The sequence below is a fragment of the Anomaloglossus baeobatrachus genome, chromosome 5 (assembly GCF_048569485.1).
Source record: "Anomaloglossus baeobatrachus isolate aAnoBae1 chromosome 5, aAnoBae1.hap1, whole genome shotgun sequence".
In the NCBI taxonomy this organism is placed as follows: domain Eukaryota; kingdom Metazoa; phylum Chordata; class Amphibia; order Anura; family Aromobatidae; genus Anomaloglossus; species Anomaloglossus baeobatrachus.
The window spans coordinates 581239840-581361735 of NC_134357.1; the positions used below are offsets into that span (position 1 = coordinate 581239840).

A 121896-nucleotide genomic window follows, 5' to 3' on the forward strand; every position below is an offset into this window, starting at 1 on the left:
AGCTTCCAAAAGAAAAAAAAAAAAGGGAATTTTTGTTTTAACTTCGAGGTTATAATATGTATGTATATTATTAGAATAAATAAGTGATAGTACATAAGTATAAATAATGAAGGAATTTATACCGAATATATTTTATTCATAGACATATTTCTTTAGTATAGAGATGTTAGGATCTTTATTAAGGGTTTATTCTGAAGAGTTACATTCTAGAATAAGGTTTTAACGTTTTGATTTTTATACAGGTTTGTGTTAGTTACTTCTTTTTCTGATACACAGATTGGTAATAATTTTTCTTTTCAAATATGAAAGTAATATTTATAATATGGTCTTGAAGATATACAACATAAATTTTAATTTAATTTAATCTTGACATATTAATTTTTATAACATCATATTTGATGACATTAAAAGGAAAAGATTTGGTCTCAATCACACATTTATATTTGATAAATATATGTGTTTACAGGATACTTTAATAATTAATATTTCAAGTACAAAGGAAAAATTGGGAATAAAAAAAAATATATTTGAAGTATATCATAATGCATTTATATACTAAGAGAAGAGTATTATTTGCAAAGTTACATGACTTAATTATTTTTATAGGTTACTGATATGATAGGTATGGAAATCCTATAAGATACTGGTAATATTGAGGTTATGTATTATTAAAGACATAGGTGTTATATACATAAAAGGCCTTATTTTTATTTTAATTTTTATTTTTTATTCCGATTTTCATTTTTCCTTTTATTCCTATTTTTTTTATATTAATTAATATTATTTAATATTCAAATTTTTAATCAAAATTTTAATTCTACAATTTTTATTTTTCCTTCAAATTTTAAATATCTCAATTGAGAAAACACTTCAATATTTAGTTAAGTAATATCCAATATAAGAATATTACTTTATTAAATATGAATCATATTAAAAGGGAAAAGTTCCACTTTTTGGAAGAAAAGAATACTTCCTTCATCAATATATACAATTGTTTACTTCCTAGTAATACATTATTTTTATATTAGTATGTTAACACAATAAGGATTAAATATTACTTATAGTTACACATTTCCTTATATAGTAGGTTATTTAATAAATAATAGACAAATCAAATAAATTAAATTAGAGTAATAAAGATGGAAGATCGAGGTACATCTAGGTTTACCTTCCTATATTTACAAATAATATTTATATTATATTTTTAATCAATAATAATTTATAAAGGGTATTATTGTGTTTTGATGGAATCATCCAGTCTTTCCTAAAAGGTTATTTGCTTTGCTTTATAGTTTTACAAATGATCTAACTAAATAAGCTACATTGTTGCCTTTCATATTTATAATATGGTACATGTTATAGGTACACATTATATTATTTCATATTTTATATTACATTTTGGTTACATTCAACACATTGCCACCTATGGGTTTGGAAGGGTAATACACCAATGACAAAAAAGGTTATTACATGAGAATACTGTTGTCTATACCATTATGCAGTATTATTTTATCATTCTAAGTATCAATTATATTAATACTTCTACGATGATAATAATGACATGGTATTATAGTATTAGAGTTATGATACGCTGTGACATTTATTAGTGATAGTTTGTAATACTATTGTATGTACTGAGGATTTCGATTGCGTTAGGGCAATGACAACCAGAGACGAGTTCTTGGTGCAAAGATGTTTATATGATGTAACCAACAATATGTACATAAACGGAACAAAAACACAGTAGAACATAAAACACAGGAAATACCTTCCAGGACCGGAGCGAAGGGGAATTCCCGGGGCCACGCACCGGACTCCCCCAGGGAGACCACCAAGAGCGAACCCCTATACAGGGACTGTCTGGCAATCACCCCAGAAGGCCTAAATGCGCAGCAGCCGGGACACAAAGGGCAATAGGTATAGTCCAAAAATGTCCGTACAAGATGAGAGTCCAGAGTGGTTACGAACCGGAAGGAAACGGGCAGAAGTGCTGACCAAAGGCGGCAGACGGAGTCCGGGCACAGCTTGAGGAGACCAGGTGAAGTCCAGAGTCGGTGTCGGTTGTTTTTCAAGAGGATCCAAATATCAATCAGGAACCAAGAGCAGCAAAGCAGGAGTACACAGCAAGCAGTATACTCAGGCACTGGACTAAGCTTAGGGGCGGCCTTTTAAACAGATGGACAGGAAGTAGGGCAACAGAACAGCAAACTCCATGTTAACAAAGGGCAAGCTCTGTCAAAAGAGAACTGGAAATCCCGGAACTCTGACAGTACTCCCCCCCCCAGAAACGGCCTCAGGACGGATCAGGGCCTGGCTTGTCCGGGTACCGTCGATGAAACTGAGCAACCTTCCGGGGCGCTCTAATGTTACCCACAGGTTCCCAGGAATCGTCCTCGGGGGAGTACCCCTGCCAACGTACCAGATACTGAAGCCGATGCCGATGGAGCCGGGAGTCAATAATGTCCTCAACCACGAACTGCTCCTGGCCGTCAACCATCACAGGCGGAGGAGGAGGCACGATACGACCATGAAACGTGTTAGGGGAGACAGGTTTAAGTAGAGAAACATGAAAGACCGGGTGTACCTTCAAATGGTGCGGCAACCTCAGCCGACAGGCCACAGGACTCACGATCCCGGTGATCTTAAATGGACCGATGAATTTCTGCCCCAGCTTCTGCGAAGGAACACCCAATTTCAGGTTTTTGGTGGATAACCACACCGAGTCCCCTACCTTATACATGGGTGCCTGTTTCCGGTGAGTGTCTGCCGACTTCTTGTAACGCTCCTGAGCCGAAGCCAAAGAGTCCTTTAAAACCTCCAGATTCTGTCGTAGCTCCGTCACTCTGTCCTCCACCGCTGGCACCGAAACCGCCACCGGTGACCTAGGCAAAACATTCGGATGGTAACCCAAGTTAGCGAAAAAGGGCGTTACCTTAGTGGAGCTGCTCTGAGTGTTGTTATACGAGAACTCCGCCAAAGGAAGCAGCTTCAACCAATCATCCTGCAGATGGCTGACATAACATCGTAGGTACTGTTCCAGGGTTTGATTAGTCCGTTCGGTTTGCCCATTTGTCTGAGGATGGTATGCAGAGGACAAACAGACATCAATACGGAGTGCCGAACAAAACCCCTTCCAGAATTTAGACGTGAACTGCACGCCCCGGTCAGAGATGATCTCATCTGGTACCCCATGCAATCGAAATACATTCTGGATAACCAAATCCACTGTCTCTGCGGCTGAGGGAAGACCAGTACATGGAATAAAGTGAGCTGCTTTGGTCAACCGATCTACCACCACTAAAATGGTATTGTTACCGCCTGAGACTGGCAACTCCACAATAAAGTCCATTGAGATGGATCCCCAAGGGCGAGATGGAACGGGTAACGGTTGAAGGAGTCCCGTAGGAGCTACACGAGGGACCTTGCACCGGGCACAAACCACACATGATTGGACATAGTCTTTCACATCCTTTAAACAGGTTGGCCACCAGAAAAAACGACTCAGAAATTCCTGCGTCTTCCGTACCCCCCTATGACCTGCCAACACGGAGTCATGGACCAATTTGAGAACCCGAAGTCTTACAGCCTCCGGGACATAAATACGTCGCTCTCTCAACCACACACCATTCCGAAGGACAAGAGTCACATCATTCGGGGGGGCAGCAAGAAATACGTCACCATCATAGGCCTGCTTGATGTCCTTCCACAAGTCCTGGTCCTGGATTACTCCAACGAAATTGGCATCAGATAACACGGTCTGAGACGGGGTTCCAGGCACGGAGTCCATGGCGTGGATTCGGGACAAGGCATCGGCTTTCCCATTACGTGAACCTGGACGGTATGTAACGATAAAATTGAACTGGTTAAGGAACAGGCTCCAACGGGCTTGCCGTGGAGACAGGCACCTGGCAGATTTAAGGAATTCCAGGTTACGATGGTCTGTGAGAACTATCACTTGCTGCGCTGCTCCCTGTAAGTGGTGTCTCCATTCCTTAAAAGCTGCAATAATCGCCAACAATTCCTTGTCCGCAATGTCATAGTTCCTTTCTGCAGGGGACAACCGGCGAGAAAAGAAAGCACACGGATGCAAGAGACTCTTGTCCCCAGTTCTTTGGGAAAGGATAGCCCCTAAGGCATAATCGGAAGCGTCGACTTCCACAATAAAGGGGAGTGCGGGATTCGGGTGTATTAGGATTGGCGCTGAGGTAAAACAAACCTTGAGACGATTGAAAGCTTCCTGGGCCTGGGCGGACCACACAAACTTCTGTCCTCTCTTGGTTAACAGAGTAATAGGACGGACGATCTCTGAAAAGTTACGGATAAAGCGTCTGTAAAAGTTGGCAAAACCGACAAAGCGTTGTACCTCCTTGATGTTTCCCGGTTCCGGCCAGTCTAGAATCGCTTGTATCTTGCCAGACTCCATGTTCAGTCCCTGAGGAGAGATGACATATCCTAAAAATTGTATTTTTGAGCAATGGAATTCGCACTTCTCCAGTTTAATATACAGGTGGTTATCCCTCAGTCGGGCAAGTACTGTCTTGACGTGCTCCTGGTGTTCCTGTAGGGAATCAGAAAAGATCAAGATATCATCCAGGTAAATCACCATGAATTGGTCCATTATATCCCTAAAAATATCGTTGACTAGGTGTTGGAAAGCCGCAGGAGCGTTACAAAGTCCAAAAGGCATCACTAGATACTCATAATGTCCATACCGACATCGGAACGCTGTCTTCCACTCGTCTCCGGGACGTATGCGGAGTAGATTATATGCCCCACGGAGATCCAATTTAGTGAATATCTTTGCCTGTTGAACTCTCTCCAATAGCTCAGGAATCAACGGTAACGGATACCGGTTACGGATGGTTATCTTATTTAGTTCCCGGTAGTCGATACAAGGTCTCAGAGTCCCCTCTTTCTTTTTCACAAAAAAGATGGGTGCCCCTGCTGGTGAGGTAGAAGGTCGAATAAATCCCTTGGCTAGACTTTCATCAATGTAATCTTTTAGTGCTTCTAAGTCAGGTGCCGCCAACGGGTAGACATGACCAAACGGGATCTCTGCCCCTGGGAGTAAGTCTATGGGACAATCATACGGTCTATGCGGGGGAAGCCGATCTGCTTTTCTTTTGTCGCATATATCAGCGAAGTCATGATATACCGGGGGTAGAACAGGTACCTGTACAGTGCCCTCCGCATTCGGTGTTACTGGAACCGGTACAGTTGGACTAATGGTCGGACCTCTCTGCGGTGGGAAGGATATTTCTTTAGTCTCCCAATCGATGACTGGATTTGTAGACCGCAGCCACGGAATTCCTAAAATTATCGGAAAATGGGGAGAAGAAATTATCATGAAAACAAGGGTCTCCTGCTGACCTGGCTTCATCACACATTCTAGGGGTACTGTTTCCCGATCAACTGGTCCAGAAACTAATGGAGATCCGTCTACCGTCTCCATGGTAACCGGTGAGGATCTTTGTTGAGTCTGGATACCGTGTTTCCTGGCAAAAGAAGAGTCCATGAAATTTCCCCCTGCCCCAGAGTCTATCATAGCAGATGTAGGAATTAACTGTCCCTCCCACCGTATCTGAATGGGAAGCGAGCAATGGGTGTATTTCCCTTCTGAGTCCTTAGGTGAAGTTGACATTACAGTCAAGGGAAATACCGCATCCAGGTGTCCACTTGCCTCAGAGATATCGGACTCTGCATCCGTGTTGTCACACTCTGCCATGGCTGCCAATACCTTATTTGGGCGATTTGGACGTTTTGGGCAGTCAATCAGAAAATGGTCTGATTGACCGCAATAGAAACACAAACGCTCACGGAGCCGGTGTTCACGACGTTCGTTGGTCTCTCGCTTTTGTAGAGAGTCCACTTGCATAGGAACATCTTCGGCCTCCCGTGGCGTCCTGAGAGCGGGTTCTCTGGAAGGAAACGCAAAGTTGGTTACCCGGTTTACAGCTGCCCATTTTTCCTGTCTACGTTCCGTCAAGCGGGTATCGATACGCACACAGTGTTGGAGAAACAGTTCAAAATCCCCTGGAGATTCGGAACGAGCTAACTCGTCCTTGATGGTACCGGACAAACCTTTTCTGAAAACTGACAATAACGCATTGTTTCCCCAGTCGGTGTCTACCACTAACCTCTTGAACTCAGTGGCGTATTCAACGACAGACCGCTTTCCCTGACGTAAGGAAAGGAGAGCCGATTCAGCGGTAGCACGGCGATTCGGATCATCAAACATTTGCGCCATTGCTGTTAGAAAGTCATCCAGATGATTTAAACGGATATCACGATTCTCTATCATAGGATTAGCCCAAGCCAGTGCTCGGGATGTTAACAACATAATTATACATAACACTTTTGACCGGTCAGAACGGTAATAATCAGCATGTACATCAAAAAACAGTATACACTGGTTAACAAATCCACGAAACTGACTACGATCAGCACTGAAACGAAATGGGGGTAACCTAGGCATACCGGCAGCTGATACGGACGTAGTGGGGGCGGCTTCCTGAGCCTCCACTCGGGTTTGCAAATCCTGAATAGCCGGACCCAGTACCTGGTGATCATGGCCCAGCTGCACCTCCACATCTCTAAGCTTAGTTTGCACCGCCTCCATCTCCTGCTGCAAGGAGTTAATCATGGAAAACAGCTGATCTACTCGTGTCTCAGTCATTGCCCCAGCGAAATCCTTTTATGGCCTGAGTATAACGTAATACTATTGTATGTACTGAGGATTTCGATTGCGTTAGGGCAATGACAACCAGAGACGAGTTCTTGGTGCAAAGATGTTTATATGATGTAACCAACAATATGTACATAAACGGAACAAAAACACAGTAGAACATAAAACACAGGAAATACCTTCCAGGACCGGAGCGAAGGGGAATTCCCGGGGCCACGCACCGGACTCCCCCAGGGAGACCACCAAGAGCGAACCCCTATACAGGGACTGTCTGGCAATCACCCCAGAAGGCCTAAATGCGCAGCAGCCGGGACACAAAGGGCAATAGGTATAGTCCAAAAATGTTCGTACAAGATGAGAGTCCAGAGTGGTTACGAACCGGAAGGAAACGGGCAGAAGTGCTGACCAAAGGCGGCAGACGGAGTCCGGGCACAGCTTGAGGAGACCAGGTGAAGTCCAGAGTCGGTGTCGGTTGTTTTTCAAGAGGATCCAAATATCAATCAGGAACCAAGAACAGCAAAGCAGGAGTACACAGCAAGCAGTATACTCAGGCACTGGACTAAGCTTAGGGGCGGCCTTTTAAACAGATGGACAGGAAGTAGGGCAACAGAACAGCAAACTCCATGTTAACAAAGGGCAAGCTCTGTCAAAAGAGAACTGGAAATCCCGGAACTCTGACATAGTTATTGCCATATTTGGTATTTAGATTAGGGAATGAATCAGTCTTCAATCAAGATTACAGAAGATAAAAAGACTTTATAATTTTTCTAAAGTTAAAAGGGATTCTGCAAAAAGGTCCAAAAGGTAACGTCACAAATAAGACTGTGTTACATACAAAATACTTACCGCGTTTGAACCTCAGAAAGACAGTGATCTTATGGTTCCAGGATGGACAACCCTGACACATGGTCTGTGCCTCAAGACCTCACTACAGTTACTAAGGAGAGCAATAACATGTTAAAGTTAACCCCTGTCGTGCTGACCAAGAACGTCTTAACATCTGTTCCAGGATTTGACAACAGGCAGCGCGGAGGATAAAGGTGACTAATGTAAATTACACTGCACAGACAACAAAGACTTATGCTATTCTTCTACACTCATGAACTGTGGTTTATCAACATTGGCTATGGACTTTGTAATAAAGAATAAAGTTTATGGACTTGATCTAACGATGATAAACGCAATACGGGACTGTATTAAATTGGTAACCATTCATCTTTTATCAAAGGATTTATTTCTAAGAGACTGTGTTTATGCCAGATTACATCGGAGATAAGAAGACATCAACCCAGAGGACATCATATGGTGACCGGATATGTTTTGCATCTTTTTAGGTTTAGCGAAGTATAATTATATATTTTTATATGATTAATCAGTCACGGCCTACCATAACATGAATCCACATTATTATATTATTGAACTTACAACATGAATAATGCAAATTGATTATTATTCATCATTATTATTGATATTAATCCATTATCGCCAAATAAGGAAAGAAGGTTTGTTATTTTAATGATGTATTAATTAATTTTCGGGGTTTCATTAATAATAATTAATAATTCATCTGCTTCAAGGGGGAATTGTAAAAACATTAAAATTAATACATCTAGTTATCAAACATTTTATAGTAGGACATATATGTTCACAGTTCTGTTTATGTTGGAGGGCATAGTTTATTGATAAAGTTCTTATAAGGAATAAATATTAAAATATCCATATTGAATATACATAAGTGCTGACATGGAAGGATATATATATCATTTGGAAGCTTCTAGAGATTACACCATGTGACATGCATCCAGCAGTAATTTCCCTATATGGTTTGAACAGTTGTCATATAACACACGATGGAGGGGGCTATTGCTGCTCCTGCACGTCGTCAGCTGTCCCAGAATGCTTCCAGGCTGCAAGATGAACACATGCTGAGAAGCTACGGTATATCACCCCTGCCTTGCCATTCAGAATCCAAGGAGAGATGGATGAAGATTTTCTATTGATCAGTATGGACTAATTGAACTCTTTTCCGTAAGCTAATGAAGTATATTATTTTTCCTTTCTGTAACTGAACCCTGGCAACCATTTTAAATAGATAAAATACATTTATTTTTTACATTTTTGAAGTTCTTTCTTTCATGCGCTTTTACGTATTTGAAGAAAAATATATTTAAGAGTATATTTTTAACAGCAGCTAGGATGCAGCAGAGCTGAACTGATTAGGCAGCGAGGATACAGCAGAGCTGAACTGGTTGGGCAGCCAGTCCAACAGAGATTAAAGGGAACCTGTCAGGTGCAATATGCACCCAGGACTATGTGCAGTTCTGTGTGCATATTTCTAATCCCTGTGTAACTGTCCCTGTATACACTAGCATAGATAAAGAGATCTTTAGAAAAAGTATTTCTAAATATCCTTTATTATATGCTAATGAGGAAAGCGACTAGTCACAAGGGTGTTACTTTGCTTGGCTAGTCAGCTCACATAGCATGTTAGCATGTCAGTGTCGCGGCCGGAGGGGGTTTTGGGAACGCCGCTCGCCTGGGGAATCTCTGGCGCTCGGGTCCGGTGCTTCTGCTCCACGGTGGCTCGAGCACGGGGCCGGACCTGGGGGCTCGAGCAGTGCCTCCTCGCCCACGAGTGAAAGGGGGGAGGGAAGGTTGGTTGGTGACGGGATGTCGGTTATGACGCCACCCACGGGTTGTGGTGATGGTGGGCACCACCGCTGCTGGTAACGGGGGATCCCGGGTGCGATGGCGGAGAGCAGCTGAGGTGTTGGCCCCTCCGTTGGGTAGGGGCGGTTGGTCCCGGGGCCCCTGTTCGGGGAGTAGTGAGGAGGGGATAGGTGCAGGTGCCGATGCGGGGAGGCAGCGTGGATGCGGGGCAGCGTTACGGTGCAGCGCTGTGCCAGATGGCACTTGTGTACTCACTCAGGTATTCAAGAACAGAGTCTCTGGTAAACCAAACGGCTGGATGGACGGGGCCCGCAGTCGGCTGCAGTGTCTTCACTCTCCCCGGACGGGTTGATGGTGGCTGTCATTCCTTGCACCTATGTGTAAGTGATTGACCCCTATGGATTCCCACGGGTGGTCCGCTCCCCGGCTTGTACGTGTCGGGAGAGCCCGTTTTACCCGCAGGTGCTGGCCCTTGGATCTCTGGCCGTTGGCGGTGGCTCTTATCCGGACGGGTTGGGCTGTTACCTTCTGACGGGACTTGGTTGGGAATAAATCCCTGAGGTCCAGACCGCAATCAGAGAATTTGACCGTTACGGCGGCTTCCGAGCCTAGTCGGGGTCTAAGTACCCTGCCTTGGTGCTTGGCTTTAATCCGCTCACTGGTTCGGTACCGGCGGGCCACCGCCCGACCCCGGTCCTACGGTTCCGCAGACCTCCACCAACTCCTGCAGACGGCCACCACGTCTCCCGACCTTGCTGACGGTGCCTGGGCTCTGACCCAGACACACACAGTCTCTCCACTTCAACTCCTCCACTCCAACTCCTGAACTTCACTCAACTGAACTGACTACTTTTCCCGCCTCCAGGCCTGTGAACTCCTCGGTGGGTGGGGCCAACCGCCTAGCTGTGCCCCACCTGGTGTGGACATCAGACCCTGGAGGAGGCAACAAGGGTTTTTGTTTGATGGGTGTTCCTGACCAGGGGAGGGTGTGTGTGTGTATGTTATGTTATTCTGTGACCCCTGGGGTCCAGGGCGTCACATCAGCACACCCACAGGGGCGTACTAACATGCTATGTGAGCCAACTAGCCAAGTGAAGTAATGCCCTTGCGACTAGTCCCCTCGCTCATTAGTATATGATATAAGATCTTTAAAAATAATTTTTCTAAAGATCTCTTTATCTATGCGAGTGTATACAGGGACAGTTATACAGGAATTAGCAATATGCACCCAGGACTGCTCGTAGTCCTGGGTGCATATTCATACCTCCCAACCGTCCCGGATACAGCTGGACTATCACGCTTTGCAGAGTTTGTCCCGTTGCCACGGGCGGGAGGTCCGTATCCCGTGGCTCCACCCACCCACTCTCTTCGCGCCTCGCTGCTTTTCCCTCCTACCATCCTAACACGTGTCTTGAGCATTACAGAGCAGAGCGCGCTGGTCTCTGTGCTGCTGCTGCTGCTGCTAAGGTAATGAATGTCCCCAGAGCTGATTCCCTCCCCCCTCCACCCCCCCTCCTCCGGCCCGGAGCCTGTGCTCCTCTAGCTGTTTCTCTGACTCCCGTGTGTTTGTGTCCTGATCTATCGTGTGTGGAGTGTTTGCTTCTCAATGCTGCAGGCACACGGTAGATCAGGACATTGGGGAGAGGACAGTGTACTTACCACTTGTTTAACTCTCCTGCAAGTGCACAGCACTGGCCGCCGGTAATATGCAAAGATAGAAGCATTGCCAATGCTTCTATCGGCTACCGTCCACATGATCTCCTGCCTGGGAGAGCTGCTGCATCATAGGCTGCTTTCACACCTCCAGTTTTGCAGAGTCGGCCAATTCGGCTCTAAAACCTATGCAACGGATGTGGCGACAAAACCGCATCCTTTGCATAAGTTTTTTACATGCGGCCCGTCCGGTTTTTGCCGCTTGCAGCAGGCTACTGAGCATGCGCAGTGGAAAAAAACGCATGCGGCAACCATAGGCATGCATTGCAAATCGCGCCGCATCAGCTGGCATGCCAGGCACCGTTCCATCCGGCCACCGCATCGGCTAAATCTGCCGCATGCGGCAAAAACCGGACCGAACGCAAGCCCATGCGGCACAATACGGCCCTAATGTAAGTCTATGCAGGAAAAACCGCAACCGGCGGCAAAAAAAAAACGGTTGCGTTTTCCCTGCAGAGCGCCGTATTGTGCCGCATGGCAAAAACTGGATGTGTGAAAGCAGCCTTAGGCGAAGTTCACACATCAGTTTTTTCCAATCAGGCACAATCCGGTTTGTGCCTGATGCAACGGATCCGTCTCAGATTGTGAAAAAACTGATGCGACGGATCCGTTTTTTTTGTTATGCTGAGAGAGAGACAGAGACCCCACCATCACTGCACAAATACCGGCACTACCTCACACGCATCATCACCGCACACGCCAGCACTACCCAGAACGCATCATCACCGCACAGGCAGGCACTACCTCACACGCATCATCACCGCACACGCCAGCACTACCCAGCATGCATCCTCACCGCAAAGGCAGGCACTACCTCACATGCATCATCACTGCACACGCCAGCACTACCCAGCACGCATCCTCACCGCAAAGGCAGGCACTACCTCACATGCATCATCACCGCACACGCCGGCACTACCCAGCACGCATTATCACCGCACAGGCAGGCACTACCTCACACGCATCATCACTGCACAAGCCAGCACGCATCATCACCGCACAGACAGGCACTACCTCACATGCATCATCACCGCACATACCAGCACTACCCACACACATCATCACCGCACAGGCAGCCACTACCTCACACGCATCATCACCGCACACGCCAGCACTACCCAGCACGCATCCTCACCGCAAAGGCAGGCACTACCTCACACGCATCATCACCGCACACGCCGGCACTACCCAGCACGCATCATCACCGCACAGGCAGGCACTACCTCACACGCATCATCACAGCACACGCCGGCACTACCCAGCACGCATCATCACCGCACAGGCAGGCACTACCTCACACGCATCATCACAGCACACGCCAGCACTACCCAGCATGCATCATCACCGCACAGGCAGGCACTACCTCACACACATCATCACCGCACGCCCCTGCACTACCGCACGCATTATCACCGCACACGCCGGAACTACCCTGCACGCATATTCACCGCACACAACCCGGCATTACCTCAGTGACGTCACCGCTGACAGCGCGACTCCCTTCAGTTGCTGCGTAGAGCTGATAGAGAGAGGCGGTGTTCTACTGCCGTTCCTGTCAGCTTCATGTAGTAGAGCTGAGAGCGTCGCGGGACCTCTGTGGATTACGTCGGACCTGGAGGGGTATTTGCTGATTTTAATAAAATGGTGAAAGAGGGTGTTTTTTTGTCTTTTATTCCAAATAAAGGATTTTTTGGGTGTATGTGTTTATTTACTTTCACTTACAGGTTAATCATTGGGGGTGTCTCATAGACGCCTGCCATGATTAACCCCTTATTACCCCGATTGCCACCGCACCAGGGCAATTCGGGAAGAGCCGGGTAGAGTCTCGGGACTGTCGCATCTAATGGATGCGGCAATTCCGGGCGGCTGCTGGCTGATATTTTTAGGCTAGGGGCTCCCCATAACGTAGAGCTCCCCATCCTAAGAATACCAGCCTTCAGCCGTGTGGCTTTATCTTGGCTGGTATCAATATTGGGGGGGAACCGCACGCCATTTTTCTTGTAATTATTTATTTATTTTACTGCACAATATAGACCCGCCCACCGGCGGCTGTGATTGGTTGCAGTGAGACAGCTGTCACTCAGCGTGGGGGCGTGTCTGCCTGCAACTAATCATAGGCGCCGGTGTGCGGGGAAAGCAGTGAATACGAGATTGAATAATGGGCGGCCGGCATTTTCAAATCAGGAGAAGCCGCTGGAGCAGTGTGACAGCCGTGCAGCCCTGCGCCGGTGATCGGTGAGTGCGTGAGAGTGAGTGAATGAGTCAGTGAGTCAGTCAGTGAGTGAGAGAGTTTGAGAGCGAGTGAGTGATTGATTGATTTTCTGACAAGCAATGAATTTATATCACTTCTGGGCATGCTCAGAAGTAAAAACCGGATACGGTACATGCTTCCGGCGTTTGAAGCATGACACCGTATCCGGCTCGCATAGACTTTCATTATGCACCATGCCGCACCCGGCACTAGGCATTTTTTTGCCGCTGGCAAAAAACGTTCCTCTCTGCGTCCTGTGCAGCCGCCGGAGTGATGATTTTTGCCGCATCAGGCAAAAACCGGATCAAACGCAAGTACATGCGGCACAATCCGGCGCTAATAAAAGTCTATGAGGAAAAACCACACCCGGCGGCAAAAAAAACCCAGAAGCGTTTTTCCCGCAAGGCGCCGGATTGTGCAAAAACCTGATGTGTGAACATACCCTTAGCTGCACACCCTGTTCAGCTCTCCTCCTAGGTCCTAGCTGCCTGCAAACCCTGTTCAGCCCTCCTCCTGGGTCCTAGCTGCCTGCACACCCTGTTCAGCTCTCCTCCTAGGTCCTAGCTGCCTGCAAACCCTGTTCAGCCCTCCTCCTGGGTCCTAGCTGCCTGCACACCCTGTGCAGCTCTCCTCCTAGGTCCTAGCTGCCTGCACACCCTATGCAGCTCTCCTCCTGGGTCCTAGCTGCCTGCACATCCTGTTCAGCTCTCCTCCTGGGTCCTAGCTGCCTGCACATCCTGTTCAGCTCTCCTCCTGGGTCCTAGCTGCCTGCACACCCTTTTCAGCTCTCCTCCTGGGTCCTAGCTGCCTGCACACCCTGTTCAGCTCTCCTCCTGGGTCCTAGATGCCTGCACACCCTGTTCAGCTCTCCTCCTGGGTCCTAGCTGCCTGCACACCCTGTTCAGCCCTCCTCCTGGGCCTAGCTGCCTGCACACCCTGTGCAGCTCTCCTCCTGGGTCCTAGCTGCCTGCACACCCTGTGCAGCTCTCCTCCTGGGTCCTAGCTGCCTGCACACCCTGTTCAGCTCTCCTTCTGGGTCCTAGCTGCCTGCACACCCTGTGCAGCTCTTCTCCTAGGTCCTAGCTGCCTGCACACCCTGTGCAACTCTCCTCCTGGGTCCTAGCTGCCTGCACACCCTGTGCAGCTGTCCTCCTGGGTCCTAGCTGCCTGCACACCCTGTTCAGCTCTCCTCTGGGTCCTAGCTGCCTGCACACCCTGTTCAGCTCTCCTCCTGGGTCCTAGCTGCCTGCACACCCTGTTCAGCTCTCCTCCTGGGTCCTAGCTGCCTGCACACCCTGTGCAGCTCTCCTCCTGGGTCCTAGCTGCCTGCACACCCTGTTCAGCTCTCCTCCTGGGTCCTAGCCGCCTGCACACCCTGTAGTTAACTCCCTGCCTGTTCTGCACATTGCTGATCTGTGGTGGCTCAGAGCGATCACGGACAGCTTCTGCAGTTTCAGTTTGCTGGATGGGTGTATATGGGGAGTGGATATGGGTGTGGCCATTTGTAAAATGGGTGTGGTTAGGGGCGTGGCCTAAAAATTGCACGCCGCAAACTTTGTCCCTCTTTCCCTTCTTTAAAAGTTGGGAGGTATGCATATTGCACCTGACAGGTTCCCTTTAAGTAGGCAGCCAGGATAAAGCACAGCTGAACCTGTTGGGCAGCTAGGACCCAGCAGCTCTGCAGGCAGGAGACCATGTGATCGGTAAGCTAATAGAAGCCTCAGCAGATGCTAACTCTGCATATTACTGGCCAGTGCTGACTGCAGGAGAGGAAACAAGTCTTGGTTGCACTGTCTTCTCCTCAGCTTCCTGATTTCCCGTGTGTCTGCAGCAGTGAGAAGCAAACACTCGGGGAGTCAGAGAAAACAGCTGGAGAGAAGCGCACAGGCTCCGGGGCTGGGGGTGTAGCTCTGGGGCTGGGGGTGCAGCTCCGGGGCTAAAGATGCAGTTCCGGGGCTGGGGGTGCAGCTCCGGGGCTGGGGGTGCAGCTCCGGGGCTGGGGGTGAATCTCTGGAGCTGTGGGGTGCAGCTCTGGGGTTGGGGGTGCAGCTCTGAGGCTGGGGTGCAGCTCTGGGGCTGGGGGTTCAGCTCTGGGGCTGTGGGGTGCAGCTCCGGGGCTGGGGGTGCAGCTCTGGGGCTGGGGGGTGCAGCTCTGGGGCTGGGGGGTGCAGCTCTGGGGCTAGGGGTGCAGCTCTGGGGCTGTGGGGTGCAGCTCCGGGGCTGGGGGTGCAGCTCCGGGGCTGGGGGTGCAGCTCTGGGGCTGGGAGGTGCAGCTCTGGGGCTGGGGGGTGCAGCTCTGGGGCTAGGGGTGCAGCTCTGGGGCTGTGGGGTGCAGCTCCAGGGCTGGGGGTGCAGCTCTGGGGCTGGGGGGTGCAGCTCTGGGGCTGGGGGGTGCAGCTCTGGGGCAGCAGCCCAGTCACAGGAGTTTCATGTAGTGCGCTCGGCCCTGTAATGGTCATGTGGATAGAAGGGAGCAACAGAGAGGCGGGGCTACAGTGGGTGGGCGGAGCCACGGGATACATAGTTCACGCTCGGGACTTGGGACCAGACATACAAAACCGTGAAAGTCCCGCTGTATCTGGGACGGTTGGCAGCTATGCTTCCAGTGCTATGCCTCCAGTGCTATGCTTCCAGTGCTATGCCTCCAGTGCTATGCTTCCAGTGCTATGCCTCCAGTGCTATGCCTCCAGTGCTATGCTTCCAGTGCTATGCTTCCAGTGTTATGCCTCCAGTGCTATGCTTCCAGTGCTATGCTTCCAGTGCTATGCCTCCAGTGCTATGCTTCCAGTGCTATGCCTCCAGTGCTATGCCTCCAGTGCTATGCCTCCAGTGCTATGCTTCCAGTGCTATGCCTCCAGTGCTATGCTTCCAGTATGTCTGCCCCTGTCTGAGGTCTCCAGAACATCTCCAGACTATCTGTGGCCTCCAGCACCTCAGCTACCAATCTGCCTGTGGCTTCCAGTATGTCTGCACCTGTCTGAGGTCTCCAGGATGTCTGCGGCTTCCAATACCTCAGTTACCTGCTCCATACACACATGGAGCTGATCATGTGACCCCTGACTCCTCCCCTCCATGTGACATCATCACGGGTCCTGTAAGCACAGAGCAGCCATATATCTAGTGTGCGGCTCTGCAGGTGGAGGTAGGTGCAGGGTCTCCATTATTTTGGGGTCACCATTATCATTAACCCCTTCATATCTCGGCTATTTTTAGCTTTAACCAGTTCAGGACCAGTTTCCCGCTATATATCACCGGCTCATTTCCATATTGTTTTGGTACAGGTCAAATATATCTTTGTACGTGTTAGCCAGTAGAGATAAGGGAGATGCTAGAATGTACGGGCTCCTGACAGGTATGACGTAACTTGGCATATGATGTTCAAAATGCAGCCTGATGTCCATGTGGTCATAGAGGTGATTATAATAGAAGTGGGGGTGTGGGGGTAAGAGCTCCAGATGGGGGGTGCAAGGGTGCAAAGCCACAGCAGGGGGGGGAAGCCACAGGAGGGGGGGAGAAGCCACAGGAGGGGGGGAGAAGCCACAGGAGGAGGGGAGAAGCCACAGGAGGAGGGGAGAAGCCACAGGAGGGGGAGAGAAGCCACAGGAGGGGGAGAGAAGCCACAGGAGGGGGGGAGAAGCCACAGGAGGAGGGGAGAAGCCACAGGAGGGGGAGAAGCCACAGGAGGGGGGGAGAAACCACAGGAGGGGGGGAGAAGCCACAGGAGGGTGGGAGAAGCCACAGGAGGGTGGGAGAAGCCACAGGAGGGGGGGAGAAGCCACAGGAGGGGGAGAAGCTACAGGAGAGGGGGAGAAGCCACAGGAGAGGGGGAGAAGCCACAGGAGGGGGAGAGAAGCCACAGGAGAGAGGGAGAAGCTACAGGAGGGGGAGAAGCTACAGGAGGGGGAGAGAAGCCCCTCTTGCATGATTATAATGGACAAGTAGACACATTGTCACGCCCCTAACAAAGCTGGTCACGCCCCCAACCAAGCTGGTCACGCCCACTAACCTGGCAGGAGCCCATACATTCTAGACTCAACCGTACAGATAAAAAAATTGTTTAAAAGAACTGAAGTACTTAGTGGTTGAAGCCTTGTAATGGCTAACTGAATAGATCGTAATAATAGCAGCTTTCCAGACTACTCAGGCCTCTTCATCAGGCTCAGTATAACACAAAATCTGAAGAGTCACATATTTATACACAACAGTACATAGAATGGAGCAGTAAATAAGACACGTTATGTGAAGCAAAACGATCAGTATGGCAAGAGGACAATCAGTTGTGGCAGTAAATATTGCAGCAGTTCATAGATAAGGAGTGTGAAAGTTTTATTGTCCTCTGATTGGGATCTGGTCCAGAGTTGTGATGCCCCCAGATGCTCTGAGGAGCACATCTCTTAATTGATGTAAAAAGACATAAATCCATGTGACACCTTCATTCCTGCTCTGAATGTGTCACCAGTCATCATACGTTTGGATTCCCAGACTCTTCTGTCTCTTGGATTTGAAGTTTCCTTTCAATACCAGCAATTTCATGTCCATGATGCTGTGGTCTGGGTTACAGAAATGTTTGGCCACAGGTAGATCTATCCTTTTTTCTCTAATTGTGTGGCGATGAAAATTCATCCTTGTTCTGAGCTGTTGTCCTGTCTCCCCTACATACAGACCCCAGTTGGACATTTGGTACATATAATTAAGTACACCCCATTAGTTGTGGTGCAGCTGAAGGTACCTGGGATCTTGTAGTCCTGATGTGATCTGGGAATCTTTATCTTGTCCGTTGTCAGTATAAATGGACAGGTCTTATATTATTTCTCGTTGCAGGGAAATGTTCCTGTTGTTGGAGAGGACAAGGAGCTTCTGACAATGATGTTCCTTTGATTCGGGGGCTGCCTAAAACACAGAAGTGAAAGGTCTGGAAAAATAGATTTTAATTGAGCACCTTTTTGCAGTAATGGTTGTAGTTTCCGTGCAGCTCCTCTTAACACCTCCAGATGTGGATTGTAGGTGATTACAAGAGGGACCCGGTTGTTTTCTTCTTTAGTTTTATAATGTAGGAGATGGTTTCTTGATATTCTGGTGGCTCTTATAATCTGGTTTTCAATTGTTCTTGGGGGTAGCCTTGATTCAAAAAGGTTTTTCTGAGGCCCTCAAGATGATTGTCTCTATCTGTAGTGTTGGAACATATCCGATTGTACCTGATGGCCTGACTACACTATAGAGTTTATGTGTTTTGGATGGAAACTGTCCTATTTCAGGCATGTTGGATGATCAATTGGCTTCTGGTACAGGGATGTCTCTATTTCATTGTTTTTTTTTCTTGTTCAGACATTCCAGTAAATTTTGTGTCTTTTTCCGGTATTTTCTCGGCTTAATTTCCCTGTTCCTGTTGTCATCTTTATTATTTGTTTGCTTTTATAATGATGCTGAAGTTGGTTTCTTATTCGGCAGGAGTTTGTTTTGTGTTTTTTTTTTAAAAAAGGAAAATTCTGGCACCAGGCGTCTCTTCATTAAAATCTTCAATATTTTATTTGCATGTCAAGATTAAAAAAATTCATGTGGGGACACAGACCCTAAACACCTGAAGCGTTTCGAACAAAGTTCTTAATCATAGGCATGTGAACAATACATAAAACATCCTTATATACCTATTCCATTAGATGAAACCATATACACCTGTTACTTGACAAAGTTAATTGTGAACATTGTAATTTAAATTAAGTCATGACACCAACATAGACTGTCGACCCTCCCTCTACATAAGCGGGCTTTACACGCTGCGATATCGCTAGCCGATGCTAGCAATGTCGAACGTGATAGCACCCGCCCCCATTGTACGGCCGATATGTGGTGATCGCTGCCGTAGCGAACATTATCGCTACAGCAGCGTCACACGCACATACCTGCCTAGCTACGTCGCTATGACCGGCGAACAGCCTCCTTTTTAAGGGGGCGGTTCGTGCAGCGTCACAGCGACGTCACTAAGCGGCCGCCCAATCAAAGCGGAGGGGCGGAGATGAGCAAACATCCCGCCCACCTCCTTCCTTCTTCATTGCTGGCGAGATGCAGGTAAGGAGAGGTTCCTTGTTCCTGCGGTGTCACACGTAGCGATGTGTGCTGCCGCAGGAACGAGGAACAACATCGTTACTGCAGCAGCAACGATATTTGGGAAGAGGGGGCATGTCACCGATGAGCGATTTTGAACGTTTTTGCAACGATTCAAAATCTCTAATAGGTGTCACACGCAACGACATAGCTAAAGCGGCTGGATGTGCGTCACAAATTCCGTGACCCCAACGAGATCGCTTTAGCGATGTCGTAGCGTGTAAAGCCACCCTTAGACTAGCAAAAAGCATTCCTATATACCAATTTATTGAATGGAGGAACGAGAAAAAAACAAAACACACCCAAATACATTTAATAAAAATGGCTGATGTCACTGCATATATTAATCCCAAGTGGAATATAGCCTCCAACTCAATTATCCAAGACATTCCCATATACCAATCTATTCAATACAAGGTTTAACAACAAAAATAAAAATTACAACAATATAATCCACTGCAGTGCAGAGCCCGGATGTGAATACACTGAAGAGCAGCAACAAAAGTGATAAAACTGGCACAAAAATGTCCATCTAACCTGCACCGAAGGGCTTTATGGAAAGGGTTAAATGGATTTGGGCCACTGATCTATATAGGTAAAACCATAATAATTTGTGAATAGACTGAAATCAGAGAACAATGGCGGCTTTCCCTTTATGATTACTAATTAGTGACACAAACCCATTTACATTAGCCGGAAGGGAACTTTACAGAACACCAGTTACTTATGTAAATCTGTGAAAATTGGCTATTTGCTCACTTTGCTGCCAGTTCTGATCCCAAGAACCCATTTGGGCCGGGCTGGAGAGACCTGAATTTGATGCGAGACATCACTATATAATGATGGTGTGAGATCAGTAACCCAAAGTCATTTAACCCTTTCAAAAACGCTCTTCGGTGCCCACTTTGATGCCCATTTTTGTGCCAGTTTTATCATTTTTGTAGCTGCTTTTAAGTGTATTCACATCCGGGCTCCTCGCTGTATTGTACTTTATTATTGGGATTTTTTTACGTTTGTTGTTAAACCTGTAAAGAGAAAAAACAGAAAAAAATGCAAATAAGAAACCGACCTCAGCCCCGATTAAGAAACTGACCAATCAGAAACCAACTTCAGCCCCGAATAAGAAACTGGATGAATAAGAAACCAACTTCAGCCCCGATTAAGAAACTGGATGAATAAGAAACCAACTTCAGCCCCGAATAAGAAACTGGACCAATCAGAAACCAACTTCAGCATTGAGTTTTTATTGCTGATGTCGAGCGATACTGGTGGGAAAAGTCTGTTATTACCACATATATACCCTCCCCCCCCCCCCCCTGCAGTGACTGACAGCCGCTCAGCATTTGAACCTGCTGTCAGTCAGTACCGAGAGCGCAGTATACTGAGCGGTGATTAAAACCTCATCGGTGCCACCCCTTTGACTGAAAGCTGGATGCTGTCATAATATATGTTGTTAGAGTTAAAATAATTTTTGGATCTAAGTAACTTTAAGGTCAATTATGGAAAATCAGAAGCCTTGAATGTTACTTTGAGCCCCTCGGAGGTATCTATGGCCAAAACTAACTTCCCTTTTAAGTGGCAGTCCAGGGCAATCAAATTTGTTAGGTATCTCCATCCTTGCTAATCTAGACTCCCTCTACTCCATGAACTATCAGGTGCTTTTCTCATATACTGTAAGGGATCTTCTAGCATATCATAAAAAAATCATCTCTTGGTTCGGGTGTATTAACACATTCAAAATGGATATACTCCCTCGGTTCTTATATGTCTTCCAAGCAGTCCCAATACTCCCTCTCACCAGTTTTTTTCCCACTTTGAAGTCATAAATTATGTGGGGACACTCTAGAGCCAGGATTAAGTATCAGATATTCACACGCCCTACCTCTACAGGTGGCATCGGTCTCCCAGACTTCCGTAGATATCATTAGGCTGCATTACTACCATGTTTTTCCAAAAATAAGACACGGTCTTATTTTTTTTGCCCCCCAAAAAAGCACTGGGGCTTATTTTTGGAGGAGGTCTTATTCTTGGAGAAACACGGTTGGGGGTAAGCAGACCCCCCCTCCACTTCCCAGGAGACTCATACTCACCAGACCAGGACGTCTGCGTGGTTCCCAGGTCCTCCTGTGATCTCTAGTAGGTGCTGCACGCCATCCTACCCTGCTGCTAGCTGACACACACAGCAGATCACACACAGCAGATCACAAACACAAACACAGCAGATCACACACACACACAGCAGATCACACACACACACAGCAGATCACACACAGCAGATCACACACACACACAGCAGATCACACACATACACACACACACACACACAGCAGATCACACACACACACAGCAGATCACACACACACCGCAGATATATACAGCAGATCACACACAGCAGATCGCAGGCACACACAGCCGATCACAGATACACACATCCGATCGCAGGCACACACACACAGCAGATCACACACACACAGCAGATCACACACACAGCAGATTGCAGATATATACTGCAGATCACACACATCCGATCGCAGGCACACACAGCCGATCACAGATACACACATCCGATCCCAGGCACACACAGCCGATCACAGATACACACAGCCGATCACAGGCACACACAGCCGATCACAGATACACACATCTGATCACAGGCACACACACAGCAGATCACACACACACAGCAAATCACACACACACAGCAGATCGCAGATATACATAGCAGATCACACACAGTAGATCGCAGGCACACACAGCCGATCACAGATACACACATCCGATCGTAGGCACACACAGCCGATCACAGATACACACATCCGATCACAGATACACACAGCCGAACGCAGACACACACAGCCGATCGCAGAAAAACACAGCCGATCGCAGACACACACACAGCCGATTGCAGACACACACAGCAGATCACACACACAGCCAACTGCAGACACACACAGCAGATCACACACACAGCAGATCACACACACACACACACACACACACACACACACACACACACACACTCACATTACATCCAGCACTTACGGCAGCAGAGAATGAGAGTAAGTCACGTGTCCGGCCGCAGGTCCTGTTCCTTGTACTCCACTGCACTGCAGGATTCTGCCGGCGAGAAGAGATCGGTGTCGCTGGATGAGGTGTGTGTGCGATCCGATGTGTGTGCGATCCGATGTGTGTGTGTGTGTGATTTGATGTTTGTGTGTGTGATTTGATGTTTGCGTGTGATCCGATGTTTGTGTGTGCGATCTGACTGTATGTGCGATCCGATGTTTGTGTATGAGATCTGATTGTGTGTGTGTGTGTGTGTGTGTGAGAGCTGATGTGTGCGGGTATGTGATCACTGCAGGTCCTGCCGCTCCATGTCGGGTGAGTGTAATTGCCGGGTGCCGCTGTGTATAATGAAGTGTCCTGCAGTATTTGTAACCTTTTTTAAGCTGCACGGACTCTTCATTATTAGTGTTGAGCGAGTATGCTTGTCACTACTCGGTACTCGCACGAGTATCACTGTACTCGGGCTACTCGGCGGGGACCGAGTAATTTCGCGATACTCGTGCTGTACTCGTGGTCTTCATGTTGGCGCTCTTTTTACAGCCATCCCTTATGCAGGGATTGGCTGGCAGACCGCAATGCCACAGCCCTGTTACTTGTGGAATTGCAGTGATTGGCCGGCCTGCACAGCATGACCGTGCCTTTAGCCCGACACTTCCCCGCTCGGCTACGGCCCCTCCCGCACTCCACTCCACGTGTATATATATATGCACGCTTACACACACACGCACGTTTTTTTGTTTAATTTACAGTTTTATGGTTTCTACATGCTGCCGGGGTCATTTCAGAATAATACTCGGGTCTCCCATAGGATAACATTGGGCTCGGTGCTCGGGCCGAGTACACGAGTATTTTAATATGCTCGGCCCGAGCCTCGAGCTCACGAGCATTTTAGTACTCGCTCATCACTATTCATTATTGATCCGCAACTAGGGCTTATTTTTGGGGGAGGGCTTATATTTAAGCCTTTCTCTGAAAATGCTGAAAATCCCTGCTAGTGCTTATTTTTGGGGGAGGTCTTATTTTTGGAAAAACACTGTAATGCACATGTTTGACTGTCATTTCCATGCAGGTACTAAAAAGCGGGTTACCCTAGAACAGGGAAGTACCGAATTTTTCATTTTATAAGACGCACTGGATTATAAGACGCACCCCAAATTTAGAGATAAAAAAGGTAAAAATAAAAATGGTGTCCGTCTTATACTCCATTGTTGTCTTATCGGAGGGGGTGGCAGCAGTGGTGGAGCGGGGTCACAGGAGGCAGCGGCTGGGCTGGCAGCGGCGGCGGGTCAGTGGTGGCAGCGGTGGCGGTGAGTCAGTGGTGGCAGCAGCGGGTCAGTGGTGGCAGCGGAGGCGGCAGATCAGTGGTGGAGCAGACCAGTGCGGCTAGCGTCCCAGTCTGTCCACGGTCCCGTCTTCGAATGATGGCGCCTGGAGCGGTGCGTGCGCACATGGAGCTTTCATCCAAAAGCTCCATCTGTGCATGAGCTGACTCCTGGAGCGGTGCGTGCACAGATGGAGCTTTCATCCAAAAGCTCCATCTGCGGACGCGCTGACTCCCGACACCATCAATTGAAGCCGGGACAGCGGACAGACTGGGACACCCACTGCATAGCTACTGCAGTCTGCACAGCCACCCGCCCGCACAGAGTGGCAGCCAGCAGGCCGCCTGCTAGCCCACCCGCACAGAGAGGGAGCTGGCCTCCGGGACAGAGACACCCGGCCACCCACACACACTGACAGACACCATTCCGCGCACCCGCACACAGAGTGGCAGCCAGCAGGCCGCCTGCCAGCCCACCCGCACAGAGAGACAGACGGCCATCGGGACAGAGACAGCTGGCTGCCGGCATTGACAGACACCCATCCGCCCGCCCGCACACAGAGCCGCACAGACAGCCCCCTGCCAATTCTCCACTTCCCGGTAAGCTATATTCGGATTTTAAGACGCACCTCTCATTTTCCTCTCACATTGTAGAACATCACTTCAGAGTAAGGCGGGCTTTGCACGTTGCGACATCGCAAGCCAATGCTGCGATGTCGCATGCGATAGTCCCCGCCCCCGTCGCAGCAGCGATATCCTTGTGATAGCTGCCGTAGCGAACATTATCGCTACGGCAGCTTCACATGGACTCACCTGTCCTGCGACCGTCGCTCTGGCCGGTGACCCGCCTCCTTGTTAAGGGGGTGGGTCGTGCGGCGTCACTGCGACGTCACACGGCAGGCGGCCAATCGGAGTGGAGGGGCGGAGATGAGCGGGATGTAAACATCCCGCCCACCTCCTTCCTTCCGCATATCCTACGGAAGCCGCGGTGACGCCGAAAGGAGATGTTCCTCGCTCCAGCGGCTTCACACACAGCGATGTGTGCTGCCGCAGGAGCGAGGAACAACATCGGACCGTCGCGTCAGCGTAATTATGGATTACGCCGACGCTGCACCGATGATACGATTACGACGCTTTTGCGCTCGTTAATCGTATCATCGAGCCTTTACACACTACGATGTCGCATGCGATGCCGGAAGTACGTCATTTTCAATTTGACCCCACCGACATCGCACCTGCGATGTCGTAGTGTGCAAAGCCCGCCTAAGTGTCAGATGGCATAGACAATTAAAGTCTACGAGCTCCGAAACCAGTAAGGAATAGCTGATCTTTTTTATTTACAGAATTTTTCTAGTTTAGTAGTGAAATATAATGTGGACACATTTTGTAATCGGGTTAATTTTCACTCTTTTGCTGCCTTCATACAAGAAATAGGTGGTAAATTGTGCATGGGACCCCGCTACGTTCACACTTGTCTCCATGATCTGATTTCCGTACAAGCACTCTCACTGTGCCGTATCACTAGAGTCTTGATTTGAACAAAACGATTCTCAGACCCCTGATGCAGAGGCCAGGTCAGTAGTCCATGGGGGCTGAACTTTTCTTAAAATAAACAACAAAAGGAAATCGGACAGGCCCCATATGAATCAATGCTGGGCCACTCTGCTTCCGTTAGAAACAAGAATACCTAATTCCATTGCTCTGTTCTTAACCAAAAACTGGGACATTGTTTTGTTTTTACTCTTTTGTATTTTCCTGCTCTTATTCTGGGAGTAATAATTGCTTTTATTTTTCCGCCCACATGCCATATGAAGGATTTTTTATTTTTTTTAAATGGATAGTCAGCAAATCTACTGGAGATTAAGTAAAAATTCAAGTATGGTGAATTGGTGAAAAAATAGTGGGTGCACACTACATCCGATCACGCTGCTCTTACCCCCAGTGCGAGCCGATCAAACACTGCAAGCGGCTCACACCGGGCCGAGCACCGAGAGTACCCGAGCACAGCGATGCTCGCAAGAGTGGTTTACATATGTAAAGCATCCGATCTCCGCACCTTCTTGGAAAAGTCTGAGTTTGTACCAAACACTGAACTTCAGGTTCACTCATCTCTAGTGTGAATAAAAATCACTTTTGTAAAAATATAAGTTTGTGTCTCCATTTTCCGACACCGGTAACATTATTCTTTTTGCGTCAATTGAGCTGACTGAGGACTTGTTTTGTGCTTGATGAGCCGACATTTTCATTGATACCATTCTAGGTGCAATATGGATAATTGATCACTTTTCATTGTATTTATATTGTTATAAAAATAATGTTATACTTTTATTGGTCGGTTTTACTACTTACATAGCACATTTCATGTTGAAATTTTTTCTTACCTCCATTATTATCTGCAGTATTTTACATATCGCCTCTTCTCCTTCTCATTCAGGTCCCTACAATATCGGATCCTCTCAGTGGAGATCTTCTATAGAAGAGAATTCTCCTGATTGCCCCGTGAAGGATGGATATGGACAGGGACAAGATGGTGGAGAGGATATTACACCTCACCCTAGAGATCCTCTTCTGGCTTACTGGAGAGGTGAGAGATTCTGATGACGTCACATTACATCATTCTTATCTATGGGAATAACAGATGGACAGAACTGGAGAGGTGAGGACTCTGGAAATGTCTGGAGTGAGATTTATTACTGTGTCTCTCCATAACCAGGATTACACAGTAGTGAAGAAGACCCCTAGTGAGCGCGGTCAGGCCCCTGTGTCTGAGGGATGGGGAAGACCCCTGAGCCCAATCACGGGGCCTCCACCTCACCCCCCGATACATGAGGACATCAATGACCAGAAGATCCTAGAACTCACCTACAAGATGATTGAGCTGCTGACTGGAGAGGTGACACTGCTGGGAATGCTGGGACATTATACAGTAACGCGATGAAGGGATCGGGGGTGACGGTACTATTGTATGTGTCAGGTTCCTATAAGGTGTCAGGACGTCACCGTCTATTTCTCCATGGAGGAGTGGGAGTATTTAGAAGGACACAAAGATCTGTACAAGGACGTCATGATGGAGGTTCCCCAGCCCCTCACATCACCAGGTAATAGACAGGACTAAATACACACGGCCTATAATTATCTGTATGTAAGGAATGAATTCAGTCCCTGTATGTGTCTCCTCCAGTTCTATCCAGTAAGAGGACAACACCAGAGAGATGTCCTCGTCCTCTTCTCCCACAGGACTGTAAACAAGAAGATCCCGATGTTCCTCAGGATCCTCAGGTAGATGGAGAGAAGGTGCCATGAAATCTCCCTATGATGTGTAGACGGCTGTGAAGGTCTTGTGCTCAGTCTTGTTTTATCCTCCAGTATTATATGTTTTATTCTTGTGTAATGAGAGCGGTGGAGATGGCAGGATTAGCGCTGATCATAGATGGGACTTCTCCATCTGTCTGTGACTTTTGGATCACATTTATCCCGTTCTCTACACTGAACACTTACATCAGGGTTTTGACACCAGGTTATCGGACAGAGAGAGGTCTCCCCTATCCGATGGGTCAGAAGGTCACAGCATAAGCCAGCACTAGTTGGATCTGCTTTGTCTTCCACGTAGCTGTGCAGACTATCCTTGTGCTGGCGCTGCTGGGGTTAAGCAGACCCTTGTTTCTTGTTTCTTTCTTGGCTTACCATCTTTAGTTGTCTCAGCTGTTCTGATTTTTGCACTCCTCCGTTATAAGTACTCACCACTTTACCTCAGTAGGTGCCATTGATAACCTGCTTTTCCATGGTGCTGGCATGGAGGTGAGAGCCATGGAAAGAGAAATTGTTTTGAATTTGATCCTGGAGATTGCTGCTTGGAAGTTTTCTTTGGTGTCTTACTATTGATCATCTCCCTTTTTATTCATTCCTTTTTCCATCCCCCTTTTTTACCACTTATTGTTTGGGAATGTAGTTTCTTTTTCCTTTGTCTGTCGTTTTCCTTTTGTGTCATTATCATAAAGCAGGACTAGTGTTCCTCCTGCCCTGCTCCCTAGACATGGTTGTGATTAGGGTAAGACAGGGATAGACACGTGATTGCCGCACAAGGGGAAAGAACCTGTCTTGGGACATCGGGAGCTCAGGGTTGCTCAGAGTTTATCCTTCCTGTTTTTCCCTAGAGGCAGTGGTTCCCACCCCATCTTTCTCATGATACACCGCTCAGCCTCTTGGTGACAAACAACAACCAGGGACTGCCCTGTATTGGTAACTGGTGCCTACTGTCAGCAAGTCCAACCTCAGAGGCTCTGGTGATGACTGGGTAGGCACTTAACCATTCCCCTCCGGGTAAGCCTGGTTCAGGGCGCAGTGAGGCTACACCCTTCTCCTAAACCTATTAGCATGACAGGTTTACATGTAATTCTTCAAATGACATGATTCAGATGAAACCCCCAAAGGATCCATTCACTGTAATAAGGCAGCAGAGTCAGTCTGGACTCCTCATGGCAGCGCGGCAATCATCCCTATCTAGTGAACAGTTATCTCCAGTAATTGTATTATTACAGTGGATTCTTTATGATGTTACATCGTCCTCTTCTCCCCATTCAGGTCCCTACAATATCGGATCCTTTCAGTGGAGATCTTTTATATAAGAGAATTCTCCTGATTGACCCATCAAGGATGGATATGGACAGGGACAAGATGGCGGAGAGGATATTACACCTCACCCTAGAGATCCTCTTCCGGCTTACTGGAGAGGTGAGAGATTCTGATGACGTCACATTACATCATTCTTATCTATGGGAATAACAGATGGACAGAACTGGAGAGGTGAGGACTCTGGAAATGTCTGTAGTGAGATTTATTACTGTGTCTCTCCATAACCAGGATTACACAGTAGTGAAGAAGACCTCTAGTGAGCGCTGTCAGGCCCCTGTGTCTGAGGGATGGAGAAGACCCCTGAGCCCAATCACGGGGCCTCCACCTCACCCCTCGATACATGAGGACATCAATGACCAGAAGATCCTAGAACTCACCTACAAGATGATTGAGTTACTGACTGGAGAGGTGACACTGCTGGGAATGCTGGGACATTATACAGTAACGCTATGAAGGGATCGGGGTGACGGTATCATTGTATGTGTCAGGTTCCTATAAGGTGTCAGGACATCACCGTCTATTTCTCTATGGAGGAGTGGGAGTATTTAGAAGGACACAAAGATCTGTACAAGGACGTCATGATGGAGGTTCCTCAGCCCCTCACATCACCAGGTAATAGACAGGACTAAATACACGCGGCCTATAATTATCTGTATGTAAGGGATGAATTCAGTCCATGTTTGTGTCTCCTCCAGGTCTATCCAGTAAGAGGACAACACCAGAGAGATGTCCCCGTCCTCTTCTCCCACAGGATTGTAAACAAGAAGATCCCGATGTTCCTCAGGATGTGTTTCCTCCAGCTCTATCCAGTAAGAGATATCTACTCATGTACTTTCTGCACTAATTTTGTGTTTACATTTTTAGACTTTCTGCTGTTTTTTTCAGCTGTATTTTCTTTGCTTCTGCTTCTTCTGTTGTTTGTTTCTAGTGCCTTCTCTATGTCGTTATGAAGGCAACTTAAAGACCTTCAGAGGCTTCATGAATACTCTGTTTCTCAGAAAACACGACCTACACCAAAAATAAGCCCTACCATGATTTTATGGGATTTTTGGAGAATGCTTGAAATATAAACCCTAGTTACAGTCAGGGCCAGCGTTGGGAGGAGTCAAACTACACAATTTCTCAGAAACCCCACTCTCTTAGTGACCCCATCAGTTCTATTCTAAGGCTGATTGTTTGAGGACCTTTGATGACTTCAAAGTCATGTGACATGATGTAACCAAAGGTCTCTTAATTGCAGGAGTCTACAAGAACTGAACAGAAGACAGGCTGGGATGCAGGACTGGCCTTTGGGGGAAAGAGTTGAGCAAACTAAGCAATAACACAGGGCCCCTATTCTAGGGCCCGGTGTTTATTTGCCGATTATAGGACTACTTAAGAACCTTTTCAACATCACATCATGTGACCAAAGGTCTCTTACTTGCACATGTCTAAAGCTGAAGAGGAGACAGGCTGGTGTGTGTGTGTGTTCACGCTAGTTTTAACCAGCTTTGCCAAAATTGGCATTGCTTGGCCAGAATAAGGGTGTGATGCCACTGCTTCTCTACTTCATCAAAAACTGCGGCGTTCCCTATGCCAGAACTCTCACTCCGTTCCATGATGTCATTTTTCAGTGTATTGTCTTAATGATTTGGAGCCCTAATGTTTATCTGCACAGACCACAAGACCCTGCTACCTGCTTTGGTTACAAAGCCTAAAGATAGGCCATCAGCGTTACAGTCCCAGACATCCCTATTAGAGATCCGGCATATGTCTCTAACAGAGGCGGCTCTTAGCCTTTTAAACTTAGCTGTCAATTTTTGACAGCAACCTCACAACTCCAATCGACACCTTGTGACTCGATTGCGGGATATTGAAGGGTTACTAAGTTCCCTATCACTGCTGTATTGGTACTCCTTGGATGTTCAAAATATAACATTAGTTACAACAATCCATAAATGTTCGAGAAAAATTGATGATATAAGATGTGTTTTTTCACTACTCCTCCCTGATCAGTCGCGCAACAGCAGGAACTACAGAATGGAGCGGATACAGGTGAATTGTCACATATGAGTTAATTTTTTTTTATTACATGTGGCTTTAACTATTTTATTTTTGCCCTTAAAAAAAAAATCTCTTTGAAATTGTCTATGTTGTGGATCAACGTCACAAAGATTTTTTGCAGGCATCGTCAACTCTCATGGTGGCATCAGGATCTGTAGAAACTACAAATTCTGGTACTCTGCCTGTTAACTTCTTTGATGTCTGTGATCAACACACTGAGTCTATTTAATATAGCAAGGTCATTCTCTCCTGGGCTGCTTGTTAATGTCTTTGATCACATGCTATAGGGGAGCCAGTGTCATTCACTTCTTTACTGTATATGCCATTAATGCCAGCTATAGTTTACCTATACAGGTGTGGTGAAGTGTTGTGATACAAACTAACTGGTGTTTGTTGTTGTTCATTGTTTTTGTGAGCAGTTGTGGTGTTAACCTTTGCTGTCTTTTTGTTGCTGCCTTCCTGCTCTTGCTTTTCTCCTTAGTCTCTCACTCGTTATTTCTGTGAGTTTGCAGTGTGTCTGAATTTTGTTTTTCCCGTCTGTTTTAATCGGGATAACAGATAAGATCTGGTCCGGAGAATAGCAAGGCACAAGACTCTGGCATCTCCTCCTTCAGGGGTAATCCAGAGGTTAGGGATAGCCTAGGGTCTTCTAGCATGAGGAACAGTATATGAGCCCTCTGTCCCTTGTTATCCTGCAGTCACATTGTGACAATCACTCAGATTATTTATTGTAGCACATTTCAGAGAACTAGTATTACTGGAGAGATATCTTGGATACAGGAATGGAAGGTCTGAATTAACAAAGATGTAACTCTTAGATCTCAAAATTAGAAAACAGATTCAGAATATTTTTTTCCCTAATTTAATTTCTGCTGTTATGGTTCAAAAAAATGTACTTTCAAAATAATTTCATTAAATAATAACATTGTGTTATTTTTAGCAGATGACTGTGTCGGGAGTTCAGTTGGACCTCTAATATCTTCAGAATTTAAAACAGATGATCAAAGTATCACACATGCTACATATGAAGAGCCTGCTGGTGTCCTAGATATTCCTCCAGTCCTTCCTAGGAAAAAACTATCATCTGATCTTTTCAAACAAGTCCAAAATTCTGATCATCAAAAAACTCACACTGGGGAGAAGCCATTTTCATGCTCAGAATGCAGTAAATGTTTTACTCAGGAATCAGATCTTGTTATACATTACAGAATTCACACAGGGGAGAAGCCATATTTGTGCTCAAAATGTGGGAAATGTTTTATTCAGAAATCAGATCTCTTAAAACATAAAAAAAATCATACAGGGAAAAAGCCATTTTCAAGCTCAGAAGGTGAAAAATGTTTTACTCGGAGAATAACCCTTGCTAACCATCAAAAAATTAACTCTAATAAGAGTCAATTTTCATGCTCAGAGTGTGGGAAATGTTTTATTCATATATCACATCTTGTTAGACATCAGAAAATTCACACAGGGGAGAAGCCATTTTCATGTTCAGAATGTGGGAAATGTTTTATTCAGATATCACATCTTGTTAGACATCAGAAAATTCACACAGGGGAAAAGCCATTTTCATGTTCAGAGTGTGGGAAATGTTTTATTCAGAAATCAGAACTTGTTTGGCATCAAAGATCTCACACAGGGGAAAAGCCATTTTCATGTTCAAAATGTGGGAAATGTTTTATTCAGAGATCACATCTTGTTACACATCAGAAAATTCACACAGGGGAAAAGCCATTTTCATGTTCAGAGTGTGGAAAATGTTTTATTCAGAAATCAGACCTTGTTAAACATCAGAAAAGTCACACAGGGGAAAAGCCATTTTCATGTTCAGAGTGTGGAAAATGTTATATTCAGAAATCAGACCTTGATAAACATCAGAAAATTCACACAGGGGAGAAGCCATTTTCATGTTCAGAATGTGGAAAATGTTTTATTCAGATATCACAGCTTGTTAGACATCAGAAAATTCACACAGGGGAGAAGCCATTTTCATGTTCAGAATGTGGGAAATGTTTTATCGATAAATCACATCTTGTTACACATCAGAAAATTCACACACAGGAGAAACCGTTTTCATGTTCAGAATGTGGGAAATGTTTTATTCAGAAATCGAAACTTGTTTTGCATCTAAAATCTCACACAGGAGAGAAGCCATTTTCATGCCCAGAATGTGGTAAATGTTTTACTAGGAAATCAGGTCTTGTTTACCATCAAAAAAATCACACAAAATAAACCATTTTTATGTTCTGAATGTGGAAAATGTAATTTTCAGAAATCAGATCTTGTTAAACATGTGAAGAAGCCACACAGGGAAGGAACCTTTTTCATGTTGTGAATAATTGAAATGTTAAGGCCCTGTGCGCACTTGCCGGTTTTTGCCGCGGATTTACTGCGGTTTTGCTGCATGTTTCGCTGCATGTTATGTTCATAACATCTCTACAGTGATTCACCAGCAAAACCTATGGGAAAAAAAAATGCTGTGCGCACTATGCAGATTTTGACAGCGGCATGTTTTTTATTTAGTTACAGCAGGGTATGTTTTCACAATTTTTTCCTTGGTTTCTCTTTGTCTTATGGCCAGTGTGAACATGGTCTCACAAGCTCCATGTATACCATCTCATACTCCGGCTCACTTTTTTGTTTTTTTGTTTTTATGCGGGATTCCCGCAGCAAAAACAATTGCATGTCACTTCTTTTCCGCAGGTAGCTGCGGCATTTCACTCCATTGACTGTAATGTTATCGTGAAATCCCGCAGGTAGCAAATTCATTGCGTTTTCCTGCGTTATTCCCTCTGGTATTTTGCGTTTTCGGGACATAATGTTTCATCACTGCTTGCGGATTGCAGGGAAGTGATGTCATTGTGACAGGAAGAGGAAGCGGAGCAGAGAGTAAACACAGAGATCACAGACATAGAATACACACACATCGCACTCACACACAGACACAGACATATAGAATACACATAGAAATCAAACGGACATATAAAAATAAACAAACGCGGGCTCCGCTGTATTTTTACCTTCCAGCCGAGGTAAACACACAGTGGCGGCCCGGTATTGTCAGGCTGGGGAGGGCGAGGGGCAGGGTTAATGCCCCCCCCCTCCCGCAGCTGAGAATATCAGCCCGCAGCTGCCCCTGGACTGTCGCATCCATTATGCGGCAGTCCCAGAGTGTCCCCGGCTCTTCCAGATGCCGTGATGCAGTGGCTATCCAGGTAGTAAGGAGTTAAATGACAGCGGATCGCTGCCATTTAAGTCCCGGCTTTTAATCATGGCAGCGTCTATGAGACAGCTTTCATGATTAAAACCCGTAATTAAAGTGAAAAAACACACACACCGAGAAATCCTTTATTTTAAATAAAACACAAAAAAGCCCGTTTCACCCCTTTATTAACCCCTCCCAAACACACAGCTCCGGCGTAATCCACGTCCTACGATGCTTGTATCCAGCCGTGACTGACACTGTACAGAATGCAGCCTCGCAACAAGCCTGCAGAGAGGTAACCACAGGTCATTTCCCATGGCCGGTAATGTGAACACACTACCGCTGGGGAGAACTAGAGTGATCTGTCATCTATCTATCTATCAAGGAAATTACTTTTTTTTCTCAATGTCCTTTATTGCATTGAATGCATTAAAACATATGGACCAACCTGCGGAAAAACCGCACCGAAACCGCACGAAAAACGCGGCAAAACCCATGCGGATTTCGGTGCGTTTTTTTTTCCGCGGGTGCAGTAATCTTTCAGTGCCTGCAGAATTTTCTTAAGAAAATTCCGTTTTCCAGTGCGCACAGGCCCTTAACTGGTAAATCAAGTCTTGCCAACCTTCAGAAAACCAACAGAGCGGAGCAGCTATTCTTGCTTTTAGAATTTGGCAAATGTTTTATATCATTAATCAGGTCCTGTTGTCAGATGAGTCACACGGGAGAAGCCATCATGATTACTATAATTCAAAGGGTTTTATCCAAAAAGCAGCTACAATTGTTCAAGTAAGAATTGGTGAGGGAAAGATCCATTTTCTTTCTTTTTAAACTTACTGTATTTTTCGGACCATAAGACACACCCAGGTTTTGAAGAAGGAAAATAGGGAAAAAGATTGAAGCAAAAAATGTGGTCATGACGCTCTGTTGTGGGGGGGAATCTGCTGCTTACAATGTTATGTTACAGGGTTAATATCCCCCAATTTTTAACACAATGTGTTTTTTTTTTTTTTACTTTTCCTTTAAATAGTGCAGATCTGTGGCTGCCTTTTATATTTACTAAACAGTGGAGAGCCGCAGATTAGTGAATTTTTTAAATATAATCCAGTACCAAAACTTTTAGAAGTCTGCCCCGAAAAGATTTTCCAGGTTGTGAGATCCCACAACCCTCAGTGATCACTCTCATAGTGAAAGAATGAGCTCTATAACCCCAGCACTCACGACTTTATTTTCTAAACAGCGCAGCCCCAGATTCGAGATAGGAACTCTTAAGTATATCACATGGTATATAATTGCATTTCCAAACTTGTTTTGTTAATAATGCTTGTAAAATATATATTCTTCATGCCTGTCTTTCTTTGTTGTTTAGATGTGATGATTTTACCTCAGAACCTCTGGAGTTGAGGCAGAGCTATAGACATTTTGCACAAAAATAGTGACCGAGTGATGGAAAATCGCAGAGATTGGCAGTGCGTGTTCTTATCTGACAGTTTTCCATTTCTGCAGCAGTGGACTCTATGACTCTGGCAAACTGTCAGTTTTTCCTCTCAGTTGTCAGCCTCTGACTTCCTTTATAAACATAACCCTGGGTTGCTTTGGGTGCTGTTTATAGTTGTTCCTGGCTGTAGTCTGCAGCGTTCTTCTCCTTTTGTTGTTCCAGAGACTTCTGTGGTAGCTGCTAAGATAAGTGTTTGACTTTTGCTATCTCAGCTCAGGTGGTAGCATTTGTGTTTCCCCTGTATTGTTTTCTTTTGTCTCCTTTAGCATTAGTGGTGTTGACGAAGAGCTCATACCCACGATCCTTACTTTAGGCCTGAGCTCTTTCCCTGGAGTGAACTAAGTGACACCTCAAAACCCCATTAACTCCAGCCCTTACAAGGGCATTACCAAACTGAGCCTAAGTGAAATGGCCCTAAAAAAAGGGCGTCAGTTAGTCCACTCCAGGGAAAGAGCTCATGCCTGGTCGCGGACAGCCACCTGACTCACCTATGTTGATGACCCCCCTCCAACAACTGACCCGGATCTAGATATGGGTGAGACCAACCCTTATTATCAACTGTGTGACTGCACATTGTCTTTTATCATTGATCTGGATGTATAACCTTTAGGCGAATATGAAATCATGAATATTGTTGTTATAATCATACCCACATAAATTTAGCCATAGGACACCGCTGTGACCTGGATTTTTTTTTCTCTCAGGTAATGATTAATGTTTCTGGGACAACATATATGGATATATGTCTTTTTTCTAGATGAAACACCAATTTTATATACTGTATCAGTAGGTCATAATGAGAGGTTTTTGTTCCCACTGCAACACACCTATTTTGGACGTATAAACACACAAAACTGGCTGTTTGCCTATCATTTGGATCAAAGTAGCTTATCAATCTTGCAGTGTCTATCAACAAGAACTGAATCACACTGTGCATCCTAGATACGTGGAAGTTGTTAAGACACACTTGTCCCAATTCATAAAAGCTTTTATGCCAAAAAATTGTCACACAAGCTTTGAAAAGTCTAAAAAATGTGGATTAATTCAGAGAATTTTGGTGGCTTTTGGCAGTTTCACTTCAAAATTATAAAAGCCATGGGTGGGACGGGGGCGTAACATTAAAGCTTTAATTCATGACGAGCTGTGGCATTCCCTATACCAGAAATTTCACTCCAGTCCCTGATAAGAGTAATATTTCTAGTATGGCACACGGAGGCACACCCCAGATTCATGAAGAGGCATGCACCACTTCATGAACCAGGAGTGTCCCCCGCATAAATTGGGTTTTATATATTATAAAAACGATCCCTTTACAAAGGATAATTGTTGTAGTTAAAAAACCGACAGACAAAATTTTATATGTCTGATATCCAATTGGTTATTTTTTTTCATGGGGCTCCCCACAAATAGTGATAAGTGTACCCGTTGAACTTCAGGTTCGGCTTTTTAATCCAGTCTTTAGATAAAGTTCATTTCGGGACCCGGACTTGACCTGAATCCCATTGGAAGTTACTAATTGGGCAGTTCGAGTTTTCGCCCACATGCCACCAGCCAAAAAGCAAAGATTTCCGCGGTAGGGAGAGCGGGAATTGCGCACACTACATCCAATAACAATGTTTTTACTTACTGTGAAAGCCATTCAAACACTGCTAGGAGCTTGCACTGTGCTAAGCATCGGGCATACCCGAGCACAGCGATTCTAGGTCGAGTGGTTAGGATACGTAAAGCACCCCAACTCCAAACTCGGTCACTGATTTTATTTTTTTTTATTAAGTCTGTTTTTGGTACAAACTTTACTGTTCGGGTTTCCTCTTCTCTGCCAGTGAAGCTTTATTACAGTTTAGATTATGGGTATATTAAGAGACCAGAACTGAAAGGGGTCTATCTCTTGGTGAAGAGCGAGTAACATTTATGATACCTATGCTGAGGTTTTTTGAATTTAATGGGAATCTATCACTAAAGGGGGCTTTACACGCTGCAATATCGTTAATGAATTATCGTCAGGGTCACGGTGTTTGTGACGCACATCCGGCGTCATTAACGATATCGCAGTGTGTGACAAGGAGGAGTGACCTTAAACAATCGCAAAAGCGGCCAAAATCGTTTGCGCGGAGAGCGCGTCCTGAAACAAAAAATAGTTTTCAGGATGTTAGCGATATTGTTCGTCGTTCCTGCGGCAGCACACATCGCTGTGTGTGACACCGCAGGAGCGACGAACATCTCCTTACCTGCCTCCACCGGCAATGCGGAAGTAAGGAGGCAGGCGAGATTTTACGTCCCGCTTATCTCCGCCCCTCCGCTTCTATTGGACGCCTGCCGTGTGACGTCGCTATGACGCCGCACGAACCACCCCCTTAGAAAGGAGGCGGATCGCCGGCCTGAGTGACGTCGCAGGTCAGGTAAATACGTGTGACGGGGGTAAGCGAGGTTGTGTGCCATGGGCAGCGATTTGCCCGTATTGCACAACCGATGGGGGCGGGTACGATCGCTTGCGATCTCGCTAGTGAGATCGCAGCGTGTAAAGCCCGCTTTAGTGTTTACCACTTAATTAAAAATCAGAATATAAAAATATCCAATGACGTGTAATTTACTGGGCTGCTTGAGGTAGTTTTGATAAAATAACTATTATCACTAAAGAACTAGTAAACCTACTGCCATGTATCCTCTATCTCCATAAGCTCTGTATAATCCCGTCCCACCCCTGATTGGCAGCTTTCTGTCTATGCTCATTGTACACAGCCAGCTGCCAATCAGTGATGTGGGTGGGGTTATACACAACAGCATTTCTAGAACTGATAGATCTTCAGCAGATAAAACTAATTTTTAGCAAACACTTCAACAAGCAGCCAAATCACTGGAAATGGAGTCAATTGTGGTATCTAAAATACACTCGATTTGTCCCACAAATACAATGGATAAATTCTCCTTATTCATGGACCTTTACACAATCATATGTAAATTAACCCTTACATTTCACAATGAATAAGGATAATCCCCCCAACACCAAAACATTTGATACAGGATGTCAGGAACAGCGCTCTGCTGCCCCAAATTGTCAGGACATTTACGCAATTGACCAATGATTAATAGACGAAGCCATGACTGTTTCCACTAGTAGGATGATTATTGAAAAGCTCACAGTGAAGGTATAGTATATATACGATCGTTTCTATCTCTGGAATATATCTATACCTCAGTACAGTCACTGCCAACTCCACAATAATGAAAGGAACTACTACTAGCTGCCACCACCAATCGCTCAATTGGACACACAATATAAGTAGGTTTGTTCCTCTTAGGGGCACTTTGCACACAACGACATTGCAAGCCGATGCTTGCGATGCCGAGCACGATAGTCCCCGCCCCTGTCGCAGGTGCGATATCTTGTGATAGCAGCCGTAGCAAACATTATCGCTATGGCAGCTTCACATGGACTCACCTGCCTTGCGACGTCGATCTGGCCGGCGACCCGCCTCCTTATTAAGGGGGTGGGTCGTGCGGCGTCATAGTGACGTCACACGGCAGGCGGCCAATAGGGGCGGAGATGAGCGGGATGTAAAGATCCCGCCCACCTCTTTCCTTCCGCATAGCCGGTGTGAGCTGCAGGACGCAGGTAGGAGATGTTCCTCACTCCTACGACTTTACACACCACACAGCGATGTGTGCTGCCGCAGGAACGAGGAACAACATCGTACCTGTCGCAGTCGTGTAATTATGGAATTCCCAGACACTACATCGATGATACGATTACGACAATTTTGCGATTGTTAATCATACCATCTAGGATTTACACACTACGATATCGAGTGCGACGCCGGAAGTGCGTCACTTTCGACATGACCCCTCCGACATCGCACCTGCGATGTCGTAGTGTGCAAAGTGCCCCTTAATCTATAAACCACATTCCAACGCCATACGCTATTTTATATATTTAATCTGAAAAGTAGGCAGTATTTATAAAAATATACAAAAGATATTACAAAAGTGAACTGAATTGCTTCCTGCAGGTGCAGAACTAGCATCTCTGAGAGAGTTTTGTAGTAAAAATTCGATAGGCCGTCTGGGCCTGGGGCTTTATTAACCGGAAGGAGGTTTATTGCGGTCGTTATTTCCGCACATATTAGTGGTGCATTGAAAGGATCAAGCTGCTCCGGTGAGATGGAGAGGAGCTTTAGGCTACATGCGCACGCTGCAGTTTTTTCTGCACACAAATTGCAACCAAAACTGCACCTTGTCAGAGAGAGCCTGGAAATGTAAAAAAAACAAACTGCTTGTAATGTAGCTGTGTTTTCTGGTGCATTTTTTATGCCATTTTTATGACAAAAATGCACCAAAAACGCACCAAATTGACAGCATAGCATGTGTTTTTGATGCGTTTTTTGTGACAAATGTTGACAAAAACGCTAAAGAATGAACATGCTGCTTCTTTCTTGTCACAAACTTTTGTCAAAGAAAACACTGACAAATAAACTGCAAGGTGTGTCGCGGGCGGTGGAGGGGACGCTGCGCTCACTAACGCTCGGGTCCGGCGCTGCTGCTCGGTGGCTCAAGCGGAGGGCCGGATCCGGGGCCTCGAGCGGCGCTCCTCGCACGTGAGTGAAAGGGGTGGCTTGGTTTGGGGATTTAGTCCGTGACGCCACCCACGGTTGTGGTGAGGTTGGGACACCACCGCTGCTCTGGACGGGGATCCCAGGAGCGATGACAGGGAGCAGCTGAGATGTTTTTCTCCCCTCCGTGGGTAGGGGGTTTTGGTGGTCCCGGGGCCCGGTGATGGGGACTGTAAGGTGGATGGCGGGGTTTGGTGAGGTGCAGGGTCACGGGGGCAGCGCAGTTCCAGACGGCACGGTGGTACTCACTCAGCCAATAACGTAGACGGAGTCTCTGGTAAAACAAACGGCTGGATGGACGGGTCCCGCAGCCGGCCGCGGTGGTCACTCCCGGTAGGTTGGCGGTGACTGCCTCTCCCTGCACCTGTGATATGTTTTCGGCTCCGATGGCTTCCCACCGGTAACCCGCTCCCCAGCGGTGTATTTGCCAGAGGAGCCCCTTTTTGCCCGCAGGCTCTGGCCCTGGGAACTCTAGCTGTGGCGGTAGCTGTATTTCCCTTCACGGTTGAGCGGTTGCCTTCAGTCGGGTCTTTGCTGCTGAGAAACCCCGGAGGTTCCCGTCGCTGTCGGATTTCACCGGTTTAACGGCGACTCCAAGCCTGGTCGGGGTCCGTAGGCCCTGCCGAATGGTGCTGGCTTCTCTTCGCTCCCCGGTTCGGTACCGGCGGGCCACCGCCCGTCCCCGGTCCTCACGGTTGTGCGTCAATCGGCCTCGCCTGCAGACGGTCACCACCGTCTGCCAACCTTGCTCTTGAGTGCCCGGGCCACGTACCCGGACACGGTCAGTCTGCTCTCGCTCCTCCACTACCACTTCACTCCTCCACTACCACTCTCCCTCACAGATCTCTCTTCCTTTCCCGCCTCCAGGACTGTGAACTCCTCGGTGGGTGGGGCCAACCGCCTGGCCCCGCCCCACCTGGTGTGGACATCAGCCCCTGGAGGGAGACAACAAGGATTTGTGTGTGACTGATGTGCCTAACCAGGGTGTGGGGTGTGTTGTTGTAGTACCTGTGACATCCTGGCTTGTCCAGGGCGCCACAGGTGCGCACAGCAAATCTGAATTCTCATAGACTTTGCTGGGAAGTCAAATGTCAGAAAGTTCTGACAACAAAACTACATCTTTGTCAGTGTATATTTCCATTGTTAAATCTCCACTGCCCCCCTTCAGCCTTCCTTCATAACTTGTTACAAACATTACTTATAAACACTATCCCTCCCATCCCCCCCTCCCCTCTCCATGCGACATAACCCCAAACTTAGCCAACTATACTTTCAGCTTGCCCAGGGACCCTGACAGATCTCCAGTGATATTCACACATCAGATCTCACACAGACACACACACACATATACACACTTCATGTACCATACACACATAGACACACTTCATATACCACTCTGTGGACACAAAGGACATTATTTGTAGTAATTCTTCTCTTGAACAGATCACGCTTATAAACTTTCTCCATTTACTAAAAAATTTTGCTGCCATCCTCTCTTTGCATCTCTCCAGCACCACCTTCTCCAACATGAGCGTTTTTTTCATTTGATTAACCAGTTCTTCTTTCGTTGGTATTTTTTTCACCAGCCACTTCTGAAGAATTGCCCTTTTACTTATCATTGCTATATCATGGAAAAGATTCGGTAACTTGTCCCCCCCTTCCTCTCCCTCCTCCTGATGCTGCTAGAGATGGGGGACACAAGGCGCAATAGGGTCTTACCCGGTAAAACGTTTAGAAATGAAGAAAAGAGGTACACTCACCTAGTTTGGTTGTGCCAGTCACAACCCCTTATACACGCATGTGAGTGTCTGCGTGGTTTAGCAGCGGCCCCGTGGATAACGTAGTTTAGTGTAGATCACAGAAGGAAACGAGTTTATGCCGCGCTAAAAACCACTGATGCCGGTATATTAAAGGAGACGGGTCATGTCTCTGAAACGCGTAGGATTGTGAAATAAAAAAGAAATTTTTAATATACCGGCATCAGTGGTTTTTAGCGCGGCATAAACCAGTTTCCCTCTGTGATCTACACTAAACTTCCTTCTTCCTCCTGATGCTGATAGTGAAATAACCAAACTTTTAGATCCATCTCCACGTTTCTGTTCCAAATTTTCCTCACTACCCGCTGGACTTGTTTCCAAAATCTTTCAATCCTCCCGCACTGCCATAACCCATGAAATAGGTCTGTTTTTTCCGTACTACATTTTGGACAACTCATCATCTTATCTGGATGTCCAGCATTCAATATATTAAATCCATAGATAGCTCTATGTATGATCCTGAATTGGGTATCCCTTAAGTTCTCATTCACAATCTTCTTCCTCAACCTTCTTCCAACCTTTCAAAAACTTCTCCTCCCCCCTCTTGATCTCCCAACTGCTTTGCCCACCCTTCCAAAATTCTTCCTGATATGTTAGGGACTAACACTTCTCTCATATTTCCATATAAACTTGATATATTTGTGGCATGAATGTCCCTTAATATGATCGCATCCATCTGATTTGCCTCATATTCGTGATTTATGTTGTATAGTTTCTTCATTATCCCTTGTTTCACCTGTTCAAACTGGTGAATCTGGAATAGGTGCAAGTCATACTTTGCTCTCAACTCCTCACACGTCATCCATCTCCGTTCTGTATCATGCATCAGGTTTTTTAGAGTTCCAATCCCTTTTTCACTCCATTCTTTAAAGAGATCATTTTCCCTTCCCTGTGGAAAGTTAGGACAAGCCCATTAATTAAGGAATTTGGAGATATTCCAGGCTAACCCGAACTTTTTCCTAACCGCCTTAAAAGTTATCACTGTGTGTCTACAAATCAGTGAGTGTTTAATATTGGGCGGCAAATTTGGAATGGAGGTATTTAAAATTGAACTCAGGTCCCAAGGCTTACAAAATTCAGCCTCTATATCCCAGTCAGAGTACCTACTTGTTCGTCTAATCCAATCAACTACATGTCTCAAGATACAGGCCAGATTGTACCCCCTAATGTTTGGTAGTCTGATCCCTCCTTTTTCGATTGACAACATTAACCTTTTGGCACTACCGTGTTTCCCCGAAAATAAGACGTCCCCCGAAAATAAGACATAGCAGGAGTTTTCAGGGATGCTTTAATATAAGACATCCCCTGAAAATAAGACATAGCTGCGGTCATTAATGAAGTGTCATGCAGCGGTGAAAAAGTTAAAGACACTGCAGGACACTTCATTATAGACAACGGAGACCCACTAAAGAAACAAGAGAGAAGACGCCCCGATCATACTCACCAGACGCCGACCGGGAGCAGGTGAGCGCATCATGGTCCTGCAGCGGAACATACACACACTCACACACACACACACACATCAGATCTCACACAGACACACACACACATAGACTACAGATCGCTTACACACACTCACCCCATTCAGTGATATTGCTTGCTTCTCGGCGGCGATATTGTGCTGTGATCTTCCAGGACCTTGCTCACATGGCCGGAAGCATGTGACATCTCCGGATGTTGTGAGTGTGTGCGCGCGCGATTGTAGAGGTACGTGCGATATCGTGAGTGTGTGTGCGCATGTATGCGATCGGATGTGCGCATGTATGCGATCGGATGTGCGCATGTATGCGATCGGATGTGCGCATGTATGCGATCGGATGTGTGCATGTATGCGATCGGATGTGTGCATGTATGCGATCGGATGTGTGAGTGTCGGCAGGAGGACAGCGTGCAGCACAGCTGCTGAGAGCACTCATAGGAGAGCACAGGGAGGAATGATTTGAAATGGGTGTGTGTGTGTGTGTATGCTGTCTGATGTGAGTGTCGGCCAGACGCAGGAGAGCACAGCTACTGGGAGATAACCGGGAGCAATAATTTGAAAGGGGTGTGTGTGACTGATGTCGGCCAGACGCAGGGGAGGCGTGCAGCATACCTGCTGGGAGATCACAGGAAGATCTGGGAGCCATACAGATGCCTGGGGCTGGTAAGTATAATGATCCTGGGAAGGGGGGTCTTCTTATTGTGGGGGGTAAACTTACCCCAACCATGTCTCCTCAAGAATAAGACACCCCCTGAAAATAAGACATAGTGCTTTTTTCAGGGCAAAAAAAATATAAGACAGTGTCTTATTTTCGGGGAAACAGGGTAATCCTCGGCCTATTTCCCTTCCACAAAAAACGTGAGAACACTTTTGTCAATCTGTTCACATCCGAGTGTTTAAGAAGCAATGGTATTGCCTGCATTGGATAGAGAAGCTTGGAAAAGCTCATCATTTTTATTAGATGATTCCTTCCCAGAAGAGTCAGCGGCAAATTTGCCCAACCTTGCAGTTCACGCTCAATTTTCTCGATTAAAGGGGAAAAATTTAGTGAATATATGGTCTTTGTATCCCTCCCATCCTGTACTCCCAAGTATTTAATTGTATTTCTAGCTATAGGGATGTCACATAATGCACCCTCTCCCCCTCCGCTCTCCTTCCGTCCAAGAAGAAAATTTCACATTTGTTTTTATTAAGTCTAAACCCCGCTAACCTCCCAAACACCTCAATTTGTTCTATGACCCTACTCAGTTGTGTTTTGGGTTTGCTCATGAACAGGATTATATCATCAGCAAATAAGGCTGAGTGCAATGACCCCCCACACACACCTTAATCCCTTCAAACCACCCCCCCTCATTCAGACGCCTCGCCAGTGGTTCAATAGCCAAGTTAAACAACAGTGGTGACATGGGGCATCTTTGCCTGGTTCCCTTCATCAAAGGAAATGTTTTTGAAAGAAATACCAAGTGTGAGACTGTGACCGGGGTTATCTATGACGGCCGGTATGTCTCGCCCCGGTTGTGCTCACTCCATGATAGAAAGTAAATCCACTCTAGGGTTAATCCTGTTTCCCTACAGGCTGAAGGAAGGGTTAAATGGAAACAGGAACGAGGGCAGGTGTGCCGGGTGTGAGGGAGTGAACACAACTCCCTGAGCTCTCTGCTGGAGAGGCACATGTATATTGGTGTGGATTCTTGTTTGGACATTAAACCGTGTGCTGTGAAACTTAATGCCTGGATCCCGTGTCTTCTGCTGAGCAGCCGACCGTGCTACCTCACATATGGTGGAGAATGCGGGCATCCCGGCCGGTGAGGTGTAGCTTCCTTTTCTGGTGACCCGGTAGCACATGTCCTGGATTCAAGCGGCTATACTACGGCCCAAACCCAGTGACGCCATGGAGGACATACTAAAGCATTTGGCTCAGGCTAATGCACAGCAGCAACAGACCAATGCACACCTGCTCCAATCCTTGAAATCGCACCAAGAACAGCTGGTTCAGGCCAATGCACGTCAGCAGCAAGCCTTACAATTGCAGGAACAAAGACATCAAGAACAGATGGTTCTCCTGGCCAAGTCGATCCGTGCTGGACCGGCAGCAACAACCCCGGGACCGGGTGATGACGGCAGCGTCCGGAAAGCGGTGAGACAAGCGTTGCAAAAGATGACCCCGGGGGATGATGTGGAAGCGTTCCTGGCGGTGTTTGAGCGGGTGGCCGAGCGGGAAAAGCTGCCGACCCCCCAGTGGGCTGAGGTATTGTCGCCCTATCTGACGGGGGAACCCCAAAAAGCGTACCTGGACCTCTGTACCGAGGACGCCATTGACTATGTGACCCTAAAAGCCGAAATACTGGCACGGTTGGGGGTGAATACCTATGTACGGGCTCAGCGGGTAAATCAGTGGTTCTATGAGGAAGCCAAACACGTACGCTCCCAGGCCTATGACTTGTTGCATCTTGTAAAAAAATGGTTGCAGCCTGACACTCTGAGCCCGGCGCAGATGGTGGAAAGGGTAGTAGTGGATCGTTTTGTGCGCACTTTACCCGTCACCGTTCAACGGTGGGTAGGACAGGGTGACCCGAGTACCCTGGACCAATTAGTGTCCCTGGTAGAGCGGCATGTGGCTACGCAGGACTTGATACGGGACACTGAGACTCTGCGTACCGCCCGTCGGTCCGGCCCCTCCAAGCCTAGGGCCAAGGACCCACCGCCGACAGCGGTGCAGGAGTCCCCTACCGTCCCGCCTGAGGCCGCGGCCGCCAATCCTGAGGTCCGGAAGGTTCTGTACCCTAAACGACAACCCGTCAAGGGGGTTTCCGTCCCCATTAGATGTTGGCGGTGCCAGCGGGTGGGACATATGGAAGCCAAGTGTCCACTCACCACGGAGCCCATGGATTGTGGGGTTACCCGGCGGGGTTCAATGTATGCTCAGGTGGTGTGTACCGCTGACCTGGTCTCCCCAGAGACGGAGCCCCACTTGTGCCAAATACAGGTGAATGGATGTCCGGTTACAGGATTGTTGGACTCCGGAAGCTTAGTGACCCTTGTGCGATCCACCTTGAGGGCTAAAGTAAAGGCCACAGGACGTACCGTGGGGGTGGTTTGCATACATGGGGACCGCCGAGACTATCCCACGGGGATTGTCACCATCACAGCACCTTGCGGTCAGGTGCAACATGAGGTGGGACTTCTTAACACTCTTCCTTATGACGTGATCCTAGGAAGGGATCTGCCCTATTTTTGGACTTTATGGAAGGGACCCCCTAAGTCTCCTCAGATATTGGTCAGTCCGGGACCTGAGTCCTACAATCCTGAATCCGGGACACCTGCCGTAGGGGTCCCCATGATAGGGACAGAATGTGAACCCGATAGGTCGCCCCTAGAGGTATTGGCAGGAGAGGCTGAGACGGTCGAACCCATCCCGGAGTTGGAGGCGTCCCCGGATACGTTTGGGACTGCCCAACTCCAGGACCCTACATTAATACATGCCCGGAGTCGGGTGACAGTAATTGACGGGGTGGCACAGCTGCCCGGTGCCCAGGTAAGGTACCCCCATTTCGCCCTTAAGCAGGATTTACTCTACCGGGTAGATGAAATACGGGGCGTGGGGGTAGAGCAGTTGGTGGTACCCCAGCCGCATCGTCGGCGGGTCCTCGACTTGGCTCATAAACACCTGATGAGTGGCCACCTAGGGGTCAAGAAAACGCAGGAGCGAATATTGCAAAGGTTCTATTGGCCCGGAGTCTTTGGGGAGGTAAAACGGTTCTGCGAAACCTGCCCGGAGTGTCAGCTTACCGCACCCCTGACCCATTTTCGCAGTCCGTTGGTGCCGTTACCCATTATAGAAGTCCCTTTTGAACGGATAGGGATGGATCTGGTGGGGCCCCTCGTAAAGTCCGCTCGAGGGCACCAGCACATCCTAGTGATCGTTGACTATGCCACCCGGTATCCCGAGGCGATACCTCTCAGACATACTGCAGCAAAGCTTATAGCTCGGGAGTTGTTTGCTGTGTTCTGCCGGGTGGGGTTGCCCAAGGAGATCCTTACGGATCAGGGAACCCCATTCATGTCTAAAGTGACCAAAGAGCTATGCCGGCTACTCCAGATCAAGCAGTTGCGTACGTCTGTGTATCATCCTCAAACGGACGGTTTAGTCGAGCGTTTCAATAAAACCCTGAAAACCATGTTAAAAAGGGTGATTTCAAAAGACGGGAAAGACTGGGATATGATGCTTCCCTATTTGATGTTTGCCATCCGTGAGGTGCCACAGGCATCCACGGGGTTTTCGCCTTTTGAGTTGTTATACGGGCGACATCCCCGGGGATTGTTGGACCTGGCAAAGGAAACATGGGAGCAAGAGCCCACCCCCCATAAAAGTGTGATTGAACACATTTTGGGTATGCAGAACCGCATAAGCGCGGTCATGCCAATTGTGAAGGAGCATTTACAGGAGGCTCAGGCCGCGCAAAGCGGCCGCTACAATAGACAAGCCACCGTGCGGACCTTTAAACCCAGGGATCGGGTGTTGGTATTAATCCCCACGGCGGAGAGTAAATTCCTGGCTCAGTGGCAAGGCCCCTACGAGATAAAGGAAAGAGTCGGGGTGGTTAACTATAAAGTATTGCAGCCCGGTAGGCGGAAACCTGAACAAATATACCATGTCAACCTATTAAAACCCTGGCAGGAACGGGAAAGCCTGATGGCTGTTTTTTCCCCATCTCCCTCCTCTTCGGGTCGTTCACCTCCGGCTCCAGCGACCTCCGGAGAGGACGAACTGGAAGTAAGGATTGGAGAAGCCCTCACCAAGACTCAGAGGCGAGAGGCCAGACGGTTGGTTCAGCAGAACCCCGATGTCTTCTCCGAGCTGCCCGATAGGACCAGTCTGATATGACATGATATTGTCACCGAGCCCCACCTGAAGGTACGCCTGAAGTCATACCGGGTACCGGAGGCTCGACGACAAGCCATATCGGAGGAAGTAAAGACAATGTTACGCCTGGGGGTCATCGAAAAATCCCGGAGTGAATGGGCTAGTTCGATTGTCCTAATACCAAAACCCGATGGCTCCTTAAGGTTCTGCAATGACTTTAGGAGATTGAACGAAATATCCAAGTTCGATCTCTACCCCATGCCCAGAGTGGATGAGCTGATTGATAGGCTGGGACAGGCGCGGTATTTTACCACGCTCGACCTGACCAAGGGGTACTGGCAGGTGCCACTGACGGAGTCCGCCAAGGAGAAAACCGCTTTTGTTACGCCGGAGGGTCTCTTCCACTATGTTGTCTTGCCTTTTGGGTTACATGGCGCTCCGGCCACGTTCCAGAGGTTGATGGACTTAGTGCTGGAACCCCACCAGGCGTATGCATCAGCGTACCTTGATGACATCATTATTTACAGCTCCGATTGGCAGACCCACTTGGAACAGGTACAAGCGGTGGTGGACGCGCTTCGAACAGCCGGATTGACAGCCAATCCCAAGAAATGTGCGTTGGGACTCACAGAAGCCCGCTACTTGGGCTACGTGATAGGCCAAGGAGTGATTAAGCCCCAAATTAACAAGGTTGAGGCGATCCAGAAGTGGCCTAGACCCCTGACCACGAAGCAGGTTAGGGCCTTCCTGGGTATCGTGGGATACTACAGGAGGTTTGTAAAGGATTTTGCGGGACTATCAGCCCCCTTGACGGACCTTCTCAAAGGCAAGAAGTCCGTCATGGTGCGCTGGACTCCGCAGGCCGAGGACTCCTTCCGGGCCCTGAAGGGGGTCCTGTGCGGACAGCCCGTTCTTGTACACCCTGATTTCCGGAAGGAGTTCATAGTACAGACTGACGCCTCAGAGGTCGGCCTGGGGGCAGTGCTGTCTCAGGTGGTTCAGGGGGAGGAACACCCCGTCACCTTCTTAAGTAGGAAGCTCACCCCTCCCGAGCGGAATTATAGCGTAGTGGAGAAGGAGTGCCTGGCGATCAAGTGGGCCTTGGAGTCCCTACGCTATTACCTGCTGGGACGGCAGTTTCGCTTGGTGACGGATCACTCTCCACTGGTCTGGATGAGGTCCGCCAAGGAACGGAATGCCCGGGTTACCCGGTGGTTCCTTTCTCTGCAGAACTTCCGGTTTACGGTTGAACATAGGGCCGGTAGGTTGCAGGGCAACGCCGATGCCTTGTCCCGCGGCCCGTGTTTGATGGCGGGAGTTCAACCCCGCACGCTTGAACTGAGGGGGGGGTATGTGAGACTGTGACCGGGGTTATCTATGACGGCCGGTATGTCTCGCCCCGGTTGTGCTCACTCCATGATAGAAAGTAAATCCACTCTAGGGTTAATCCTGTTTCCCTACAGGCTGAAGGAAGGGTTAAATGGAAACAGGAACGAGGGCAGGTGTGCCGGGTGTGAGGGAGTGAACACAACTCCCTGAGCTCTCTGCTGGAGAGGCACATGTATATTGGTGTGGATTCTTGTTTGGACATTAAACCGTGTGCTGTGAAACTTAATGCCTGGATCCCGTGTCTTCTGCTGTGCAGCCGACCGTGCTACCTCACACAGGGTATTCACTCTTGCCTGAGGATTTGCATAAAGAACCCTCACAAAATTCCTAAAAGCTCCGTGCAGGCCCAGGTGACCTAACACCTCTTCCAGCCATGACCACCTCACATTGTCGAAGGCTTTCTCCACATCTAAGCTGATCAAGGATGGAATCTTCCCCCTCCCTTTCTCCTCATTTTACTTCATCAATTGCTAGCATTACTTTCCTAATGTGTGTCATCGCTGAACGCACTTTAACAAAGCCAGCCTGGGGGAGATCTATAATCTCTGGCAATACTGCCGCTAATCTATTTGCCATCAACTTCGCTAAAATTTTTAGGTCTTGATTAATCAGCGAGATGGGCCTATAGCTAGATGGGTTTTCTAAATTCTTTCCTCCTTTAGGAATGAGCATTATATAGACTGTATTAAGCGTACCCGATATTCTTTCCCCGCCCATTATCTTATTGAATACCTCCGTCAGTATAGGTGAGATTTGTTCCTTAATAATTTTGAAAAAACTGCAGCTAAAACCATCTGTTCCCGGGGCCTTCGTCATTTTTAACTCTCCTATGACTTGCAACACTTCCTCCTATGTCACCTCTTTATTCAAAGCCTGTAAACTTTCCTCCGTAAGCGTAGGCCTTTTCGTTTCTTTTAACCACTCATTTCCTTCTCTCCTATCAGCTGACCCCCTCCTCTTTGTATAAATCTGCGTAGAAGTCTCCAAGAATGTCGTTTATCTCTTTTGGATCAGTCATTTTACTCCCCACAGCATTTCTCAGTGTCGTAATATGTGTCATCGGTCGTCGTCCCCTTGCCAGATTTGCCAATAACATCCCTGCCTTGTCCCCGCAACGAGTCAACTCTGCCTCTTGTTGTGTCCTGTACATACTTTCTTTCCTTTCTACCCAGCTCTCAAAATTTCCCTTCACCTCCACCCACTTTGCTTTTGTCACCCTTGATGGTTTTTCTAAGAAGTCAGTATATGCTTCATTAACTGCCCGGCTAGCCTCCTGAAACTTAACTTGTGCCTGTCGTTTCGCCTTTGTCGTATATCCTATCACTTTTCCTCTCAAAACTGCCTTAGCCGTCGCCCAATACAATACTGTTTCCCCATTGTGCTCCTGATTCGTGAATGTATAATCTACCCACCACTCTTTCAGAATTCTATGGAAGTTTTCGTCCAAAGTCAAGAATGAGGGGAAGCGCCATATATATACCCGTCCTCTCTGAATTTTATCAGCTACACTGACTGGCACTGGGCTATGATCTGAAATTACCATATTCTCTATAGCTATCTCTTCTATCCTCTGCAATAAATTCTCACTTGTCAGCCAAAGGTAAATCCGTGACCAAGAGTCATGTGTAAATTCTCTCGCTTGCGGGTGATGTATTCTCCAGCAATCATGCCGTGTCGTTTTTAGCATTGCTTCCAGCAGCCCCTCCGTACTCCTCCCCTGTTTTCTCTGACTCCTCCTATCTTCTTCCTGAGAAACCACTGTGTTGAAGTCTCCCCCCACCAATTTACATACAGTATTTCCCCATCCATCAAAATCTTATTAGTTATATTTTTAAAAAAAAGGCCTTTGTTCAGTATTGGGTGCATATACTGTATATCGTGGATACTAAAAGTGCCTTGAGTACGTGAAATCTTTATATGTATGTATCTTCCTTCTTCATCTGAATCTTGTGTTTCCACCTCGTGTGCAAAGTTTTTATTGATCAAAATAAGGACTCCTGCCTTCCTACCTTTTGAGGCCGACCAGTATACCCTTCCCACCCATATCTTATTCATACGGAAGAACTCCTCCTTTTGCAAGTGCGTCTCCTGTAATAAAGCAATATCAACCTTAAGCTTCTTGAGATGATGTAGTATCATATTTCGTTTGTGCGGCGATCTGAGTCCCTAAACATTCCACGTAATAAGCTTAACCATATTCCCCAAAATCAACAGTTCTTTTTTCTGGCTGTGTTGCATGGATTCCCCAACTCCCTTTCCTTCCCCTCCCCTCCCCTCCCCTCCCCCAACTGTATATAACCCCTCCCATCCTCAACTTTACAAATACAATTAACGTCTTCCATTTTTTCTGAGATGATTTAAACTCCTTTCAAACCCCTGCTTCAGGTCAAGCTCTCCGTGAAGCTACCCCACTATGTCACCCCTCCCCTCTATCAGCTATTAGCTCCTTGTCCCTAAACAGCCTTTACAAATTTTTCAAAATCCTAAAAACTCTTACACCGGTGATTAAGAGAACAGAAGAAAAAAAAAAAGGGAGGGGGGGGGAAAGAGAGCCGGAAAAGGAAAGGTACAAAATAAGGGTAAGAATAGATAAAAGCCGATGAAGGGATAAAAAGAAAGATGGAAAGAGGTGAGATATAAAAAAGGGACGAAGGAGAAAAGAATGAGAAGGAAGGTAGAAAAAGAGCATTAGAGAATGATAGAAGGGAAAAAGGAGTAGGCATGAAAAAGAGAGAGAAAAAGGAAGAGAAAGAGAGAGGGAAGCAGGTGAGACTTTAGAGAGTTAAGGCCCATTTATCACCATACGGCTCCCTTCAGCAGTCCCAAATTAAGTCTTCTTGTCCTGCTTGTTCACTAGCTTCTGCCTCTTCCTTCTCTTTTTCCAGCTGAATTCGCCATCTGTCGCTTTTCCTTCGAACTGGCTGGTCTGGATCTCAATTGACTCTACTCTGACTTTTTGTCGGGTCTACCTGCAGATGTTATGTTTGCAGGATTTGTATGTTTCAGATCAGTGGAAGTCCCTTCTTTTCCATTCTTCTCCTGTCGCCGTGTGCTCCCCTCCTGTTCTCTGCTTTTGAAGGATCCCGGAAAGTCTTTGTGACCCCATCTGCTTCTTTTACTCTTAGTATTGCTTGGTATAAAAGCTGAAATGTAATGTTTTTGTGATAGAGGGCAGTGCAGATCTGGCTAAATGCTTTTCTTTTTCTTGTGACTTCTGCCGAATAGTCGCCAAATAGTAGAATCTTGTGTCCCTGAATGCGTAGTGTCTGTCTCCTATTCCTGAAGGCCCGTAGAATTTCTTCTTTATCTTTGTATTCTAGATATTTAGTAATAACCTGTCTTGCTCTGGATATTTCACTTTGCCTGGAGGTATTGTCATTATTACTGTGTTGATCTCTTTGCTCCCTTATGGGTCCCACGCTGTGTGCTCTTTCTACCCAGCAGCTGTGTGGTAGACCTAGGGCCTGGGGTAATTCTTTTTCACAGATTGAGTCCAGATATTTTGTCATCACTGACTCAGGCAGGCCCACCATCCTTAGGTTATGGCCCACTTATCCTAGACCTATTTTCAAGGTATTCTATTTCATCCGTCATGAGCTGGGCATTAGTGTCTAGCTCCTTAAATCTGCCCTCCAGTCTTGTCAAATTGTCTTTGGCATCAGAGATTCTTTGATCTACCGGTCAGCCTCATGTCATGATGTTCCACGTCCTCCTGCAGCGCCGCCATAGCCTCCTTCACTGAGACTGCTAGTGCCTCCCTAATGTCTGCAGTCAAATGGTCTGACACTTCTTTTGCCAGCCTTGGGTAATTAATCTCACCCAATGTCTCTGTACTGCTCTGATTTCTCTGGGTTCTTCTGTTATCCTGGCCTCCTGCATCGACATGCTGCTGCGGCTGCCGTTGGTGTTCCTCTCCCTCCTCCCTGTCGGCGCCATCTTAACTCCGCACACCCCCTCCTCCCTCTGCTCCAGGCTTGTACAGCATTCCTACGCTCCTCAGGAGATAATGATCCATGTACTGATAGCTGGTGAGTTAGTGCAGCCTCTCTATGTCAGTCTGGGGTGCTTGCTCCTTAAGGGTGCTTTACGTTTTAACCACTTGATCTAGCATTGGTGTACTCGGTTATGCTCAGTGCTCGGCCCAGTGTGAGCCGCTTGCAGTGTCTGAATGGTTTTCACTGGGGCTAAAAACATTGCTAAAGGATGTATCCCACTCTCCCTCGCCTGGAAATGCTCTGTTTATGACCGGTTGCATGTAGGCAGAGACCCAAATTGCCCCATCAGTGACTTCCAATGGGGTTCAGGTCAAGTCCGGTTCCCAAATTGAACTTTATCTGAAGTCCATCTGAAAAAGCCAACCCAAACTTAACAGGTCCACTCATCTCTATTTGTGGGTAGCCCCATTAAAAAATAAGCACTTGGATATCAGACATAAAATACTCTCGTTTTTCAATTACAACAATTATACTTTGTAAAGGAATCATTTTTATAACATAAAGGGCCCAAATTATGCAGGGGCCACTCCTGATTAATGAAGTGGTGCATGCCTCTTCATGAATCTGGAGCGTTTGACAAGTGGCATGTGCCTCCTAGAAATATTACTCCCTTCAGAGACTGGAGTGAGATTTCTGTCATAGAAAACACCACAGCTCGTCATGTATATAAGGAGCTGTGCTGTCATGCCCCATCCCACCTAAGCTCTGCAAATTTTGGAGTGAAAAAGACAAAAGTCACCAAAGTTTGGCACAACTCAATTTATCCAAATTGTTATGACTTTTCAAAGCTTTTGTGCCACTTTTTTGCCATAAAAGCTTTGATGAATTGGGACCAGAGTCCCAACAACTTAACAACTTCCACATATCTTGGATGCAGTGTGATTCAATTCTCCCGTCACGAAAGGGGATAGAAGCTATACTGGCCGTATAATAAAATACAAAAGGGAAGGGGAAAATAATGCCCTATTACTAGGGAAAGGGGGAAGTGGTGACCCCTGATAATAACCTGCAGCTCACCCTCACTGTCCTCACCAACCCTACACAAGTTCTGCACCTGTCGCCGAGCAGGAATACCTCACCCTAGGCAAACCCTGATCTGGGCCCTAAGTAAGAATGGCAGGTATGAGCTTATCGTCAACACCACTAACGCTAAGGGAGACAAAAGGAAACGATACAGGGGAAACAAATTCTACTAAATGAGCCCAGGTAGATATAAAAGGTCAAACACTTATCTTAGGAGCAACTACCACAGAAGTCTCTGGAACAACAAGAGGAGACAACCGCTGCAGATCACAACCAGGAACAACTATAAACCGCACCCAAAGCACCCCAGGGTGAGGTTTATAAAGGAAGTGAGAGGCTGGCAACTGAGGGGAAACACAGTTTCCCAGGGTCATAGAGTCCGCTGTTGCAGAAACAGAAAACTGTCAGATAACAACACATGCTGCCACTGTCTGGGATTTTCTAACACTCGCTGCTACTGGATTGTCCGCCGGCCATGACACCTCTGTGACATCCCCTCACTATTTTTGTGCGAAATGTCTACAGCTCTGCCTTAACTCCAGAGGTTCTGAGGCAATATCATCCCATCTAAACAATAGAGAAAGATAGGCATGAAGAATGTATATTTTACAAGCATTTATTAACAAAACAAGTTTTGAAAGCAATTATATACATTCTGATATACTGCACTTTTTAGTACATAAAGCAGTGGTTAAACTGAGATTAGTGAATTATGTAAATAATAATAAAAATAATAATAATCTTTATTTCTATAGCGCCAACATATTCCGCAGCGCTTTACAATTCAGAAGGATCATATACAAACAAGTAACAGTTATCGAAAATACAATATTTAAAACGGAAAAAAGACATCTCTGCTCGTGAAAGCTTACAATCTACAGTGAGATTGGGAGGGAACGACAAGGTACAAGTGCTTATTTACAATGACAATCCAGCCATCTCAAGAAAATGGGGGATAGATAATGGCTTCATGGATCAGTTGGCCAGGACCTTGAGATGCATTTCGGTGCCATGGAGTTTGACGTGGGGTACTTATCTGAGAAGTTGTGGAGGGATTATAGGAGGGGTGAAATTAGTTTGGCTATTGATTGTGATAAGCCGCCCTAAAAAGATGCGTTTTTAGGGTGCGTCTGAAGCTGAGTAAGTTGTGATTTGTCCTAACTTCTTGGGGTAGAGCGTTCCAGAGGTTTGGTGCAGCTCAGAAGAAGTCTTGGATTCGGGAGTGGGAGGTTCGAATTAGTGTGGATGTTAGTCGAAAGTCATTTGCAGAGCGTAGAGAACGGGTGGGGTGATAGACAGAGAGGAGGGTGGAGATGTAGGGGGGTGCCGCATTGTGGAGAGCTTTATGGGTGAGAACAAGCAGTTTGAATTGGATCCTGTGATATATGGGCAGCCAGTGCAATGACTGGCACAGAGCAGAGGCATCCGAGTAGCGGTTAGCCAGATAGGTGATCCTGGCTGCTGCATTAAGGATGGACTGTAGAGGAGAGAGTCTAGTTAGGGGGAGACCAATTAATAGAGAGTTACAGTAGTCAAGGCGAGAGTGGATCAGGGCCACGGTGAGGGTTTTTGTCGTTTCCATTGTGAGAATGGGGCGGATTCTAGAGAAGTTCTAGAGATGTGAAATATAATCCAGTATCAAAACCTTTCACAAATGTTCCTAAAGGCTCTTAAAATACCCAGCTTACTAGCAGAGTTGAGCCCGAATTTCCATTTTGTGGGATTTCAGTATGTAGAGCAGGATCCCAGAAATCTCTGCAGCTGCTCTAAGCACAAGACACTGGTCTTTCAACTAATCCGGCGCGGTCACACACTCTTTAAGGCTGTTTGCGCACGTTGCGGTTTTTTCATGCGTTTCCGCAGCGTTTTGAGCTGCAGCATTTTCATGCCAAATTTCATGCGTTTTGATATCCAGGCAAAGTCTATGGAAATTTGGTCTTTCTTGTGCGCACAATGCTTTTAAAAATGCAGCGTTTTAGTTGCGTAAAATTTGTCAAAATCTCTGCGTTTGAAGAAGCATCATTTCAATTGTTTTTGCCAAATTAGCAGTGTTTTACTAACATTGAAGTCAATGAGAATTATCAAAATGCATCCAAAATCAAAATTCAAGCGTTTTACATGCTTTTTTGATGCTAAACGCATGCTTTAACAAAATTTAAGCATGCGTTTTTAGCATTATAGTGAGGTCAAGAGGTTTCCTTTTGCCCTCACATGCAGCCCGACTTTAAAAAAAAAAAAAAAGAAGAGTAAAACAATAAGATAAATTTATTTTTAACAAATATTAAATCTCAATCTTTTTATGAAAATGATCATTATAATGTTTGTTTTAAAGGATGTTTGGCTTTTTTCCATTTTTTTTTCTTAGTGTTTGAATGTGCAAACTTTATTTAGTAGTATCTTTGTTTTGAAAGTGCATCCCATTTTAAGCACTGAAAAAGCATGTAAAACGCGGTCAAAACGCGGCAAAAATGCAAGAAAAACGCATGCAGTTTTCCTGCGTTTTTGTGGTTACAAAGAAATTTGACGTTGACAAATTCTGCCTGAGGATGTGTTTTTAACTGCAAGGTACAGGACGCAACGTGCGCACATGGCCTTAAGGTTTTACTGAACTGCTTAAGAAGGATGCTGCAGCGCTGGGGTCTTAGAGCTCACTCTTTCACGGTGAGAAAGATCCATGAGGGTTGTGGGATCTCGCAACCTGGAAGTTCATTTTGGGGACATTAGGGGCATTTCCAAAAGTTTTGGTACCGGATTACATTTAGAAAATTCACTAATCTGCGGCTCTCTTCTGCTTTAGTAAATAAAAAAGCCGCAGATTTGTGATAAGCACTATTTTAAGGGAAGGTCGTCAAACACATTGCGTTAAAAATTGGGAGATATTACCCCTGTAACAGTGTCAGTAGCAGATCCCCCCATAACAGTGCACCATTACCACATTTTTTGCTTTAATCTTTTTCCCTATTTTCCTACTTCAAAACCTAAGTGTGTCTTTTGGTCCGAAAAATACGATAGGTTTAAAAAGAAAGAAAATGGTTCTTTCCCTCACCAATTCTTACATGAGCAATTGTAGCCAATTTTTGGATAAAACTCTTTGAATTATGGTACATTATGATGGCTTCTCTTATGTGAGCCATCTGACAACATGACCTGATTAATAAATAAATAAAAAAACCATTTGGCAAATTCTGAAAGTAAGAATGGCTGCTCCACTCTGTTGGTTTTCTGATGGTCGGCAAAACTTAATTTACCATTTAAACATTTCAATTATTCACAGCATGAAAAAGGTTCCTTCCCTGTGCGGCTTCTTCAGATGTTTAACAAGATCTGATTTCTGAGAATTACATTTTCCACATTCAGAACATAAAAATGATTTATTTGGTGTGATTTTTTTGATGGTAAACAAGTTGTGATTTGCTAATAAAACATTTACCACATTCTGGGCATGAAAATGGTTTCTCCCCTGTGTGAGATCTTTGATGCCTAACACAATGTGATTTCCGAATAAAACATTTCCCACATTCTGAACATGAAAATGGCTTCTCCCCTGTGTGAATTTTCTGATGTGTAACAAGATGTGATCTCTCAATAAAACATTTCCCACATTCTGAACATGAATATGGCTTCTCCCCTGTGTGGTGTCTTTGATGGATATTAAGATATGATTTCTTAGTAAAACATTTCCCACACTCTGAACAAGAATATTCCTTCTCTTCTGTGTGAGAACTTTGATGCCAAACAAGTTCTAATTTCCGAATAAAACATTTCCCACACTCTGAACATGAAAATGGCTTCTCTCCGGTGTGAATTTTCTGATGTATAACAAGATATGATTTCCGATTAAAACATTTCCCACATTCTGAACATAAAAATGGCTTTTCCCCTGTGTGATTTCTTTGATGCGGAACAAGATCTGATTTCCGAATAAAACATTTCCCACACTCTGAACATGAAAATGGCTTCACACCGGTGTGAATTCTTTGATGCTCAACAAGATGCGATTTCCAAATAAAACATTTCCCACACTCTGAACATGCAAATGGCTTCTCCCCTGTGTGAATTTTTTGATGATTAGCAAGGGTTATTTTCCGAGTAAAACATTTTCCACATTCTGGGCATGAAAATGGCTTCTCCCCTGTGTGAGTTTTTTGATGGCTATTAAGATCTGATTTTGTGATAAAACATTTCTCACATTTTGAACATGAAAATGGCTTTTCTCCTGTGTGGATTTTTTTATGGCTATTAAGATGTGATTTATGAGTAAAACATTTCCCACACTCTGAACAAGAATATTCTTTCTCTTCAGTGTGAGTGTTTTGGTGTTCAATAAGTTTTGATTTCTTGGTAAAACATTTCCCACGTTCTGAACATGAAAATGGCTTCTCCCCTGTGTGAATTTTCTGATGTCTAACAAGCTTTGATTTCCAAATAAAACATTTCCCACATTTTGAACATGAAAATGGTTTCTTCCTTGCAGGAGCAGTTACATGTTCCACATCCCTTTTGTACCTTTCATTTTGCTTAAAATTCTGTGATAAATTGGACTTTTGGACTTCAGATGATAAAGCTTTCCGAGGAAGGACTGGAGGTATATCTGTGACAACAGCATACTCTTTATATGTAGCATGTGTGATACTTTGATCATCTGTTTTAAATTCTGAAGATATTAGATTTCCATCTGAACTCCCAATACAGTCATCTGCTAAAAATAAAGTTATTATTTCTTAATGATATCTTGAAATTACATTTATTTTTTTAAACCATAATATCAGAAATTAAATTAGCAAAAAATGTATTCTGAATCTGTTGTACAATTTCGATATCTTAAGCCTGCTTTACACGGGACGATTTATCGTGCGATCGCACCTGCCCCATCGTTTGTGCGGCACAGCCAATTTTTGCCCATGTCGCACAAACTAGTAAACCCCCGTCACACGTACTCCCCTACAAAACGCATCCTCTTCCTGAAGGGGGAGGGACGTTCGGCGTCACAGCGACGTCACACAGCGGCCGGCCAATAGAAGCTGAGGGGCGGAGATGAGCGGGACGTAAACATCTCGCCCACCTCCTTCCCTCTTCATTGCCGGCAGGACGCAGGTAAGCTGCAGTTCATCATTCCCGGGGTGTCACACGGAGCGATGTGTGCTGCCCCGGGAACAATGAACAACCGGCGCAGAGAAGGACGTTCAATATTTTGAAAATGAGCGACGTGTCAACGAGCAACGATAAGGTGAGTATTTTTGCTTTTTAACAGACGCTCGTAGCTGTCACATGCTACGATATATTAAACGATGCCGGATGTGCGTCACTTACGACGTGACCCTGCAGACATATCGTTTGATATATCATAGCCTGTAAAACCCCCTTTAGGCTGCTTTCACACTTGCGTTGTGTCTCATTCACCAGGTCCATTGCTGCGTCGAAACGACGCATCCGTCAATTTTTGTGTTGCTAACTGACCCAACGGGTGGGTTATTTCGCAGGAATCCGTTAGCGGCACTAGCGCCCCCAGAATCACCGCACAAGGAGGTACTACCTCCCCCATTATCACTGCACACACGCAGGCACTACCACCATCATCGCCGCACACACATCGGCACTACCGTCCCCATCATCACCACACACACCGGCAGCACTACCGCCCACATCATCACTGCACACACCGGCGGCACTACCGCCCCCCATCATCACTGCACACACCGGCGGCACTACCGCCCCCATCATCACTGCACACAACGGTGGCACTACCGCCCCATCATCACCGCACACACACAGGCACTACCGCCCTCATCATCACCGCACATACACAGGCACTACCTCAGTGACATCCCCGCTGACAGTGCGATTCACTTCAGTTTCTGCGTGGAGCTCACAGAGAGCAGCGGTGTTCTACTGCTGCTACTGTCAGCTTCTGATGTAGCAAAGCTGAAAGCGTCGTGGGACCTCATGTGGATTAAGTCGGACCTGGAGGGGTATTTGGGGGATTAATAAAGTGGTAAAAGAGGGTGTTTTTGTCTTTTATTCCAAATAATACGATTTTTTCGGGTGTATGTGTTTATTTACTTTCACTTACAGGTTAATAATGAGGGGTGTCTCATAGATGCCTGCCATGATTAACTTAGGACTTAGTGGCAGCTATGGGCTGCCATTAACTCCTTATTACCCCGATTGCCACCGCACCAGGGCAATTCGGGATGAGCTGGGTAGAGTCCCAAGACTGTCACATCTAACGGATGCGGCAATTCCGGGCGGCTGCTGGCTGATATTTTTAGGCTGGGGGCTCCCTATAACGTGTGGCTCCCCATCCTGAGAATACCAGCCTTCAGCCGTGTGGCCGTATCTTGGCTAGTATCAAAATTAGGGGGGGAACGCACGCCGTTGTTTTTTTTAAATTATTTATTTATTTTACTGCATGTATAGACCCACCCATCGGCATCTGTGATTGGTTGCAGTGAGACAGCTGTCACTCAAGAGTGGAGGCGCGTCTGACTGCAACCAATCATAGGCGCCGGTCGGTGGGCGGGGGAAGCAGTGAATACGAGATGGAATGATGAGCGGCCAGCATTTTCAAAAGCAGAGCAGTGTCACAGCTGTGCAGCGCCGTGTCGGTGATCGGTGAGTATGAGAGAGGGGGTGAGAAGAAGAGACCGAGAGAGAGAGAGACCGACCGACCGACCGAGAGAGAGAGAGAGACCGACAGAGAGAGAGACCGACCGACAGAGAGAGAGAGAGAGACCGACAGATAGAGAGAGCGAGAGAGAGACCGACAGACAGAGAGAGAGCGTGAGAGAGACCGACAGACAGACAGAGAGAGAGAGACCAACAGACAGAGAGAGAGAGATACCGACAGACAGAGAGAGAGGGAGACCGACAGACAGAGAGAGAGAGAGAGAGACCGACAGACAGAGAGAGAGAGAGAGACCGACAGACAGAGAGAGAGAGACCGACAGACAGAGAGAGAGACCGACAGACAGAGAGAGAGAGAGAGAGAGACCGACAGAGAGAGGCCGATTGCGATGAACTCAAGTGTGAAAGCAGCCTAAGGCTAGGCATGCACTTTGCGTTCACCTACTTGCAGTTTAGAACGCACGTTTTGGGCTTAATTGATTTGACCAAAGCTGCCTATTTCTGAAATTTAGCGCTGAAAACGCATGTGTTTTTGCCGCGTATTTGATGCGTTTTCAGCGCTTTTCATCTGCGTTTCCACCTGCGTTCTGATAGTTGCGTTTTGAACATAAAGACACTGCTTAATAAACTTTAAATAGTCAAAATCTTAGAAAAAAAATGTTAAAAAAAATTTCAAATCTTAAAATTTAAAAAAAAAACCATGAAATTAAATTATGTTAATTAAATTATTGTGGTAATATGATATTTTATGGAAAAATTGCAATAAAATATTACCGTATTTTTCGGACTATAAGACGCACCGGACTATAAGACGCACCCTGGTTTTAGAGGAGGAAAATGGGAAAATAAAACTTTAAGCAAAAAATGTGGTCATGACACACTGTTATGGGGCGAGGATCTGCTGCTGACACTGTTATGGGGGTAATGTCCCCAAATTCTCTACTAAGGTACCCCATCCTGGTAATGATCCTCCTGCCTTGTATATGATCCTGCTATAAACCCCTATCCTGCTCCTATACCAGCATCCTGCTCATATTCCCCCATCCTGCTCATATACTCCCATCCTGTTCATATACCCTATCCTGTTCATATACCCCGATCCTATTGATATACCCCCATCCTATTGGTATACCCCCCATCCATCCTGCTCATATTCCCCCATCCATCCTGTTCATATACTCCCATCCTGTTCATATACCCCCATCCTGCCTGCTCATTTACTCCCATCCTGTTCATATACTCCCATCCTGTTCATATACTCCCATCCTGTTCATATACTCCCATCCTGTTCATATACTCCCATCCTGTTCATATACCCCCATCCTGCCTGCTCATATACTCCCATCCTGTTCATATACCCCCATCCTGTTCATATACCCCATCCTGTTCATATACCCCCATCCTGCCTGCTCATATACTCCCATCCTGTTCATATACCCCCATCCTGTTCATATACCCCCATCCTGTTCATATACCCCCCATCCTGTTCATATACCCCCCATCCTGTTCATATACCCCCCATCCTGTTCATATACCCCCCATCCTGTTCATATACCCCCCATCCTGTTCATATACCCCCCATCCTATTCATATACCCCCCATCCTGTTCATATACCCCCCATCCTGTTCACATACCCCCCATCCTGTTCACATACCCCCATCCTGCCTGCTCATATACTCCCATCCTGCTATATGCCCCCATCGTGCTCATATACCATCCTGGTATATGGCCTGTATCCTATAGCACAGAAAAAAAAATAAACTTTTATACTCACCTGTTCCTCACTCCCTGCAGCACTGATCATATCTTCCTCTCTGCGCCACTGACCTGTGTGTGTGGAGCCGTTCCCCTGCTGCATCGCGATGTCTTCCTGTCTGTGCCGATCAGCTGATCAGCTCAGCACAGATCAGCTGACCGGCACAGACAGGAAGACATCGCGTGCAGCAGGGGGACTGCTCCACTCACGGGGACGGGTGAGTGCACTGATTCACTGCACCCCGCGCTGGTAATGACGCGCGGGGGGCAGTGAATACAGCCGCACATGATCACTCCAGGCTGTAATTGCCAGGGGTGATCATGCGGACCGGCTCTTTGCTATGCGCGCGTCCCCGCTCGTCCTCCCGCCCACCTGTCAGTGCCGGCTTCAGCGCTGAGAGATGGGCGGGAGGATGGGCGTGCATATGTAATGAGCGGGCCCACGTGGTCACGGCAGGCGCTGCTGCTGCCTGCTCGTGCCCCCGATGACCCGCAGCACCCTCATTCCCAGCCGCAGCCCTATAGTCAGACCATAAGACGCACCCCCAACTTTCCCCCAACATTTGGGGGAAAAAAAGTGCGTCTTATGGTCCGAAAAATACGGTATTTTCCTTAATTTAAATTGTCGGACTATGTGTGTGTGTGTAAAGGGACTTATGAAATCATGATATTAATGATCAAACAGCATGCGTTTTGGTAGTCCAAAACGCATGCTTTCTGCAATGAAAAAGCAGGTAAAATGCAGGAATTTGAGGGAATCTTGGTTTATGCCATTTCTCTGACTCCTATGTTAGCAAAACGCACCGAAAATGGCAAAAACAACTACATGCTCCTACTTGGAACGCATGGTTTTTGCCACAAAATATGCAAATGAGACGCTAACTGCGGTTGGAAAATCAACATTTTTCATTGACTTGGCTGGGAAACCAAAACGCATGCATTTTTGCATTAAAAAGGTGCTTCTCGAAACGCAGCCAAAAAGCACCTAAAACGCAGGTGGAAACGCAAAGTGCGTTCCTAGCCTAAGAGTTACATCTTCGTTAATTCTGATCTCCCATTCATTGCTCCAGTTCTCCGAAATGTGCTACAGTAAATAATCTGATTGTCACAATGTGACTGCAGGATAATGAGGGACAGGGGGCTCGTATACCGTCCCTCACACTACTGGACCCTAAGGTATTCCTAACGTCTGGATTACCCCTGAAGATGGAGATGCCGGAGTCCCATGCATTACTATTCTCCTGACCCGATCTAATCTGTTATCCACCTGATAAGGAAGGGGCAGGAATATGATGGAAACACAGATTAAGACAGATGGGAAACATTGAAAACTCACAGAAATAAACAGTGAGAGACTAAGGAGAAAAGCAAGAGTAGGAAGGCAGCAAAAAAAAAACCCAACAAACAAGGGTTAACACCACAACAGCTTACAGCAATAACGCACAACCACCAGTAAGTCTGGATCACAACATCTGACCAGACAAGTATAGGTAACCTATAGTTGGCATTAATGGAATAGTCCAGCCAGCATATACAGAAGGGGATACTTTCTCCGCCACAGCATGTGATCAAAGACATTAACAAGCAGCCCAGCAGAGAATAACTCTTGCTAGCCTGCCCAAGTCTGTGTTTTGACACCTGCGTCTCCCTGCGCTGCTCACAGACATCAGAGAAGTCAACATGCAGAGTACCAGAATCTATCATTTCCACAGATCCTGACACCGCCATGACAGTTGGCAAAACCTGCAAAAATCTCCTTGTAACATTAATCCACAACATAGACAATTAGAATTTGAAAGACGAAAATAAAATAGTTACAGACAGATGCCGGATATTTAACGGGAATGTCCGGGATTTTAAAATTCATGGCCTATCTTTAGGCTTTGTAACCAAAGCAGGAGGCAGGGTTTTGCGGTCTATCCAGATAAACATACAGAAAGTACATGAACTCCAATTCATCAAGACCCGCGATGGACACTGAAAAATGATGTCAGGGACTGGAGTAAGATTTCTCGCATAGGGAACGCCGCAGTTTGTTATGAATTAGAGAAGCGGTGGCATCACACCCTTCTTCTGACCAAGCTCTGCTCATTTTGGCCAAAGCTGGTTAAAATTGGCGTGAAACCTCCAAAAGTCGCCCAATTTTTTTCACAACTCTGTATTGCACAGGAGGTTTTGAGAACTTTTGAAGTGATTTATGCCAGAATTCTGCCATAATTGCTTTGATGAATTAGGGTCTGGGTGTCAAATCACCTTCTATAGGTGTCTCCATTCCTTCCAGACTAGTTTGCCAGTAGTTCCCATTCTCTAAAGCAATAATTTTATTACATTTTCTTTAGTTGAAAACTTTTGCATTTCAGTGTGCGGCTGTAACACTGCCCATTTTGGCAAAGCTGGTTAAAATTGGCGTGAACACAGACACACACACACACACACACACACACACACACACACACACACACACACACACACACAATCTCCTCTTCAGCTATAGACTTCTATAATTAACAGACCTTTGGTCACATGATGTGATGTCATAAAGGTCCTTAAGCAGTCCTATAATCAGCATATAAACACTGGTATCGCTTAGAGCAGGGTTTCCCAACTCCAGTCCTCAAGGCACACCAAGAGTGCATGTTTTTGGATTTCCTTAGTATTGCACAGGTGTTAATGTAATTACCTGCCCAGGTGATGATTCCAACAGCAGTAAAAAGCTAAGGAAATCCTGAAAACATGCACTGTTGGTGTGCCTTGAGGACTGGAGTTGGGAAACCCTGGCTTAGAGAATGGGTTAGTTTGCTCTCACTTTCCCCTAACGCCAGTCTTTCTTCTATTAAATTCATTTAGACTCCTACAATTAAGAGACCTTTGGTTACATCATGTCACATGACTCTGAAGTCATCAAAGATCCTCAAACAATCAACCTTAGAATACAACTGATGAGGTCCCCAAGAGAGTGGGGTTCTGGAGAAATTGCGCAGTTTGACTCCTCCTAACGCTGGCCCTGACTAACTAGGACTTATTTATGGAGTAGGGCTTATATTTCAAGCATTCTCCAAAAATCCCATAAAATCATGTTAGGGCTTATTTTCGGTGTAGGCCGTCTTTTCAGGGAAACATTCATGAACCATCTGCAGGTCTTTGAGTTGCCATCATAATGACATAGAGAAGACACTAGAAACAAACAGCAGAAGAAGCAGAAGCAAAGAAAATACAGCTGAAAAACCAGAGCAGAAAGCCTAAAAATGTAAAGACAAAATTAGTGCAGAAAGTACATGAGTAGATATCTCTTACTGGATAGAGCTGGAGGAAACACATCCTGAGGAACATCGGGATCTTCTTGTTTACAGTCCTGTGGGAGAAGAGGACGAGGACATCTCTCTGGTGTTGTCCTCTTACTGGATAGAACTGGAGGAGACACATACAGGGACTGAATTCATTCCTTACATACAGATAATTATAGGCCGTGTGTATTTAGTCCTGTCTATTACCTGGTGATGTGAGGGGCTGGGGAGCCTCCATCATGACGTCCTTGTACAGATCTTTGTGTCCTTCTAAATACTCCCACTCCTCCATGGAGAAATAGACGGTGACGTCCTGACACCTTATAGGAACCTGACACATACAAGGATACCGTCACCCCGATCCCTTCATAGCGTTACTGTATAATGTCCCAGCATTCCCAGCAGTGTCACCTCTCCAGTCAGCAGCTCAATCATCTTGTAGGTGAGTTCTAGGATCTTCTGGTCATTGATGTCCTCATGTATCGGGGGGTGAGGTGGAGGCCCCGTGATTGGGCTCAGGGGTCTTCCCCATCCCTCAGACACAGGGGCCTGACAGCGCTCACTAGAGGTCTTCTTCACTACTGTGTAATCCTGGTTATGGAGAGACACAGTAATAAATCTCACTCCAGACATTTCCAGAGTCCTCACCTCTCCAGTTCTGTCCATCTGTTATTCCCATAGATAAGAATGATGTAATGTGACGTCATCAGAATCTCTCACCTCTCCAGTAAGCCGGAAGAGGATCTCTAGGGTGAGGTGTAATATCCTCTCCGCCATCTTGTCCCTGTCCATATCCATCCTTGCTGGGTCAATCAGGAGAATTCTCTTATATAAAAGATCTCCACTGAGAGGATCCGATATTGTAGGGACCTGAATGGGGAGAAGATGACGATGTAACATCTTAAAGAATCCGCTGTAATAATACAATTACTTGAGATAACCATTCACTAGATAGGGATGATTGCCGCGCTGCCATGAGGAGTCCTCTGCTGCCTTATTACAGTGAATGGAGCCTTTGAGGGTTTCTTCTGAATCATGTCATTTGAAGAATTACATGTAAACCTGTCACACTAATAGGATTAGGAGAAGGGTATAGTGTCACTGCGCCCTGAACCAGGCTTGTCCAGAGAGGCATGATTAAGTGCCTACCCAGTCATCACCAAAGCCTCTGAGGTTGGACTTTGCTGCCAGTAGGCACCAGTTACCAATACGGGGCAGTCCTTGGTTGTTTTTCACCAAGAAGCTGAGTGGTGTATCATGAGAAAGATGGGGTGGGAACCACTGCCTCTAGGGAAGAACAGGAAGGATAAACCCTATCATTTACTCTGAGCAACCCTGAGCTCCCCGATGTTCCAAGACAGGTTCTTTCCCCTCGTGCGGCAATCACGTGTCTATCCCTGTCTTACCCTAATCACAACCGTGTCTAGTGAGCAGGGCAGGAGGAACATTAGTCCTGCTTTATGATAATGACACAAAGGGAAAACGACAAACAAAAGAAAAAGAAAGAAACTGCATTCCCAAACAACAAGTGGTAAAAAAGGGGAATGGAAAGAGAAATGAATAAAAAGGGAGATGATCAATAGGAAGACACCAAAGAAAATGTCAAAGCAGCAATCTCCAGGATCAAATTCAAAACCATTTCTTTTTCCATGGCTCTCACCTCCATGCCAGCACCATGGAAAAGCAAGTTATCACTGGCAACTACTGAGGTAAAGTGGTGAGTACGTATACCAGGGGGGAGTGCAAAAATCAGAACAGCTGAGACAACTCAAGATGGTAAGCCAAGAAAGACACAAGGGTCTGCTTAACCCTAGCAGCGCCAGCACAAAGATAGTCTGCACAGCTACGTGGAAGGCAAAGCAGAGCCAACTAGTACTAGCTTGCGCTGCGACCTTCTGACCCATGGGATAGGGGCGACCTCTCTCTGTCCGATAACCTGGTGTTAAAACCCTGATGTAAGTGTTCAGTGTAGAAAACGGGATAAATGTGATCCAAAAGTCACAGACAGATGGAGAAGTCACATCTATGATCAGCTCTAATCCTGCCATCTCCACCGCTGCCATTACACAAGTATAACACATATAATACTGGTGGATAAAACAAGACTGAGCACAAGACCTTCACAGCCGTCTACACATCATAGGGAGATTTCATGGCTCCTTCTCTCCATCTACCTGATGATCCTGAAGAACATCGGGATCTTCTTGTTTACAGTCCTGTGGGAGAAGAGGACGGGGACATCTCTCTGCTGTTGTCCTCTTACTGGATAGAACTGGAAATGACACATACAGGGACTGAATTCATTCCTTACATACAGATAATTATAGGCCGTGTGTATTTAGTCCTGTCTATTACCTGGTGATGTGAGGGGCTGGGGATCCTCCATCATGACGTCCTTGTACAGATCTTTGTGTCCTTGTAAATACTCCCACTCCTCCATGGAGAAATATACGGTGACGTCCAGACACCTTATAGGAACCTGATACATACAATGATACCGTCACCCCCGATCCCTTCATAGCGTTACTGTATAATGTCCCAGCATTCCCAGCAGTGTCACCTCTCCAGTCAGCAGCTCAATCATCTTGTAGGTGAGTTCTAGGATCTTCTGGTCATTGATGTCCTCATGTATCGGGGGGTGAGGTGGAGGCCCCGTGATTGGGCTCAGGGGTCTTCCCCATCCCTCAGACACAGGGGCCTGACAGCGCTCACTAGAGGTCTTCTTCACTACTGTGTAATCCTGGTTATGGAGAGACACAGTAATAAATCTCACTCCAGACATTTCCAGAGTCCTCACCTCTCCAGTTCTGTCCATCTGTTATTCCCATAGATAAGAATGATGTAATGTGACGTCATCAGAATCTCTCACCTCTCCAGTAAGCCGGAAGAGGATCTCTAGGGTGAGGTGTAATATCCTCTCCGCCATCTTGTCCCTGTCCATATCCATCCTTCACGGGGCAATCAGGAGAATTCTCTTCTATAGAAGATCTCCACTGAGAGGATCCGATATTGTAGGGACCTGAATAGGAAGGAGATGAGCCCATATGGAAAATTAATGGAGATAAGAGAGGTGAGATATCATTTGAGTACTTACAAATATTCAATATGAAATGTGCTATGTAATAACAGTAGGAAAATAAGAAAGTGCAAAAACAAATAATTTCCCAGTTTTTCGGTTAAGAACAGGGAATGGAATTAGGATTCGATGTATTCTTGTTTCTAACAGAAGAAGAGGGGCCACACATGGCGTACGGATCTGTGCACTCCCTGACGCGCACAATTTACCACCCATTTCTCGTATGAATGCAGCAAAATAGTGAAAATTAACCCAATTACAAAATGTGCCCACATTATGTTTCCCTCCTAAACTAGAAAAATTATGTAAATAAAAAAGTTTATATATTCTAAACTGGTTTCGGAGCTCGTAGATTTTAACCCCTTAAATACCGCAAGCAGTAAAATTATGTCCTAGCGGTCAGTGTTAATCCCCTCCCGCTGCTGCCGGCAAGCAATAAAAAATAAAGTGTATACCGCCCCGCAGCATTGGAAAATGTCCATGGTTTCAGCTTCCGAGGGTAGCTCAGACCCTGAAGATCACAATTCGGGCCGAAAAAAAAGATTTATCTCCCACCTGGCATGATCAATCATGTCAGATGGGAGATAAGTCGCCTACCCCGGTCCCCCGATGTGGCCAAAATGCCTCACCACCCGATCATCTAAAATGGATCATCCTTCTCCTCTGAGTTCTGTCGTATCTGTCAGATGCGACATCAAAGTTCTCCCCAGGTCCATACATTTTTTTTTTGTCTTTTTTTTATTACTGACTAGGTTAGTGATGTCAAGTATCTGATAGATGCCGTGATATCATTAAGGATGGCTTTACACGCTGCGACATCGCTAGATGATGCTAGCGATGGCGAGCGTGATAGCACCCGCCCCTATCATTATGGCGATATGTGTAGATCGCTGTCGTAGCGAACATTATCGCTACGGCAGCATCACACACACTTACCTGCTCGGTGACGTCGCTGTGACTGGCGAACCGCCTCCTTTCTAAGGGGGCGGTTCGCTTGCCATCACAGCGGCGTCACCCACGGGGCCGCCCAATCAAAGCGGAGGGGTGGAGATGAGCGGGACGAACATCCCGCCCACCTTCTTCCTTCCTCATTGCTGGCGTGTGGCAGGTAAGGATAGGTTCCTCGTTCCTGCGGGGTCACACGTAGCGATGTGTGCTGCCGCAGGGACGAGGATCAACTTCGCCCACCCGACATCAGCGATAATTGGGAGCAGACCCCCATGTCAACGAGGAGCGATTTTGGACGTTTTTGCAACGATCCAAAATCGCTCCTTGAAGTCACACACAACGAGATCGCTACAGCGACCGGATGTGCGTCACAAAATCCGTGACCCCAACGAGATCGCTGTAGGAATCTCGTAGCGTGTAAAGCCCGCTTAACCCTAACCCCAACAACCCTATTTACAGTACAGAAGAAAAGTTTGGACACACCTTCTCATTCAAAGAGTTTTCTTTGTTTTCATGACTCTTAAAATTGTAGATTCACATTGAAGGCATCAAAACTATGAATTAACACATGTGGAATGAAATACTTCACAAAAAAGTGTGAAACAACTGAAAATATGTCTTATGTTCTAGGTTCTTCAAAGTAACCACCTTTTACTTTGATTTCTACTTTGCACACTTTTGGCATTCTCTTGATGAGCTTCAAGAGGTAGTCACCGGAAATGGTCTTCTAACAGTCTTGAAGGAGTTCCCAGAGATGCTTAGCACTTGTTGACCCTTTTGCCTTCACTCTGCGGTCCAGCTCACCCCAAACCATCTCGATTGGGTTCAGGTCTGGTGACTGTGGAGGCCGGGTCATCTGGCGTAGCATCCCATCACTCTCCTTCTTAGTCAAATAGCCCTTACACAGCATAGAGGTGTGCTTGGGGTCATTGTCGTGTTGAAAAATAAATGATGGTCCAACTAACCTCAAACCGGATGGAATAGCATGCCGCTGCAAGTTGCTGTGGAAGCCATGCTGGTTCAGTATGCCTTCAATTTTGAATAATTCCACAACAGTGTCACCAGCAAAGCACCCCCACACCATCACACCTCCTTCTCTATTCTTCACGGTGGGAACCAGGCATATAGAGTCCATCCGTTCACCTTTTCTGTGTCGCACAAAGACATGGTCATTAGATCCAAAGATCTTAAATTTGGACTCATCAGACCAAAGCACAGATTTTCACTGGCCTAACGTCCATTCCTTGTGTTCTTTAGCCAAAACAAGTCTCTTCTGCTTTTTGCCTGCCCTTAGCAGTGGTTTCCTAGCAGCTATTTTACTATGAAGGCCTGCTGCACAAAGTCTCCTCTAAACAGTTGTTCTAGAGATATGTCTGCTGCTAGTGTGTCATTGACCTGGTCTCTAATCTGAGCTGCTGTTAACCTGCAATTTCTGAGGCTGGTGACTCGGATAAACTTATCCTCTGCAGCAGAGGTGACTCTTGGTCTTCCTTTCCTGGGGCGGTCCTCATGTGAGCCAGTTTCTTTGTAGCATTTGATGTTTTTTGCCACTACACTTGGGGACACTTTCAAAGTTTTCCCACTTTTTCGGACTGACTGACCTTCATTTCTTAAAGTATTGATGGCCACTCGTTTTTCTTTACTTAGAATTTGTATTATGGCAAGAAAAAAGCAGCTAACAGTCTATTCAGTAGTACTATCAGCTGTGTATCCACCAGACTGCTGCACAACACAATTGATGGTCCCAACCCCATTTATAAGACAAGAAATCCCACTTATTAAACCTGACAGGGCACACCTATGAAGTGAAAACCATTTCCGGTGACTACTTCTTGAAGCTCATCAAGATAATGCCAAAAGTGTGCAAAGCAGTAATCAAAGCAAAAGGTGGTTACTTTGAAGAACCTAGAATATAAGACATATTTTCAGTTGTTTCACACTTTTTTGTTAAGTATTTAATTCCACATGTGTTAATTCATAGTTTTGATGCCTTCAATCTGAATCTACCATTTTCAGAGTCATGAAAATAAAGAAAACTCTTTGAATGAGAAGATGTGTACAAACTTTTGGTTTGTACTGTATGTCCCCATTTGCCACCACATTATGGCAATAGGAAGAGTCGGGGCGAAGCGCCAGGATTAGCGCATGTAATGGATGCGCCACTTCTGGGTGACTGCGGCCTGTTATTTTTAGGCTGGGAAGGGCTAAATAACCATGGGTTTTTCCACCCTGAGAATACCAGACCACAGCTATCCACTTTACCTTGGCTGGAAATCCAATTTGTGGGGTGTCTTGGTGTGATATTGTGGGTTATGTACCATTTTGTGTGGGTTCATATTTTGAGTGTGGTGGTCTGTCTATTCGATATATTGTTTGTCCTGTTAAGTCAGGTTATATCCCCTTGAAGTACTTCTGTGCCTAGGTCTGGGGGAGAGGGCCTGGAATCCACCTAAACTCTGTTTACCTGAGAGATTAGTGATTCTGGGTGAGACTAAAGGTACCGTCACACTTAGTGACGCTCCAGCGATCCGACCAGCGATCTAACCTGGCAGGGATCGCTGGAGTGTCGCTACATGGTCGCTGGTGAGCTGTCAAACAGGCAGATCTCCACAGCAATCAGAGATCAGCCACCAGCGACCCGTGTAATGACGCTGTGCTTGGTAACCATAGTACACATTGGATTACTAAGCAAAGCACTTTGCTTATAGTTACCCGATGTGTACCTTGGCTACGTGTGCAGGGAGCAGGGAGCCGGCTTCTAGAAGCTGTGGACGCTGGTAACCAATGTAAATATCAGGTAACCAAGCAAAGCACACAGAGTGTTTTGCAGTACAAGCACAGTGGTGGGATGTTTAGAAATCTCCTGCCCACTGTGATTCTTTTCTCTGCAGCATAAACTGACCAGCGGCGTGGCTTCCTGAGACACAGGATGTCAGTTTATACTGTGCAGATGACATTGTTCTTCGTAGGGAAAATAAAGTCTGCAGCGGCCTGAACCCGGATCGTGGGCATGGGCAGCTGCATTCTCCTGTGAACAACACTCGCATCTCTGCAGAAGGGCTGACACTGTGTCCTAGATGCAGTGTTGCCGGATTGTGGGAACACAGCCTAAAAGTGAGAAATTTGGCACTACAGCAACATTTCTGTGAACTACGTGTGGAGTCAAAATGCTCACTGCAACCCTGAATAAAATTCTTGATTGGTCTAGTGTCCAAAATGGGGTCACTTGGGGGGGGGGGTTATGCTGTATAGGTACCTTAGGAGTCCTGCAAATGCGACATGGTGCCCACAATTTATTTCAACTTTTGCAAAATTCACATGGTGCTCTCTCTGTTCTGAGCCCTCCTGTTTGTCCAAACAGAGGTTTTTGGCCACATATCAAGGAGCTCCTAAAAATTTGTATAACAAACTGTGGTGTGCACTTTTTGGTGTTTCCTCTTGAAAAAGTGAGAAATTTGGTGCTAAAGCAACATTTTTGTTAAATAAAATGAACATTTTTTATAGGACGACCTAAGGTTATCAAATTCTGTGAAGTACCCGTGGGTTCAAAATGCTCAATATACCCATGGATAAAATTTATGAGGGGTCTAGTTTCCAAAATAGGATCACTTGTGGGGGAGCTCGACTGTTTAGGCACCTTAGGGGCTCTCTAAACACGACATGTCATTCGCTAATTTTAAAGTCAAATGGCGCTCCTTCCTTTCCGAGCCCTGCCATGTGCACAAACAGTTGATTTCCACCACATATGAAGTATCTGCATACTCAGTAGAAACTGCACAATAAATTGTATGGTACATTTTTTCCTGATACCCTTGTGAATAAAAGTTACCTGGTTAAAGTAACAATTTTGTTGTAAAAATGTATTTTTTTTTATTTTCACGGCTGAACGTTATAAATTTCTGTGAAGCCTCCGGGGGTTCCAGGTGCTCACCAAACATCTAGAGAAATTCCTTGAGGGGTCTAGATTCCAAACTGGGGTCACTTGTGGGGGTTTCTGCTGTTTAGGTACCTTAAGGACCCTACAAATGCTACATGGTGCCCGCAATTTATTTCAGCTAAATTTGCTTTCCAAAATTCAAAAATCACTCCTTCTGTTCCAGCTCCTCCCATTTATCAAAAAAGAGGTTTCTGACCACATGTGGGGTCCACTTTTTAGCGTTACCTCTCGAAACCTGTCAAAGTGACTCCGGTCAGAATTGCAAAAAGTAGACGAGTCATAAAGTACAAAACTGGCTCCGTCCTTAAGGGGTTAACCTGAATGTAAATGAGCCGGTCAGGAATAGCGGGAAACTGGTCTTGAACTGGTTAAAGTTGAAAATAGTTGAGAAATGAAGGGGTTAATGATAACGATGACCCCAGAATAATAGAGACCCTGCACCTACCTCCACCTGCAGAGCCGCACACTAGATATATAATACCCTGCACCTACCTCCACCTGCAGAGCCGCACACTAGATATATAATACCCTGCACCTACCTCCACCTGCAGAGCCGCACACAGATATATGGCTGCTCTGTGCTTACAGGACCTGTGATGATGTCACATGGAGGGGAGGAGTCAGGGGTCACATGATCAGCTCCTCAGTGTATGCAGGACTCTGCTGTGCTGGTTGTCATGGTGCTGGATGAGGGGAAGTTATGTGTGGGGTCAGAGGGGTTTACAGTGTGGATGTAGCAGAGCCGTGTGTGTACAAGGTGTGCGGAGCAGAGCCGCGTGTGTACGAGGTGTACGGAGCGGAGCCGTGTGTGTACGAGGTGTACGGAGCGGAGCCGTGTGTGTACGAGGTGTACGGAGCAGAGCCGTGTGTGTACGAGGTGTACGAAGCAGAGCTGTGTGTGTACGAGGTGTACGAAGCAGAGCCGCGTGTGTACGAGGTGTACGGAGCGGAGCCGCGTGTGTACGAGGTGTACGGAGCAGACATACCTCCCAACCGTCCCGGATTCTGCGGGACTTGCACGATTTATCAGGGCTGTCCCGCACTCCCGCGGCTCACAGCTGATGTCCCGGCTCCTCCCCTCAGTGAAGTGAATAAATTAAATTAAATTATCATCAGCTGGATTTTCAGGGCGGCCGGAACTCGAACTCGTGGAGCTGTGAGTTCATTGTTTTAAAGGCAGCAGCTCTTACCACTGAGCTACTGCCTGTATTGAAAGCAATAGGAAGATTTTGTTATCTTGACCTATATACTGCAGGTGAGACACCAGAAGCAGGTTATTCAGCTGCAAAGATGGATGGAGGGATGAATGGAGGGATAGAGGGAGGGATGGATGGATGATAGAGGGATGAATGGAGGGATGAATGGAGGGATAGAGGGATGAAAGGAGGGATAGAGGGAGGGATGGATGGATGATAGAGGGATGAATGGAGGAATAGAGGGATGAAAGGAGGTGTGACGCCCTGGGCAAGCCAGGGGTCACAGGTCATTGCACCATCACACCCTACATCCCAGTTAGGAACACCAAAGCTACACTAAAATCCTTGTTGCCTTCCTCCAGAGACTGATGTTCACACCAGGGGGTGGGCCAGGTGGTTGGCTCCGCCCACCGAGGAGTTCACAGCTCTGGAGGCGGGAAGAAACCAAGCAGATAGAGTTTGGAGGAGGAGGTGAAAGGAGTTGAAGTGGAGAGTTAAGCTAGGGAGGGAAAGGAGTAAACAGCTAAGATGAGCTAAGGAAGTGAAAGTGGTGAAGTGAAGGAAGTAAAGTGGTAAAGGAGGAAAGTAAGAAAGGCGACAGAAAGAAAGCTTGAAGTGAGTCCAGCTGTGTGCAGGACAGAGTCAGCAAGGTCAGCAACGGTGGTGATTGTCTGAAGGGGTGACCGTTTGGAAGTTCCTGGAAGGACCGCGGATGGGTAGTGACCCGGCGGTCTGGAGCAGTGTACCAAAGGACAGTCAGCACCAGGGCAGGGGCCTCTCGGACCCCGGGAAGGCTAGGAGTCGCCATAATTTGCCAAATCCGTCAGTGAAGGGGACGTAGATCCCCCAACAACCAAGTCCCGATTGAAGGCAACAGCTCAACCTTTACAATAGAGACACCGCCACCGCCAGGGCACCAGTTTCTGAGGGCCAGCGCCTGCGGGCAAAGAGTAGAGCTCCTCCGGTCCAGCTTGAAGCCGGGGAGTGGGTTACCGGTGGGAACCCATCGCGACCAACACACAACATTGGGTGCAAGGAAAAGGGACATCACCGCTACCGACTGGGAGAGCAAGTGCAGCCGTCCGTGGGACCGACCAACCAGCCGTTTGTTTACCGAGAACTGTGTCACCGTCTCAGGCTGAGTGAGTACCACGGTGCCGCAAGGCACAGCGCTGCCCCCCGCGTCCCTGCGCCCACCAGGCCCTGCATCCTACATCTCATCACCGGGCCCCGGGATCACCAACCCCTACCCACGGAGGGGCAACACAACACCTAGCTGCTCCACATCACCACTCCCGGGATCCCCAAATCGAGCAGCGGTGGTGCTACAAATCACCACAACCGTGGGTGGCGTCACGGACATTATCCCAACACCCCAAACCCCCTTTCACTCACGGGCGAGGAGCCCCGGGATCCGGCCCACAGCTCGAGCCACCACTGAGCAGCGGCAGCCGCCGGACCCGAGCAGAAGGGGTGAGCGTAGTGTGCTGACACCCTCCTCCCCGCCCGCGACAGAGGGATAGAGGGAGGGATGGATGGATGATAGAGGGATGAATGGAGGGATAGAGGGATGGATGGATGGATGATAGAGGGATGAATGGAGGGATAGAGGGAGGGATGGATGGATGATAGAGGGATGATAGAGGGATGAATGGAGGGATGAATGGAGGGATAGAGGCAGGGATGGATGGATGATAGAGGGATGAATGGAGGGATAGAGGGATGAAAGGAGGGATAGAGGGAGGGATGGATGGATGATAGAGGGATGAATGGAGGGATAGAGGGAGGGATGGATGGATGATAGAGGGATGAATGGAGGGATAGAAGGAGGGATGAATGGAGGGATAGAGGGATGAAAGGAGGGATAAAGGGAGGGATGGATGGATGATAGAGGGATGAATGGAGGGATGAATGGAGGGATAGAGGGAGGGATGGATGCATGGATGATAGAGGGATGAATGGAGGGATAGAGGGAGGGAAGGATGGATGATAGAGGGATGAATGGAGGGATAGAGGGAGGGATGGATGGATGATAGAGGGATGAATGGAGGGATAGAGGGATGAAAGGAGGGATAGCGGGAGGGATGGATTGATGATAGAGGGATGAATGGAGGGATAGAGGGAGGGATGGATGGATGATAGAGGGATGAATGGAGGGATAGATGCATGGATGATAGAGGGATGAATGGAGGGATAGAGGGATGGATGGATGATAGAGGGATGAATGGAGGGATAGAGGGAGGGATGAATGGAGGGATAGAGGCAGGGATGGATGGATGATAGAGGGATGAATGGAGGGATAGAGGGAGGGATGGATGGATGATAGAGGGATGAATGGAGGGATAGAGGGAGGGATGGATGGATGATAGAGGGATGAATGGAGGGATAGAGGGATGAAAGGAGGGATAGAGGGAGGGATGGATTGATGATAGAGGGATGAATGGAGGGATAGAGGGAGGGATGGATGGATGATAGAGGGATGAATGGAGGGATGAATGGAGGGATAGAAGGAGGGATGAATGGAGGGATAGAGGGATGAAAGGAGGGATAGAGGGAGGGATGGATGGATGATAGAGGGATGAATGGAGGGATGAATGGAGGGATAGAGGGATAGATGGATGGATGATAGAGGGATGAATGGAGGGATAGAGGGAGGGATGGATGGATGATAGAGGGATGAATGGAGGGATAGAGGGATGAAAGGAGGGATAGAGGGAGGGATGGATGGATGATAGAGGGATGAATGGAGGGATAGAGGGAGAGATGGATGGATGAATGAGGGATGAATGGAGGGATAGAGGGATGAAAGGAGGGATAGAGGGAGGGATGGATGATAGAGGGATGAATGGAGGGATGAATGGAGGGATAGAGGGAGGGATGGATGCATGGATGATAGAGGGATGAATGGAGGGATAGAGGGATGGATGGATGATAGAGGGATGAATGGAGGGATAGAGGGAGGGATAGAGGGATGGATGGATGATAGAGGGATGAATGGAGGGATAGAGGGAGGGATGAATGGAGGGATAGAGGGAGGGATGGATGGATGATAGAGGGATGAATGGAGGGATGAATGGAGGGATAGAGGGAGGGATGGGTGGATGAATGGAGGGATGAATGGAGGGATAGAGGGAGGGATAGAGGGATGAATGGAGGGATGAATGGAGGGATGAATGGAGAGATAGAGGGAGGGATAGAGGGAGGGATGGATGATAGTGGGATGGATGGATGATAGAGGGATGGATGATAGAGGGATATATAGATACACGACAGATAATAGATAGAGATAGAATCATAGATAGATAGAATCATAGATAGAGGGATAGATAGAGAGATAGAATCATAGATAGATAGATAGAGGGATAGAGATAGATAGATAGATAGATAGATAGATAGATAGATAGATAAATACTGTATCTCAATGTAGGTGAAAGAGTCAGATTCATTTGTTCCCATAAAACTACTATAAAGAAATGAGGAAAAAAATACAAATACAATTTTTTTTTTTTTTTTATCTTCACCACCTTGGATTCAAACCAGCAACGTTCAAAACTTGTTTCCAGCAACCTCCTGGCTTTCCTAGCTGCTCTAGCTGTTGAGCCACTAGGATTGATAATGTCAGAGGGAGGATTTCACATAAATGAACCTACAATGCAGCCTCTTACACAGCAGATTACACAGGACACAGCTACATTGTACAGAGCAGCATCTCTATGTCCTGTATTCTAGAGGGAGAGGAAAAGAGGATTTTTTTTTCTTCTAATAAAGTTACTAAAAATAATAAAAAAAATAGAATAATGTAATTTTATTGCACTTTTTTATAAAATAATAAACATCACAAATCAGCAAATAACATGGACATATTTGGTGTCCCCGTAATCGTAATGACCTGAACAACACAGCGATCAGATTATTTATGGGGATCGGTAAATGGCGGGAAAAAAAAGGCGCAATTTATTATTTTTCTTAATTAAAAAAATAAAATAAATAAATAAAAAATGTAATAAAAATGGATCACTGAGGCCGTGTTCACACATAGCGTAAATGCGGCATTTTTTCTGCAGGTGTCCGCGCCACGAGTGCAATAACAATGTTATCTGATTATTGCGTGTTTGCGGTATTTTTTATACATTGTCCCCCTTATTTGATACATGTTTGTTGCTGATGTGAATCCTGAAGCTTATAAAGAAAGAAACACCAAATCCGCACAGTTCAGCGGCGTCTTTCCACGCACCAGGAGCGGAGATTTCAGGACGTCTCATCCACTTTGCTTGGACAATTAGTCCATATTCACATGTAGTGTAAATGCTGCATTTTTTTCTGCTGTTGTTTTGCACATTTATTCTGCTGTGTTTAATTGTCCAAGTAAAGTGGATGTGATTCCATGAAAAGACGCCGCTGAATTCTGCGGTTTTCGGGGGGGGGTTTCTCTGGAGGTTTCTATGTGGAGCTTAAAAAAATGCAGGAAAAAGCTTCTCTGTACAATAAAAACACTTAAAAACGCAGATTCACATCTGAACCAAAAACGCATTAAATAATGGAGAAAAGGCAGAAAAAATGCAGCAAAAATGGAAAAAACAGAGAAGATTGTTATTGTGTAGTTTGGTGCAGACAGAAACAAAAAGAAACAGAATTTATGCAACGTGTGAACACGGATTTATAGGCACAAATAAGCAACATGTCATATAGTGACACATAGAAATATAAAAAAATTCTGACTGCTATAAATATGAATGAACAGTCCGGGGCATCTGCTGAATGACCCTTACTTCCAAATGGGTGTGGCTAGGGGTGTGGCTAGGGGCGTGGTCAAAATTTGCCCCTACTTTGTCCCTCTTTCCTTTCTTGAAAAGTTGGGAGGTATGGGAGCAGAGCCGTGTCTGTACAAGGTGTACGAGCAGAGCCGCGTGTGTACGAGGTGTACGGAGCGGAGCCGTGTGTGTACGAGGTGTATGGAGCAGAGCCGCGTGTGTACGAGGTGTACGGAGCGGAGCCGTGTGTGTACGAGGTGTACGGAGCGGAGCCGTGTGTGTACGAGGTGTACGGAGCGGAGCCATGTGTGTACGAGGTGTACGGAGAGGAGCCGTGTGTGTACGAGGTGTACGGAGCGGAGCCGCGTGTGTACGAGGTATACGGAGCAGAGCCGCGTGTGTACGAGGTGTACGGAGCAGAGCCGCGTGTGTACGAAGTGTACGGAGCGGAGCCGTGTGTGTACAAGGTGTACGGAGAGGAGCCGTGTGTGTACAAGGTGTACGTAGCGGAGCCGCGTGTGTACGGAGCGGAGCCGCGTGTGTACGAGGTGTACGGAGCGGAGCCGCGTGTGTACGAGGTGTACGGAGCATAGCTGCGTGTGTACAAGGTGTACGGAGCAGAGCCGTGTGTGTGTACGAGGTGTACGGAGTGGAGCCGTGTGTGTACGAGGTGTACGGAGCAGAGCCATGTGTGTTCGAGGTGCACGGAGAGGAGCCGTGTGTGTACGGAGTGGAGCCGTGTGTGTACGAGGTGTACGGAGCAGAGCTGCGTGTGTACGAGGTGTACGCAGCGGAGCCGTGTGTGTGTACGAGGTGTACGGAGCAGAGCCATGTGTGTTCGAGGTGCACGGAGTGGAGCCGTGTGTGTACGGAGTGGAGCCGTGTGTGTACGAGGTGTACGGAGCGGAGCCACGTGTGTAGGAGGTGCACGGAGAGGAGCCGTGTGTGTACGGAGTGGAGCCGCGTGTGTACGAGGTGTACGGAGCATAGCTGCGTGTGTACGAGGTGTATGGAGCGGAGCCGTGTGTACGAGGTGTACGGAGCGGAGCCGTGTGTGTACGAGGTGTATTGTAAAAACATGAAATATTATTAATACATCTAGCTATCAAACCCATTATAATAGGACATATTGAGTATATATGCTGACAGTCCTGTGTATATTGGAGGCTTACATCATGTGTACAGCAGAATCTCTCTATATAGTTTTAAACAGCTGCATATATAACATGACACTTCTCGGGGGTCAACCTGCAGCATGCGAGATGCATAGAAGACCCACCATGGTAGGCTGGCAGGCCTACAGTGTATCATCCTTGCCTATCCATTCAGGATCCAGGGAAAGATGAATGAAGACTTCTACTGATTTAGTAAAGAAATTGACTTTCTTTAACTCCTCACATAAGCTAATGAAGAATATTGTTTTCTTTTTCTGTAATTAATCAACTCTTCTATATTTGTCAATTATTTTTACTCAATATAAAATACATTATTTATTTTTACATTTTTGAAGTCTATTGATTCGTATATCTCATCGCGTATATAAAGAAAAATATATTTAAGGGATATATATTTTTTACAATGGCGAGTCAGCTTAATTGATTGACAGCTGTTTTTCCCATTTTGGCCTGTGTGGTCATTTTTCATTTTTACGCTGGCTACTGCCGTTTTTTTGTTGTTTTTTGTCTCATTTCCCTAACCTAACCTTTTGTACAAAAAGGGGGGGCAGTGCTGATGAATAACAAACTTGTCCAAAAGCCTCAGGGAATAGCACAAAACGAGAATCTAAAAATACGGATGAGTTTTCAAATCGCATGAGTTTGTTTAAATGAAGTTTGAAGAGTTCGCAAAGTTATGGAAGATCATCCTTTGACGTGTCTTTGGAGGAAAAAGGATAAGTCAGTCCATAAGAAGAGTTAAGTCACAAAAGAGTTCAGTCAAGGTAAGACAATGGATTTTATCTTCCTTTTCTAAACAAAGTAAACTACAGTTCACATACTCAGATATTTCTAATATAGAGGAGCTCTGAGTAAGCCTTTATGGGAAATGTGAACTTGAGAATTCACGTGTAGAACGTGCAATGTCTTTTAATAGAGAGAAACAGAAAATTAGGAATGTCTGTCATTTGGTCCACGAATTTCACAAGTTAGTGTTAGAGAAATTCAAAAATTGTGCAACCGTACCTGATGAAAATCGTCCCCAAGATGGCTACAAACATTTGCTGTCCGTTGAAGGTGATTTTAAGGACCCCGGAATTGATGCCGGAAAAGATGGTGGTGAGGCAGGAAATTACATAGAGGAGCCAGAAGGGGGAGGAACCAGAGAAGGACACATGCAGAGAGAAGTCAGAGAAGGGGGAGGAGCCAGAGAAGGACACGTGCAGAGAGGAGAAAATGGCGATAGTCAGTTTCTAAAAATAGAACAGGCTAAGCTAGGAAATAACCTCAGAAAGAACCTTTTGGATTTATACAAATTAATTCCTGCATATGATTAGAGATGAGCCACCCCCCTAGCGTTCGAGTTCGGTTCGGTTCGAACCCCATTGAAAACAATGGGAGGCAAACACAAACACATAAAAACACATTATACATGTAGACATACAGTTAATAAACATTGCCATAACACTTGCAGGTCCCCGCGACGCGTCCTGCACTCTGTCTCCCGCCGCTTTTCCTTCCAATAATCGCTGCATCCTCCCGGTAACCAGCACTGATGATAGGACCTATCGTGACGTCAAAATAGCATGTGACCAGTAACGTGTCTATTATCTCATTGGCTACAGACTGGTCACATGGCTATGACATCATGCTAGGTCCTGTCAGTGCATCTCTCCGGTACGCGGTGCTCGTTTGAGCATGTCCGTGTACCGGCGAAATGCTCTGGCACATGGTCGACTCCCCGTTCCTGCATGTGGGCGCTCTTTACAGAATCAGCCCACATGCAGGGACTAGCTGTCACAGCCGGTAAATTGCGGCACCGGGAGTCACGTGATCGGAGCACCGTTGCTATGGTAACCCGCCTGTCAGCGGTGTCATCACCGCTTACAGCACGCAGCTTCTGCTCACTCACTGAGTGAATAGACTGCACGGGGAGCAGCAGCGTTCTTCCTCCCATGCTGTGCTGCCTGATGTAGCAGAGCTGCATGGGTTGAAGGAGAAAGAACACAGAAGACCATGGATCGTGGAGGGCTGGCAGGGAGTAATAAACATGGAGTCTCTAAGTGTCTGTGTATTTATTTCTATTAAAGTGTTTTTTCTCTGTGTGGCTTTTTTTTAACCCTTTATTGGAGATTCTTAATGGCCAGGTCAAACTTGCCTGACATTAAGAATCTCTGGCTTAATACTAGCTAGTAAAACAAAGCTAGTATTAACTCATTATTACCCAGCAATCCACCCGGCTTCAGGGCTGCTGGTAGAGTTGGATACAGCGCCAGATGATGGCACTTCTATGAAAGCGCAATTTTTTGGGGCGGCTGCGGACTGCAATTTGCAGCAGAGAGGCCTAGAAAGGTTGGGCTAACCTGTGGGTTCCAATCCCCAGCTGCAATAAATGTACCTGGCTGGACACAAAAATGGGGCGAAGCCCACGTCGTTTTTTTTTTATAATTATTTCATGAAATTCATGAAATAATTAAAAAAGGGCTTCCCTATATTTTTAGTTCCCAGCCAGGTACAAATAGGCAGCTGGGGGTTGGGGGCAGCCTGTACCTGCCTGCTGTACCTGGCTAGAATACAAAAATATGGCGAAGCTCATGTCATTTTCTTTTTAGTTTTTTGGCAAAAAAAAATGCTTCCCTGGATTTTCCATTGCCAGTGAAGGTAACACCAAGCAGTGGGGGTTAGCAGCCAGTGGCTGCTTGGATTACCCTTAGCTAGCAATACAAAAAATGCAGCAGGAGCCCATATGTTTTTTTTTTTAATTATTTATTTAAAGAACTAAAAAAAAAAATGCCTTCCCTGTATTTTGATTGCCTGACATCACAGTGCTGTTAACCTAAATCATTAAAAAAAATGACGTAGCGCTCCGCGGTATTTTTAATTCTCAGCACAGAAAAAGCAGACAGCTACGGGTTGCCACCCCCATCTTCCTGGCGTTACCTTGGCTGGCAATCAAAATGCAGGGAAGCCCATTAATTTTTTTATTTAAAAAAATAGTTAAAAAAAAATTGAGATGGGGTCCCCCCATTTTTGATATCCAGCCAGTAAAGCAGACGGCTGTAGCCTGAAAGCCACAGCTGGCAGCTTTAACTTGGTTGGTGATCCAATGTGGAGGTCACCCCAGGCTCTTTTTTTATAATTATTTTATAAATAATAATAATTACAAAAAAAAAATTAGGGTCCCCCCCAAATTGGATCACCAGCCAAGGGAAAGCGGACAGCTGTGGTCTGGCATTCTCAGGCTGGGAAGGTCCATAGTTATTGGCCCTTCACAGCCTAAAAAAAGCAGGCCGCAGGCGCCCCAGAAGTGGCGCATCCACTAGATGTGCCAATCTTGGTGCTTCGCTCCAGCTCATCCCGTTGCGCTGGTGCGGTGGCAAACGCGGTAATATATGGGGTTAATACTAGATGTGTAATGTCACCTGGCATCAAGCCCTGGGGTTCGTGATGTCAGGGGTCTATCAGATACCCGACATCACCAACCCAGTCAGTAATAAAAAAGAAAATAGACGACAAACACATTTTTATTGGAAAAAACGCTCCCCAACACATTCCCTCTTTCACCAATTTATTAGAAAGAAAAACAAATCCAGGTCTGTTGTAATCCAAGGGGGTCCCATGACGATTCATACCATAGTCAATGTCCCAGTCAATGAAGAACAAAATGTTCCATATTGGCTGGGAGAGCAATGCAGTGACCTGAGCTCAACATCAATAGGTCAGCCCAGGTCACTATAGGGCATGCCAAGTGCTGCTGTCAGGAGGATAGCAGGTACATTACCTGCGGTGACGATCTCCTGCGCTCCTGACAGCAGAGCTGTCACTGAGTTTAATGACCGCCGCCTTCACAAACCAAGTATCGCGGGTGCCTGTGATGTCACCGGTAGTGACAGTCTCGGGTCGGCAGCAAAAGGAGAAGTGACAAGCGGTGGCCATGGAGGACAAGGACAGCACTGGCGTCGGGAGGGCAGGACTTCGTCACCGCAGGTAAGGAACTTCACTAACCTCCTGACGGCAGCGCTTGTCATGCCCATGCCTGCTGTCACTGCAGTGTGGGCAGCTACGGACACCGTACAGTGCGGGCAGCTGCGGACACTGCAGTGTGGGCAGCTGCGGACACCGTACAGTGCGGGCATATGCTGACACTGCAGTGACAGCAGCCGCGGACACCGTACAGTGCGGGCATATGCTGACACTGCAGTGACAGCAGCCGCGAACACCGTACAGTGCGGGCATATGCTGACACTGCAGTGACAGCAGCCACGGACACCGTACAGTGCGGGCAGCTGCAAACACTGCTGAGCGGGCAGCCGCGGGGCTGGAGCTGGAGCGGGACACAGACTGCAGCGGCATCCGACGGAAGTCACACGGAAGTGCTTCTGTGTGGCTTTCGGGGATTTTTGCACACGTAACCAGGGTAAACATTGGTTTACTAACCAAAGCGCTTTGCTTGGATACCCGATATTTACCCTGGTTACTAGCTTACCGCAGGCTGCCAGCGATGGCTCCCTGCACACGTAGCTGTAAAAAGCCACGCTTTTGGTGATCGAACCGTTCTCGAACGTAACTCAAACTGCCAAACTTTTAGCAAATATTTTGAGTTTGTCGAACGTCTCGAACACCCCCTAAAATCACTTGAACATGAAATTGGTGAACCTCGAACATCGCTCATCTCTACATATGATCCCAAGATACATGTGTGCAGAAATTCAGAAATATTTGGAAGTTTTGTTGAAAAGTTCAATTTAACCAATAATGAGAAAACTCAGATATTCCATATGTGTATACCACAACAATTTTTCAGACAGCTGGCATTAAGAAAGTCTTATGACAATGAGACATTTGATTGTCCAAATGATAATGATATCAATAGGCTGAGGAATCTGATTTCTTGTGAAAGAAATGAAGATAGTCCAAATTATGAGATGATGAAGAAATTACAAATTGAACAGAATGAAGGTACGTTTTCATTTATGTCTGTTTTTGAACGTTTATATAGGGAGGTCATTTCTAATGTCAAATCAAATTCTTTGATTTATACATTCGTAAAGAAATTTAAGTTTCTGGATGCTAAAACCTGTGCTATTGCATTACAGAAAAGGTCCCTATTCGAATGTACCAAATTTATCGACTTTGTTAGAAATCACTAAATTCAATTAAAACAGAAATTAATTAATGCCGTAAAACCAAAACCAAAAAAGGAGAAATTCTATGAAAAACCAACATTGTATCCCAGATCAAAATATTCTTGTGACAAAATTTATGAAATTCGTAGGAAATTGCATGTACATTACAAATCATACAATCCGCTTCAATTATTATCAAAAAATCCTTTTTCACAGGAAAAACCCTCTCTTTCCTTGTCTCCAATGAAGGAGAGAATTGTCACAAGATCTGATACTGATGATCTCAGACAAGTTATTTTTAAAAGTTTTGACAGACAGAAACAGGTGATGGATTCTCCTCTGTCTCAAGTAAAGAAAACAGCGGAGTTACGAAATATTTTCAGAAATTCCAACAGTTTGAAAATGATCATAATAGATCAAATCTTTAAAGAAAAAAATGAGGTTTGATCTTTAGTTGGGTAAAGGGGATTTCTGAATAAATTAAATATGGTGATATTTGATATTTATTATTATTCATATACAGTGTATACATGTAATACATACTTTCTATAGATTTATCTATATAGTATATTGTATACTTAAAATTAGTGATAGTAAAATCAAAGTTATATTTTCATTTAGTTTAAGAAATTATAGTTTAATTTTATAAATAATAAATTTCATCTCTGTATATGAATAATATTTAAAATTTAATAACAAGGAATAAGTATAACTTATTTTAAGTGTTTCATTTTTTTATCATAAATATGATAATAATTTTATTCTTTTATTTTCCTCAGAATTTCTCAGTAAAGCAGATTGATGAAATATTATTTTTTTTATTTATAAATTTATTATTATCCTCAAACAGGTAAAATATATCTTATATTGTTTAAGGCTAATTACAAAAGCATGCTAAATTATTGTTATTTTCTCAGGAGGAAGATCCTCTGTTTTTTAACAATTTTTTTTAGCAATATGAATACATATATCTTTCTTAGTACTATTTATAATGTAACTAATATGTGTAACCTGAGTTTTTTGAGTGGACTACTTACACGCGTATTGTTGCTGATGGAATGTTCTTTGCATCTTTGTACTTGAGCTAATAATATGTGACTGTCATGTGGCCAAAAGTACAGTATCTGTGTTACTCATGTATACGTGATAAATGTAATTCGTATATTTAAAGAAGTACTTCAAATTAATTATCATATCTTTGAAATGCGCATAAATAATAATAGAAAATCAAAAGGAATATGTGATTGTCAATATCTTGTATGTGGATAGTCCTGTATATACATGTGAGGCAGTCTAATTGACTGAACAGCTGTTGACTGAAATTCTATCCAGAAAAGTCTTTGAAGCGTCAAAAGAAAAAAAAAGGAAAACCTTTTTAACTTCTAGGCTATATATATATATGTATATATATATATATATATATATATATATATATATATGTATATGTAATATTATTTAGAATAAAATAAGTTTAAAGTACATAAGTGTAAATAATGAAAGACTTTATACAGAATATATCTTATTCATATACATATTTCTTTAGTATAGATGTGTGTCATGACCCATATCAAAGGTTTACGCCAAAGACTTATTTTAGAAAAGTATTTCCAATGTCTTTACTTTTATAGTTTTGTGTTATTTATTTTACTGATACACAGATTGGTAAACATTTTCTTTTCAAATATAGAAGTAATATAAAGTTTATCCTGAAGATTTACAACATACATTTTAATTTAATTTAATATTGATATATTATTTTTTTTCATAACATCATATTTTATGATATTAGAAGAAAAAAGGTTTTGTTCCTAATTACATATTTATATTTGATTAATATACATGTCTACACAATATTTTAATAATCAATATTAATCAGGTACAAAGAATAATTATTCGGTGTAAAAAAAAATAAAAAATTGAAGTATGGTGATCACAATGCATTTATATACTAAAGAAGAGTATTATCTGGAAAAAATTACATGACTTCATTATATTTTATAATTTGATGATAAGCCAGGAATGGGAATCATATAAGAAATTGGTAATATTAAAGTTATGTGTTTATCATGGACATAAGTGTCATATTCATAGAAGGCCTTATTTTTATTCCAAATTTTATCTTTTATTTTTATTCCGATTTTCATTTTTCCTTTTTATTCCTATTTTTATTTTGATTATTTTTATTCAATATTTGAATTTTTAATCAAAATTTTAATTCTACAATTTTTATTTTTTCCTTCTAATTTTTTAATATCTTAAGAAAACACTTCAATAATATTTAATATAAGAATATTACTTTATTAACTATGAATCACATTAAAACAAAAAGTTCCAATTTTTGGTAGAAAAGAACACTTCATTTACCGATATATACATTCATTTACTTTCTAGTAATACATTATTCTTATATTAGTATGTTTACGCAATAAGGATGAAATATTGGTTATAGTTACACAGTTTCTTATATAGTAGGTTATTTAATAAATAATAGACAAATCGAATAAATTAAATTAGAGTAATAAAGATGGAAGATCAAGGTACATCTAGGTTTACCTTCCTACATCAATATATTTTTTAATCAATAATAATAATTTATAATGAGTAATATTGTGTTTTGATGGAATCATCCAGTCTTTTCTTAAAGGCTGTTTTATAGATTGTCAATTATTACCCCTTTGGTTTAGCATTTTACAAATGATCTAACTAAATAAGTCACACTGTTGCCTTTCATATTTATAATATGGTACATATTATAGGCACATATTATATTATTTCATATTTAGTATTACATTTTGTTTACATTGAAACACATTGCCACCTATGGGTTGGAAAAGTAATTACACCAATAATGTAAAAAGTTATTACATGAAAATACTATCGTCTATACCATTATGCAGTATTATTTCATCATTCTAAGTATCAATTATATTAATACTTTTACGACAATAATAATGACATGGTATTATAATATTAGATTTATGATATGCCATGACATTTATTAGTGGTAGTACTATTACCATATTTTGGTATTTAGATAGGAAATTAAGTCTTCAATCAAGATTACAGAAAAATAAAAGACTTTTACTATTTTTAAAAAAAAAGTCAAAAGTGATTCTACAAAAAGTTGCAAAAGCTGAAACCTAAAAGTCCAAAAGGTAAGGTTTCAAATAAGACTGTGTCAATTACAATACACTGATTGCTTCTGGACTGCAGCAGGACGGTGATCTTATGATGTCAGGATGGACAATGTTATAAAAAGTCTGTTTTGTTATCATTTCCAAACCTTCAAAATGCGTTGTCAAGAAGCTGCAACCCTGACACATGTTCTGTGCATTAAGATTTAACCACACTTACCAAGGAGAGCAAGAAAGTGTTAAAGTTAACCCCTGTCATGCTGACCAAAAAATGTCTCATCATCTGTTCCAGGAATGACAACAGGCAGCGCAGAGGATCCAAGGTGACTACAGTAATGTAAATTTCACTGCACAGATATCAAAGGCTTATGCTATTCTTCTACACTTATGAACTGTGTTTTATCAACATTGATTATGGAGTTTGATTTAAATATATGGACTCTGCAATAAAGAATAAAGTTTATGGATCTAACAATTATAAATGCAATATTGGACTGTATTAAATCAATAACCATTCATCTTTTATCAAAGGATCTATTTCAAAAGACTGTGATTATGCCAGATTACATCGGATATAAGAAGACATCATCCCAGAGGACATCAGATGATGATCGGATCTTTTTTGCAACTTTTTAGTTTTAGGAAAGTATAATTATGTATTTTATATGATTATCAGTCACGGCCTACCATAACATGAATCCACATTATTATATTGTTGAACATACAACATGAATAATGCAAATTGATTATTATTATTTTCATCATTATCATTGATATTAATCCACTATCGCCAAAGAAGGAAAGAAGATCTGTTATTTCAATGATGTATTAATTTATTTTGGGGGTTTCATTAATAATAATTTACCCGCCTCAAGGGGGAATTGTAAAAACATTAAAATTAATACATCTAGTTATCAAACACTTTATAATAGGACATATTCAGTATATATGCTGACAGTCCAGTCTATATTGGAGGGCATAACTTATTGATAACAGTACTTATAGAAATTAATATTTTGACTCTGTATTGAATATAGATAGATGCTGCCATTGAATATATATAGACTATCTGGAAACGTCCAGAGGCTTACATCATGCATTCAGCAGAATCTCCCTATATGGTTTTGAACAGCTGCATATATAACATGACACATGATGGGAGGGGAACTCTTGCTCCGGAGAGTCGAACTACTCACATGTCGAAGCTGCTGGGAGCCTGAACCATCCACCCATCCAAGATGAAGCAACACATGCTGTCAGGCCTACAGTATATCACGCTTGCCTATCCATTCATGAACCTGGGAAAGATGAATGAAGACTTCTATTGATTTAGTAAAGATATGGACTATTATTAACTCCTCACGTAAACTAACGAAGAATATTGTTTTCCTTCTCTGTAATTAATCAACTCTTCTATTTTTAGTCAATCATTTTTACTCAATATAAATACATTATTTATTTTTACATTTTTGAAGTCTATCGGTTCTTATATCTCATCGCGTATATAAAGAAAAATATATTTAAGGGATATATTTTAAACAAAGACACCATGCCAGATGACATCAGATATAAGAAGACCAAGATATCGCATGTGCGCTGGGGGCGGGTATTATCGCAATCGGCATCGCTAGTGATGTCGCAGCGTGCAAAGTACCCCTTAGACACGGCACGGAGTACAAGTACCTGTGCAAAGAGGCTTTTCGCACTAAGTGTGGGAGCATGCGCTGTAGCCCGAACTGAGGACTTAACCTCAAGAATGGCACAGTCAGGCTGAGCCTACTCACTAGGCGAAACACTGGACTTAGGCTGCGACTGGGGTAAATCGGCACATGCATGCTCTGTAGCCGCCTCTCCACACTTAGACGTGGAGGAGAAAGCAGCCAGCTGGGCAACCCGAGGCACAGCCCAAAATGGCAGCTGACGCCTGGGCGCAACTGGAACCGCAGCAGGCTGCTTGCGTTTACGGCGGCACCGATTCGTAACAACAAATACCAGTCAAAATAACATGTGTACTTCTTCCCGTGGATAATCTGATATGATCCCTTTTTTCACGGACACGACCATCTGTAACAAATGTAGATGAGGCACCAAAACAGCATCTGCTTCAATGGATCTCAAGTGCTCCATAAAGTGGCCTCTCCACCTCAAGTTCAATATCCTAAATACTGCATTCCTCTGTGGTGTCAACCCAATCGCACTTGCTTCCTAACAGCTCTCAAGTTTCCAACAGCCCTGCTGAGTATGGGGTAACAGAGATGGTTGAGTCTGCAGAGCTGTTCAGTCACACTATAGCCTGGGAATCAGAGGTCTGCTCCAAAGCTGCAGTGAGTACAGACAAGGAAGTTATTATTATTATTTTTATTTATTTATAGAGCACCATTGATTCCATGGTGCTGTACATGAGAAGGGGGTTACATACAGAATACATATACAAGTAACAATAGACAGACTGGGACAGAGGGAAGAGGGCCCTGCCCTTGCGGGATTACATTCTAAAGGATTTTGGGGAGGAGATAGTAGGTGGGGTGGAGGTTGGGCGGCAGCTTTGCACGGTGGTGGGGTCATTGAAGGTTATAGTCATTTCTGAATAGATGAGTTTTCAGTTTCCATTTGAAGCTTGCGGGTGTAGCAGATAATATGACATGTGTTGAGGCAGCGAGTTCCAGGAAACAGGGGAAATGATCTGCACAAATGCCCAGAAGCTTTGTGAGTTGGATCCAGGCCCCGATGAAGAAGGTGCTGAGCATAATGTACACCCTCATTTCCAAACAGTAAATCCTCCTAGTGGAGACAACGGGGAACATGATGAGGAGACTCAGATACCTGATTGGAATGACAACTTTACTATTCGGTCAGGGCAGGAAGAGGTTGTCTCAGAGGACTCAGGACGAGGGGAATGAAAACACACAGAGTGAGGATGAGGTTGGAGACCCCACTTACTGTCAAACCAAAGTCACCCAGTCGATGAGGTCAGCAGAGGAGGTGGAGGAGGATGCTACCGACGACGAGGTTACGTTGTGTCTTCCCGTTCAGAGACAAAGTACTGGAAGCACGTCAACAACTGAATCCTCGGCCACAACTCTGTCTCTGAGCAGAAGTCGTGGTGGCTCTGCAGGTCACATGGGCTCTAAGCCTTTCCTAGCCTGGGGATTTTTGACATCGCAAAGGATCACCCAAGTCAGGAAATCTGTAAGATTTGTCACCAATCTCTAAGTAGAGGCCAAAAACTCACTACTTATAGTACTTCGTCCATGAAGTGTCACATGTGTCACATGAATTGATAGCGTGAGGATGTATTGATCAGCTTTATCCACTGTCAATGCAACATGCTTATTTGCCATTCATTGCATGCATTGTTGCAGACTACACACAAGGGGCTGCTGTTTTTTGCATCTGCCTTTGTCTGTTTGGTCACTATAGCAATAGCAAAACGATCTTCGGGTGTGGACTTGGAGATGCTGTCTATGAACAGAAGGAAAAGCTAAAGGTGTGTTTTACTGCAAGGAGCCACCGCGGCAACACTTTTGTCAATTGTGAGGGGAGTCGTGTTGGAGTTTGGTGAGGAGGACCTTAACGCCTGTGAGCAGCATCCTGTGCCACAGACCGACATTCTTGTGTGCTGTCTATACTGTTTACCATGAGAGGAGCGTAAAGTCTGTATTTATGGCAAATGTAAACTCCAGTACCCGGGTACGGTAGGCTGGGCCCAGACAGTAATGCGTGCACGCAACACTTTGTTTTATTAGCAAAACACATATCTGTTCTGGTTAGGCCAACTATATAGACAATAAGACTTGCTGCCTCTGCACTGTCAAATTGTCACTTACAGTTTAAATCATAGAGGGACAGCGACACATGTTTGCATTGACTGTTGCTTTACAAGATTTCCATGACTGTGTTGCTGAGCTGTGTGGTTTGCATTCACACTGTTATCATCTGCCTTATCTGTGAGGCTTCAGCTAACAAGGGTATTCAGGGGGGGAATGGGTTTTGTCTATGTTTAGGTAGATAAGTTGTAAGCTCTTGTGATGCGCCACTGGTAAGTTGTGTTTGCACAAACACACACAAACACACAATTACTCCTGCTACGCTGAGGGATTACCAGGTAGTAGGCAACTGAATAGATTGTTATATTCTTTCAGTTTTATGCATGGTTCTTATTGTTTGTTTTGGGAAGGTTAAACAATCATTTAATCAACCCAACTGCCTATAGTCCTTTTCCTGTTGCGTGGTTTTGCTGCATACTGGGGAGCCTACCCTGTATACGACTTTAAATAAAGCATAAGTCGCAATGGGAATTTCACTGTGCTACAATGCGGCCTAGTGGGGCAGTGCAACCACCGCCTGCCCCATCAAGTGCATCTGCGTGCTCTTCATCCTCTGTGACTGTGGGGACAGCAGTCACACATGGTTTTTCACGCTGAACTTTCACCCCTTTACCCGCAACAGGGAGTGTGATTGGCAGGTCGTCAGTTGTTTTGGAAGTGGAAACAGATGGTATTGTTGAGCTCTGTCAGACATCGAGAGAACCACCATTGGATGAAGGCAACATTATATCCACGCCTGCACCTTCGTCACAGATTGGCTGGACTACCTGCAGTTAATAATTGTGTAGTACAAAAGGAGAGGAGTGTAGAATGCACGTGTTGTACCTTGCTTGGCAGCAAAGGAACACTAAGGTAGTATCCCAGACAATTGTAGTATGCCACTAAAAGTGTCAGCACTTTTGTAAATTAAAATTGCGTAGCAGAAATGGAGGAGTGTAGAATGCACATGTGGTGTACCTTGCTTGGCAGCAAAGGAACACTAACTGAGTGTTCCACACACTTTTAGGATGGCAGAAAAAGTGTCAGCTTTTTGGGCAAATAAAATAGCATGGCAAAAGTGGGCAGGTGGGTACAGTGCCCGGGTTCTGTGGGTCAGTGGACAGGAAAGGTATACTAAGTTACTATTCCAGACACTTTTAGGATGGCAGAAAAAGTGTCAGCTCTTTGGGCAAATAAAATAGCGTGGCAAAAGTGGGCAGGTGGGTACAATGCCCGGGTTCTGTGGGTCAGTGGACAGGAAACGAATACTAAGTTACTATTTCAGACACTTTTAGGATGGCAGAAAAAGTGTCAGCTCTTTGGGCAAATAAAATAGCTATGGACCCGTGAAAGCACCCCTAGAGGTGCGAAACGGTACCGTCGTCCTTGTGCTCCGCTCCCCCTGCTCCCTCATGTCTGTATCACCTGTCTGCAAAAAATAAAAATAAAATAGATTTCTTGACACCGCAGAGTGCTGCCAAAACTTCTCTTTTTTATGATATTAGGACTTACTCTGGCTTCTTGGCATATAGCACCACGGTAGTTCAGGACTTCCACTTGCCGTCAGCTGTTTTTTTTCAGCCAAGTCCAATGTGAGGATACAGCAGCTGATCTGCACTTCAAGCACCCACAAGACGGGCTCTACATGGAATTGAGCCAAAGGACTTTATTGCAGCATTTTCCACAGAGTGGTAAGCAGTGCAGTGCACAACTTCTGTTTTTTTCTTCTATTTTATCACTTTTTGATGGCAGAAAAAGTGTCAGCTCTTTGGGCAAATAAAATTGCGTTGCAAAAGTGGGCAGGTGGGTACAGTGCCTGGGTTCTGTGGGTACCAGGACAGGAAAGGAAGCGTCACTTTCTATCCCTCCTAATGATGAGGTACACAGACGCTGTTATCTAAAGCTGTACACAGCGTTTGCACGGACCTGCCTAGCAGCTATGGCTATGAACGCCTGGAAAGCAGCCCTGAAATAACCAGCAGTCCCTAATCCCTACAGCGCTGTGTTGCTTGCACTATGTCTATAGCGCACACAGCAGGATTGGCGGCAGCAGCGTGAGAGGTGACTGTCACCCACACGCAGCAGGCAGATAATGGCGGCGACAGGGAAAATGGCCGTATTTATAATGCAAGGACATGTGACATTCACAGCCTATGACACATGCACTTGCTTGTCTGGCAAAAATGCACTTAGCTGTGTGTGTGTCTGTGATTGGCTGACATCCTGGACCGCCCCACTGCACGCACGCTTAGGAAAAAAAAAAAGGCGATCGGCATTTTCTCAGCACCACAGATCTAAACCGCGTCCCCCCGCACACTATACGCTGAAATTTGATAATTGCGTGAATCACAGTGACTCACACTATTACAATGAAAAGCCAGCTAATAACTAGCTAGGCTTTTTGCTGATCGAACCGTTATTGAACGTAACTCGAGCTATCGAGCTTTTAGGAAAAAGCTCGCGTTCGAGTTCGATCTCGAGCACCCTGAAAAAATCACTCGAACATGAAATTGGCGAACCTCGAACATCGTTCAACTCTACATACAACATGAATAATGAAAATTAATATTATTTTCATCATTATTATTGACATTAATCCACTATTCCAAAGAAGGAAAGAAGATATGTTATCTTAATGATATATTAATTTATTTGGAGGGTTTCATGTAAATTTTCCCTCCACAGGAGGAATTGTAAAAAGTTCACATTTATCAAATAATTTATAATATAAGACATCCAGATAATAGATGTACAGATGGTAGAATTTACTGATGACATAATTTATAGAATAATTAATATTTTGAGTCTGTAATGAGTATATATATATATATATATATATATATATATATATATATATATATGCTGACATAGTCTTGTCTGTAGCATTACATCATGTGTACGGTAGGTTTTCTTTATATGTGCATTGACAGCTGCATTAGAAATCTATATATATCATACCATATGATATTCACGTACTTTTTTTGGGGGGAAAGAGCCTACTCGGGGGGTGGGGGAGGGTGTCTGCGAGAGGACACATGTCGAAGCTGCTGCAGCCTGATCCATCCACCCATCTAGGATAAAGCGCGGATGATGAAGAAACGTATTTCTACAGAGTTAGTAAAGAAATGGACTATTATTGAACTCCTCATGTAAGCTAATGAAGAATACTATTTTTCATTTCTGTAACTTAACTAATGAACTGTTCTATTTTTGTCAATCATTTTTACTCAATATAAAATACTGTACATCTATTTATTTTTACATTTTTGAAGTCTATTTCTCATACGTCTTATCACATATCTAAAGAAAAATATATGTAGGACATTTATTTTTAACAACCGGCGCCTCTCCCCCGCCGCTGATGCTACTGTCTCCAATGACACCCCCATGCTCTCCCCCCCTGGCCTGTCACCTGTCGGCCTGTGTGAGTAGTGTACCGCCCTCCCGCTCTCCTTGCCGCAGCAGGCGTGCATGCAAAGCATTGTGTGTGCGTGCGTGGCAGAGCATGGTGTGTGCGTGGCAGAGCATTGTGAGATTATGCGTGGTAGAGCATTGTGCATGCATGCATGGCAGAGCATTGTGCATGCATGCATGGCAGAGCATTGTGCATGCGTGCATGGCAGAGCATTGTGTGTGCATGCGTGGCAGAGCATTGTGTGTGTGCGGCAGCGCATTTTGTGTGCGTGCGTTTAGCAGAGCATTGTTTGTGCATGTGTGTCAGAGCATTGTGTGTGTGCCTGCGTGGCAGAGCATTGTGTGTGTGTTTGGGGCAGAGCATTGTGTGTGTGCGTGTGGCAGAGCATTGTCTGTGTGCGTGGCAGAGCATTGTGCGTACGTGTGGCAGAGCATTGTGCGTGCTTGGCAGAGCATTGTGTGTGTGTGCGTGCATGCAGAGCATTGCGGGTGGGCGTGCGTACATGCAGAGCATTTTGTGCGTGCATGCATGCATGCAGAACATGGCGTGCGTGTGGCAGAGCATTGTGTGTGCATGCGTGTGGCAGAGCATTGTGGGTGGGCGTGTGTACATGCAGAGCATTGCAGGCGTGCGTGCATGCAAAGCATTGCGTGCGTGCATGCAGAACATTTTGTGCGGGCACGAGTGTGGCAGAGCATTGTGTGTGCATGTGGCAGAGAATTGCGGGCGTGCATGTGGCAGAGCATTGCATGTGCGTGCGTGTGGCAGAGCATTGTGTGTGTGCATGCATGTGGCAGAGCACTGCGGGCGGCAGAGCATTGCGGGTGGTCGTGCATGTAGAGCATTGCGGGTGGTCGTGCATGCAGAGCATTGAATGTGTGCATGCAGAGCATTGCACCCTCATGCTGCTCAGTCACACACACAGTATATACACACTGTACACATGGTATATAGTATATACACACACAGTATATAGTATATACACACAGTACATGGTGTATAGTATATATACACGCTGGGTCCGCCTCCCTCACGCTGCTTGGTAACACACACAGTATATACACACGGTATACAGTACATACACACAGTATATACACACAGTACATAGTATATAGTATATACACATGCTGGCTCCGCCGCCCTCATGCTTGGTGCTTGGTCACACACACAGTATATACACAGTGTACACACACCCACACACACTGTGTGCATGCGTGTGGCAGAGCATTACGGGCGTGCATGTGACAGAATATTGCGGATGGGCATACATGCAGCAGAGCATTGCTGGTAGGGGGCGCGCAGAGCGTTATGTGGGGAGCACTATGTAGCTGTCCTTGGTGACACTTTAGACATTTGTGGTCACCAACAAAATGGCTCTGCACTGTGTCCCTAAACGTCATACTCGCTTATCCTTTTGGAAACACCCAGATTGGGAAGGGGAGCTGTGACATTACACACAGGAGAGCAGATTCTGCCCACTTTTACTGCAGCTGCAATGTGAGCTGTTTCTACAGTAGGATTTCAGTAGCTGCTCCCCCTAGTGTTTAAGAGTGGAAAATATCAAACTTTTTAATTTTTCTTTTTATATTTTGCTCAATTAAAAACAAATAATAATATTTAAACAAAACATTAAAACAATAATACTTTACATTTTTTCAGTTATTGAAATTTTTTTTGGGTACAACACCTTCCTTTTAAGATCTACTAGTTCTCGAAATGCTGCTCTGTGTATAACCCCGCCCACACCACTGATTGGCAGCTGTGCACAATGAGCATAGACAGAAAGCTGCCAATCAGGGGTGGGGACGGGGTTATACAGAGCTTATGGAGATGGAGATGGAGATACATGGCAGCAGTTTTACTAGTTCTCTAGTGATAATCCCCTAGCGATTATACAGTGATTTTATCAGAACTATAGCAAGCAGCCCAGTAAGTGACACATCATTGGAATCAGAGTCACTATCTTTATATTATTCAGATTTTTAATTATGAGGTAAATATTTAGTGACAGATCCCCATTAATTCAGAAAACCCCAGCATAGGTATCATAAATGTTACTTGCTCTTCACCGACTCTGAGTTACGCCAAATCTGTGATACTTTTCGAAGTTTGTGTGACAATTTTTTTGGCATAAAACTTTGATTGTCTTAACTTCCACATATCTAGGTGTCACGGGTGACAGACAGTCATGTGGTTTCTTGCCATCGACAGTCATAGTGTCTGGCTGCGCAGAATGTTCCCTGACTTTCCATCGTTCCTGCTGTCAGTATTTATTGGTATAGGTAGCTTTCCTGCTGGATTCATCACTCTTCCTTTTGGACCCAGCAGGAGCTCGACTTCCACCCAGCTGATGATTATCAGTATTCCCTTGGTGTTTAAATAGTCCCTTCCTTCCTTTAGATTGTGCTGGTGATATTTTCAGTTCCTTCAAGCCGAGGTTGCAAGCAGGTGGTTTGTTCTCCTCTGTATTGTTGCTGAAAGCTCTGCTGAACTTCTATCTGAGTTATCTAATGATAAGTAGTTCATGCTTTTCCCCGTGTCCACTTTGTGTTTCTATAGTTGTTTATTAGTGGGGTTGACGAAGAGCTCATCCCACCAGTTCCCTATTCATGGCCCAGCATTAGGGATACCTAGGGTCAGGTATCTGGCTTGGCGAATAGGTACGGAACCTATTTAGGGTGTTGATGGACCCCAGGGACCAGCAGTAGATTAAGTCAGGGGTCACAATCTTCCTAGACACAAGGTTTCCCTCCCATTCCCTTTCGCCATCCGCTTGGTACTTCCCTGTACCGAGCATGACACTAGGATGCAGTGTGATTCAATTCTCCCCTCACTATTTTTGTGTGAAATGTCTACAACTGTGCCTCAACTCCAGAGGTCCTGAGGCAAAATGATCACATCTAGACAATAGCTAAAGACAGGCATGAAGAATATATTGTATATTACAAGCATTTATTAACAAAACAACAAGGTTTGAAATGCAATTATATACAATGTGATATACTTCAAAGTTCCTATCTCCAATCTGGGGCTGCGCTTTTTAGTAAATAAAGCAGTGGACAACCTGAGATTAGTGAATTATCTAAATATAATCCAGTATCATAACCTTTCACAAATGTTCCTAAAGGCTCTCGAAATACCCAACTTACTAGCAAAGTTGAGTCCGAATTTCCATTTTGTGGGATCTCAGTGTGCAGAGCGGGATCCCACAAATATTTGCAGCTGCTCTAAGCACGAGACATTGCTCTCTCAACTAATCCAGTGCGGTCACATACTTTTTTAAGGTTTTACTGAACTGCTTAAGAAGGATGCCGCAGAGCTGGGGTCATAGAGCTCACTCTTTCACTGTGAGTGATCGCTGAGGGTTGTGGGATCTCACAACCTGTAAGTTTCTTTTGGGGGACATTAGAGACACTTCTTATAAAAATTGTCAGAGGAGTTTAGTGAAAGAGGGTGGTGCCTGAAACGGTCAGACAGATTCACAATAATTTGTGCCCTTTTATGATATGTGATTTTGACTATTGTACTTTTATTACTTTTACTATTTGTTAACCAATTACCATATTTTTCAGACTTAAAGAGACATTTCTACCCCACCAAAAAATGTGTAGGAAGGGAGGGGTGATGTCTCATAGTTCGAATGCCCTCGAATGAGGCTGAACGGGTAGCGGTGGAGGAGTAGGTCACAGGAGGCAGGAACCAGCGCCGCGGCTAACAATGTACCCAAAAATAGCGAAAGTGAATATTCACTGCTGCTCACTCCCATAATCCTGTCTACCTCTAGCCACTAAAGCCGGCATCGAGGGGTGGGAGGAATTGTAGGCATGGGGATCAGTGACTATTCATTCTCTTTAATAACAGGCACATGATAACCCAGCTGCCAACTTAATGCTGCGGCTGGGTGATCACGAGTGTCTGCTATTAGAGAATGAATAATCACTGCTCCCGAAGCCCATAATCTCGGGTGTGGGGAGCAGTGAACATTCCAGCAGCTGATGTTCGCGTGTAACTGCAGGTGTATGGCAGTGACGTCATGCGATGCGCCGCTTACACACTGAATTCACTTGCCAACATCAGAGACAACACCGCACACTGGGGGAGCAGAGAGATGGTGAGTATAATCATTTTTTTATGTCTGCAGTGTGATGAGGGACATGTATAGCAGGATGACAGCAGAACCAGACATATCATTGGTGGAACCTGCAGCCCAAGAGGTAAGGGGGCCCATTTTCACCTGTAAATATCAAGATAGGATCCTATATACCAGGATGAAAGCCATATACACCAGGATGAGAGACACATAACTGCAAGGGGCCCAGGATGGGGGTCATTAGTACAGAATTGCAGGATATTACCCCCTATAACAACGTCAGCAGAAGATCCCCCCCCCCATAATAGTCCATCATGACTACAGTTTTTCTTTACATTTTTTTCCTATTTTCCACCTCTAAAACCGAGATGTGTTTTATGGTCATAATAATACAGTAAGTTTAAAAAGAGAGAAAATGGTGCTTTCCATGACCAATTCTTACTTGAGCAATTGATTTTTGGATAAAACCTTTTGACGCACGGTACATCATGATGGCTTCTCCCATGTGACTCATCTGACAACAGGACCTGATTAATGATAACATTTGCCAAATTCCAAATGCAAGAATGGCTCCTCTACTGTGTGGGTTTTCTCATAGTCGACAAGAATTGATATACCATTTGAACATTTCAAATATTCACATGAAAGAGGTTCCTTCCCTGTGCGGCTTCTTCAAATGTTTAACGAGATCTGATTTCTGAGAATAACAATTTCCACAATCAGAACATAAAAATGGTTTATCCCGTGTGTGAAGTCTTCCATGGTCAACAAGAGTTGATTTCCTAGTGAAACATTTACCACATTCCAAGCATGAAAATGGCTTCTCCCCCGTATGAGATTTTTGATGCCAAACAAGAAGTGATTTCTGAATAAAACATTGCTCACATTCTGAACATGAAAATGGCTTCTCCCCGGTATGAGATCTTTGATGCACAACAAGTTGTGATTTCCAATTAAAACATTTCCCACACTCTGAACATGAAAGTGGTTTCTTCCCTGTGTGAGATCTTTCATGCACAACAAGTTGTGATTTCCAATTGAAACATTTCCCACACTCTGAACATGAAAATGGCTTCTTCCCTGTGTGACTTTTGTGATGCGAAATAAGATATGATTTCCTAGTAAAACATTTCCCACATTCTGAACATGAAAATGGCTTCGCCCCTGTGTGAATTCTTTGATGCTCAACAAGATCTGACTTCTGAATAAAACATTTCCCACATTCAAAGCATGAAAATGGCTTCTCCCCTGTATGAGATCTTTGATGTATAACAAGAGCTGTTTTCTGAATAAAACATTTCTCGCAGTATAAACATGAAAATGGCTTCTCCCCTGTGTGAATTTTCTGATGTCTCATAAGGGCTGAATTCCGAATAAAACATTTTCCACATTCTAAACATGAAAATGGCTTCTCCCCTGTGTGAGATCTTTGATGCACAACAAATTCTGATTTCCAAGTAAAACATTTCTCACATTGGGGGCATGAAAACGGCTTTTCATTTGTGTGAATTTTTTGATGGGCAACAAGATTTGATTTCCTGGTAAAACATTTCCCACACTCTGAACATGAAAATGCTTTTTCCCTTGTAGGAGTCGTTTCATGTTCCACATCCCTTCTGTAACTTTTATTTTGCTTACAATTCTGTGATAAATCGGAATTTTGGACTTGTTTGCAAAGATCTGATGATAGAGCTTTCCGAGGAAGGACTGGAGGTATATCTGGGACAACCGCATGCTCTTCATCTGTGATACTTTCATCATCTGTCATAAATTCTGAAGATATTAGATCTCCATCTGAACGCCCAATACAGTCATCTGCTAAAAATAAACACAATGTTATTATTTTTTAATGATATGATGTTGATAGTACATTTATTTTTTTAAACCTTAACATAATTAAATTAGGAAAAATGTATTCTGAATCTGTTGTCCAATTTCGATATCTAAAGGTCGCTTTACACGCTACAATATATCTTACGATGTGTCGGCGGGCTCACGTCGTAAGTGACGCACATCCGGCATTGTAAGTTACATTGTAGCATGTAACAGCTACGTGCGATTGCGATTGAACAGTAAAACCTTCATCGCATGCACGTCGTTCAATTCCTAAAAATTCAACGTCAGGTTGTTCATCATACCCGGGGTAACACACATCGCAGCGTGTGACACCCAGGGAAAGATGAACAGATCTTACCTAGGTCCCGCGGCTCCCGCCGGCAATGCGGAAGGAAGGAGGTAGGCGGGATGTTTACGTCCCGCTCATCTCCGCCCCTCCGCTTCTATTGGCCGACTGCCGCGTGACGTCGATGTGACACCGAACGTCCCTCCCACTCCAGGAAGTGGATGTTCGCCGTCCACATCGAGGTCGTATGGACGGGTAAGTACGTGTGACGGGGGATTATTCGTTTGTGCGACATGTTCAACAAATTGAACGTGCCGCACATACGATGGGGGCGGGTACAATCGCATACGATATCGTATGCTGGATCGTATTGTGTAAAGCAGGCTGAAGAGTTACATCTTCGATAATTCGGATCTCCCATTCCTAGCACCAGTTCTCTGGAATGTGTTACAGTAAATAATCTGATTGATTGTGACAATGTGACTGCAGGATAATGAGGGACAGGGGGCTCCTATACTGTCCCTCATGCTGGATTACCCCTGAAGATGGAGATGCCGGAGTCCCATGCCTTACTATTCTCCTGACCAGATCTAATCTGTTATCCCCCCGGGGAAGGAAGGGACAGGAATATGATGGATACACAGATTAAGACACATGGGAAACACAGATTAAGACAGACGGAACACATTGCAAACTCACAGAAATAAACAGTGAGAGACGAAAGCCCGCTTTACACGCTACAATATATCTTACGATGTGTCGGCGGGGTCACGTTGTAAGTGACGCACATCCGGCATCATAAGGTACATTGTAGTGTGTGACAGGTACGTGCGATTGCGATTTAACGTTAAAACGTTCATCGCATGCACGTCGTTCAATTCCTAAAAATTGAACGTCAGATTGTTCATAGTACCCGGGGTAGCACACATCGCTGTGTGTGACACCCCGGGAACGATGAACAGATCTTACCTGCGTCCTGCAGCTCCCGGCCAGCAATGCGGAAGGAAGGAGGTGGGTGGGATGTTTACGTCCCGCTCATCTCCGCCCCTCCGCTTCTATTGCCCGGCTGCCGCATGGCGTCGATGTGATGCCGAAGGTCCCTCCCACTCCAGGAAGTGGACATTCGCCGCCCACATCGAGGTCGTGACGGGGGGTTAATCGTTTGTGCGGCACATTCAACAAATTGAACGTGCCGTACATACGATGGGGGCAGTTACGATCGCATACGATATCGTATGCGAAATCGTAACATGTAAAGCAGGCTTTAGGAGAATAGCAAGAGCAGAAAGGCAGCAACAAAAAGACAACAAGGGTTAACACTACAACCACCCGTAAGTCTGGATCACAACACCTCACCAGACCAGTATAGGTAAACTTAAACTAGCATTAATGAAATAGTTCAGCGATACTTTCTCCTCTACAGCATGTGTTCAAAGACATTGTCAAATAGGACCTTAAGCAGTCCTATAATAGGCATATAAACAGTGGGGCCGCTAGGAGGATGGGGATATGAAATTGCTCAGTTTGCACTCCCTTTTCCCTAACGCCAGTTCAGCAAGCCAGCCTGTCTTCTGTTCAATTCATTTAGACTCCTGTAATTAAGAGACCTTGGGTTACATCATGTCACATGACTTTGAAGTCATCAAAGGTCCTTAATCAATCAACCTTAGAATACAACTGATAGGATCCCTAAGAGAGCGGGGTTCCTGAGAAATTGCACAGTTTGACTCCTTCCAACACTGGCCCTGAGAGTAACTAGGGCTTATTTTTTGAGCAGGGCTCATATTTCAAGCATTCTCCAAAAATCCCGTAAAATCATTATAGGTCTTATTTTTGGTGTAGGTCGTCTTTTCGGGGAAAAAGGGTATTCATAAACCCTCTGCAGGTCTTTGAGCTGCCTTCATAACAACATAGAGAAGGCACTAGAAACAAACAGAAGGAAAGACAATACATTTGAAAAAAAAAAAACAGAGCAGAAAGCCTAAAGATGTAAACACAAAATGAGTGCAGAAAGAAAATGAGTAGAGATTTCTTACAGCATAGAGCTGGAGGAAACACATCCTGAGGAACATCGGGATCTTCTTGTTTACAGTCCTGTGGGAGAAGAAGACGGGGACATCTCTCTGGTGTTGTCCTCTTACTGGATAGAGCTGGAGGAGACACATACAGGGACTGAATTCATTCCTTATATACAGATAATTATAGGCCGTGTGTATTTAGTCCTGTCTATTACCTGGTGATGTGAGGGGCTGGGGAACCCCCATCATGACGTCCTTGTACAGATCTTTGTGTCCTTCTAAATACTCCCACTCCTCCATGGAGAAATAGACGGTGACGTCCTGAGACCTTATAGGAACCTGACACATACAATGATACCATCACCCCCGATCCCTTCATAGCGTTACTGTATAATGTCCCAGCATTCCCAGCAGTGTCACCTCTCCAGTCAGCAGCTCAATCATCTTGTAGGTGAGTTCTAGGATCTTCTGGTCATTGATGTCCTCATGTATCGGGGGGTGAGGTGGAGGCCCCGTGATTGGGCTCAGGAGTCTTCCCCATCCCTCAGACACAGGGGCCTGACAGCGCTCACTAGAGGTCTTCTTCACTACTGTGTAATCCTGGTTATGGAGAGACTCAGTAATAAATCTCACTACAGACATTTCCAGAGTCCTCACCTCTCCAGTTCTGTCCATCTGTTATTCCCATAGATAAGAATGATGTAATGTGACGTCATCAGAATCTCTCACCTCTCCAGTAAGCCGGAAGAGGATCTCTAGGGTGAGGTGTAATATCCTCTCCGCCATCTTGTCCCTGTCCATATCCATCGTGAACAGAAAATTTTCTGAAACAGAAAAAAATCACTAAAAGGATCTGATATTATAAGGACCTGAATGGGAAGGAGATGAGCCGATATGTAACATTAATGGAGATAATAATGGAGGGAAGATATCATTTGTGTAGAAAAAAAAATTTCAACATGAAATGAAGTAGCAAAACCGACCCATAAAAGTATTGCACCTAAAAAGGGTATCAATGAAAAACTCAGCTCATGAAACAAAAACAAGTCCTCACTCAACTCCGATGTCGGAAAATGGAGACACAAACCGATTTTTTAATGTTTTGTTTTTTGTTTTTTTTTGGTTTTTTTTTACAAAAGTCTGATTTTTATTTACTCCTAGAGATGAGTGAACCTGAAGTTCGGTTTTCGGTACAAACTCAGACTTCTCCAAGATAGCAGAGTTCAGTTTTGGGTTCGGGAGCTTTACGTCTGCAAACCACTCTCGTGTGATCAGATGTATCGTATACCAAAAAATAAAACTGAAAAAATCCGCCCTCCCCTGTTAGTGATCTGTTTATGGCTGCATGTGGGCGGAGACCCGAACTGCCAGTCAGTGATTTCAAATAAAGTCCAGGTCAAGTTCAAGTCCAGAACCGATCTTTATAAATGTTCAGCTGGACCAGCAGAAGCCGAACGTCCATGGGTCCGCTCATCTCTAGTCACCACTTAGATAAGAAATGTCTGATATTGCCGTAATCACACTGACCTGGAGAATCACGCTGACCGCTCACTTTCAGCACATCGTGAATGTAGTAAAAACAATAATAAAAAAAAAAATAATGGAATTATTTTATTTTAGTCACCATTTCACCACACTTGAAATTTTTCCTTAATTTCCAGTACATTTTATGGTAAAATTAAAAACGGTGAGTCATTTAAAAAAAAAATCAAACAAACCGATCCTTCATACGGCAATGTGGGCAGAAAAAAAAATAAAAGAGCCGCGCAGTTACACACAATCATGTAGCATCAAGAGCAGAAATCCATCCGTCTACATAAGGCACAGACGGTTTATTACTGCCTCTGCCTTCTCTGTCACTGTATACACAGCTCTGCGGTGCAATGCAGCTGGAATGGTGAGGGACCTGACAGTGACACAGAGCTCTGTGTGAGAGCCCATCCACCATCGTTACTTGCCCACTGTAATTTTCTTGGGGTCTGGTGAGTGCAATTATTTTTTTCGGGGGGATATTTGCTTTCTTTTGAGGGTCGCCGCTTTCTTTGATAAAATTCCTGCTGTATTCTTTCTGAATAACGAGTACAATGCAAGTCAAGGGGAAATGCGAGTCATTTCTGCTGCACTCAACAAAGAGGTCTGGGGGCCTGAGGAAAAGGATGAAATGGATGGTCAAAGTGATGAAACTGAATGGGGAGAGCCTGGAAGAGAAGCCTGCATGCATTTCTGACGCACATATGGTTTCTGGGAATTGGATGTCCCAGTTTTATGCCACTTTTACAGATGCACAAGAACACCTAACCTAAATTGTACTTTACAGGCAAAAAGGTTAAGAAACAGTTTTTCCTGCATAATCACTTGTATATAAAAGGCTAAATAAACCGGAGGAAAAAAAAATATCCGTTTTAGCGTTTGTTCACACGCAGTGTTTTGTTTGTTTTTTTTACTTTTACATTTGGGAGAGTTCTGACAATATACATTTTGTAGGTCCCACTGTCATACATAATTTCTAGTTAGCTGTTCCCCAGCACTTTACAAGGCCAGCTAGAACGTGCCCGTTGGTATGTAGATCTTTGACCTGAGGGGCCTCAAGTGGTCCTGTAACATATACATTTTGGAGGGACTGCTGTTACTTATATATTTGGGCGGTCCCTCCCTCATTGAGACTCAGGTAGTGGAATACATATTCAATAGAAGTTTACAATGTGTCCATTGTGTACCCTCCTCCTCCTCAAATTTCCCGGTCTGGACCGTAAACTTGTGTGTAAGCCAGAAGAGCGAGAGCAGATTCTGTCTTGGATGGCAGACAACAAGGCCTCTTTGCATTTTTTAACCAGCAACAAATTTTCCACAAACACACAGTCTACTGTGAATAAACAGAAGGCTGGCCCATCTAATCCTCGACCTGGTTCTCCTTCCTCCCTCCATCATCAGTCACAGGAGACATATGACCCCAAGCTTGGCCACTCTGAGGATCTGTTTTGGATGTATCCTTTTGTTGGCTCTGGCCTCTCACAGTGCAGCATTGAAGAGGGATGTGAGGAGGTGGCGTAAGTTGATGCGCAAGTATTTGAGGACCTACAGCCAGAAGAAAGCCAGTTTGAGGAACCTGATTTACTGTCTCCAGAGGTGGATGTTGGTGATAAGACACAGTTGCCATCAGGTCAGCCTACAATCTCAACTGGGAAGGAGGATGAGATGGAAGACGAGGTGGTCGATGATGAGTCCACTGATCCGACCTGGACCGTTGACATGCATAGCCAGCACAGCAACACAGAGGAAGCTGGATATGTAGCATCAACACAAGCACCAAGGGGTAGTGGTTTGCCCAGAGTGAGAACTGGGTCAACTGTTCCGAAGAGCACCACAACTGTGGCCCACTTCAAGGCAAGGTGGTGTTCAGCTGCTGTCTGGAAGTTTTTTTTCTGAAAGTCCTTCAGAGAAAAACATTGTAATCTGTAGCATCTACCATACCAAGTTGAGCAGAGGCCCGGGCAAAGGTAACCTTACCACTACCAGTATGCGGAACCACATGGCAGCCAAGCACCCCAGGAATTATTATTATATTTATGTCTATAGCACCAACATATTCCGCAGCGCTTTACAATTCAGAGGTTCATATACAAGCAACAGTTATAGAAAATACACTAATTATAGTAAAAAAGATAACCCTGCTCATGAGAGCTTACATCTACAATGAGGAGGTGTTGGGGGGATGGGGGGGAAGGACAAGATACAGGTGCTCACTTCCAATGACAATCCAACCATCTCAAAGAAATGGGGGATAGATAAATGCTGCCTGAACCAGTCTGCCGATCTTTGAGATACTTTTGGGTGTGGTAGAGTTTGATGGAAAGTTATATTGTGAGAAGTCGTGGATGGACTATGTGAATTTAATTTGATTAAGGAGTGTGATAGGCCACCTTAAAAATATGTGTTTTTAGAGAGCATTTGAAGTAAGGTGTAGTTCATCCTGGTTTCTTGGGTCAAAGCATTCCAGAGGATTGGTGCAGCTCGGGAGAAGTCTTGGATCCAGGAGTGGGAGGTTTGGATTAGTGTGGATGTTAGTCGAAAGTCATTTGCAGAGCGTAAATAAGGGTACGGTGGTAGACAGAGATGAGGGTGAAGAAGCTGGGGGGGGGGGCGCACTGTGGAGAGCTTTATGGGTGAGAACATGCAATTTGAATTGTATCCTGTGATATATGGGCAGCCAGTGTAATAACTGTCACAGAGCAGAAGCATCCGATTAACGATTAGCCAGATAGGTGACCCTGGCTGCAGCATTAAGGATGGATTGTAGAGGAGAAAGTCTAGTTAGGAGGAGACCAATTAATAGAGAATTGCAGTAGTCAAAGCAGGAGGGGATGAGGGCTATAGTGAGGGTTTTTGTAGTTTCCATGGTAAGAAAGGGGCGGATTCTAGAAATGCTCTTGAGGTGCAAGCGACAGAAGCGGGCAAGAGATTGTATATAGGGGTGAACGACAGATCAGTGTCGAACATAACCCCCAGACAGCGAACCTGAGTTACACACAGAGACAGAGATGTCAGGTTTAGGGAGGTTAGAAGATGGAGGGAATAGAAGTAGTTCAGTTTTGGAAAGGTTAAGTTTCAAATAGAGTGCAGACATGATGTTGGAAACTGCAGACAGACCCTAGCTGAGTAGGGCTGAGCGGATCCGGACTGTAAAAGTCCTGATCCACGCGGTTTCAACAATATCTGGCTGCCGGACCTGAGCCCGGGATTCCGGGTGCACAAATCGGATTCGGCAATTAAAGTAAAAATAAACTAAAGAAGAAATAAGTGAGAGTTTCATACTTACCGAGACTTGGAGTCATTGGCGGCACACTGCTTCCGGGTCGCGCATTCACTTCCTGTACTGTGCATGCATACACACAGCTTTCTGTGTTTTCCCCGCCCACCGGCCGTCTTCTCGTCTGTGATTGGTTGCAGGCAGACGCGCTCCCCAGCCTGTGACAGTCTCTGCTGTAGTCATCGCTTATCGCTGCTCAGTAATAGGCTACACTCAGAGCTGGCAGTGTTCTCTATGGCTGCTAGCTGTGACATGTAGTAGAGCTGGATGTGTCATTGTTGGACATTGTGTGGATTACACCAGAGCTGCAGGGTGTTAGGGGTTAATAAAGTGGTGAAGGAGGGTGCGTTTTGTACTTTATTCCAAATTTTGCTGTGTGTGTGTTTATTTACATTCGTTTACAGGTCTGTGATGCAGATATCTGATAGACGCCTGTGCCATCACAAACCTAGGGTTTAGTTACAGCTGTGCACTGCTATTAACCCCTTATTACCCCGATTGGCACCGCATCAGGCCACCGGGCAGAGCCAGTATCGCACCGGGATTGTCACATCTAATAGATGCAGCAATATCGGGCAGCTGCGGGCTGACAATACCATGGCTGGGGATGAAAATTGGGATAACCGCACGTCTGGGTTTTTTTTTTATTATTCATTTAAATAAAAAAGACGCATGTGTTTTTGTTAGGCCGCAGTCACACTTGCGAGGGACTCCCGCGAGTCTGACATCGCAGCACAGCTGCGCACATTTCTAACAGGAGCGTGCATGTGTTTCTAGGTACATGCACGCTCATGTTCAGACAGCGGCAGACTGTCAGCTGATGTCATGTCAGACTTGTACGAGTACAGCTGTGCACTGCTATTAACCCCTTATTACCCCGATTGGCACCGCATCAGGCCACCGGGCAGAGCCAGTATCGCACCGGGATTGTCATATCTAATAGATGCAGCAATATCGCGCAGCTGCGGGCTGACAATACCATGGCTGGGGATGAAAATTGGGGGGAACCGCACGTCTGGGTTTTTTTTTTATTATTCATTTAAATAAAAAAGACGCATGTGTTTTTGTTAGGCCGCAGTCACACTTGCGAGGGACTCCCGCGAGTCTGACATCGCAGTACAGCCGCGCACATTTCTAACAGGAGCGTGCATGTGTTTCTAGGTACATGCACGCTCATGTTCAGACAGCGGCAGACTGTGTCAGCTGATGTCATGTCAGACTTGTACGAGTACAGCTGTGCACTGCTATTAACCCCTTATTACCCCGATTGGCACCGCATCAGGCCACCGGGCAGAGCCAGTATCGCACCGGGATTGTCACATCTAATAGATGCAGCAATATCGGGCAGCTGCGGGCTGACAATACCGGGCGGCTGTGGGCTGAGAATACCAGCCCCCAGCCGGTGCTATCATGGCTGGGGATGAAAATTAGGGTTTTTATTTTTTTTTTTATTTATTAATTTAAATAAATTTAAAAAAAAAAGGCCAGAGTCACACTTGCGAGGGATACACTGCTTTCCCCGCCCACCGGCCGTCCTGCCACCAGTGATTGGTTGCAGTTGTGGCGCCCTGGACAAGCCAGGGGCCACAGGTAGCAACACACACACACACACCCCCACCCCCAGCAGTTCACAGCAGACATCCCCAGTGAAACTTGATTCCTTTCCTCGGGCTCAGACAGACACACCAGGTGGGCGGAGTCAGGAGATGGAGACACCCACCCAGGAGTTTAGCTGGCCTGAGGCAGGAAACAAGCCAAGACAAGTCTAGGAGAGGAAGAGAGAGGAGGTCTGCAGAGAGGCAGACGCAGACTGGGGCCTAGGTTGGAGCCTAGGGCCCTCGTGCAGCAGAGAGTGAGGCAGACAGTAGTGGCCGTCTGCAGGGAGCCGGGCAGACAGTTGGTGGAACCGCAGGTAGCCGGGGCTGGGCGGTGGCCCACCGGTACTGAATCGGGGAGCCAGCTGGAAACCAGAGCGCAGGAGGAGCGTACAGAGGGTGCAAGAAAGGACTTACATTACCAACCTGGGGTCAGGGGAAAACACCGCAGCCGCCTGTGGGACCCGTCCATCCAGCCGTTTGTTTCAGCAGAGACTCTGTGTGCATCATTGGGCTGAGTGAGTACCACCGTGCCGTGCGGCACAGCGCTGCCCCGGCGACCCTGCACCTCGCCAGGCCCTGTAGCCTGCCTGCCATCCATCCCTACCCATCACCGGGCCCCGGGACAACCAACCCCCCTACCCACGGAGGGGACATAACAACTACGCTGCTCCCTGTCATCGCTCCCGGGATCCCCGTCCAGAGCAGCGGTGGTGTCACAACCTCACCACAACCGTGGGTGGCATCACGGACAATCTCCCTTACCCAATCCCCTTTTTACTGTGGAGCCTGGGATCACAGACCGGGTCACGCCACCGTGATACCCACAGAAGTGACCCCGTGGCCCGGATCTGAGTACCCCTGATCCACGGGCGACACACAGTCAGCTAACACGCTGCTTCTCAAGGTGGGGGCGCGTCTAACTGCAACCAATTACACGCGCCGGTGGGCGGGCAAAGTAGTGAATATAGGATTGTCGGCTCCGGAAGGGAAAAGCGTGACCCGGAAGGAGTGTGCCACCGTGACAGCCTCTGTGAGTATGCCGCGCTCGCTCCTACCGCCTATCCTCTCCACAAACGTTTTTAATCTCTGGATTCCGGTCCCCATTAACTTATATGGGCACTGGATTCCGGAGCGGATCAGACTCTTTTTAAAATCTGGCTGTGATCCGCCGGTCCCGGTTTTTGGCGGGTTCGATCAACTCTATAGCTGAGCAAAACACCAGGGTACCAAATTTTTGTCTGCGTGTCAAACCACTTCCATGTCACTTGTGCTATGTCATTCACAATCTGCTGTCCTGGAATTAGGCGCTCATACATCCTGCCCACAAGCTGCGATTGAACAGACACAGCAAACATCATCCACATACACTTCCTTGTCCCAGCGAAGCGTCTAGTTGTCTGTGCCTGAGACTTTGTAAAGGAACCATAAATACCCAGCTACGCACCCACAGTCACAGAATCTAAACTTGCAGATTGCCAAATTACTAGCCATGGAGATGTGGCCGTTTAGGCTTGTGGGAACCCAGTGTTTCCATGATCTCTTGGCTGTGGCTGCCCCATGATACAGTGTTCCCAGGTGCCACTATTTTGCCCAGTGTGCCATCCTCGCGTTACACAAGCACGTGTTAAACAATCTCAACCATGCTCTGACCAATGCCGTAACTGGAAGGTCCACCTAACAGACACGTGGACAAGTTGTTCTGGACAGGGACGATACATGTCTGTCGTGGCACAATGGGTGAACCTGGTGGCGGCTGGGACAAAGTTGCAAACTGTAACATCACACATCCAACCCACGCCAAGAATAGTGGGCCCATCTTCTATTTGGGTGTCCGCCTCATCATATGCCAATTCCTGTCTCCCCTCCTCCTCCTGATCCTCTGCTGAATTACTCTCACCATAACTGCCAAGCAGGGAGCTGTGCAGCAGCGCATTGGCAAAGCGGCAACACGCTCTGCTGAAGCTGATCTGTTTAGGTCAGAAACTACACACTGCAGCAGAGTTGTGGCAAGGTATAAAAGAACAGACCAATCAGTGGCTCTCCCTGCTCCACCTCCAACCCGTTCTGGTCATCTGTGATAATGAGTGTAACCTGGTGGTGGCTTTAAAGGTCGGCAAGCTGGTACATGTGCCATGCATGGCTCACGTGCTGAACCTAGTTATTCAAAAATTTCTCAAAACATACCCTGACTTGCCGCACCTACTTCAGAAGTTAAAAAAAACAAAACAGAAATAATAAAACAACAAAAAAGTGAGCCGGAGTATGAGTTGGTGTACATGCAACTACTAAACTTATTTTCACTTGAGAAGGTGCACGATATTAGCGCCCATTTCCGCCATTTCTCTACCGCTTTTGTTGGTCTAACAGTGCTGCAGAAGCGCTTGAATTTGCCAAATCACCAAATCATGTGCAACCTGCCCATATGGTGGAACTCTACATATCATATGTTGGCGAGGATTAGTGAGTAGTAGAGGGCAGTAGCTTAATACCAGCTTCAACATGCCCGTCAGACTGACAGTCAGCCACCACACATAACTGTTGAGTGTGTGGATCACTGACATTTGTGATGTTCTTGAGAACTTTGAGTACTGCACCAAGCTCGTGAGAGGTGATCAGGTTATTATCAGCGAAACCATCCCGCTGCTGTGTCTGTTGAAACAATCTCAAAGAGGAAGCTTTGAGTGCCCAGCATGTGGTTATGGAGCCAGATTTCCCAATGAGTGATACTACCCAGCCCTGCCAATATTCTGAGCCAACATTGGGTGATGAGGAGGAGGAGGATGAGGAGGGAAAGGACTTTTTTTTTCTGTGCTACCGAGGTGATACCCAATACTACTCAAGGAACTCTCAACCCCAGCTTCATGTCGGTCCAGCATGGATGGGCTGGAGAGGAGGAGGTGGAAGAGGTGAGTCAACGTGAGGAGAGGATGGGTATTGTTCCTCCTGGTTAGGACACAGAACCTTTGCCTGTTTGCAGCTTGGCCCACATGGCACAGTTCATGTATAAGTATCTGTGGCCAGACCAACACGTGATACACATTTTATCCTACAACCTATACTGGTTGGCCACCATTTTGGACCGAAGGTATAAGGAGCAATTTCCTTCTCTCCTTTTGGAGTCACCAAAGGGTTGCACAATGGAAACCTTCAAGAGGGTCATTGTAGATCAGTTGCTGAAAACATCACTCTCAGACAACGCTGGTGGCAGAGTTACTGAGTCTTTTCAACAACAAGGATTAATAGGGAGAGACACGAGCACCAGTTCCATCAGAGGTAGGGGGATAATGTGCACAAACTGGGCCATTTTCAATAAACCAGCACATCAGTAAGGGATATCTGTGCCTGTAATAATGCCAAGAAGGGAGAAGCACAACATGGTCAAGGGATACTTAACCTCTTCACGACAAATGACGTACTGGGTACGTCATAGATCGTGTGAGGTTAATACAGCCGCCTGCTGTGGGTAGTCTGCAGCGATCTGTGCATATATCATCTGATTTCAACAGCTGACGTGTGCCTGTCAGGCGCGAGTGGAATCGCATTCCACCCACGCCTATTAACCCCTTACGTCTCGCTGTCAAATTCTGACAACAAGATGTAACAGCGTGCCGACATAAGAATAACTTACCCAGCACCATCGGAAGTCATATGACGTGATCACATGACTACTGCTGTTAACGTCTGCCCCTTCCCATATAAAGAAGTTTCCGTCCTGCGTCAACCATGACTAATTTTTGTAAACACTATGCACATTGTGCACTGGTGGACAAATCAGGACAGTACTCCAACTGCAGCCTAACTACTATTTGTCATTGGAAGCCCTTGTGATGGTGACTCCCTGCGTTTACCATGACTCAGACCATAGAGCTAATTTTTTTAAACAATGCACACTGTGCACTGGACAAACCAGAACAGTAGTCCTACCAAACTAATATTTGTCATTGGAGACCCTTGTCACAGCTTGTCCCACATTGTGACTAGGATAGGAGATACATATTTGATATCAATTTACAATTACTATTGATTAACAACTGATGGCCCTGTGAAAACGTAAATTGAGGGCTGCAGAATAACATGGAGGAGGAGAGTAAAGCCCAACACTAGAATAAGCACATTGTAAACTGCTATGTAATATGTATTCCACTATCTGAATCTCAATGAGGGAGGGAACGGCCAAATGTATAAGTAAGATCAGCCCTTCCCAAACGTATGTTACTGGACCACCTCTGGCGCAGCTGGAAACACGCTCTGACATCACACTAGCAGCTGGGCAGGCCAGCACCTTCAAGGTATATAAGCAAAAGTGCGTTTAGTGTATCAGGCAGCACAAAATGCTAGTAGTACTGCTTTGTATTTGACAAGCCCTCTAGCAGCGTAGTAATGTGGCTGATGTGGATTGCACAAGTCAGGCTGTGACCCCCTAAATATTGTGGAAACAGGAGCGGTGCGTTTAGTCTATCAGGCAACACGAAATGGTAGAGTCCTGCTATGAATTTGCAAGGGCCACTAGCAAGGTATTAATGTGGCTGATGTGGACAGACGGCACAAGCCAGGCTGTGAACCCCTAAATATTGTGGAAACAGGAGCTGTGCATTTAGTGTATCAGGCAGCACTAATTGCTAGAGTACCGCTTTGTATTTGCAAAGACCACTTTCAATGTATAAACGTGGCTGATGTGGACGCCACAAAACAGGCTTTGAACCCCTAAATATTGTGGAAACAGAACCTGTGTGTTTAGTGTATCTGGCAGCACTAAATGCTAGAGTACTGCTATGTAATTGCAAAGGCCACTAGCAATGTATTAATGTGGCTGATGTGGACATCAAAAGCCAGGCAAATCTCTAAATATTGTGGCAAAATGTCCTGATTCCCTACATAATCCACAATCTCTCTCTCCCTGTTGTGACCTTATTCAGTGGTTACAGCTCTTAAAAGCTATTGTATTCTGGATGGTACTATGGAGGTAGTGACACGCTCCTTTAAACTCTGTCCCTGCTCGACAATCTGTCCCTCCATACACTATACTGACTTATACACGGCAGTTAGCCCTGAATAGGGCTTTTTGTGTTATTAATAGGCCTACACTCTCCCTAGTAGCTGCTTGCTCTATCCCTATACTCATACAATGCTGGCTCTGGATGCAATGTGCACAAAATGGCGACAGAAGGGCTTTTATAGACCCTATGATGCTTCGCGACCATCCAATCAGTTATGCCAGAACCAAGATGACTGCGGCTTTACTGTGATTGGTTAAAAAGCCCAGCATGTTTAGTAACTGCAAATCAGTTGCCAAACTGGCTGGGCGGGACATACGAACATAGCGAGGCGAATACATAAAAACGCACATGACAAGTATCCCGATACCATACTTTTCATGCGAGTAGCGAATAGTAACAATTACACTCGAACATCGCGAGAAGTAAAATGGAAAAAAACCCTCTTAAATACTGAACTGACCCCCCCCTTTCCGAATGTGTGAAATATAGGAAAATACCACTGTCAATCCAAATCTCTGTTATTAGGTAAAAACAGCCATATATACAAAATAACAATTGTTACAAAATAGCTAAGAAATATTTACAGGTGATTATAAACATATACAGGTGCACCTCAATAAATTAGAATATCATCAAAAAGTTATGTTCAGTAATTCATTACAAAAAGGAAAACGCATATATTATATAGAGTCATTACACACAGAGGGATCTATTCCTATATATTATATACAGTCATTACACACAGAGGGATCTATTCCTATATATTATATAGAGTCATTACACACAGAGGGATCTATTCCTATATATTATATAGAGTCATTACACACAGAGGGATCTATTCCTATATATTATAGAGAGTCATTACACACAGAGGGATCTATTCCTATATATTATAGAGTCATTACACACAGAGGGATCTATTCCTGTATATTATATAGTCATTACACACAGATGGATCTATTCCTATATATCATATAGAGTCATTACACTCTCAGGGATCTATTCCTATATATTATATAGAGTCATTACACTCACAGGGATCTATCACTATATATTATATAGAGTTATTACATACAGAGGGATCTATTCCTATATATTATATACAGTCATTACACACAGAGGGATCTATTCCTATATATTATATAGAGTCATTACACACAGAGGGATCTATTCCTATATATTATATAGAGTCATTACACACAGAGGGATCTATTCCTATATATTATAGAGAGTCATTACACACAGAGGGATCTATTCCTATATATTATAGAGTCATTACACACAGAGGGATCTATTCCTGTATATTATATAGTCATTACACACAGATGGATCTATTCCTATATATCATATAGAGTCATTACACTCTCAGGGATCTATTCCTATATATTATATAGAGTCATTACACTCACAGGGATCTATCACTATATATTATATAGAGTTATTACATACAGAGGGGTCTATTCCTATATATTATATAGAGTCATTACACACAGAGGGATCTCTCGGATGTGTTTATTTCTGTTAATATTGATGATTATGGCTTACAGCCAATGAAAACCCAAAAGTTATCTCAGAAAATTAGAATAATTACCACAAAAAACCTACAAAGGGTTCCTAAGCATTTAAAATGGTCCCTTAGTCTGGTTCAGTAGGCTACAAAATCATGGGGAAGACTGCCGACTTTTCAGATGTTCAGAAGGCAGTCATTGACATACTCCACAAGGAGGGTAAGCCACAAAAGGTCATTGCTAAAGATGTTGGCTGTTCACAGAGTGCTGTATCCAAGCATATTAATGGAAAGTTGAGTGGAAGGAAAAAGTGTGGTAGAAAAAGGTGCTCAATCAACCGGGATAACTGCAGCCTTGATAGGATTGTTAAGAATACCCCATTCAAAAATTTGGCGGAGATTCACAAGGAGTGGACTGCTGCAGGAGTCAGTGCTTCAAGAGCCACCACACACACAAAGACATATCCAGGACATGGGCTACAAGTGTCGCATTCCTTCTGTCACCACTCATGACCAATAGACAACGCTACTTGTATTATAACAATGTCCTGCTTTCAGTCATAGGGGTGGCACCGATGCGGTTTTAGTCACCGGGCTCTCAGCACTGACTTCTAATGCTCAGCTGCAGTCAGTCACTGGCGGGATATATATGTGGTAAAAACAGACATTTATTTCCCTTTTTCCCACCGGTATCGCTCTACATCAGCAATAGCAACACGATATTGAAGTTGGTTTCTTTTTTGGATTATTATTCTGTTTTTTTTTCTTTTACAGGTTAACAACAAAACAGAAAAAATAAAAAAAATCACAATAATAAAGTACAATAGAGTGCAGAGCCCAGATGTGAATACACTTAAAAGCAGCAAAAAAACCCCCAAAAATAAACCAAACAACTGTATAAAACAGCACAAAATGAGCATCAAAATTACATCAAAAAGCGTTTTTGAAAGGGTTAAATGACTTTGGCGACTGATCTCACACCACCATTACATAGTGATGTCTCGCATCAAACTCAGGTCACTCCAGCCTGGCCCAGATGGGTTTTATAATGAGAACTGGCAGCAAAGTGAGCAAATTGCCAATTCACCCAAATATGAATAAGTCACTGGTGTTCTGTAAAGTTCTCTTCCGGCTGATGTAAATGGGTTTCTAGCATTAATTTGTAATCATAAAGGGAAAGCCGCCATTGTTCTCTGATTTCAGTCTATGGGCAAATTATTATGGTTGTACCTATATAGATCAGTGGCCCAAGGCCATTTAACCCTTTCCATAACGCACTTCGGTGCCACTTTGATGTCCATTTTTGTGCCAGTTTTATCATTTTAAGTGTATTCACATCCGGGCTCCACACTGCAGTGTATTATATTGTTGTCATTTTTTATTTTTGTAGCTAAAAAACGTTAAAACCAAATAAAAACTGCCGAAGAAACCGACTTCCGCCTCATCATAAAAGCAAAAACAATAAAGACGACGACAGTATTATGAGAATGAAGCCGAGGAAATCACAAAAAAAAAAAAAGACAAATTACTTCAATATCCGAACAAGAAAAAAATATTTTCACAGACCTTTAACCTCTTTATGACAGCTTTACGGATTAAAAACGGCAGCAAGAAAAAGAAAAAAAAAAAGTGTATAGCGTCGGAAAATCTCTGGGGTTTCAGCTGCCGGGGGTAGCCGAGACCCTGGAGATCACGATTCAAGCCCTTAAAAAGATGGTTTATCTCCCACTTGGCATGATCAAACATGTCAGATGGGAGATAAATCTCCTCCCTCGGTCACCTGATGTGGCCAAAGTGCTCCTCCTGGTCTCCATTGTTGTGCCGCCTCTTTCGACCATCTTTGTGCTCCTTCTTCTCTAGTTATGGTGCATGACGGGTGCGACGTCATCCACACTCGCCGGCATTCAGGTCCTGAGCAGGATCGGCGAGTGTGTATGACGTAGACGCGTCATGCACACAGGCTTCAGAAGAAGGACGAAGATGGCAGAAACAGGCGGCGCCGACACCGGACAACGGAGACGCCCATTAGGTCCCCCGCGCAACCGTTAGGTAAGTATTATAAAGTGTTTTTTATGTTCTCAAAGCGGCCTGGGCTCTTATATACAGCATGTTAGAATGCTGTATATAAGAGCCTAGTGGTGGTGGCCTCAGCTTATAGGGCAAAATAGTGGTGACAGGTTCCCTTTAATTACTATTTATTTATTTTTTGGCTAAAACAAGGCTAAACACCCTTTAGTGCCACATGAAAGTCACTAAAGGGTGCCAGCTTAGAATATGCTACAATATGGGACATTATATATGTGTTCGACATCCATCAATCCATCCATCCATCCATCCATTACTAGCTTTTTAGGCTATGTGCCCATGATCAGGGTTTGCAGCGTTTTGGATGCAGAGTGTTTTCGTAACAAGTAACAATTTTGTGGTAAAAGTGGATTTTTTTTATTTTTACGGATCAACGTTATAAAATTCTGTGAAGCACCCAGGGTTTCAAAGTGTTCACCAACCATCTAGATCATTCTCTCTGCTGCTTGTGCTAATATCTGGTATGTTTGATCAGCCACCCTACTTCCCATGAACTGATCTTCCTTCTCTCTGCTTCTTGTAGCAATTTAATATGCTTCTAACTGACCCCTCCATCACCCTCTCCCCACTTTCTTTATGACCCCCTCGTTATCTCTGGCTATGGTATCCCCACATCTGGGCTCAGTTTTGATGTGAGTGATCTAGATAAGTGACGACCCCTGCCCTTCCTCTGAAGTCTGTGTCGCGGGCGGGGAGGAGGGTGTCAGCACACCGCGCTCACCCCTTCTGCTCGGGTCCGGCAGTTGCTCCTGGTGGCTCGAGCTGCGGGCCGGATCCCGGGGTGTCTCGAGCGACACTCCTCGCCCGTGAGTGAAAAGGGGGTGTTTGTTGGGATTATAGTTCGTGACGCCACCCACGGTTGTGGTGATGGCACCACCGCTGCTCAGTGTGAGGGTCCCGGGGATGGTGATGGGAGCAGCCAGGTGTTGTGTTGCCCCTCCGTGGGTAGGGGTTGGTGATCCCGGGGCCCGGTGAAGAGATGTGAAGTGTAGGGCCTGGAGGGCGCAGGGACGCGGGGGCAGCGCTGTGACTTGCGGCACTGTGGTACTCACTCAGCCTGAGACACGGACACAGTTTGTACGGTAAACCAACGGCTGGTAGGACGGTCCCACAGACGGTTGCACCTGCACTCCCGGTAGGTGACGGTGACGTCTCTCTTCCTTGCACCTGTTTGACTGATGGTAGCGGTGGATTCCCTCCGGTTACCCGCTCCCCGACTGCAATCTGGGCCGGAGGAGCTCTACACTTTGCCCGCAGGCGCTGGCCCTGGGGAAACTGGTGCCTTGGCGGTGGCGGTGTCTCCCCGGTAATGGTCGGGCTGTTGCCGTCAATCGGGACTTTGTTGCTGGGGGATCTGCGTCCCCTTCGCTGACGGATTCGGCAAATTGGGCGACTCCTAGCCTTGCCGGGGTCCGAGAGGCCCCTGCCCTGGTGCTGACTGTCCTTCGGAACACTGCTCCAGACCACCGGGCACACAGCCAACGGGGTCCTTCCAGGAACTTCCAAACGGTCCCCCTCCGGACGGTCACCGCCGTCGCTGACCTTGCTGTTCTAGCCCTACACACAGCTGGGCTCTCAGGCTTCTCCTTCTCTCTGCTCTGTCACCACTTCTTGCTTTCCTCCTTTTCCACTTTCCTTTCCTTCACTTTCACTTCTGGTTGTTTCCTCTAGCCCCTGCCTGGGCTACTCTGCTGTTCACTCAAGCTCCTCCTGAGCTAAACTGCTTCTTTACTCAAGCTCCTCCTGAGCTCATCTGCCTGGTAACTTCCTGCCTCCAGAGTTGTGAGCTCCTTGGTGGGCGGAGCCAACCGCCTGGCCCACCCCCTGGTGTGCATCACAGACTCCTGGAGGGAGGCAACAAGGATTTCTGGTTAGCAGGTGTGCCTACCTGGAGTGTGGGGTGTAGTGGTGTTGTTATCTGTGTCCCCTGGCTTGCCCAGGGCGACACATCTGCATGAGATTTTAATCTGCATTAATACAAGTCTGCACCATATAAGTATGATGCAATGAATTGGACCAGAAATGGACCGGAAGGAACCTGTAGGTAACTGGATACAGAGACTCTGCAAACAATGTTTGTGTTTCTCTTCACTTTCACCCTTATAAC

At 45.5% G+C, this 121896-nt stretch overlaps 2 protein-coding genes across 2 annotated transcripts; one reads left to right on the forward strand and one right to left on the reverse strand.

Moving 5' to 3' along the window:
- The first annotated feature begins 28951 nt into the window (after positions 1–28951).
- LOC142312451 (uncharacterized) lies at positions 28952–32846 on the forward strand. Its single transcript, XM_075351393.1, has 3 exons — positions 28952–29052; positions 29136–29249; positions 31424–32846. The coding sequence occupies exons 1-3, from the start codon at positions 28968–28970 to the stop codon at positions 32713–32715; spliced, it is 1491 nt and encodes a 496-aa protein (XP_075207508.1). The 5' UTR covers positions 28952–28967; the 3' UTR covers positions 32716–32846.
- Positions 32847–55051: 22205 nt separating this feature from the next.
- Positions 55052–105143, reverse strand: LOC142313128 (uncharacterized). Its single transcript, XM_075352115.1, has 4 exons — positions 105011–105143; positions 104814–104927; positions 101295–102473; positions 55052–59057 (listed from the first exon to the last, which is right to left on the reverse strand). Exons 1-4 carry the CDS (start codon positions 105141–105143, stop codon positions 57730–57732), a joined length of 2754 nt encoding a protein of 917 aa, XP_075208230.1. The 3' UTR covers positions 55052–57729.
- Positions 105144–121896: the final 16753 nt, after the last annotated feature.

Bases quoted from the DNA above. Each gene is read 5' to 3' on its own strand.
- LOC142312451 (XM_075351393.1), top strand. From the start codon at position 28,968: ATGGAGGAGTGGGAGTATTTAGAAGGACACAAAGATCTGTACAAGGAC. The intron at 29,053-29,135 runs GTAATAGACAGG...TGTCTCCTCCAG, and splicing joins TCAGCCCCTCACATCACCAG to GTCTATCCAGTAAGAGGACA. The intron at 29,250-31,423 runs GTAAGAGATATC...TGTTATTTTTAG, and splicing joins GTTTCCTCCAGCTCTATCCA to CAGATGACTGTGTCGGGAGT.
- LOC142313128 (XM_075352115.1), bottom strand. From the start codon at position 105,143: ATGTGTCAGGTTCCTATAAGGTCTCAGGACGTCACCGTCTATTTCTCC. The intron at 102,474-104,813 runs GTAAGAAATCTC...GTTTATTTTTAG, and splicing joins GTTTCCTCCAGCTCTATGCT to CAGATGACTGTATTGGGCGT. The intron at 59,058-101,294 runs GAATATTTGAAA...CTTTATTTTTAG, and splicing joins GGAAGGAACCTCTTTCATGT to CAGATGACTGTATTGGGAGT.